The 144,179-nt window shown below is 37.0% G+C and overlaps 9 protein-coding genes across 13 annotated transcripts in view; 4 read left to right on the forward strand and 5 right to left on the reverse strand.

Annotated features, from left to right (window-relative positions):
- The first annotated feature begins 11,533 nt into the window (after nucleotides 1-11,533).
- mmadhca (metabolism of cobalamin associated Da) lies at nucleotides 11,534-18,093 on the forward strand. 2 transcript variants are annotated; one of them, XM_084416248.1, is made up of 8 exons: nucleotides 11,534-11,830; nucleotides 12,473-12,512; nucleotides 12,613-12,757; nucleotides 13,577-13,794; nucleotides 13,876-13,984; nucleotides 14,067-14,188; nucleotides 16,350-16,436; nucleotides 17,165-18,093. In XM_084416248.1, exons 2-8 carry the CDS (start codon nucleotides 12,504-12,506, stop codon nucleotides 17,381-17,383), a joined length of 909 nt encoding a protein of 302 aa, XP_084272374.1. In that variant the 5' UTR covers nucleotides 11,534-11,830; nucleotides 12,473-12,503; the 3' UTR covers nucleotides 17,384-18,093. The 2 variants fall into 2 exon arrangements, with proteins under 2 accessions (XP_084272374.1, XP_084272375.1); XM_084416249.1 differs by having other exon boundaries at nucleotides 11,824-12,100.
- On the reverse strand, nucleotides 17,494-31,629 carry cep70 (centrosomal protein 70; the record flags this gene model as incomplete). 4 transcript variants are annotated; one of them, XM_084416247.1, is made up of 18 exons in its annotated part: nucleotides 17,494-17,682; nucleotides 17,880-17,959; nucleotides 19,486-19,600; nucleotides 19,687-19,855; nucleotides 19,933-20,082; nucleotides 23,056-23,214; nucleotides 23,531-23,629; nucleotides 24,280-24,382; nucleotides 24,450-24,527; nucleotides 24,677-24,765; nucleotides 24,838-24,952; nucleotides 25,029-25,088; nucleotides 26,008-26,183; nucleotides 28,401-28,581; nucleotides 29,724-29,847; nucleotides 30,533-30,632; nucleotides 31,050-31,072; nucleotides 31,514-31,629. In XM_084416247.1, 17 exons carry the CDS (start codon nucleotides 31,056-31,058, stop codon nucleotides 17,624-17,626), a joined length of 1,866 nt encoding a protein of 621 aa, XP_084272373.1. The 4 variants fall into 4 exon arrangements, with proteins under 4 accessions (XP_084272373.1, XP_084272372.1, XP_084272371.1 ...); XM_084416246.1 differs by having other exon boundaries at nucleotides 31,542-31,622; XM_084416245.1 differs by lacking the exons at nucleotides 31,050-31,072; nucleotides 31,514-31,629 and having other exon boundaries at nucleotides 30,533-30,644.
- Nucleotides 31,630-35,521: 3,892 nt separating this feature from the next.
- Nucleotides 35,522-67,309, reverse strand: adarb1a (adenosine deaminase RNA specific B1a). Its single transcript, XM_084416993.1, has 12 exons — nucleotides 67,099-67,309; nucleotides 54,898-54,943; nucleotides 50,224-50,250; nucleotides 47,803-47,871; nucleotides 43,168-44,105; nucleotides 42,215-42,329; nucleotides 41,963-42,131; nucleotides 40,819-40,970; nucleotides 40,538-40,706; nucleotides 38,891-39,072; nucleotides 38,625-38,803; nucleotides 35,522-38,506 (listed from the first exon to the last, which is right to left on the reverse strand). Exons 3-12 carry the CDS (start codon nucleotides 50,231-50,233, stop codon nucleotides 38,330-38,332), a joined length of 2,160 nt encoding a protein of 719 aa, XP_084273119.1. The 5' UTR covers nucleotides 50,234-50,250; nucleotides 54,898-54,943; nucleotides 67,099-67,309; the 3' UTR covers nucleotides 35,522-38,329.
- Nucleotides 67,310-69,076: 1,767 nt separating this feature from the next.
- On the reverse strand, nucleotides 69,077-86,382 carry slx9 (SLX9 ribosome biogenesis factor). Its single transcript, XM_084415774.1, has 6 exons — nucleotides 86,016-86,382; nucleotides 85,728-85,851; nucleotides 75,748-75,816; nucleotides 73,957-74,122; nucleotides 72,043-72,111; nucleotides 69,077-69,669 (listed from the first exon to the last, which is right to left on the reverse strand). Exons 1-6 carry the CDS (start codon nucleotides 86,205-86,207, stop codon nucleotides 69,549-69,551), a joined length of 741 nt encoding a protein of 246 aa, XP_084271900.1. The 5' UTR covers nucleotides 86,208-86,382; the 3' UTR covers nucleotides 69,077-69,548.
- Nucleotides 86,383-88,192: 1,810 nt separating this feature from the next.
- plcd4a (phospholipase C, delta 4a) lies at nucleotides 88,193-100,721 on the reverse strand. The gene is made up of 16 exons (XM_084416734.1): nucleotides 100,713-100,721; nucleotides 99,244-99,297; nucleotides 98,372-98,530; nucleotides 95,909-96,137; nucleotides 95,514-95,643; nucleotides 95,124-95,355; nucleotides 94,702-94,903; nucleotides 94,396-94,540; nucleotides 93,523-93,675; nucleotides 92,587-92,754; nucleotides 90,102-90,258; nucleotides 89,904-90,020; nucleotides 89,103-89,281; nucleotides 88,889-89,021; nucleotides 88,423-88,572; nucleotides 88,193-88,332 (listed from the first exon to the last, which is right to left on the reverse strand). Exons 2-16 carry the CDS (start codon nucleotides 99,281-99,283, stop codon nucleotides 88,241-88,243), a joined length of 2,286 nt encoding a protein of 761 aa, XP_084272860.1. The 5' UTR covers nucleotides 99,284-99,297; nucleotides 100,713-100,721; the 3' UTR covers nucleotides 88,193-88,240.
- Nucleotides 100,722-104,860: 4,139 nt separating this feature from the next.
- On the reverse strand, nucleotides 104,861-110,869 carry cnot9 (CCR4-NOT transcription complex subunit 9). Its single transcript, XM_084415908.1, has 8 exons — nucleotides 110,624-110,869; nucleotides 109,874-110,056; nucleotides 107,388-107,503; nucleotides 107,192-107,301; nucleotides 106,989-107,098; nucleotides 106,742-106,840; nucleotides 106,439-106,530; nucleotides 104,861-105,563 (listed from the first exon to the last, which is right to left on the reverse strand). Exons 1-8 carry the CDS (start codon nucleotides 110,639-110,641, stop codon nucleotides 105,395-105,397), a joined length of 897 nt encoding a protein of 298 aa, XP_084272034.1. The 5' UTR covers nucleotides 110,642-110,869; the 3' UTR covers nucleotides 104,861-105,394.
- A 691-nt stretch (nucleotides 110,870-111,560) lies between these two features.
- On the forward strand, nucleotides 111,561-117,372 carry ftcd (formimidoyltransferase cyclodeaminase). Its single transcript, XM_084417927.1, has 14 exons — nucleotides 111,561-111,738; nucleotides 112,552-112,735; nucleotides 112,823-112,951; nucleotides 113,049-113,137; nucleotides 114,143-114,322; nucleotides 114,462-114,599; nucleotides 114,696-114,827; nucleotides 114,900-114,961; nucleotides 115,056-115,185; nucleotides 115,896-116,057; nucleotides 116,235-116,278; nucleotides 116,689-116,827; nucleotides 116,978-117,073; nucleotides 117,244-117,372. Exons 1-14 carry the CDS (start codon nucleotides 111,685-111,687, stop codon nucleotides 117,325-117,327), a joined length of 1,623 nt encoding a protein of 540 aa, XP_084274053.1. The 5' UTR covers nucleotides 111,561-111,684; the 3' UTR covers nucleotides 117,328-117,372.
- Nucleotides 117,373-117,518: 146 nt separating this feature from the next.
- Nucleotides 117,519-123,552, forward strand: mstna (myostatin a). Its single transcript, XM_084417928.1, has 3 exons — nucleotides 117,519-120,516; nucleotides 121,465-121,835; nucleotides 122,435-123,552. Exons 1-3 carry the CDS (start codon nucleotides 120,162-120,164, stop codon nucleotides 122,801-122,803), a joined length of 1,095 nt encoding a protein of 364 aa, XP_084274054.1. The 5' UTR covers nucleotides 117,519-120,161; the 3' UTR covers nucleotides 122,804-123,552.
- A 1,045-nt stretch (nucleotides 123,553-124,597) lies between these two features.
- Nucleotides 124,598-144,179, forward strand: part of stat1a (signal transducer and activator of transcription 1a) — a 23,244-nt gene continuing 3,662 nt past the window's right edge. The window contains exons 1-22 of the mRNA XM_084416769.1: nucleotides 124,598-124,840; nucleotides 126,041-126,178; nucleotides 127,670-127,820; nucleotides 127,901-127,996; nucleotides 128,214-128,303; nucleotides 128,721-128,799; nucleotides 129,032-129,123; nucleotides 129,208-129,359; nucleotides 131,069-131,227; nucleotides 131,333-131,425; nucleotides 131,535-131,594; nucleotides 131,707-131,730; nucleotides 132,349-132,436; nucleotides 132,522-132,563; nucleotides 133,233-133,316; nucleotides 133,406-133,504; nucleotides 135,256-135,391; nucleotides 135,484-135,539; nucleotides 135,669-135,760; nucleotides 139,301-139,440; nucleotides 139,625-139,813; nucleotides 139,914-139,989. Of these exons, the coding sequence (XP_084272895.1) occupies nucleotides 126,051-126,178; nucleotides 127,670-127,820; nucleotides 127,901-127,996; nucleotides 128,214-128,303; nucleotides 128,721-128,799; nucleotides 129,032-129,123; nucleotides 129,208-129,359; nucleotides 131,069-131,227; nucleotides 131,333-131,425; nucleotides 131,535-131,594; nucleotides 131,707-131,730; nucleotides 132,349-132,436; nucleotides 132,522-132,563; nucleotides 133,233-133,316; nucleotides 133,406-133,504; nucleotides 135,256-135,391; nucleotides 135,484-135,539; nucleotides 135,669-135,760; nucleotides 139,301-139,440; nucleotides 139,625-139,813; nucleotides 139,914-139,989 (2,126 nt within the window). The 5' untranslated portion in view covers nucleotides 124,598-124,840; nucleotides 126,041-126,050. The remainder of the gene's footprint in view (nucleotides 124,841-126,040; nucleotides 126,179-127,669; nucleotides 127,821-127,900; nucleotides 127,997-128,213; nucleotides 128,304-128,720; nucleotides 128,800-129,031; nucleotides 129,124-129,207; nucleotides 129,360-131,068; nucleotides 131,228-131,332; nucleotides 131,426-131,534; nucleotides 131,595-131,706; nucleotides 131,731-132,348; nucleotides 132,437-132,521; nucleotides 132,564-133,232; nucleotides 133,317-133,405; nucleotides 133,505-135,255; nucleotides 135,392-135,483; nucleotides 135,540-135,668; nucleotides 135,761-139,300; nucleotides 139,441-139,624; nucleotides 139,814-139,913; nucleotides 139,990-144,179) is intronic.

Here is a 144,179-nt window from a genome sequence, read left to right on the forward strand (position 1 = left end):
GAAACCCGGTAGTATTTTCGAATGACCGTGCTTCCCTCCCTCATGTCCCTCTGAGACGAGAGATTTCTGTATTGTGTGTCTGGAAAAAAAACTCAGATGACGCAAAAATCGTCATTTTGCGTCATCGGAGCCTTTTTTGTCCAGAGGCGAGAGACTACAGCCAGTAGTAGGAGCTCGTTACGCATGTTTTCAACCCGCCCATAGTGGGATCTCACGATAAAACGGCATCTTTTCAGTTTTGAGTCAACTAGTAGCCTAGTTGTATCATTTCTTCCGATACTGCCCTCTGTAATCGGTAGGCGTGGCTTGGGAGTGGCCTCGTAGGGCGGCGAAGCAAGTGCATTCTGGGAGTTGTTGTCTTTCATCCACATGAGCCAAAAATACATTTTCTGGCTTTTCTCAGTCTAGAAGGCACCAAGTTCTAAAATAATTTCACATTTCTACTACACAAATGACCCAATTTCAATACACATTCATCTTTCCAGCGGTGAAATATCCCTTTAAACTACTCCATAATTTACAATACAACAAAAAACTGCTTTAACATTGTAACAGTAATTTGCAAACAACATCCTAAATATAACGATACTATAACAATGTTTGTTTGTCACCAGTGGTTGCAAACAAAGCGCTAAATATCTGCTTTGACCATTTTTTGTACTTCATCTGAGTTGGTGTAACAAAGATTGTTTGTACTTTGTTCAGTTATCGCAATTTGCAAACAAAACCCTAAATATCCACGATAACAATGTTTGTTTGTGCTTTTTCTGACTTGGTCACCACAGGTCGCAAACAAAATGCTAAATATTTGCCTTGACCATTTTTTGTGCTTCGTCACGACTTGCTTTTTGTTTGTACGTTGTTCAGTTGCCGCGGTTTGCGAACAAACCCTAAATAACCACTAAAACAAAGTTTGTACTTCATCCGACTTCTCACCACAGGTAACAAACAAAACGCTAAATATCTGCTTTTCCAATGTTTGTTTTGACTTCCAACCACAAGTTGCAAACAAAATCCTTAATATGTACTATAACAATGTTTGTTTGTGCTTCATCCGAGTTGTTTTGTACTTCGTCTAACTTACTTTAGCAATGTTTATTTGCATTTTGTTCAGTTACCGCAATTTAACTTTTAACTTTGCTTTAACAGTGTTTGTTCGTTCTGTACTTTATTTGACTTCATTTGACTTCTCACAAAACCCTTAATATCCACAGTAATGATGTTTGTTTGTACTTAGTTTGACTTGTCCTCACAATTTGGAAACAGAACACCAAATATACAGTTAAACATTTTTTTGTTCTTTGTTCATTTTGTCACAACAATCTGCAAACATCTGCAAAAACAATCTGCCATTTTGTTTCACTTGTCAACCCAGTTCCCAAACAAAATGTTAAATACCCACTCAAACAACAACTTGTCCCCACAACTGCATGTTTAGCTGAAGAAAAATAATTATCTGTTGGCTTTTGCCACAATTTTGTTTCACAAAGGGATGCTTGAAGGTCCAAAATGTGTTATATTGTTTGTGAATGTATTTGGAGGAAAAGTCAATCCGATCTGCATTTGTTATTGTATATGTGTACAGAGGTGTCGTGTGGCGGCCCCGTTCCCCTTTATCTGTCAGGGTTCGAAACACACATGCCGTGCATAATGTGTGCTGATGGAGGCAGGTTAAGACCCCACAAACGTGTGTGTGCGCGTGATGCATGTTGAGAGGGGAGGTTAAAGGGCTTAGAGTCTGGGAGTGTGTGAGAGTGTTTTGACAGTAGCACTGCCATCGGCTGCACACTGTATAGTGTGTTTCATCGTATTTCCCTCAGGTAAACAAGGCATGCCTCCTCTACCAAACACAAAGACTACATTAGACCCCTCACACAAACACAGTATTATTTATCCATGATTTTCTGCTTTATGCTTTCGGTACTATTCAAATTATTCAGTAGTTCTTACTGTGTAAGATAATCTTACTGTGTGAACTGTGTAATTTATTTCAAAAACACAAATCTTTTCAAAGCGGATAGTGTTTTTTGCAAATTCTGTTGAGAATTCAAGCAAAGTACAAAGAAACGTTAAAGCAGACACTTAGCATTTATTTTGCAAATAGTGGTAAAAAGTCGCAAAAGTATAAACAATTGTTTTATAGCTGATATATAGCGTTTTGTTTGCAAATTGTATTGGCAAGTTAAATAAAGAGCAAACAAAACTTGTTTAACTAAAGGAAATTATACACTCACCTAAAGGATTATTAGGAACACCATACTAATACTGTGTTTGACCCCCTTTCGCCTTCAGAACTGCCTTAATTCTACGTGGCATTGATTCAACAAGGTGCTGAAAGCATTCTTTAGAAATGTTGGCCCATATTGATAGGATAGCATCTTGCAGTTGATGGAGATTTGTGGGATGCACATCCAGGGCACAAAGCTCCCGTTCCACCACATCCCAAAGATGCTCTATTGGTTTGAGATCTGGTGACTGTGGGGGCCATTTTAGTACAGTGAACTCATTGTCATGTTCAAGAAACCAATTTGAAATGATTCGAGCTTTGTGACATGGTGCATTATCCTGCTGGAAGTAGCCATCAGAGGATGAGTACATGGTGGTCATAAAGGGATGGACATGGTCAGAAACAATGCTCAGGTAGGCCGTGGCATTTAAACGATGCCCAATTGGCACTAAGGGGCCTAAAGTGTGCCAAGAAAACATCCCCCACACCATTACACCACCACCACCAGCCTGCACAGTGGTAACAAGGCATGATGGATCCATGTTCTCATTCTGTTTACGCCAAATTCTGACTCTACCATCTGAATGTCTCAACAGAAATCGAGACTCATCAGACCAGGCAACATTTTTCCAGTCTTCAACTGTCCAATTTTGGTGAGCTCGTGCAAATTGTAGCCTCTTTTTCCTATTTGTAGTGGAGATGAGTGGTACCCGGTGGGGTCTTCTGCTGTTGTAGCCCATCCGCCTCAAGGTTGTGCGTGTTGTGGCTTCACAAATGCTTTGCTGCATACCTCGGTTGTAACGAGTGGTTATTTCAGTCAAAGTTGCTCTTCTATCAACTTGAATCAGTCGGCTCATTCTCCTCTGACCTCTAGCATCAACAAGGCATTTTCGCCCACAGGACTGCCGCATACTGGATGTTTTTCCCTTTTCACACCATTCTTTGTAAACCCTAGAAATGGTTGTGCGTGAAAATCCCAGTAACTGAGCAGATTGTGAAATACTCAGACCGGCCCGTCTGGTACCAACAACCATGCCACGCTCAAAATTGCTTAAATCACCTTTCTTTCCCATTCTGACATTCAGTTTGAAGTTCAGGAGATTGTCTTGACCAGGACCACACCCCTAAATGCATTGAAGCAACTGCCATGTGATTGGTTGATTAGATAATTGCATTAATGAGAAATTGAACAGGTGTTCCTAATAATCCTTTAGGTGAGTGTATGTTAACAGTCTGTTAACTTATTACAAAAACACATATGTACCAATATTGCACAAATATTGTCAAAACAGATATTTAATGTTTTTTGCAAATATTGTTGAGAAGTCAAGAAGAAGTACAAACAAACATAAAAATAGTGGTAGGAATTTGCAAAATGATATAAGCAATGTTTTTAGTGGATATATGGCATTTTAATTGATTTCGAACGAAGAGCAAACAAAAATTGTTAAATCTGATTTAGTATTTTGTTTGGCAAAATCTGGGACGATTCGAACAAGGTACAAACAAATGTTCGATACGATATTTCGCTTTTTGTTAGTGAACTGAGCTGGCAAAATGAACCAATTAAATTGTGGTGAGATGCTGAACAAAGTACAACGATTGTTAAAACGGATTTTTTGAATTTTGTTTGTTCGACTTCTCACCACAATTTACAAAATACAAACAAACGTTCTGTTTTGTTTGCAAATCACATTGATTATTCAAACAAAGAGCAAACAAAAACTGTTAAAGTGAATATTTGACATTATGTTTGCGAATTTTAGTGGCACGTTGAACGAAGTACCATGACAGTTTATTTCTGATTCTCTTGTTCTGGCTAACCTTGTAAATGTCCACCTGTGGAAAAACAATTTATTCTCTGCAGTCTAGCTCTCTTTCTGTGTTGGTGTGACATAAAGTGACAGAATGCTTTAGTGTGACAATGATTTCAGCCTTACAAAATGTCACCGTTCTGCTCTCTTTCCTTTAACACATCTCTCTCTGTGTGTGTGTGGAAAGCGAGAGATAGAGCTGCAATCACACACACGCATATCATATGTACACACACAAACCTGCCAGCGCATAGGAAAAGTTGTGATCAGATCAGAAAGCAGATGACAGCGGAATTATGCAATTATGCAAAAAAAAAAGGGGTTCTATTACTTGAATTTCCTCTCTCCGAAGGAGTTTTGGCTGCGTTGGACAGGGTGTTAACAACAATATTTTAACACTAAGTAACCGCTTTCAGAATGAGGGTAGCATAATCATATGCAAAATATTTCCTTTCAAAGTTCTCTCTCTCCTCCCTACCTCCTCTCACACTGTACCGTATCTGTTCCTCACTGTTAAGAGTATTCAAATTAAATACCCGTTTCTTTTCTTTAGAATCAAAGCAGGGAAAGAACAAAACCCACCACACACAGATCAGAGCGCTGTGTTCCCCAGGACAGAGAGGGGTCTTCTGGGTACCGGCTGAACTGACAACCCCTGGAGCAGCTACATGGCTCTTTGCACAAATTGAACTGACAGCAGCTTTTTCCACAGAACGTATGAAGTCCTGACTAGCAAAGAACTGTGTTATGTCCAGGCTGTTTATACTGAGCAAACTCTCTCAATAATGGGGTTTACTCATACTAAAATACTCTGACAGAGTTTTCAGCACTACTATTCAGTGGTGACGCGACACTGCTTCTGAATCTACTGCGTGAAAAAGACAGCGTAACCGTGTCCTTCGTCTCCCAAACGAATCTGTCTTTTGAGCCGGTTTTGAGAATTGTGAAATCCTTTTAGTGAATCAAAATAAGCAGTTTTACAACTTGCTGTTATGTTGGATTTATGGCTTGTAAGACTTAGGCCCCGTCCACACTACTGCGTTTTCATTTAGAAACGGAGACCTTTTGCTACGTTTGCACCTCCCGTCCAGACTAAAACGGCAAAAACGAAGATCTAAAACGGAGAAGTTTAGAAACGCTGCCGACCCCGTTTTGCGTTTTGAATCTCCGTGGGGCGTTTTAGTGAAGACGGGTCAAATGGAGGACTTTAGAAACGATTACGCAGAGGCTCACGCTCGGCTCTATGATTGGGTATCATCAGTCATGGCGTATCCTTCCCTGATTCGTCAGCCACCCATCACATGACCCGTCCCCGGAAGAAAACATACAAAAACGGTCAGTCCATGAAAAGAAATCTCTGGTCTTTGACATTTCTAATCTTTGCAGAGGTAGCTACTTTCTTCTTAATCAAATCTGAGGAATAGTCAATCCGTTTCCTGTTTACACCGTTTCCTGTTTACACCGGCACGCGCATGCCCAGTGTTGGTGAATGGTCACGTGATCCGCGTTTTCAGTCGTTTTAATGTGGACGGAGATCAATTCTAATACGCAGCTAAGGCTACGTTTACACGGAAACGATCTGAAGACGCAAAAGTGATACATTTTTATTCTGCGTTTAGACGAGCGTTATGGGGGGGAAATCTGCGTGCATATGGTGACGCAAAAGTGTGTGAAATTCAATGTAGTATGCACTCCAGGCGGCTAGGTGGCAATGTGAAGCACTGATCGGTGCCTTCACTGTCTAGCAGACTTTTGCGTTTTTACCGTTTAGACGGGAACGGTGGAGCGTTTTTAAGATTTCCACTCTGGAGGGTGGTTTCACTTTTTTGCATTTTTAAGCCCCAAAAACGCCGTCGCCGTCTAAACGAAAGGCACATCTGATAAAATATTTTTACGTTTTCACCCGCGAGCGTTCTCGTGTAAACAGGGCCTAAAACGCTGGTGTGGACGGAGATCGTATTCGTTTTAATCCTCCGTTTCTAAACTAAAACGCAGTAGTGTGGATGGGGCCTTAGGGTTCATGTACATGACAACGATGTTCTAAAAGTGGTGTTTTAAAAAAAAAACTTGTCAAAACGATCATGTTCACACGGATCCACGAAAATGATCAGGCCAATTCATGCCAGGCCAGTAGTTGGCGACGTGATTTTGTAAAGAAACACTCCGAGTCCACGCCTATAGACTGAACACATAATACACATGCGCACGACGTCACTGACTGGTCTCACAAATTTTGTTTTTTTGTAGTTTGAGATGATAATGGTATCGTTTTCAAAAACTTGTTTTCAGGTCCCAAAAACGCCTTTGTCGTGTAAATGAACGGAAAAACGCCTTAAAAGTTTTCAGTATTTAGTTGAAAGCGGCGACGTGTAAACGGCCCCTCTAATTATTCTCTGGTTTTTCATGACATATGTCATTATGAGTTTTTGTCATATATATTTTTCATAAAAATAACATTTTATTTGATCCAAAAGACTGCAACAAGATATTAAAAGTCAGTGTGAACACTTTTTTGTAAGAATTGTTTAAAAAATATTTATTAAAGAAATGATCACTTGTATTTGTTAATGGAACTGGAATAGTTAAATTCCTTACAATGCCATTAAAACTTTTGGCAGAATAACAAAAAATGTCACAGTGCAACCAATGAGATCTGACTCTGAATGAATCACTTTCAGGAAACCAGTTTTTTTAGTCAAGCAAAAACTTACAACATGTTGTTACAATGTATTTACGCTCATAAGACTTAAAGGTAACACTTTATTTTACAGTGTCCGTGTTTACATGTTACATGTACTTACCATAGTAACATGCAGTTTATTATTACTCAGTACTTAAATATATAATTACACTGTAACAATTACACCTTAAAATAGTGTAACCGACTAAAATTACTCTTTTTTTTTTTTTTTTTTTTTTTTTATGCAGTGAGTATGAGTTCTGTTCTGTCATTATGAGTTTTGTCATATTTTTTGTTTTATAAAAAATGAATAAAATGTTACCAGATTTGTGTTTTAGTATTTCTATTTGATCTAAAACAAACTACAAAATTTATTGAAAAGTCTATGTAAACACACTTTTTGCAAGAATTGTGTGCAAAAATGTTTAGTTTTTTTTCTTCTTTTTTTTTCTTTTTTCTCGGAATTGTTGCAATTTCATGAAATGCTTTTGGCAGAATAACAAAAAATGTCTTTTAATCCAATGTGTTGTCAGACAATCCGATGATCTTTAAAAGAAGAATGTTTAAATTGAAATCTAAGGGGCGGTTTACACGACACAGTTTTCAAGTAAACACTTTTTATGCGTTCTGAATACACAAATCGCGTTTCAAAGTGCAAGTTTTTGATAACGATACTGTTATCATCTCCGTGTAAACAACAAAAACGCAAATTTGTGAAAACGGTGTCATGCGTGCACGTATTACATGTTCCGTCTATAAGCGCGTAGTGTTTTTTTACAAAATTACATCGCCATCTACTGGCCTGGCAGCAGAATACAGCGATTTTAGTCGTTTTCTTGGATCCATGTGAACAGGGATCATTTATCTAAGGAAAAACGCTTCCGTATTTAGTGCATCGCTGTTGTGTAAACATATCCTAAGAAGCATTCTAGTAGCCTAGCTGAGACAGACAGCTGCATATTTCGACCCAGAGGTGACCAGATGGTAGAACGTATACCCTCATCAGCTGTGAACCTTCAACCCTCTACACACGTCACACAAACACCTTCCAAATCTCCCCAAGAGCGCAAGAGTTTCTCGTCAAGGGTTAAACAAGTCAGGGTGCGGAAAGAGAATGAGGAATGTGGTTCTTTTTCTTTCATCGGTGAAGCACATGTTGCTGAGGGGAAAGATTATAGTAAAGACTCGTTTCCTGTCAGTCAGCTTTGGTTCAAAGACCCGCTGCGGTTAAACTTTTATTTGCATGGGGCGAATAGGAATTAAGATTGCGCCGTTTACCTGTAATGACATGGAAAGTTGATTTTCAGCTTTGTGAAACCAACATTAGTCTTATCCCGAAAGTTCTCAAGCAGCTCCGCGGTACTTGTGAGTTTTGCCGCGACACATGCAGTCGGTTCTCACAGCAAGCGACTATCGCGCCCCTCTGAGGGCTGCAAAGAAATCAAATCAGGCGAGTTAATGAGGCTCCAGCAGCCCCCTACCATCTCTCCTGAGAGAAAAAAAGAGGGAGGACGAGGCAGAGAAATGAAACGGCCCTGGAAAAGTGCTGATTCTTGGCACTGGGGCTCTCTGAGCTTGACAGCGCAGCAATAAAAAAAGCCCAGTTCTGACTTACTGCGTTTCTGCTACACTCCCCAGACCAGAAATACGAAGAGTTTGAAGTCAAAACTGTCAAGAGTGACCTAAATACACACTTTTGTCTGTGAGATCAGTCCATTTGGAAATGAACATACTACAGACATGGCACACCCATTTTACTTCTATAATGTGACACATTTTTGCATGAAACTGGATATTTATGGTGGAGAATGTAGGCATTTTAAAGCTATCCACAAGGATTGATTGGATTGTGATTATGTGGCCATTACAAACGAGAATGGACCAAAAACGACAAAGCTATCTGTTAGCGCCTAGGCTAATTTATTTATTTTTTGCACACAGAAGCAGCTAAATCCGTTATTCGTTTTATTTACAATGTCCTACAGCTTAAAAATGTCCTTCGGACTCCATAATGGAGTTTCTAGTGTGATGAGAAGGAAGATATAATCATATACAGTTTAATATCTGCTGCAGACAAATGCCAAGTAATTAAGATTCTGATCACGATTCAGATTTGAACTAGCGCTGCTCCCGAGTCGTGTGTTATGAGACTCGAGCACAGCAGGCGAAGGCTCTGAATGATATTATTTCAGTGATATTTTTGCTTTGGCCTTAATCTAGCCTTGGTATATCTTTTTTTAATAATTTCTAATTAACAAATTTCTTTTTGTCAAATTTTTTTTTTGCCCATGCTTGATAGAAGTTGGCATTTCTGATTCATTTTAATGAATCAGTTCATTTGTTTTAGTGAATGATTCACTGATCATTGGACTGCATTCCCAGAAGTCTGCATTGTATTTAAAAGTTTAGTTCACCCAAAAATGAAAATTCTGTCAGTAATTACTCACCCTCATGTTGTTCCAACCCCGCAAGACTTTCGTTCATCTTCGTAACACAAATTAAGATATTTTTGATTAAATCTGAGAGCTGTCTCACTCCTCCATAGGCTTCTCTGTAATTTAAACTTGCCGGCCCAGAAAGTTAGTAAAGACAATGTTTAAAATAGTCATTTTTATCAAGCGACGAGAATACTTTTTGTGCGCAAAAACCCCCAAATATAACGACTTTGTTCAACTATTCATTTTCTTCTGTGTGGGCCTCTGAGTGAGTTCATAGTGTAACAGCGCAGCGCTTCTAGGTTGTCAGAACGTAGGCTCACTATTGGCCGACGCTTGTCATGTGTGTGATGCGTGTGACGTGCAACCCAGAAGCGCTGTTACACTACGTGAATTCACTCAGAGGCCCACACAGAAGAAAATGAATAGTTGAACAAAGTCGTTATATTTGGGGGGTTTTGCCCACAAAAAGTTGCTTCCTTAAATTTTTAAGTACAATCAACTTATGTTTAAGTAATTTCAACTTAAATTACATTAAACTGACTTGAGTTGAAAATGAGTCGAATCTTGTATAAAATTTAATTCTTCAATTCAATTAAATTCGTATAAAATTCAATTCTTATGAAAAAATTGGCAAGTTAAAGCAATGTAATCAACCTATGGTGTCAACCTATCTCATTTTACACTGTATGTTGAAAGACACAGTACATTTAATGAATGTTAATATGTGAATAAAAGCCTAAATTCAATCTGTTCATCATATAAAGCGAGTCTCTTCAGAAAATGTGGACTAAACCGCTCGATTCATATGGATTAGGCTAGTTTTATGGTCTCTTTATTAACTTTTTGAAGTGTCAGATTTCATCAAAAATAACTTAATTTGTGTTCCGAAGATGAACGAACTGACATGAGGGGGAGTAACCCAATAGATGACAGAATTTTCCTTTTTGGGTGAACTATCCCTTTAAACGAATCGAACTATATGTTTTAAATCCATACAGTAGTTTCTAGCGAATATAAATTCACAATAAACGCAAAATGCTGTCGTGTGCTTTTGCATGTTGACCTTGCAGTGCAGCAGAGAGATGGTCTGGTCACCTAGACCTGCTGACCTCTCTCTTCGTCCCCGCGTCCAGATGCCAGATGGTGGCTGCTCGTGATGCAGATGCAAGTGTGTGTATGTGTGCAGACAGACACAGAGAGAGAGGCAGCAAAAGCCTCTGGCCCAAACCTCACTCCATTTCAACTCTGTTCTGAGGACACGTCAGTCTTCAGGGAGACACGCTGCCCCCTTCAAACAGGCTTTTCTGCCCAGCTGACATATTCGCCTTGTCTAACCTTCCAATGCAGCGACATTCACCTTATGTGACAGCCTTCCGTTCTTGACTTTCTTTCTTTTTTCCCTCTTTTGATACCTGATGATTTTTTTTATGCTGTTTTTGTCTGCAATTACTTGGTGCCATATTATAATTATATATTTGTTGCCACAGTTGCAGAATGACAAGCGTTTGCTTGTACTGACACCTAGAGGACATTATCGGTCAACGCATGCGTAATTTCCATCCAATTGGCCTTTTGTTTTTAAATTACAGAAAAGATATAAAAAAATGTACAAACATAAACAACTCACATGGAAACAAATATACATATATGAAGAGTGTATAAGAAAAAAAAAAAAAAAACTTTATGCCAGGGGCAACAAAATTGCAAGTTAAAAAGTGATGAAATGCTAAGTCATTTTTCTGTTTAATATTATCTAAAGTAGTGAAAAAAGTTCATTAATTTTCACAATTGCATTTTCTATAATATATATTATTATAATATATATTGTAATAACAATATCGTAATTTTGTTTTGTGGTACTGTTTATTTATTATACAACATATTATATTTATTAGTATTCTTCATATATGAAGAATACTAATAAATATAATATATAATATTCATATATTTGTATTAGTACGTTTATAATGAAATGTGCTTAACATTATAGTTTTACAATACATATATATATATATATGTGTGTGTGTGTGTGTGTGTGTGTGTATTTATATATATATATGTGTGTGTATATATAAATATCCTCCTTAGACCCAGAAAAAAAAAAGGTTTTTCAATTTCTTTTTTTTTTCTTCTTCATGTAATCACATTGTTTAGAGAGCATAAGAAACAAATGGTAAAAAACATTTTTGAAAAAATAATATTTTATTCATACGTAATGCTATGTCCTCTGTAGACACCAGGACTAAGTTGTTTAAAAAATAAAATGACATGAAATTATATGTATACGCAAAAACCAATGGGATTTTTTTTCAATCACCAATGAATTTTGGGGTTTCAGGATTTTTTTTTACCAAAATTTGTATAAAGATGATTCTCAACTATGTTATGAAAGATAAACAGAATGAATTGATACACCATTTTACTTGATGCAATATGTGGGTAAAATGGCCATAAATTAATATTCCCATTCAATGCAATGTATCTGTATTTCCACTACAGTAGACAAAAGTCTATTCCTGGGTCTCAGGAGGATATTTAAATATGATTTTATTTATTTTGTTATTTTGTGTTGTTGCTGCTTTTGTACTATGCGGCGCTCCGTCATGATGTCATGACGCTCATCGTGCGGACGTGATGATCAGCAGATCAGAACCTGGAAAAGACAAACAGGGTGAGTGAGTGGAACACGTTGTCCTTTACCTTGAAAACGCCTTAAAAATAACGACACATCACCATTAAACCTGTGTCATATAGATCTATAATAGCAGAACAGTATGTCGATCACAGTTTGACGCTAATGTCACGTGCTCGCTGTGCTTTAATCGTGTTTGAAGTGAAAGTGAGCGGGTCATAACAGTGTTGTTTTGATGTGTTTACAAGCTGATCTATGGGGAAAACAAAACACTTAACCTCTGCCATGACAGTCTGTACTCATATACATGTGTGTTTTACATTTAACCGCAATTTATGAAGAGTGTGTTATCATAAGCATGGAAAACAAGGACTTTTATGGTTTTTTTTATTGAGTAGAATCTTTAATACAATATGAAATAGAAACACTCAAGTCTAAAATATTATACATATAATACAAGTTATTTTATTATATTTATTTAACCTTTTTAAAACAGTTATGTAATTTATATATAATAATACTTGTCTATGAGGAGCCACACGTTTCTTTTTACGTGTATAGATTTATTTATTGTTGTATTTTACATTATATATTATTGTATTTTCTCATTATTACGTATTTTAATATGAAAAAAGTTCAGTGTTTAAAATGAACGTTTGCTATATTTGTTTGTGTTTGCAGGTTGAAGTGAAGTGGAGCTGTGCACAGCATTATGGCTAGTGTGAGTATCACTCATCATCATGTGATCATTCGATGAGTGGGTCTTGATGTGTGTGTAACGCTGTGTGTGTGTGTGTGTGTGTGTGTGTTGAATAATGCAGGTGCTGTGCAGGAGGGTTAGACAGGTCAGCCAGTCGTCTGTGGTTCACACACTGGTTCAGAGGATCGTGGCTGTCAGAGGGTTTTCAGCCGCTGGTTCGTCTGGATCAGATGAGCCCTATATAGCTGTACCATCTCAAAACTCAGGTCATTATGAAGGTTTCTGTTACATGAATGTGACTTATATTTATTTATATGTTTGTGGAGGGGCCATTATACAATATATATATATACATACGGTTTCATGTTTCTTGCTCTTGAAGAAAAAATATGGTAATTTTAAATAATTCTATATAAATAAAGGATATTTATTTATTGTTTATTTATATATTTATGGTGTATAACAATACAAATGTGATTTATTTTATTTATATGTCTATATCTATATTATTTATTTATATATATATATATATATATATAAATATAAATATTTTATTAATACTTTTAACATTAATTGTTTAGTATTATAGTGTATAACAATGTTAGATTGGATATGTTTATATATATATATATATATATATATTTTTTTTTTTCATAATAACATGTAATTCTAATAAATCTCTTTCTACATGTGTGTATATATATTAATGAAACTGTTGAAATTGTTTGTTTATATGTGGTACTTTATTTTTATATTTATTTTATATATATATATATATATAATATTTTTAACATTTAATTGTTCAATATTAATCTATAACAATGTAAATATGGATATATCTTTACGTTTATATTACTATATTTATGTATTTGAAATCTATTTTTTTTTTTTTTTTTTTATTAATATATATTTGTTTAACATAAAATGTTTAATATAGGGTACCAGTAGATAGTTGTATATCTTGTTATTATATCTATATGTATTTAATATTAGCATATGTATGTATGTGTGTAAATTGATACATTTTATTATATTAATATATTTGTATTCTTATATTAAATGTTTGTTAATGGTGTTTCTGACAGGTCCTACAACAGTATGGCCAGATGAGACGATGGGTCCGTTCGGGCCTCAAGATCAAAGGTTCCAGTTGCCAGGCAACGTGGGTTTCGACTGTCACCTCAAAGGTACCGAGTTACAGATGAAAGTCCCGGTCCACCGGACGGTCCCGGATGTTTTAACCACCCCGTCTAGCGCAGAGAGGCACGAGTTCATACTCGCACAGTTCGTCAATGAATATCAGGTAAAAATCAGTTTTATGGTCAAAATTCTTCAGTTTTTGTTCTTTATTCTTCCAATGACTGAGTTGATTTGTGATGTTTAGGGTAAAGAAGTTTCTCTCATGGCGCAGAGAGTCAGTAAAGCTGAACACTATTTCAGTCAGTCCAATGTGGAGTGTTCCATGCATTCCTGTCCAGAGCTGCTGAAGAAAGGTACGCACATATAAAATACCTGTAAAGCATCTTTAAAGTTACTAGAACAGTTTTTTTAATAACCAAATCCTTGTCTTGACAGAGTTAGAGCTGTTTTTCCCAGTGCTGCCAATGAGTCCCATCACTGTCGTCACGGTAACACAAAAGAACCAGAAGTTGGGAACAGAGGAACTGAACAGAGATCAGGAGGAACTACTGGATCATGTGAGTTTGACTGGAAAATTACATATTGACTTAAAAAAATTATATTAATTGCATTCTGATACATATTTTTTAATTTATATATTATTATATTATACTTATACATTTGACTGTTTATTAATATATTATTATTGTATTAATATATTTAACATTTTAATATTAGTGTATGCATAGGTCATTGACGAATAAGGTTAAAAGTGTAAAAAAAAATAGAATGGAGATATAACTATATTTGAAACAATTTTTTAGTTTACCTAGGTGTTAACAATAACGGGGGGTGGTGTGGCGCAATGGATAAGACACATGCCTTTGGTGTGAGAGACCCGGGTTCGAATCCACTGTGAGACACCAATGTGTCCCTGAGCAAGACACTTAACCCCTAGTTGCTCCAGAGGCGTGCGACCTCTGACATATATAGCAATTGTAAGTCGCTTTGGATAAAAGCGTCAGCTAAATGAATAAATGTAAATGTAAATGTAACAATAAGATTTTGTGGTTTGTACAATCAATTAACACTGTTTTTTGTAATTTTGAAACAATGTGTCACCAAAAAAGTCATTCGGTTTAACCACTGATTTGAAAGTTAAAAACTGATTTGACATTGATGTTGAGATAGTATATAGTGTGTACCACAGAAGAAATATTAAATAATATTATCACTGATCTCATAAATGTAATCATTTATTGGACTACTCTAAACACTCCAACATATTCAAGTAAAACATTGCACAGGGAAAGGAGAAAAGGGGAAATGTAAAAAAAAGAGCCTTATCTGCTTTATACTTGTATTATTGTAGTTCCTTTAGTTATTAAAAACAACATTATTCCATTTAAATATTTACTATATCGGTTTTACCGAATGACCCTTTGACACTTCAAAATCTTTAAAATACCTTTATATGTAGTAAAATATAATTAAAACCTTTTGGATTCAGTAAACGAGATCAAGTTGTACTACCTTACATACTTTGGATGTTATATATTTGTTTTTTTATTATTATTAAAGGTATAGCGGAGGATTTTCCCGAATTTTAGAAAAGAACCGCCCTCTCCACTTTTTGAAAAAAATGCACATGCTCCCGAGAGGGAACGCCTATTAAACGTGTGCACGAGAGAGCATGCACGAGCTAATCATAGCTTACATTAACTTTTACTAGCAGTGATTTTAAATGGATTTCTCCAAATAGCATGCCAAACTTTACCTGTCAAGTAGAAACTTCGCGACTGAGGCATCAGTGGGAAGCCCAACCTGTGTTTTGAGCGCACGCCATCGTGTGAATCGTGTGCACGAGCACGTACGACGGCCTTACGTAAACATATCACCAGAATGATTGACACTTAGGAGGACCAATAGTCTTGATGATCCACCTGGAAAAAGAAAATCCTCTGCTATACCTTTAAGGCCTTTGGACAAAAAAAATGACCCGTCACGTCATTGACCCGTATACATATAGCATATTTTGTATGCTGATGTTAATTGAAAATATTTTCTGTATTACAATGATAATCATCGATAAGAGTAAGAAATACAAAAAAATTACAAGAGTAAGATATTGAAGATTAAAAGTGCTTGATTGTCCTAAATATAATAGATATTTTAAATCCATTGATATAAATATATAATACAAGATTTTTTTTAAAGTCTCTTCTGCTCATCAAGGCTGAAATTATTGCATCAAAACTATAATATTGTGAGACATTTTTACAATTAATTTTTTTAAATTTCTTTTCTGTTTTAATTTTGTTAAAATATAATTTATTCCTGTGATGCAAATCTGCATTTTCAGCATCATTACTCCATTCAGTGTCACATGATCCTTCAGAAATCATTATAATATGCTGATTTGATGCTCAAGAAACATTATTATTATCAATGTTGAAACAATTGTGCTGCTTCATATGTTTGTGGAAATGGTGATACACTTTATCTGGCTTCTATGATGAATAGAAAGTTCAAAAGAACAGCATTAATTTGAAACAAATGTCTTTACTGTCACATTTGATTAATGCCCCCCAAATATATAGCATTTTGTTTTGGTGTAGAATATGACCTTGATGTGGTTATGAGAAATGTTCCTATTTCGTCAGAAAACTGTGAATCATTCCTTGTGGCGAGTCTAAAATGTATGTTAAGACGGCTGACACATGTGACGTCTTGTTGCAGTTTGTCAGCGGTGCTAAAGAAATCTGCTTCACGCTGTGGAGAGGAGGATACTGGGCCGATTTCATCAATCCATTGTCAGGGAAAGCTGTAAGTACCTTTATCTCTGTCGAAACAGATGCTTGGAACTCAGGGTACATTTACACCACAACGATGTACTAAAAAACAGAACGTTTTCCCTTTGCGTCTTTTGTGTACAGGCGACAACCGCGAAAATGACTAAAATTGCTGTACTACTCATGCCAGGCCAGTAGATGGCGATGTCACTTTGTAAAGAAACACTACGCACTTATAGACTGAACACGTAATGTGCATGACGTCACCGTTTTCATGAATTTGCGTTTTTGTAGTTTACATGGAGATAATGTTATCGTTTTCAAAAGCTTGCGTTTCCAGGCCGCCGTTGCCGTGTAAATTAGAGATGCGCGGATGGGCTATTATTTCATCCGCAACCGCATCACAAAAATCATCATCCGTCCGCCATCCAGCCGCACCAACGTTTTTGACCAATTTTCAAAACCGCACCCGCCCGCCATCCGTTGATTTGTGTATACATATATTTTTCATTTGATTGGTTCAACCGCCCGCCACCCGCCCGAATTTAATTAAAATATTATTTTTCGTCACGTCATCCGCCCAATCCGCGGTTTATCCGCGGAGTCCGCGGCTGTAACCGCCAACCGCGCATCTCTAGTGTAAATGAACGGCCAAAACGCATAAAGTTTTACAGTGTTGTGTAAACAGCACTTAAAAGGTTTGTGTACATTCATCTCTAAGTATTTACAAGTTCAGAAAAGCATGTGTTTTTCTTATTGCAGTTTTTTGGCGATCAGACGGCGGACTCCGTTCTCCAGCAGGATGTTCAGCGGCACGCTGGCTTTCACATCGAGGACCTGGCGTCTTGTACGGTCATACGTCACGTATCAAAGGAGACGCCCACTTTTGTGTTGACGCTAATCACTAACGCGCCTTCCAACAGTCTGATCATGGAGAAACTTCTTCAAGGACACTCCAGCTCTTCAGAGGAAGGGGACTGATGGACGTTTTATGCACAGTATTTCTACCAAAAAAAAAATATAGTAGTTTCTTAAAATTAAAGAGATTTTGAATACCAGATGTTACAAAAACGTGCTGTTGTGAGCCGATTCGGAAAACACAGCAAATATGCTAATTTATTTATAAAATATGAACAAAAGGTATTTTCTAATTAATACACAGCAAAACATTTAAATTCAGTTCTGAAACCACATGGTGCTTTACAACACATCAGCCTTTAGTCACGCCGCTGACTTGAGAGTGCGTACGGTCGGTAAAACATCATCTAGGGTCAAGACGTCTGAAAAAGAGAGGAAACTGGAACTCAACTAGTGCCACAACATAATGTTAATGTCTGTGTGATGATGTTTTTAGGAGAACTTGAGATCTGCGCTTTCATGGTTGAAGTTCAGATACACTAGAATACAGATGTACTGTATGTACTTTTCATTTGAGTTTCACTGACTCTTGTTGAACATGAATAAAGTTTGGTCTCACCCAGAGTTTGCAGAAGTTCCAGTATAAATGAGTGGAAAACCGGAAAGAATTCCTCATGTTCCTTCAGCTTGACAATGATACTGTAAAATACAAATGTCACTATGAAAACACTTGCTGTCTGTTATTCACTTGCAGTTTCCAAATGAAGAAATGAGCCTTCGTGTATTTTGTGTAAATTGTTCCTGAATTGATATTAAACTGACTTGATATTGCATTTTTAAGCAATCATGCTTTCTCAAATGAACTCAAATGCAAATTTAAGGCCATTTTCATATTTAATTTAATCATTTTTATAAACCATTTTTACATAAATGAAAGCAATAAATTGTCAATTTACATGAAAGGTTGGCAACACTATAAGGGTTCAATTCATTAATGTACTGGTTATCATACAATAATGAGCTCAACTTACTTCATATACTTATTTAACATTACAAGTTATAAATGATTGTGTTATGAAAACATGAAACAAGTATATGTATAAACAAATACTGTAAAAACATTTTCATTGTTAGTTCATAATACCTAATGCATAAACTAATGTAAACAAATAGAAATATTATTATTCTTTAGATGGTTGATGCATGAAATTAAATGAGAAAATTTATGCTTTAGTATTTTTTTTATAAACCATTCTAAAAATAAAATAGAAACATTGAATGTCAGTTTGTACAAGAAGTTGCATAATGGATAAAAGCCTCTGCTTAATGTAATGTAAGAAGTTTGTAACACTTAAAGTTCAATTCGCCAACATTAGTGAATGTATTATAAAATTTAATTACTTTTTATAAATTGCATTTTTAACACTAAAAAATGTTTGGTTCATTATTAGTTCATGATATCTAATGCATTAACTAATGTAAACAAATATAATATTTGTTGATGCATGGAATTAAATGCGAAAATTGATATTTAATCATTAAAAAAATATACAATTTATATATATATATATATATATATATATACACACACACACACACACACATATACACACACCATTCTTACATAAATTGAAACATTGCATTGAATCAATGTACATGAGCTAGAAATCATTAATTTAATGAATTAATTTAGTTAATTACTACAAAAATAAATGTTAATTACTTGATATAGATTTTTAACATTGCACATTTTATGAAGTAACGGTATTATAACTTACTGTATTATGAAAGAACATGATTTAACATTATAGACAACAGTATATTTATGCATTTACTAACTTAGATGAGAATAAATGCTGTTAAAAGGTCACAATACCTTATGCATTAACTAATATTAACAAAATAAACTTTTTATTCTTATGAATTTTCACATTTAATTCCATGCATAAACTATATTTATTTTTTTAATAAACAATTTTACATAAATTGAAGCATTGAATAGAATTTCAATTTAGTTAATACTTTAGGTTTGATGAACAACATTTATTAATCGGGTAAATGCTAATGTTTTGAACATTTCAAGTTGTATAAATTAAAAAGTAGAGTTGATAAATGATGGGAAAACACGGTTTAGTTAGTTCATGCATTAGCTAATGCTAACAATCATAAAGTGTTGCCTGCCTGCATTGAGCACAATCAAAAATTCAAACAAAACATGGACATACCTGTCAATGTCGCTGCTTTCCAGAAGGCTGTGGAGCTCCTGACTTGCTACGTTTCCTGACTGGGACACAATCGCGGCTACTTTGTTGACAACCTCGCTAGGGGGCGCTCTGTCATCTATCACAAGATATGACAACATTAATTCAGAGAGGATGAGGAAACTCACACTCAAGTCAAGTAGATATGCTCAGACATCTCAATACCCAATTCCAGAACATCTCTGAGGTTCCTCATGGCGTTGTTCATCTCGCCCAGCTTGGTGTAGACCTCATTCATGCGAGGATAGATTCCTGTCAGCGACGGGGCGTCAAAGAGTTTCTGGAAGTGGGCGACCATGGACTCCAGGGTGTGTCTGGTGGGACTCCGCAGGACCTGAGGAACGGCGAGAATATCATCAGCTGGTGGATTATTAAGAACGCTAAGGGGAGAGTTGAGTTGAGGAGAAGAACCTTGTCTTCTGATGCCGTCTCATCGAGAAGCGTGTCGACGATAAGCATCAAGTCTTCCACCCGGACAGAATCTGAAGGTGTGGTAATGCCGCTCTCGGGCTGCCATGGCAACAATCTCTTCTCCAGTCTGATGAGGGCACGATGAAGATCCTAGTAAACCAAAGCAATCACATTCAAACCCAATGATTTCCTTCTGCAGTTAAGGTGAGGTCACATTAGCAATATTTCAGTGTGAGCTGTGCTTCATACATCGCTACACTGTTGACAGTCAACAATGAACCTTTTTTTTAGGGATGCACCAATATGAAAATTTTGGCTGATACAGATGACCGATAATGGATGCTTCACACCCCTCCACCCGGATCCACCCATCTGTCTCTCCAGGGAGCTTCTATACCTCCCTCTAGCAGCCTCTCTCTGACAGTCAATCAGGTGAGGAAGGAGCTAAAAAAGATCAAGAAAGGCAAGAAAGCCACCGGGCCCGGATGGAATCTGCCCCAGAATGCTTAACGATTGTGCAGATCAGCTCAGCGAAGTCATCCTGCACATCTTCAACTTGAGCCTGAGTCTGGAGCGAGTTCCAGTCCTGTGGAAGACTTTGTGTGTTGTTCCAGTTCGAAAAACTGCACATCCCAGGGAGCCCAATCACTTCAGACCGGTTGCCTTAACTTCACACCTAATGAAGACCTTGGAGAGGATTGTACTACGACATCTGAGAACCGTGGTGAGTTCAGAACTGGATCCCCTACAGTTCGCTTACCAACCAGGCATAGGGGTGGAGGATGCCATCATCTATCTTTCACACAAAGCACTGTCACATCTGGAGAGCACTGGGAGCACTGTGAGGGACATGTTTTTTTATTTTTCCAGTGCTTTCAATACAATTCAACCATCACTACTCTGGGGGAAGCTATTGGGGGCTGGTGTTGACCAACACCTGTCTGCATGGACCATCAGTTACCTCACTGACAGACCACAGTATGTGAGGCTCCAGGACTGTGTGTCTGATGTGGTGATGAGCAGCACAGGAGCACCACAGGGGACAGTGCTCGCTCCTTTTCTCTACACCCTGTATACAGCGGACTTCAGGCATAACACAAGCAGCTGTCACATGCAGAAGTTCTCCGACGATACTGCCATTGTTGGGAGGGTTTCAGAGGAGAATGACCAGGAGTACCGGGAGGTCATCGGGGACTTTGTCAACTGGTGTGAGTCAAACCATCTTCACATCAACGCCAGCAAGACAAAGGAGATGGTAGTTGACTTTCGCCGGAGGCCACCTGGTGCTACACCGGTGAACATCCAGGGTGTTGACATTGAGATGGTGGAGACATACAAATACCTGGGTGTTCACCTTAACAAGAAACTAGACTGGTCCACAAACACAGATGTCCTGTACAAGAAGGGCCAAAGCCGTCTCCACCTGCTGAGGAGGCGGAGTTCCTTCGGTGTGTGCAGGTCTCTGTTAAAAACTTTTTATGACTCTGTGGTGGCATCTGCAATCTTTTATGCAGTAGCCTGCTGGGGAGCTGGGAGTACAGAAAGGGACAGGAAAAAGCTTAATAAACTGGTGAAGAAGGCTAGCTCTGTTCTGGTCTGCCCTCTGGACACCATAGAGGAGGTGGGGAGAGGAGGATGTTAGCCAGGCTGACATCTATTATGGGCAACACTTCTCACCCCCTGCATGAGACTGTGATCTCCTTGAGCAGCTCCTTTAGTAGCAGACTGCTGCACCCTCAGTGTAAGAAGGAGCGCTTCCGCAGGTCCTTCATTCCAGCAGCAGTCAGACTCTTTAATGCAACATCATAATGCAGCAGCATAATGCTGCTAGCTGCTTCTGAACTTTGAGTAGCACCGGACAATTATTCTGCATTATGTGTATTTCTTTATTTATTTATTACTTGTGTCACCTACAATTGTGCAATATGTTACCTCCGTTCATTTACATTATACTTATCTGTATACTTGTATATTTGTATTTATATACTGTCTGTTTACATAAGGTTGGTTATTGTGTGAATACAGTTGTTTTCTAATTATTATTATTATGTTATTGTAACTAATCATATTCTATTCTATTCTATTCTATTCTATTTTTCATTCCCTATATTTTTGTATTTCTTACTTTATTTTTTATTTTTGAGCTGCTGTAACACAGAAATTTCCCCAGTGTGGGATTAGTAACATTGCAAGATGGCTATGGATGAACACCAGTTGTTTGAAACGGCTTTGGCCGCTACAATAAAAGAGTTAGACTTGGCTTTTTATCTAAAAGAGGAACAGAAGACGGCGCTCGAATCCTTCTTTTGCAAGAAGGACGTTTTTGCTGTTTTGCCGACCGGATACGGTAGAGTATAATCTACCAGTTAGCTCCGCTGGTAGCTAAGCGTATGGGGCTTGTTGTGATTGGTCGTAGTGTTATCCAATTGCGCGCAGTGAGATTTTCTGCTTGGTGCCGCCCCTCCAGCTGGGCGATTTTCATTAGTCGATGCCAGGTCTGGATTTCCAGGCTAGTGAACAGGTGTCTTAGCTGAAGGAAATAATAATAAACTGAAATGACTGGATTTTGCATTTGAAGAGTCATCGAACGGTAAATTTGACCACACTTTTAGTTAAATAAAAATTTCGGCAAAGTTTTGTGGCCACAATATATACGGTCAATAGTGTAGCAATGTATGAAGTCACTTTCAAACCAAGTAGCTTTCTGCTGGTTAACAGGATGATTCCACGTAAATCGTTTACCCACAAGCGAAGTTCCCAATCGTATAGATTCCTTTTGAAATCAATGAATATTTGCCAGTGAAAATTTGTAGAACAACGGTAATTTCCACCACACCATTAATTATTATATTTCTGGATTTTTCTGGATTTCTGGACTGTCAACAGTATAACGATGTACGAAGTCACTGTCAAACCAAACAGGTTTCAGGGTAGTCAACACAGCAAATCCACATAACAAACTTGAGAAATCTGAGTGGGAAAATCTTTCACCCTCAAGCGAGGACTGCGTGGATTCCTATTGAAATGACTGAATTTCACCCACGAAAATTCGCTGAACAAAGCTAAATGTGACCACACCTTTAGCTAAATTCATTGCCCAAAAGTTAATCAGATTTTACTCACTGCTAGAGAGGTTAATTGTTGGCTCCAAACATCCAGGGTGGAAACAATCAGCTCAGACTCCGCCTCCCGGCCAATCTCTAGGTTAGATTGAACACGCTGCCTCAGCAAACCCAACGGAGCCCTTGGATTGGTCAGGACAGTGGTGATGTCATGTAGGATCTGCCAGGTAAAACAGATCATAATGTCAGAAAGGCATCAGGTACATTCTGAATGGAATAGTAGCGCACTGTATTCTGTTTTAAAATAGTATGTTAAATAGTATGTGCAAGCTGCATCATTTTTGCATACAAATATCTTATCTTTCGTCAGTCCGATTAAATAATGAGTCAAAAACGTATTTGTCGCATTGAAAACAGCAGAGTTTTATACATAAAACCATATTCTATGCATACAGCATTGAGTATACCAAAGAGTAGTATCACAGTATGCCATTTCGGCATAATAAATTCAGATACGAATCAGTTTTTAAGTTCACCTTCTCCAGTTTGGTGGCAGATTCAGCCTGTTTGCATCGAACTTTCACCGCAGAAATGAGATGATCGACGTTTTGCACACCGAGTTCCGTACAAACATCCTGAAAAACAACCAAAAACATATAAGCCTCTAAAATCTGATTCAAAGCAGTGTTATTGTAGCAGTATTATTAAGAAACTATTATACTTTTTATACATTAAAAAAAAAAAATCATATTTTCTGTTTTCATTTGAACTAAAAAGTTTGAGCAATTTTGTAGTGTTTTTGTAATTTAAATTTTTTAATGTCTATATAATTTTTTTCAGTTATAATTATTTTAGTACATCAAGTAAAACTAAATGAAAATGAGAAAAGCTTAAATAAAATGTTTATATTTTAATTCAGTTAACATTTATTTTATTTTAAGTAACACATTTTTGTACGGGTTTAGTTAACTATAAAACCCTGCTTTGCTGATTTAGTTGTGCATCTACTAATTTAAATAATAAAATGATTTTTTTTGGTTCATCGTTAATAATAATAATAATAATAAAAAAAATATATATATATAAATAATTTTTGAATTTAAAAAAAATATATAATCAATAAAAATAAGCCTCCCCGAAATAAATAAACAAAAATCATTAGAAGGGTTACTTGTGTCCAATGACTTTCAGTTGTTCGCAATTAATAAACAATTTCTGATTTAAATAATAAATATACGAATAAAACGCATAAATATTAGAACAGTAAATACAAATCTCCACACACCGTAAGGTGTCTCTTGCAGTTATATGCGTCCAGGTGCAGGATGCTGGTGTTATCCGTGTTAGGCGTCTCTGCCGAGTCCTGTGGTTTGAGTGCTTGAGATGACCTGTTCAACAAGTCGTTCGTGAGCTTGATTCATTAGAAGAACAGTGTTCGCTCACTGCAGATCTTACCTGATGTTGCTCTGCTGAATCATTCGGTCCAAGCGTCTCAACTGCTTTTTGCAGGTCTTGAGTTCTTTTATGGTGGGTCTAAAATTTGAAACATTAAAAATGTCACCAAATAAACCAACAGTCAGGTACTGAAAGTATAAACAAAATTTTCTCCATCGGGAAATTGATTGAAAAAGTAGGACACTAATGCTACTCTATAGGAACAGCTCCAAAAATGTGGTATCAACCTGGACTCCAGATCTTCTTTTAACCGCTGGATTTGGGTCCTGAGTTCTTCTCGCTGGGCTTTGGTCTCCTTCAGCTGCTCCTGGTATGACTGCAGTCGAACAGAACCATGTTCACATGTCAAGACGGCGAACAGAAATCAAATTTTTATCATTAATCATACCTTTAAAAGGGTTTTATAGTTGGAGGAATAGTCAATGGCATCTTTCTCCACTGTGGATCTGTTCTTCTGGGAGTTTGAGGAGTCCTTCTTCTCTCCTGAGCTGCTTTTATACAGTCTGCAGGAAAACGTGACACTGATGTTTTGAGGAGCTTTCATCAATAATTGAAATTTAAAATATTTCATATGCTTACATTAGTTCATTACGTAGCTGTTGTATTTGGGACTCGTACACGTCAATGACGTCCAAAATCCTTTAAAGAAACAAGAACAGTGTCAGCTTCTGCAAGCCCAGAAACAAATGATTTCTTCTCTTGCAATTACTGTGTTGATTTTTTTTAAATACTTAATAATACTTATATATATAACAATTTATAAATGATTTTGGAAAATGTAAAATTGTTTTGTAAAAATCAATAAAAATAAGGTCATCAAAAAATGTAAATAATAAAATTATAATTTAAATAATAAATATAAAAATAATTAATTTAAAAGTGAAATTTATAATTTAAAAAAATATTGACAACATTCTATAATCTATTTAAGCTAATGACTTCCTATTGTTTACAATTACTTGGTGAGTATTTTTAATAGTAATAATAAATAAAAGAAAATAGAGATTTAGAATTTTTTTTTTTTGAAAACATTTGAAACAAAATAAGCCTCCGCAAAATAAATAAGTAAAAATAATTTGCAGCGGTACTCGTGACCAATGAATTCCACAATTACTAAACAAATTCAAATTTAAATAATAAATACACAAATACAAATATATTAAAATAATAAATATAATAAATACAAAAAATAAGAATAATGAGAGATAACTGAGCGATTTATAAATTATAAATTAAAATGCAATGTAATTCAAATAAAATCTAATTAAAAAACAGATTACATTTTTTTTTAAATACAGGAAAAAAAACGTTTCCAGTTTTTCGCATTTTTGTAAAATTCTAATTACTCTTTGAATACTTTTGACCAATGACTGAGTTGTTCACAATTACTAAATCAATTCTAATTTAAATAATATATTTAATTTAAAAAAATCATATAATTTTTTAAAATAATTAAAATAATAATAGTCAAATAGAAATGTCTATAACATTTTTAAGATTGTATTAATTTCCATGACATAAACACACAGCCGATCCCATGATCCTCTTTGGCACTCACTGCTGGTCGGTGGTGGAGTTGTGTCGGGCTGATCTGCGGTGGATCTGTTGGAAAGCCTGGTTCTGGCGGGTCACGCGTCTCTCCTCGTCCCGCACAACATACTGGAGCTTCTTCTGCAGATGAGACACTTGCTCCTTCTCCTGAGAAAGCTTCTGCTCCAGAGACTGAAGGCGCTTCTGCACGGACACACAAAACAACAGCTTTTAATGGCCAATACTGATAACTAGAAAGCATTTCATTTAAAGGTGCAGTAAGCGATTTCTGAGAAACGCTGTTAAAAGTGGATCAGACTGAGCACCAAAACACACTTGTAGCCAATCAACAATAAGGGGGCGTGTCCACTCATGATGGGGGAGGAGAGAGTGAGAACGTGAGATTTGAAGAAAAACTGTATCCATGACATGGATTATTTTATTATTTTATAATGTTTCCTGGGGTGCCCTTATAATGTTACTATGTTTTTAAGATCAAAATTTTTAATAATTTAGAAATAAAAGGCATTTTTCCCATAGACAGTATATAAACTGGACACAGCGACCCCATTGGATTCAACGGAGGCAAGTGAAGTCAATTAGAAGCACAAACTTCCTGATGGTCGAGCGTACTGCGCAGACTCACACTGAGCTTGACGACGTAGATGTGACGTGAGCAACCCGTCTGTCTTCTAGTAGCTGTGCCAAGCGAAATCTGAATCATTCCCTTCCGAAACTTGCAGAGACGGAGAGTGTGAGTAGGAGGTGTCCATGAGCTGGAGCAGGAGAAACTTTTGCTAAGTATTCTGATTAATTACTTTGCCATTTTGCCTCCACGTCCCCCCGATTGCGAGCGAGCTTCTCCTCCTGTCCATACGGTAATCTCTCTACTGTGCGACAGAGAGTCGCGTTGGTATGACGCAATCGTTAGCCTATTTTTACAAAAACTGCTTCTACGGGGCCATAACGTAAGATACAAGGTAATGGAGCCTTTTATACATTGTCGTGTTTCTTTAGAAATAAATAATGGACAAATGGAGTCTTTAAACGCCTCAGATGTAAAGTTATTCGCTGTCAAAGTGACGCCAAAATGAATGGGAGTCAATGGGATGCTAACAGCAGGTGATGGTCTGATAGCCAATGGCGGCGCCCGGGGAAGCTTCAACATAATATGAAACGCTGCCCCCCTGATTTTTCCTAGCCTGATTTTAGCCCCTGATTTGAACACTCTGTTTGAAGGGGCGTGTCTGCTGTGAGACTTCAATGTAAACGCCCACTGCTGTGATTGGCTGACATGCTTGCATATGAAATAGCTATCATTACATGTGGAACTCTCTCGAATACTTTTACTATTACAGCTATTATACGTTTTTATTATTACAGCTATCGAGATTAACGAATCGTAAGAAGTTTTTTAAGTATTTAGATCTATTCCCATCACATAAAAGGTTGCAGTGATGAGCATTGAGCAGATGACAGCCTGTTGATCGTGTGAATGAAGATCTTATCATTGCAACGCAGTTTCTGCACTCTCACTAATGATTTCACCAATGCAAACATGAGGTAAGTACAGTAAGAGCTTCGTTGTGCAGCGTAACAGCGTCATTGATTTCATAACGAGTTTTGGCAAGTGTCCAGATAAACTCGCGCTGTGTGATTGACAGCTTGGGCGATTGGAAAGGGATTGTTCTTTGATCGCTTTCTGTATATATATTTTAATCACAGTTTAAATAAGATTATTTTCATCCTACCAAGAGAAACGATGTGAAGTTGATATTTTAGTCACTGGCTTAATTTACTGATGCATAAACAGTATTGAATGATTTTGAGAGAAAGATTATCTGTCTGAACTTGAACAATTACACATCAGAAATTCACATAACCCACTGGTTCTTCAGAGGCTCGGATGAAGGAACTAAAAAAATACTTTTGTGTTCATTTGTACATCCAAACACTGAGCAACTGCCATGCTTCGCTCGTTTGCAAGCCATGATGTCTCTCGAGGAAAAACCAATATCGCGCTCGCGCAGCTAATTTTCTCATGGGCGGGCCAAGGCAAAGAAGAGAAAGGGGAGGTAACCTTTCCCCTTATGACGACATAAGGGGAATATTCTAGATTCGCCCCTCTGAGCTTTCATTTTCTCAAAAATACCCAGGGTTTGGTTTACACCTATCAAAATGTCTAGCCACTGGGGGACCATAGGCAGGCTAGGGGAACTCATATTAATGTTAAAAAACCTCAAAAAGTGACATTTTCATGTCATGGGACCTTTAAAAAAAAAGCATTATTTTGCTTCACTTCAGCCTTGATAAAGGGACATCCACTCTTGCATTGTGTGTTTGTGCATTTTGGGGGAGGAGCAATGAAGGAAGGGGTGTGTTTCTTATAAATCGCTTACTGCACCTTTAATGCATGAATACCTCAGCATCTCTCTTTTCCTGTTGCAGCTGTTGGAACTGGCCGTGCTGTTGGGCCGCTTTACTGATGTATGAGTCCTCCAGGTCTTGAACTTTGACCTTCACCCCATCCAGGATGCCCTCCAGCTCGACAGCCCTCTGAGACTGCTGGGCGGCTCGCGTCTGATGCTGCTGCACTTCCTCTCTGAAAATGACAGAAGCATCTTAGCATCTGCTAGTTTTTGCACTTTCAGTTGGCATAGATCAGCTGTGTTGTGAACACGTCTGTCCTGTCAGCTGATCTCATATCCCTACACTCATCTCGGATTATATCACATTACAGCAGGTGGTCAGCACCACTATCGTTTACATTATTGAGCATGTGCTCGTCCAGGAGCCTCCCTGGAGAAACAACACGTGCTAAACAATTCAAATATTAAAGAGCCATTTGAATATCTATGATGAAATGCCAATCGAGAAAGGAGTGAAAAACATGTGTATGTAAAGTAATACTTAGTGTCGAGGTCACATTTCACCCCAAAATTATATTTTGCATAAAGTAAACAAAGTCTACTTTTAAGAGACCTAGGATTTTTTATTGTGACATTATTTTCATAAAACATAAGCACATCTTTCTTTAAGAAAATATCATCACCGCAATGAATAAAAAAAAAACTGTAATATAGTAATGAAATTCTTGTTGGTGTATATTTTTTTTATTAAAATCAACATAATTTAAAGTCAGTACAACATATTTAACCATGCATTACGGTAATGAGAACTGTCATTAAAATAACGTCGCAGTGCAAGCATTTGTAATGGCTCCAAAAATATGCTTGATTTTATAATATATAATTTATTATTTAATTCACTTGATTTAGAGGTGAAATGTGGTTAAATTTTTTTTATTATTATTAAAATACACAAATTTATTTAGTACATGTTTAATCATTACAAATAAATTATACTTTTTAGATTTTTTTTCCATGTAACTATTTTTAATTATTAATTATTTTTCGGTTATGATCAATAAACAAAATGACTGTCGATACTGTAAACTCTTTTGTCTGATATTAATAATGAAAATAATGTGAATTGGGTGGAAATGTGTTTACTTGTCATAGAAAAAAAAAATCGTTTAAACCAGCTTCACTTTCTTTATGCAAAATATAATTTTGTACTTTTTCACTTTAAGGTGAAAAATGTCTCCGATATGGTAACAGGTATTGTGAAATTCCCTGTACTAAACAACATATGTAATTTGTGTCATTACCTAATATCTAAACATAATAAAGACTCTACTATAATAGAGCATATTAATTATGCATCTGTGAATGCTGGACTCACTTTAATTGGCTGTTGGACTGAATGAGCTCTTGAATTAGACCTTGTCTCCTTTCAGAATCCGACAGCATAGTCTTCAACATCATGCGGAAGTTAGACGCAGACTTGCGCTCTAACAAAACCAAATCTAGACAACAAACAAACATCATCACAAAAATGCACTTACACAGAAATGTTGGTCAATACTGATAATTAATATTTATTTATTGGGTCAGTAGCCAGAAAGATAACTGATATAATAGGCTACATCTATACTGTTTTTGTTTTTTGTTGTTTTACAATTATTTAATACATTAAATTAAAACCCTATGTTTACTGCTAATAAAAAAAAAAAACACTATTATTAGCCTTTTATCAGCACAAAAATATCTAGAATTTTATCATTTTCTTATCTAAACATTATAATTTACATAGCCCTGATTTTATCTGTCCGAATTTGCTTTGTCATTTATAACAATTATATAAAACAATTATATGACAAATTGACCAATATATAGTAGGCTACATATAGTCAGCAATATATTAGATTAGATTAGATTAGATTAGATTCAACTTTATTGTCATTACACAAGTACAGGTACAAGGCAACGAAATGCAGTTTAGGTCTAACCAGAAGTGCAATAGCAGCAAGTGCAGGATATACAGTGGTTGTGCTTCTCTAAAAACAATGAACAACTGTAAAAACAGCTCTACACAATCACTAAAAATAGTAAAATGTCCATATTATTGAATTAATTACTTTATATATAATTTAAATACATAAATATTAACATATCACAAAAACACATCAGTGATATTTCTTTAAACATTACCTGCAAGGTTCTTGTTCTCTGTTGGATCTGCAAAGTTGACAGGTTTGAACCCATGATGCTGCAGCAGCCTGTTCACAGCGTCCCACTCTCTCTGCTCCTGCTGCAAGAGCATTGCAACATGTTATACTCACATGCATTATTACATGTGACCTCATGTCACAAACTAATGCATGCTGAAACATCCGAAATAACTGCAAACATATCCGAATAGTCTCAATTCTGCCACCTGAAACTGGCTGTAGGTCCACAAAAACACGTATGTTTTGTCCCTGGACTGCAATGCTGAAGTGAGAGCTTTTCTATCCATCTTTATCTATGCCAATCACACATGAACTATGAGCTACAACACTATTTTAAGCATCTTCTCGTGTCTTCCACCTTTCCTCAGACCTGATCAGCACTGCAAACCCCCTCTTATCCATCCACAGCAGGTGGAGGGAACCGACACAGATCGGATTACTATCCCTCCTATCAGAAAGAACAATAAGAAACACCCCGACATGATGGACCTGCTCACCTGCTCCATCCTGAACTGAAACCCTGCAAGAAAACAGATGCATGTTTAGTTTGTAATGCACCTTGATGAAACTGCATTTACACACATGCATTGATTAAAGTGTCATTTAGCTTGTCAATTTGTGTAAGATATGGTATTAAACGCTAATACTTTAGGGGATACAATGGTATTATCATGGTATTTGTGAACTAAAAGTAGTGTTCAAAGACATACTAACAAAAATAAACTGCAACCATACTACAGTATTCTTGGAAGTAAAGAAAGTTAATACTATTTAAAAAAAAAAAAGCATATTATTTCAATACCATGGCAAAATATGATACTGCAATGATCAAAAACATGGTATTACCATGGTAAACACAAAATAAGCAGTATAGAAACACTGCAGGAAAAACGGTGTCTACAAATGCGGCTTGAATTACATTTAAGTAAAATATTTCCAACAAAATTAATTTAAACCATACCTTAAAACACTGAAGATTAATTACTTACCTATAACGCCTTCAATTTATAATTTTATAAACGGACCAACTCTCTGTTTATTGTTTCAAACCGGTTTCAAATAACAGCGGAAACTGATGGACGAAACACATCCCGTATTTAGACCAATAGGAGGACAGAATGACTAAACCACGCCCATCACGTAGTTTGCGCCTAGTACTGACGTTTCCCTCTTAAAAACTGGCTTGAAACCACTCGTGTCCACTAGATGGCTGCAGAACCATTAAAAGCGATTTAAAATAAATAAGGTAGGTATTATTTTATATTATGAAAATACATCGTACAATATTTAATTATAGTAGGCTATTTATTTATATTTGTTAATAATGTAATAATATTTTTAAAAAGCAGTTGGAATTTATAGGGGGAAATGCCTTGTTTGATAATAGTAGCTATCAAAATTGACATAAAATGCAGACATGACCTGTTCCATAATCAATTTTAACAGACAGCATTTATTGAGCCTCTAATCTCATTGCACTTCCATATTGACGGATTCTGTGGCATTTCGTGTCGCTCTTCTTGTAGTGTGCAGCCATGGTTTGGAAAGGGCAAACTCACCTCCGGATGAAGGTCAGCATGCAAATCTCATCACTATCTGAAAAAGAAAGGGAAGAGAGAGAGAGAGAGAGAGAGAGAGAGAGAGAGAGAGAGGGGTGTGTGTGTGTGTGGGGGGGGGGGGGGGGGGGGGGTATGGGGCTTTCAAACAGCAGCATCATAATGTACAGAAATTACTACTAGACTAATATTTTCACATCTGTAAAGTAGCATATTGTAATAACATAATTTCGTATAATTATTTGTTGTACAAATTTAAATCAAATAAGAAATTCAGGTAAGATGGGTCACATCACATATGTGTTAAGGTTAAAATTAAAAGCCATTAGGTCAACATTACGTAACTTTTACAAACTGAAATGATGTTTCGAGACCATAGGTCGAGACGAACACGCGCAATGATATTCCCGCCTTGGAGGATGCGTCATTGATGAAGACGACAAATTAGAAATTACGTGAGTAAAATACCTGAGTAAAATAACTGTTCTGAATAATACGCGATATAAAAGATTGTCAAATTTGAAAATATGATTTTTGTCAACATGGAAAACGTACGTACCATATCACAATCCATGAGGCGAAAACTGCCTTTCCTGAGGCAAAATATGCCTTTACCCCTGAAAATGTGAAAATTACCATGGTAACTATTGTCATAAGTTCCAAAGTTATTTGTTACCAAAGTTATATATACAATTATTATCGCTAGTGTAAAATCATAATGAATTAATATCAGGTCTCCTTCAAACAGTGTATGGCAGAGATCCTATAGCCTATTGTATTATTAATTTACTAATTTATTCAGTCTTTTTATGTGCTATACAAAAATGAACCATGGTTTTATTGTAGCCTAGTAAGTAGTGAAAGCGTAGTAGGCTAACCATGTTTTTTTTGGCGGATTGATTATCATTTGTATGACCAGAGCTTTACAATACCATGGAACTATGGTTAGTGTAGCAAAACAATGGTTAATTTGTGGTTACCATTGTTTATCTAGGCTATATTAACCATGTTTTTTTTTGTAGTAAAACCATGTTGGATTCTACATTCTCAGACAGAAGCACATTTCTTCATCCTGACATGTTGAGCAGGTAGATCATGTTTTCAGCAGCAGGTGAAAGATTAATGATGCTCCATTAACTCAGGTAAGATGGTGTTTGTTGTTCTCCGGTCTGTTGACATTAAAAGGCCTGGAAGGTCCATTAAGTAGTTTAATGGCGGCAAATCGAAGGAATAAACGAGCTGTGACAAATGAATCGAGGTGCAGAGGTTTCTGGATTAAAGACACTGGCAAATCAGTGTTATCAAAACAGTGTAGGCCAACTCATTCACCATTGATTTACTCTAGAACTTGACTAAGGCCAGCTTAAACTTAATGATTGTTATCGACTTAACTAAAGTTGTTATAAATTGAACCGTTTATGGATTTTAACTATCAGTTTAGTTCTGCGAAATACAAATTGAACCAATATATTGAACTTTACGTGCTTTGTCTGAGATTTCGGTCATAAGTACTTGAGTCAGTTTTCTTTGAGGTAAAATGCTTTCATCAAAAAGCCCCTGACAATTTTTTTTTTTCACACTTCAAATCATCTTATCTCACTTTGGCAATTTGAAGCAACCAAAACAACCGACATGTTGTGCTCGCATACAATGCCTTGAAATTACGCTCAACAAAAACTGTTTAAGTGGAGTGAAACGCACCACTATGACTCCAACGACAAGGGCAGAAAGAGCACAGCTTTTCTCTTTTTACACACTTCACCTCCTGAAAGGCAATTTGGAGATAAAGGTTGAAGCTGGAAGCCATGAAAGGCGTCTAACGCTAATCCTGCCTCACCTCGAGTCTGATCGAACTCTGAAAATCATCCGCAGATCTCTTGTTTCTTCCCTAAACCGTAAATACATCCACACAGTTCGCACAAACGGAGGGCAGCTTTCTTCTTCTCGCACTGGAAGTTCTCTGAAGCTAAAGATGGTGCCGACAGATGGGGGAAGTTTTTAAAGTTTTGATGGCCGATAAGGTTACTTTATTTTGTTTGTTCAGGTTTCTGTGAAGCGCAGAGATGAGGCAAATCCGTGCCGGGATTATCTCCCACTTTCTCACCTTGCACAGGTGTGGAGAGCTGATATGGCCCAAACCCACATGCTCCCGATGCACCATGGGTAGAAGAGGGACAGCTGTGAGAGGGAAGCCACAGGTTTGTACGGATTATCCGAAACCATTCTCTACTTTAATATAAAGGGCAGAGGAAAAAATAATGGTTTGAGAATACCTCTCCTGTCTGAACTTTAGTTTGTTTTGGATGCACATAGTATTATGGGAAAATATTGTTCATACTTCCTTGTTAAGCAAATGCAAAACTATCTTTGCAGTGAAATTACTTGCGCACACTGTAAAAAAAGTATTTTCCGGATTTAGTCAAAATGAGATAATATGACAGAAGCCTACAAAATTCTGTCTGGATTAATCAGTGACACAATCAAATCAAAAAGACACCAATAAATATACCAATACTAATAATATTATACCAGACATGTAGAGGTCAGCAGAAACTGCAAAACATGTTTTGATAAACACATAAACTGGACACAGACAAAGCGTATTATTCAAAAATAAATATGCCCTTAAAATCAAACACTGAAATAAATGATTATATTAATATCAGTATTTCCTCTTCCCTTTTAATTTTATGATCCTAAGATTTTATGGTTATTTACGTTTTAGTATATTACTATTTCCATTTAATTCCTACCGCTGTAAATAGTTCATAAATTGCTGTTATTGCATCTCCATATATATATAAAAGTGTAAACAAAGTTTCGCAAACATTGTACAATATTGGAAAATCATTGGTTTAAATTTGTTGTAAGCCTGTAAAACACACTTGTAACAGGATACAAACATGCTTTTAGGACTCGCGGCTGATAAATGTTCATGTAAAAAGAGAGAAAACACTCCAGAATTTGAATTAAAGGAGTCACGGATAAAAGCACTTTAGACGAAAGTGCCATTGTTCAAAGCCCAATCCGGCACAACAAGCCTGCGAGCTCAGATAAACACAATTTCACTCTAGTCACTGCGATTACCACACCGCTAATCGCTTCATTTTGCCTGTCGCTATTGCGGGTACACAAAAGGTCATAATTTGGTGGAATTAGAATTCAAGAAACGAATCCACTTGAAACTCTTTTGTTCTTAGGAACGCAGAACACTGATAATGCTTTTTAATCCCTAATTAAATTGTTTGGGTATTTAAAAACTTTCAAGCTTTCAAAAGTCGGTACAATTGCGCACAATGCTATTTATTGGAAATTAAACACAACTTTCAGGATTAAGGAAAAACCTTTCTCGATGTCCATTACGTTTGGTGTTATTTGGGAAACATGAGACAAAAGATTGACGAACCAAAGTAAACCACAAAGATTGTGACGGTTTTATTTTCACACAGTACAGCCTGTCCTTTTATTCTTTTCTTCTCATGTGAAAACTCATGCAGCGTTTGAGTCTTTGCTTGGATGCAGAACTTAAAGCAACTTCTGATTCCGGCCCGGCAGAACCAGTTCAAACCGAATCCATGCGGGACTCTAGTTCAGCCAACATAGAGCAACCTCAATTGCAGAACACTGTGGCATCATGGGAATTTTCCAGGGCAAGTTCTTGTATCAACATAACTAAGTTAACTTCTAGAGTTTAGGATAATTCTAGATCTCCTGCTGAGCAGAGACTAACAAAATCCAACAAAACCAATAAAGGGCCGCTGCTAAATGTTGCTCTCAGTCTTCTGAGAAGTTCACACTTTGGTGATGCAATACTGTTGGGTAGAAACCCGCTGTGAAGTTCACACCAGCGCTTTGCAAAAGTGTGCACCGCGGCTTCAAAACACTTTCTGAATCATAAACGGTCTTGTGTACTTCATGAACACATGCAAACAAGAACACAAATTTTGGGGAATGGGCCATTTTGGGAAAGACCAAAGTAACCGATATGAAATCCAAAGCAGTTTTCTGGAATCTGTAACACTGTAATTTAGTATTTACATAATTACAATCATTGAAAAATTTCTGATAATCAAATCACTCTACCACTTTTTTTTTTCCAAATCAAATTTCTGATGATACAGTGATTGGTGTCATTTAGTCAATAAAATAGCTTTGCATTCTTACATGAAATGAGAAATTGGGTGACAAAATAATCCATTTAAACAGAAAACTAAATTGTTAAATTTACAGTTAAGTAGGAAACAAGACAAAAACATACACATAGAAAAATACATTTTCAAATACAATAAAATAAAAATGTTCAATATCTGTAAAAGACGCTGGGTTATTGGATTTGACCTAAATGCTGAGTTGAGCCTTGTGTTCGATTATTTTTTAGCTACGCATGGACTGGTTAATCAAACATTGGCCGATATATAATTATCTGAGTTATTAAACATCTCCTGATTATTTAAACAGCCAATTTATGTTCTATCAATCAAAAGGGATGCGGGTAGTTGCAAAACACAACTCTAGCTTGGTAATTAATAGCACTTTAATCGCAGTTTGACTTATTTGACTTAAAGCACCTTAAGTTAGCTAAATGTGGAAAAGATACTATAGAGAATAAAATTATTAATTTGTATTCTGAGTTATGTACTTAATATCAGGGTGTTTAAAAAGGTGGCAGTACCACCAAACTATAGATATCAGAAGATGTTGTTCTTATTTATCCGACATCGGTGAATACATATTGTATTGCGCAATGTTCACAATGTTGTGTATTTTTGTGCAACCAAGCTGCTGGGTTATGACAACCATAATATTTATTGGTTTGTGTGAGGAACATCCTTCAAGGTTTGTGAGACAGAAGGGGCTTTAGCACCGGGGGAACCTTTTTATAGTTCCTAGAACTATTGGCGGAAGTACCAGCTTTTTGGCGTGTTCGCACCACAGGAACTGGGAAGGATTTTAGTCCTAGGAACGTCTTTATGGGGAACTAAATTAGCTCCTACTTCAGAGTAGGGTCTAACCCAGCACAATAGGAACTACCAGTGACGCAAGTACACACTGATTGGCCGAACGCACGCGAAACACCAGCACCCGCCAGGGGAACATTTCGTTCATGGGGAACCACCCTCGTGGCTAGTTCCTAGAACTACCCGGTGTGAAAGCCCCTAGAAAAACTTCTGCAGTCTCACATTATACTCTGAAGCAGCCAACTTATTTCAAAGCAGCAGAGTAGGAAACCTAACACATATCATATAAATTCTAAGAGTTTAGCCTGTTAACTGTCACGGGATTGCACTTTTAACTTGGCATCACATATTTTAGAAATCGTCATAAATTGGGTATCATTCGAAAGCTTTAACATTCCAAATTCATCACGTGAAAATGTGTTAAAATGGAAACGGTTCTTGAAAACCTACATTTTTGTGGTATTAACTTCAAATTTGGAACACAACTTGGCTTTGATTTTCTAGCACCTGTAGAGTCTTTTTATAAAGAGGCCAAACTTAGGTCTGTATTCAAAAGCATTCATGAATTACAACCATTTATCTTTAGATCTATGCTCAAAAAGGCAGTTAACAATTTAAAATAATTACAGAGGTAAAATTAAGCGGTCTTGTCCACACTAATACATTTTTGTTTGATAATGCATCTTTTTCTCTCCGTTTTGGCCTTCCTTCCACATTGAGACAGCGTTTTTGTCAACAAAGACTGAGCTTTTTGAAAACGCACTCCCAAGTGGATAAATTTGAAAACGCTGTTTTCGCGTTGTAGACTGTAAAAACTGAGGTATTTGAAACCGATGATGCATTTTTAGTCATGTGATGCATATTGTACCCATAGATATCTATGGTTATACCGGCATTGTTGTGCCTGCAATATTCTTTCATACAGTAGTGTTGCTAAAGAGAAATGTTCCTCATTACATCCTCTTCAAAGGTATCCGGATTAATGTAGACGTAGCCATAGTTAATAGGGTTAATTGTGTGGGTTTGTTTAGCGCAACGTGTTGTCCACCTCTTACCCAGCGCCAAGTTTCCAGTTAGGTTCTTTTTAAGCCAGCCATTTTTTTGAGTGAACATAAACATGTTATTATAGATAAAAGAAAATGAGCGACTTGCAATAATAACAGAAGCAAAAGAGTGACAACTGTGGAGGTTAGATTAAAACCTTGCATTCCATGTAAATGTACAAAAGATATTTTGCAGACAATCCCTTTCTCTAGGTTTATCTTAAGGGGTGAGGGAAAACTGGTCTTGTTCGATGGGCTTTTCAACCCACGCTCCCAGTCCCGCTTTGTTGAAAGCTTTGAAGAGAGTTTGTTTAGCTGCGTGATACTCCACTGCCGCTTGTTTTGCCTCGTGGTAGGAGCCCGGACGAGATCCTCGGATCCGCAGAGTCTCACTGAGCTGAGAGAGGTAAATGGATATTGCCATTTTAATATACCAAGTTACCATATTATTTAAAAATCAATCCGTGGTTGTTTTGATTTATCCATTATCGTCCACCTTTAAAGAAATGCTTTACCTTGGCATGCAGACAGACCCAGCGACTGTAGAGGACATGTTTGCAGAGGTGAGACTGTCTTCCAAGGTCGTCTTTCCCCGTGGTAGCGTTAATGATCTCCAACCCCTGATCTCCGACCGTCCAGTTGACGCTGAAGTTGGGAGCTTTCCCAGGTTGCCTTGCTTCTGCGTTACTAATACCTGCAGATGAGAGAATACACAAATGTGGTTGGGCAAAGAGCTGAAAAACTGATCAAATCAACCATTTATTAATTTGAGATGATTTACCACTAAGAAGGGGTCTGTTAAGGGTGAACGGCTGGGGCAGATCTTCCATGTCTGCGATGCGCTGGTACATGGCTCTGGAAAGATGGTCGGCATGGTACAGACTTCCCAAAATTAAACTGGAAAAATAGATGGGTTCTGAAAAGTAACTCAGAAGAGATCCCTGCACTCCGAGCACGTTCCACCTACAAAGGCAGAAAGAAAACCCGGAAATGTTATTGAAAATACAGGTGTGCACCTGGTGAACCTTGTTCATTGATGATGGAAGGAAAGTTGAAGTCTTCGTATGTAAGCGGCTCAAAATGAGTCACCCCCTGTGGACATACAGCGTGATACTTATGTTGCAGAACAAGCCACAAAGGAAAGAAACAACATGCTGATTTCAAGAAAAAGCACTAGCACAGAGACGCATTAACGGCAACCATTGAAATGATCGGAAAAATAACACCTGGGGTCTATAATCTCAATCACTGTAATTTCTTCAAGGCCTTTAAAACAAGTTTTTTCCAAAGGTGACGCATGAGATCCGAGCTCTCGAAAAGCCTAAGCTCACAGCTGGATGATAATGACCGCGTTTAACTGGAGTAGGATTCTTGGCATCCAACATGAGGCATGCGGATGTGTTCGCGGCAGCAGGCTTCCCTCAGCAGGACGGCTGTTTTTTGGAGGCCATAATCAGAGTCCTAATCAGGGTCCAAATGCCCCTGCTCCAGGGAGCCCCCCGCTCTGGAGAGAGCTGAAGTGATTGGGGTTTCAGAGCCAAGAAGACAGCCAATCAGCTGCTTTCTGAGTGCCGCTGGATGCATGCGACAGAATGCTAACGAGATGGACGCAACAGGAAAAAAGTGAGACTGTCATAGGAAGAGTTCTACATTGAGTGGGGATCAAGGATAGGTGTCTGTCGACACAAAAGTGGGCCACCTGATGTCAGCAGCTTATTTTTCTCTCAATACGAATCATCAACTGAAGCTTCAGTCGTGTTTTACATAGAAAAAGATGTCTAAACTGTGCATACTTCAAAGAAATAAATAAAAAAGAAACGGTTTTAGCTTAAACCATGAAAAGGACCAATTCAAATACATTTGCAAAATAAAATAAACCCCCACTGAAGTTCATAACTATTGCAAAGACAAACTTTTAATTTGCATAATTATAATATTTGCAATATATATATAGATCTTTAAATAAATCAATGCACATTATTTCATATTTTTTTTTATATATATAAATATACATTTATTTTTCAATCCCACCCCTTCAAAAACACAATTCAATCATTTCCTGATGGATAAAAACAAATCCCACTCTATTTTTTTTCTTGAAATATGTCACCATATGGAATTCAAATAGGTTGCAAATGTTGGTCTTTTTTATGGAATATTGCAGTATTTATTATAAATTATTTATCTGCACATCTTCATCCACAACCATCCAGTCAATTCCCCATGGACAAAATCAAGCCCCGTCCTACATTTTTTTCTAGTTCGAGAAGCCGTTTCATTCGGATATAGGTCACAATAAGGAAGAAAAATCACCACTTCCGTTTGATGCTGACTAATTTGAGAGAGGCAATTGAGAACACATATTTTGTATGAAAACAATGTTAATGGTTCGCAGTTCTACTTAATTTCTCTATTGATGGCACCATACCTTGCAATCTTGTCGCTACAAGACATAGTTAGCAGTCGCTCTCCTTGCAAGACCCCATCCCAGGTCTGAATGGTGTTACTTGTACGAACGGGTATCGTACCTTCTCCAGACTCAATCTTGGTTCGCAGTTGGCCACGGGCCTTGCGGTTTGGATGCCGATCACCCTGGTCTACAAAGAAAGAGAATAGAGTTTAGTTTACTACTTTTTAAAAGCCCGTCCTTATTTTAATGCAACAACAAAATGTGCGAATCCATCCATCCGTCCATAAAAAATTGCATACCTTCGGCAGCAGCCTCATGAGGGGAGAAAATCCGGGCGTCTCCACAGGGCGACGTGCTGATATACAGATGGAACTGAATATCGTTTTTTAGCCGGTAGCCATGTTCACTGCACCATCTGAATATGGATTTCTCATGTTCTTCAGTGCTGTCGCTACAGAGAAAACACACACACACACACACACACTTGTGTGATCTATTATGCCAACAGAGGCCATTAAAAGGGCTTTGAAATGTCTATAATTGAAAATAGGTCCTTGGCCTGACACCCATCTCATCAAATCTGTCATTTATTATTTCACAGTGAATAAAAGGTCATGTCTAATTGATTAAACACACATAAAATAATTTTGCATATCCACAGGCTAGTGTGAATGATGTTAATTCTTAATGATTACAAAATAAATCATTATTAGACAGTTTTGCAAGCACCCATAAATTATATTATTTCATTTTTTTTATAAATATTTATAATTTAAATATTTATATATAATTTATGCATTTATTACATACTATAATTTTAACCACATTAAATTAACAATAAACTCAGAGCCGTTACATAACAGCATGCAAATTTATATATTTGCATGCTTTTTTTAATATATATATATTGCAAATTTATATATAATTCAATAAAAATACATTATTGTATTTTATAAGACGTAAGAGATGGATGTGTGCATAGATATCATATAAAGGCTAGATGTCTCGTCCGCGCTGCTGGCCAATGGAGCTCGACATCCGCACACGGCGGCCATCTTAAGACAGGGTGCTCGCTCACTCATAACATGGTGCATGTACTTTTAAATAACCATAACTTGCTCAATTTTCTACCGATTTTCAAACGGTTTGGTTTGTTATAAACGTCAGAGATGTAGCTATTATACTGCATACATATGAATAATTATGTTCAAAATGTTTAAGCATTCAGAATTATAGCCACGTTAATAACGTTTGTAAGAAACCAAACCGTTTGTAAATCCGTCCAGATTTCAGCGAGATAAGAGGATTTGTGTGCGTGCTGCTCACTCACCTTAATTCACAGAGCCCTGTCCTAAGATGGCCGCCGGTGATGCCGGAAGTGACTCCGCCTTAAGACATCTAGCCTTTATATGATATCTATGGATGTGTGTGTGTGCGCGTCACCTGAGGAAGTATTCCAGCTGACTGTACAGGTATCTGAGGAGGGAACGGCGTGCGATGATCTCAGCATGGCAGTCGTTAAGAGCTAGTCCTCGATCACTCATGTACTCTCCGTTTATACACTTGGTTCCCGTGGTGACACAAATCACCTGAGCATCCTTCACATCCGTACCTGATAAAATGGTCGACGGGAATTAGCCGAAGAGAACATCTTCCTAGATCAACGTTCCTATCAGAAGTGTGCATTGTGCTTACCGGTTGTCATGACAACACCTGAAAGGACTTTCCGCCGTGCATGTGGAGACGTGAAGTTGTCCGTCAGCTCGCTGAACTTGTCCACAACCAAACGAGAGACGGCGTCCGCGAGGACCTGTGGAACCCACAACCGTAACTGTACAAACATCTCTTTCAAAACGTACAACGTATTTGTGTAAATTCCAAATTCCAAACAATACATGAAGTTGTTACTTTTAAACGGAGCACGTTCCATTTGAAAATGGCTGACAAAACACGTCTTTAATGCTCGATCTCAAAAGAAATGAATTGCTTGACTGACAAGACTTTTACTGAAAGATCTCTTTGGACAGAAAGGTGAGAGTGATGCGTTTTCTTGTTTGAGAAGTGCTCCTGTATCTGATTTTAATTAAGATTCTGTTTATTCTCTTCGGTTGTTATCAAGGGGGAATGGGAGGGATTATGAACAGGATTAGCTAATGTGTAAATAATGCTGTGTACACTGGCGCACCGATTAAAGGTTTAATGCTTGACTTCATCTGAAATCCAGCTGAAACGTTCGTGTGTAGATTCTGATTTAATTAAAATTGTTAAATGAAGACTGGCAGAAGCTTTATAAAGGACAAATGATGGTTAAGCAAAGCTACCGAAGCATAGCATTTAATCGCATTAAAATTGCTTTTTCAATATCAAGCATGATAAAATGCAGAGGGGTCCAATGTATGTGGTCTTATAGAAATTAACTGAATTCATTTATGGCGTAGTCAGTTATGTGCATCGTAGTCTTAGCCCATATATGAGGTAGTTTTGACAGGTCATTTTGACATTGTAACCATTTAAAAAAAAATCATAGACATTAAATGAAAAAGTTATTTCAGAAGAGTGTATTTATCTTCTGTGTGTTGGTCATGTCAAAGGGGAAAGTACTGTAAGTGACAACCCCTAATAAAAAAAACGGGGTACACAGTTCTCACCTGAGGCAGGTGTAGCTGAAGTCCCTCTCTGGGGATTGGCTGTCGAGATGGCGTCTGGTCCAGTTGCATGTTAAAGAGACCTGACAATGCCGCTTGGGCTGCCCTCGATTTCGCCAGTTTTTTGTTCCGGCCGGAACCTTGGAACATCTGCGTATCCACAGTAACTGCCATTATGAAGTTCTTGGCATGGCTTTCACCGCTCTCAGCCACGAACTCGTACTTCAGTCCCGGCCGAAGCTCATTTAGGATCATCACAGCATTCTTGCCACTGCCTGTAGGGGGCGTTGTGAGTGCAGGGGGTAGTGGGAGAGGAGGATGTAACCTGTTGTTGTTTTTCAGAGTCACATAGAGAGGGTATTTGTTTAGAGAGCAGAGAGACCCATTGCTGCCGAGACTCAGGTAGAAGGGTTCATCAGGCTGTGCGGGCGTCTCAAAACCGTTAAAAAGCATGTCTGGGAAATCAGCTTGATCTGAGGTGAAGTCTGCGTTAACGGTCAACGTGCGACCCATCGCGAGATGAGCTTCGGATGCATTGGGGAACTGAACAAAAGAGCGCAGCGCTTTTTCGGCTGCATTCAGTTTGGCTTTCTTCTTTGTTGGGCCGGAGCCCTCAAACAATTGTCCGTTAACCTCGACGGTCATAACGAACACGGGTGCATGTACCGGCCCCGTCTGCGACAGAAGTTTATACTGCAGTCCCGGTTTGATTTCATTCAGTTGCATGAGAGCATTTTTCGGCAAGACCGGCCCTTGCGGTTTCCTGCGCTTCTTGGGGCGGAATTTGGAGTGTCCGTGGCCTTTATTGCCCTCCTCCAGTGGGCGTTTCCTGCTCAATCCCCGAGCGCTCCCATTGGCTATGTGAGGCCCCTCCCCCAGCGCTTCCTTGGAGGAGAGGTTGTCCAGGTTGCGGTTTTCTTTAACGTCCATGCTACACGAACCTGTGATGTCCAGAGAGAGTAACTTACAATGCCTTCGGTGCAGGACCTTGTAAATGTAAAATTTAGAGATTCTTTCATCTTTCTTTGTAACTGGATGGAAATGATACAATCGTAAAAGTCAATCTGTCAAAATTTGACAAAAAGTCAAAAATTTAACATCAAGACAATATTAATATGGTTTTAAAAATATTAATATTGCTTTTAGAAGCATTTTTAACTACAGACGGAGAGCTAATTACCTTGTTAATATGACAATAAATACATTTTTAGATCATACTTAAAGCACACACTCTAGATATTTACACAATTTCCAACAGAAAATGTGATAAATATCTATATAATATGTCACAGGAAAGAAGCAAAACTACCAAAACAGTAACATCAAACCAACCAGTTGCCAAAGCTGATGGAAATGAGGGTAAATTCTCATTTATAACATCCTGCAGTAAAAGCACAAGTTACTCCATTTGGTGCTTAGGAAAAACATTTTTATAGGAGAGAAAACAGAGACAAGAAACTGAAATACACAGTGCTAACAGAAGGTCAGTGTTAGATGTCAGTTTAATCCAAATTGAAGCTCATTTGGGACAATCGTGTCATTTTTGCTGCCGAAGTGTCATTAAGGTCTTCCCAAATTTCTGATTAGTGATGTGCATTCTGTGGTGATGCGAGCCTCAGATGCACTGGGAAACTGTAAAGAGTGCAAGCATTTTCCACTGCATTTATCTTGGCTTTCTTCTGCGTTGGGCCTGTACCTCATCAAGTTACAGAATGCTTAGGCCAGACCAAAACTTTCCAGGCTCTTGGAAAGTGGAGTGGACATGACTTTGGTTGTTCCTGGAATCTTTGGTGGAGGATGTACACAGGTAGCTACACAAACCTGTGATGTTCAAAAGATTTATTCATGTCCCTGTAACTCGATTTAAATGTTGTTATCTTCTAAAAATCAATGGCAAACAACACTAAAAATTATGCAGGTAAATGTTTTACATAATATTACACAATATTACATTAAACAGGTCATATCATGAAAAATCAAGTTCAATCTACTATTAAAGCATTTTTGCTCACTCTGCAACTATTAAATGCATGACCGCCCATGATTACATGTCAGTGTAAATTTGGTATTCAAAAACTTGACCTGTATGATGAGGAACCGCAAGCTACAAAATATATATATATATATATATATATAAATCGCAACCGGTTATCATGCGGACATGAGCATAAACTTAAAACATCCTGCAGTACAATACTACTCAGGTGCTTAGAACAAAAATAATGTGAATAAAAGACAAAAGAAAGAGAACCTTAAGCCTTAAGGTTTAGACTGTTGAGATCAATCTAAGGAGTATCCCTTTCTCGCTACTATAAAGACCCATTAGAGGACAAAAAGCTGTTTGCTGTGTCTCTGGCCACTCTCCACCAAACGTTTGCACTTTAGTTTGATTGTTTAGGATTGTCACATCATTTTTGGCACTGTCTGGAGGACATCAGGCAGCGCCAGTGTATTTAGCAGCAGGTCAGGGAAGTCTACATGGCTTGAAGTGGCGTGTGGCAATGCCATGGAGAAGTGAGCCTCGGTTTCACTGGGAATCTTTAAAGCATGCAAGGCATTTTTGGCTGCATTTCACTTGGGTTTTTTTCTTCATGCTGTCCCTTCCTACAAACAGCTGTCCTTTAACTTCTACAGTCATGAAAACAAGTCAATCCGCAGGCCCCATCTGAGACAACAGTTTGTATTTCAGTCCTCATCTCATCTCGTTCAGTTGCACAACGGCAAGACTGGCTCTTGTGTTTACCTGTGCTTCTTGAGCATCATTGTCGAACAATCGTGGCCGTGGTTGTTTCTAGTCTAATCCTCATGGATCCCCAATGGCTTCTTTCATAATCTGTCCAGGTTGTGGTTTTCATCCATGCTAAACAAACCTATGATGTCCAGAGAAAGTAACTTTGCCTTTTGATTCAGGAGCTTATAATGTTGGAAGGGTTGAAGGTTGAGACGTATAGGAATCAATGGTGAAATCTTAAGGTTCAATCCCATCTCCTTACCTTGAAGACCCTATTCATAAACCTTTAGTGCAATAAACAAGCTCAAAGCAAACAGCACATGGAGACCATGGATGAATCTTCAAACAAAACCGTTTAAACACAACCATTAACCCAAAATAATGCTTCAAAACTACACACAGGTATTCTGTTGGAGTGTGAGAGTTTATAATCCTCACCAGACTGAATCATCACACTCCAATTTCAGAGTTGTCAACAATCTTCACTTCACTTTTCCACTCCACTGCCTGTCTACAACTTGTCCTCCTGGGCATTCCTGACCATGCCCCCTTACAGACTGTGAACTAGTGCACAGTACCCTCAAAGACAACAATCAAGTGGAAAATACGTAACAGGATCTCACTGATAGAGCGGAACACCAGCAGAAGAGAGCAGAATTCAAGGGCTGTCACTATTCGTGTACATTCGCTATTCTGTACATCCGCTATTCTGTACACCGATTACATTACTTGGCCTCCGACACTGTTGTTTTGCTTTTTTATAAAAATAATAACCATTTAGTTCAGTTGGACAATGGGCGCTACAATTTACGGACACTTCAATGCTCCATTTAGCACAAGCTGCAGAGTCGCATCACAGTGCAGCAGGAGTCAGATTTCATTATCACGTGACAAGAGTAAGGAGAGATGACTGACAAGACGATGGCGGAGGATTTGGTACGCAACAGCAAAGACTTTGACAACAGATCCTGAGCGTCATTGGCTGTGCATAAACATGCGCATAAACTATGATGGAAACACATTTACCGAATAAATTCCTCGATGCGCATCAAAAAAGACGTGACTTTGCGATGGGACGGCATAAGCGGACCGTTCTCGTTGCACAGCATCTGAAATGCTGTTTTGGTTGTTCTGAAATGCCTGAGCAAAGTCTGTCGTCAAAGTGGTTCAGTATAATTACCTCCCAGAACTCTTACACGACTGCATTCCCAAACAGCAGGCATCCGCCTACGAAGGCAAGATAGCTTTATTGCGTTTCGTCTGTGCGCTCTGAGGCGGCAGTCATTTAGGGGAAATGCCAGGTTTACAGGAAATGGCGATTTTATTCTCTTCGGCTCACTGGATGCTTTATTCGCTAATGTATTATGCGATATTCCAATTTTGCGCACAAGTCAAATTCGTAACTTTGAATAGAAACATGGCTACTGACAATTACCTTATTTTGTAAAATGTGCAGTCAGCACCGACGTTCCTACACGCAGAGTATTTGTGATTATCGTAATACCGTGTTGTCCCAGTTTTTCCCCAAAATATAAATTATAGCAGTACTATATATGACTGTTCACTCATTTCCCACATAGGCACCAATCTCAATGCAAAAAATGGAAAATTTGTGGTAACTGCTAAGCCACAGCCATAACAAGAACTGATGAACGAAAAGATACCATGCTGAACGTAGAATTAGAGACAGGAATATCTAAATAGGTCTTGAGGATACTCCTTCCCATCTTCCACTTACAAACAAATGCAGTTTGTGCTAAAAATATTGGCGCCCTTTGCAACTCTTTTAATAACGCAAAATCTGAACATTGTTGAAACTGAAACATCTTTCCACATAAGAGAATTTATCCACATACGAATTTCCAGATAGAAGGAGGAAGATAAGGAAAAAATGACAAAACACTCACTTATGTGTTTCTCCTCATCCACATCCAGACTGCAGAACTTCTGCTGGCCCCTGGGCCGCCCACTGGCTCCTATTACAGAGAAGGACATTTAAAATTCATCTCTGATCATGATTTCTGCTTACTGAAGTCATCTGTTCCCACTTACACCCTCCGCCTGCTCCCTTAATGAGGCTAATTAACCAGCTTTAATGACGGGAGACAACTAATGTGCAGGTGCAATTATTGCCCAATTAAATGCTAACATTCCCCTAATGAATCAGGGAAAGAGACACTTTGAGAAAACAGTCACTTTTAGCACTCGAGCTGAGGCAAGAAACAAGTTCAGAATTAGACGTCTGTTGGGGGGGGGGCAGTTCTCCGTTTATTGGATCTAATACTTGAACATGCTTTAAAAACCGAGGTCATACCGGTTAGGAGCAACATCAATGAGGAAAAAAAAGATATTTTACAATCACTTTTCTCTCATTCTCAAGCTTCGCCACACCTCTGTAGCAACATTTATGAAATCTTTTGAAACAAATATTGGCAGAAACAAAATAACCGAATCCAAAGGCAGGGAGATATGAAAGTGTCTGTGTGGATTGGCTTGAATGAGGATACGCCATCAGTATGAGTCTTTGAAGGGGCTGAGTGAAGTGGATACAGTCGATAAGAGACTCTGTGATAAACAACCCTGAGAAGCTCGATAAATCATGAAAGCTATTAAAGCGAGTGACATGTGCAGGCACTTCAACAGAAGCTTTTTAAAGCCGATATACCGACACTCAAGACATAAACACCATTTTATTTCCTGTCATCTCAAGTTTTCAATCTTTCCGAAATGTCCCATATGATGCCGGACTGAGCTGAGAAAATGTTTCAGGTGAACAAACACGAAATCAAAAGAGCTTCCTCTTAGGAAACATTATGCATGCAAGAACTGGAAAATAAGGTGTTGGTAGTTGTATAAAATCATATATTCTGAATGCGAAATCGGTCCACATTGCACTCTGAGATAAGTGCACCTGCTCGTTGATGGCGATCACCGATTGATGTTGACGACGGTAAAATGCCATAAAAGAAGGGTTAGCTGTGGCAAACCTCGTGGAAATGAAAGCCCGCGGAATAATAGGAAGCATTTCTCACAGTGTGACGCCTGGCACATTAGTGGTGTCGCTGAATTAGCCGACATCACTCACCATTCAACATCTGTTTTTAATCTTATAATTATCGTCTCTTTTACCGCCATTTTTCTTCTCGCTTTCAGTCAAATTGGAGTCAAACTGTATGCAGTGATCTTTAAACTTGCTTGTGACTCTGAAACTGAACTTTCCACTTGAACTTGTAAACTTCATCACTCTTAAAGTTGAAAAAACAACACTTGGCTCTCTTAACGGAGCGTTTAAGATATCAGCTATTAGCGACAGGCATTACTGAGTTGAAATGGCATCGCAGACACTTTTAGCATGTTGGAAACTGCATTTGGTGCTTTAAAACAGCACGGGACGTTGCATTAAATGCCACTTGTTCAGCACCATGGAGAGCTGCGAGCTAAGAAAGATGAATTCAGTACCACGGAGAGCAGCCAGCTTTAAATGCACAGCGGGTCTTTCTGAGTGAAGGGTAGACGTACGATCATAAGACGCAGCCTGAACGCGAGCAATACCTCAGCTCTACGACCCTCCAGCTCATAAGGAAACACTATGGGAGTGAGAGAGACCAAAGGGAGAGCTGAAGAAATGCAGATAGGGATAGAAAGAGAGATCTGGACAGAGAAAGGTGTGCGTGTTGGGAGTGTGAACAGACTTTCACTCTGTTCCTGTGCAGATAGAGAAAGACACTTGGCCTGATTCTCTCCAAGTGTCAGCAAAAGTAAAGAAACAAACTTTCAGAGTCAGCCTATAAGGTATTACGGTCCACAACTAATATGATTAGTCTTGGATTAAAGGTAAAGCCAAGCATCACAAAACAGAAATGCTAACTCCTTCAAACCAGTTGTCCATTATTCTGCACCAAACATTGCTTTGTTTTGGCTCAACCAATGGTGTGAGTTTGGGGTGTGGCTATCTGTTTGGCTGACCAATGGCAGAGAGGTACAATGTTAAGTAAACCTGTTTGAAAAAATCATGGGTTTTCCGTTTGGTGACACTAGTGAGGCAGAAATTACATAGGGTGAAAAACGTTTCCTTGAGTGGAAACTTGAATTCAACCCTACAAGTTATTTTACGATTTCCTAGGTCACTGAAAAAAAACTGAACATATGCTTTGAAGTCTCAGAAAGCGGTCTTTAGAAATGTGTTGTGTTTAAAGTGCTGCTTTATGGCCTGAGCTTCTTTAAACAATAAAGTGCATCAAATTGAACATGCAATATTTGACAGATTAATTTAAAAATACAAGAAAATGTTACATATATTTTTAATAGACACTCTATATTTTCCCTACCATCATTCATTGTCTTGCTGATGATCCCTGTGGAAGCAAAAATAATTATATTAGTGACAGATCAACATTCAATTTAAATTTCATAATATGAGTTATTACTACATAATACATAATATATTCACAAATTAAAACATTTTTATATATATATATATATATATATAAAATTCAACAACATTACTGATAAAGCAGCAAAAAATGATGCATCCAATATAATGTCATTGCTCAGCTTTGCGAATGTGTCACAGCCTCTTTAAACTTGGAGTTTACAATGATAACTGCAAGTCATCAAATAAAGCTTGCCATCTTTTAGACAATTAGCATCTGCCAGTATTGCCATGTCTTCACCACATGACCTGTAAAATTTTTATGACAGCATTCGTTTAGTGCCGACTCCATAGGGACTCAGCGGGCAGCAGCAGGGCTGTGTGTCAATTCGTAAAGCTAATCAAGCGATTTCATCATTTAACGCACATGTACTGAGACATACACGCCAACAATGAGATAGAAAGAGAGCTAGGAAAATGGAGTCAGACATACTGAGACAATGGTGTGAGTTTGGGGTGGCAGTTGCATTTTTCTGAGTTTACAATGTATAATATCTAATAAAATTCACTGTTACATTCACCCAAAAAAGGGAAAAAAAAGGGAAAAAAATGATTTCAGTCACCCTCATGTCATTACTTTTTTATGTCGAACACAAAAGAAAACATTCAGATTTTTATTTATTTTTCTCCATACAAGTCAATGGGGTCCAATGTGATGTTGTTTTGGACCCCATTGACTTCCATTATATGGACAAAAACAGTTGAAGCATTGTTCAAAATATACAATATATATTTTGTATAGTTTGAAAATATACAAAAGTCATCCCGGTTTGGAATGCCATGTGGGCGATTATACAACATAACTTTTTTATGTTTGGGTAAACTAGGAGCAAACCTCTAAAAAATAAAAAAGTGAAAAGCTACCATTATCCTCAATGCATGAAGGAGTGTCTAAAGGAGCAAACACAGGTTGCCACTGATGTTACAGATGAGAACAGGTGGGATAGATAACACACTTTATCAGCAAAGCTCCAGAACAGACCACATGCCACGGAGACGGATTTATCGCAAAGTCCATCAGAAGAGAAAAGGGGGAGAGAGGGTGAAAGTGAGAGGAGGAGACAGGTGGACTGGACACGGTCTCGGTTTCGGCTGGTCAAACCTGAACCGCTTGAGCTAATGTTGAATTTATTCCCCCCTCCAGTAGATTAAACTCACAGTCCGTCCCCCAGGACTTCACTCCACTACACTTGGTCTAGAGAAAATGGGTTTTTTTATCTCCATGTTTGAGCATGAGAGACGATGGCACAGGGTGTAGAAACGCATAAGTAACCATGTTTATCTAATTTGCTGTGCCCCATTTCTGTTAAAAATTTAATATTTTCAACCAGGCATCCAAAAGCGAATAACTTCCCGTGTGTGTGTGTGTATTTTCACCCAGCCGATGGCAGAATGTCTGCAATCCTTGCTTTAGGATTAGGATAGAGAGCAGTCAACCGATTGTCAAAAAAAAGAAAGATTGTAAGCAGTATTTTCCAAAGAAATCAAGAACTACTTCTTCAAAACCATTTCAGTAAAAATTATAATTCGCCAAAATAAATAATAAAGTAATACAAATAAATAAGTAATTATATTAAATCTTATAAAAAAAATATATATATATATATATATATATATATATATATATATATATATATATATATATATGTATATCATTTTTTTGTTGCTGCTAACGTTTTTGAATTTCTTTATACAATAAATGTGAACGGGTCAATTCGTTTAGTAAAACTCATCATTACACTTTATCCATTCAATTTGCCTTTAGAACCGGAAGACTTCAAACCTGCAAAATTACTGCAAAATGTGACATTCCCATAATCTGAAAAAAGGGTTCTGAGGGTTATAAATGACCATTTCCACATTCTTTCTCCCTCAAAACGACTAAAAGAATCATCGTTAAGGTATCTAAATCGTTCAAACGAATCAAAACATGCCATTACTTGTGATTCCCATCCCTGCTTAATATCATTTCAGCTGCGAAATCAATTGCTTAACCACCAAAGAAGTCATTGCCGTTGTAAAGGGGAACAAAGGCAAGATCATATCAAAAGGCAAAGTTAGTTTTATACTTAAACATCTGCTTATTAATATCTCAGGAAGGACGTCGGTCCATCAAAGCATCACATATCTGCGGAAGTGAATTAAAAGGTTATCTTTTATCTTAATTCTAACTCAATTGCTCATCTTTGGACTCGCGGCTGCACTGGACTGGATTGGCGGCGTAACCATGGTGAGAGATTAGCAGCGTGAAGTGGCCGTTCTAATGAGACGGATTAAACTTCACACATGAGGAGATGTCTGAATTGAACCTGCTATCTTCCGCCTTCAGCACCGACACGACAGTCTCAAGAAGAGGGAGAGAGAGAGAGAGAGAGAGAGAAACAGTACATGAGCTTTTACCAACCTCGTCTAAGGGCAAGACGCAGGGGAAAAATACGGATGACGGCTAAAACACACCAGGTAGAAATCATGCAAGTACTAGTCTGAGACTTGATATTGTAACTAACAGCTATTTGAACTTCTTCAAGCACCTTTTGTCCAATGAATTTCCATGGCTTTCCCATTAGTACATTACTGAATTTTTAAAAAGTCATTTTACGCGCACCAAAATAAAAATAGCGGATTAAATGTTTAAATGTAAACATTTTATAAAATTTATAAAAATTATTTATTAAAAATGTACATTTCAGTGGCTTGAATATTAATCTAAATTTAATATAAAATTCATTGATTTAAAAAAAAAATGTCATGGCAGTTGGAATCACATTTAACTTTTATTTGCGTTATTGATGCGATAAAAATGTACTGAAAATAATAAACAACAATTTGTGGTACAAACAGAAATCAAGTATACTCAACTCAAAATAAATATGTTCGCTGCACAACAACTTTTTATTATCATTATTTACTATTTAGAATTATATTATTTTTCCAGCCTCGCAAATCACAATTTTAAACATTTAAAAAATGATTTAAAAACTTTCCTTGACCCTGAACCTTGTTCAACTACATATCGACATTGTTAACAAATCGCAAATAAAAGCGCCGCAAACAATACTAATGGACAGTTTCCGCAAACAAAAATCTACACATCACAACATAAATAGTAATTTAAAGGATTATTTATATGTAGTTGAAACAAATACATCTAACAAAACAAAATGTTTACAGTAAACATTTACGAATGTTTACATTTCAGAACTTAGATCCTGAGCGGCTCAAAGTGATTTAGCCTTTATGTGGAAAAACAAACAGTTTACCTTTGCGTTCGGATCGTTTTTTGCGTCTTCTCTTGAACCTCCTGCGAACGAGGCAGTAATACGCGCCCATGCTTTGAGAGCAGCTCTGACACTGAGCCATAGGGAATCACAGGATCTCTGTCTCTCTGGAGTGAGGGGTGAGACGGAGGGAACGAGAGGGAGGAGGAGAGCAGGAGTGATGCTCTGCGGAGAGGGAGGGCTGACGGGACTGTTATAGGGCTGATGGTGGGATGTACCTGCTGTGAACTCTACTAGTCACTCCCTCATGTCACTGTCAGTTCAGCATTCAGCTTTTTTCCTTATTCAGAAGCTTACAGAACACCATTTACCTTCAACAGAAGTACCTACGATTTTTATTATTAATAGTCATATTTTTCAATAAGGATTTTTTTTTTAAAGTATGATTCATTTTTAAAAGAAATATATTTAGATTACATTTTACTCAAATTTAAATAATTATAATAATTTATTTATTATTTACATTTAATGTTAATTAAGATGGTTTATTATAATAACATATAATAATATTTTATTAAATATTGTATTGATTAATTTTATTATACAATTAATGGAAAATAGTATTGAATTTATTTGTCATTAAATAAAATAAAACAATGTGTTCTTTTTTTAGACCATTATTTAATAAATCTTCACCAAGCTGGGGTGATTATAAAAAATAAATAATACAATTTAAAATGACATTTTTCATTAAAATTAAATAAATGTAAATTAAATATACTTTTTACATAAATAAATAATAATAATACATGTATTTATTTATTTATTAATTAATTAATTAATTTTAAATACATGGAAAAGTTATTGTATTTTATCAATTTCATTAAAATTAATGAAAAAATATAATTTTTCTTTGTAACCATGAATGGTCTTTTTAAAGTTTCTTTGATATTAATTTGGATTTGTGTGTAAAAAAAAATCCCTAAAGAACTCAGAAAAGCGGTCTTATACTAAATGCTGAAGGTTCTTGCAAATACAGTCAAATAATTCAGTCTCTGATGTGTATATGTACACAAAGAGCAGGAAAAACTCGATACACATTTTAAGGCAGAACGAGGTGATGGTAAAAGGTGATGTTGGAATACCTACAAACTCAGTGCGATTAGCAACCCTCTGCCTCCCTCTGGTGGACATTCACTAAAACGCGCCACAGTTGATAACTGACATGAATCCACAAACAGGATTACCTCCACTCAACTCACCAACAAATGCAAAGTATAGAAACCAGGTAATCAGAGCAGCAGATCACTGTATATTTTGCATATGAAGTTGTATAAACACATGAAACCCACCTGTACGTTTGCCCTCCTTTTCTGTACAAGCCTTACAGTGTTAAACCTGTAACAAAAGCACAAAGGTATCAGCATTTTGACGGTACAGCATTTTGATCATTACAGTTGATGGTAGCCATTGACTTCCATATTAGAAAAAAATAATACTATGGAAGTCAATGGCTACCGTCAACTGTCTGGTTACTGACATTCTTCAAAATATCTTCTTTTGTGTTCAACAGAAGAAAGAAACTCATACAGGTTTTGAACAACTTGTGATGACAGAACTTTCATTTTTGGACAAACTATCACTTTAAGACGTGGTTTGAACGTGTTGAAATCTTAAACGCAGTAGCTAAATGCTGCCAGAAGACGGCGCTGTAACCTCAGTGTAAACACGGTGAACTTCTTGTGTCCTCAAACTGATGTCTAATCAATTTGAACATTTAGAGAGCTGTGACGCACACTTTTTAAGGAAAAAGACACAAATAAACAGATACACCCAAAGAAAACAAAATATCATCACAAACATTGTGTCGCTCTTTGTATTCTGAAGGACAAAATCTAACAGATGTGTCAAATCCAAAAGTGTTGCCGAACTCTCTTTCCTTTTGTCGCGTTGGTCATGCTGTGAAGCTCCGCCCACCCAAATCTAATTGTGTCACCCAGCACTTTTGCTTTTAATGTGGACAAATATGTCACACTTAAAGGGATAGTTCACCCAAAAATGAAAATTCTGTCATTAATTCCTCACCCTCATGTTGTCCCAAACTTTCGTTAATCTTCGGAACACAAATGAAGATATTTTTGATGAAATTGCAGAGCTTTCTGCCCCTCCATTGACAGCTACGCAACTACCACTTTGATGCTTCAAAAAGTTCATAAGATTAGTGACGTGAAGTCCAAGTAGGCCTATGTTTTTTTGGGCGTCGGGCCGTCGGTGAAAGAGGGAACTCTGATTGGCTGTTCAGCTCAGTGCACGAGAATAATAGCAAAACAGCGAGCAAAGAAGTCAAAACGGTACAGATTGAAGGCTGTTCTAATGTTACGTCATCTTACCTGAGTGTTCCTTGGTGAATATTTCAATATTAACATGAGCGGAGTGGAATAAAGAGAGTGTTTAGCAGGATTGACATTCAAAACGTTAAGCACGCACTGCTTTGTTTACAGTTTGTGAATCAGCAACCTGTTTCCATTTTTGAATGACGAATATAGACGAATATATCTGCAGAAATGGACAGTTGTATCATTTACACTCTAGCTAGCTGACAGTCGGCTGTAGTTCTCTCGGTGTGTTCAAGTGCAGCTTTTTTCCCCTGACGCAAGCGACGTGAGGCGACAACACAGTCGGCTTTCATCAGCACTAGTTCTTTGGCGTTGGTTTGGTGTGTCCCTACCTTTAGGAGTAGCGAGTAATGAACACACACTGCAAACCATGTATAAGCATGGGGACTGATTAGGGTTTAGGGCCTTGCTCAAGTCATTTCCTGCCAGTATTGAGAATTGAACCCGCAACTCGCAACCCAGACTGGGTTACCATTCTGACTCTCTAACCATTAGGCCACAACTGCCCCACTATAGAGATAAAGAGATACTGCCCCACTAAAGAGATCGTAAAACTAATACACATGAATTGAGCGGTTTAGTCCAAATTTTCTGAAGTGACTCAGTCACTTAATATGATGAACTGATTGAATTTAGGCTTTTATTCACATTTAAACATTGATCAACGAACACAAACAGAAGCTCAACCGAAACTGCTGGTGAGTGTAATGGATGTAGGCCAGTAAGAGCTGAGCGTGTTAACCTCACTCCACTGGCTTCGAGGGGCGCTCTAGTGGTTGCAATCTTTAGCGTCCTTGGTTTGAATCCCAAGTAGGACCAGTTACATGGGAACAAACCAAACTGGTTCTTGCTGAAGCACAAACGTGCTGCGTAACACGAGAATGAACCAAACTGGTTCTTGCTGAAGCTCAAACATGCTGCGTAACACAAGAATGAATCTCAGTGGTTCTTGCTGAAGCTCAAATGTGGTGTGTAACTCGAGAATGAACCTCATTGGTTCTTGCTGAAGCTCAAACATGCTGCGTAACACAAGAATGAACCTCATTGGTTCTTGCTGAAGCTCAAACGTGCTGCGTAACACAAGAATGAACCTCATTGGTTCTTACAGAAGCACAAAAGTGCTGCGTAACTCGAGAATGAACCTCATTGGTTCTTGCTGAAGCTCAAACGTGCTGCGTAACACAAGAATGAACCTCACTGGTTCTTGCTGAAGCTCAAACATACTGAGTAACACGAGAATGAACCTCATTGGTTCTTGCTGAAGCTCAAACATACTGAGTAACACGAGAATGAACCTCATTGGTTCTTGCTGAAGCTCAAACATACTGAGTAACACGAGAATGAACCTCACTGGTTCTGAGTAATTAATGACAGAATTTTGAACCATCCCTTTAAGTTATTAAACTTAAATTTAACGCTAATTTACCTTCAAAAATGTATAGATTTAATTGTCAAGTTATTTTAAATGTATATCAGCATCAACTATATAGGTGAAAAAAAAAAGTTTGTAAAAGAAGAATTGTAGGCCTAATTTGAGAAATTTGGGTTTGGGTTCATCGTGACATGAGTTAGATCAGAGGAGAAGAAACCCTCAAAAGACTTTCAGTTATGATTGGCTGTCATGACCTTGCGTAAGCGTGTTAGGTCTAAAATAAGAGACATCCAGTTTCACATCATGTACTGGATGTTAGTATGTGCATTTTGTGTTGTGCTTCACTGTGCTGAAAGGGAACAGGAAGTCCTAGAACCGTCTCTTTCATTCAGACTAGAGGATCTGTATATGGACCAGACGTTAAACGATAGCTGAAGCAATACTGACGTAGAAAAAAAAAGACAAATGAGTTACTAAAACTAATAAGACAAAAGTTGTGATCGCTTACAGCTGAAAAAAATCTGATTGAACAACACAGGAAGTGCTACCAAACATATTTGATATATTCTTAAAGAAAGAGTTTCTCACTGACCTCTGAGACACGGTAAAAACTCACACACAATAAAACACCACCTACTGCGATAAGAGCCCACATATGTGCACCAAAAAAACAAAAAAAACATGAGCTAGAACAAGTACTGACAGGACATTTTCTTTACAAACTATGCAGGAAACAAATGTTTGCCTAATTGAATTATGTTGTTATTTTGAAACATAGCTCTCATGTGTGGTTACATACAAGGAAAAAAAACAATTATTTAATATTTAGAACCATTCATAAATAGATGCCGGTCTCTTACTTAACAATAATAAAATTAAATTTAGATTTAAAAAATAAATAAAACCATTTAAATAAAAATATTACAACAACAACAAATGAAAATAAAATAATTTGAATAAAAAATATTACAATAATAATAATAATACAAAAAAAATAAATAATACTAATTTAAATAAAGTATTAAAAATAAAATACAAGTAAAAAAAACAAACAATTAAAAAAAAAAAAGTCAATTAAATTAAGTAAAAATTAAATAAATAGCTGCAAGTTTCAATTGTAGGAAAATATATTAGCTCATATACGGTATACAAAATGATTTGACAAATCAAACTATTTTTGATTCTTAACATGTTTAACCCCCATTTCACCTACACAACGTAGGTCGGATATCTGTGAAATTCCTCGCAGACATTACCATTTAACTGGGGAAAATGGTGATTGAATGTTACATACATTAAATGAAACCACCATGACACCGAAACTCTCACACACACACACACACACACACACACACACACACACAAACTGCAGGGCCAGGCTGAAATATTAGAGGATCACATTAGACCCTTAGCATTTATTCCTAACATAACGGTCCCTTCGTTAACTCATTTAACATTTAAGACTAGACCTTCAGTCTGAATCATTTAGACTCAATTTGGATACATTTAGCATTTAAGTGCTTCTTAACCCCCGCAAATACCTAGAGAATTGGCTCCGTATAGGAAAATGTCAGTAACTCCCTATTCTTTGGAAATATACTGATTAGTTTACAACAAGAAAACAAAACACTAAAATGAGTTTTCTTTTGCAAGCCCTCGGGAGGAACCATTCCCAGCAAACACCATTTACGACACCGCACGACAAACATGCAAATAAAGTTTTTTTAAAGCGACTCCCCGTCTAATCTCCTCCGGTTGTGTACGGCCTCCTTTTGCTTAATATTCACAATTAAAGCTAAAAATAGATGCAGCGGTATCTGCAGTTCAACTGCGGCCGCAATTTCACTGCGCAAAACACACACAGTCCCATTTATGAGACAAATACAAGCTGCTAAAAACAAGCTGTTTTTGTATCCAAATAAAAATTTAACATCAGGAGGCACGTCAAATGAAACCACAGGGCAGACTGTGAAAACATATTATTGGAAAATTAAATATTAGCAGTTGAATGTGCAAATCAGTGTATCTGTTATAGTAGGATAATATGGATATAATTCATAAAGTAGCTTTCCTCCTGAAGAGAAAAATTACTTGCTTCAGTCTCCAAGGCCAAAATATCTAATGATGCTCCAAAGAACACTTAAATACATTAATATTGTGGAAATGAACATTTCAGTTTCTGCTGATAATGTGTCTCATGTAAACATCACTTAAATTCATCCAGTCAGGGTCAGGTAAACCCAATCCAGTCTTAATTAAACAGAGCTTCCTTAAGACTAATTATTCGAATAGTCGTGCAGGCAAAAAAAACAGGCAAAACTAGCTTGAAAATGACCGCAAAAAAATGGTTTGACCTGCTCTGAGGATATCAAATTAAAATGTTCCTGTTGAATACGTTCACAGAGTCCCAACGCCTCTAATTGGGCTCATATCTGCCAGGGTACGAACTAATATTTCGCTGTGTCAGCTGCAAACGAGTGTTATTCGTCAGAGGACAATTTGCAAAGAAATGCACAATATATTAATTCAAGGTGAAAATGATATTAAAGGTAGGGCAGGCAATGTTTTTCATAAACACTTTGTTATACTGGTTAAAACGGTTAAAACTCTCTTCAAATCCTGATACTAATCAATAATAGAAGTGGTCTATATGTAAAAAAAATTACATATATCTTCTATGGAAGTCTCGGGACCAAATAAATGTTTGTCCAATCATTGCATTCGGACCGAATGCAATGATAGGATTGTCTTACCTGCCTGTCAACATAATGTATTTCCATACCCACCCGCCGAAAACAAACTTCAGCCACTTTTTACGGTTCTTCCTGAACCAAAACAACGAGCTTATGCTGTGCTCACGTTCACGTTCAAGAAACTTTGCTGCCATACCATGAGTCCAGCAGGCGTAATGATATGACGCAGCGCCTGAAAATAGGTCTAATAGGTTAGACAAACTTAGTCCCGGTCACGTTGGAAGTTACCGAGCTGGGGACTATTTTCAGGCGCTGCGTCATATCATTACGCCTGCTGGACTCATGGTATGGCAGCAAAGTTTCTTGAGTATTACGCAGGAATGAGAGTATAGTTCTTAGCCATATCAGCCTAGAAAATCGCAACTTTACATTTTCCGTCGGTCTTAGTACACGATGTAACTACAGAAGAGTCAAGTTTTAAATAGGAAAAATATCGAAACTCTTTGGTCATTTTTTTGAGAGAGATGCTAATGGTCTTGTCCGATTCAATGATCTATGCTAAGCTATGCTAAAAGTGGTACCGCCAGACCCGGAGATCGGCTGAATGGATTCGAAAACGGTAAAACTCAACTGTTTAACTCTGGGGGAGTTGTAAAATGAGCCTATTTCCAAAAAAAAAGTGGAGTATCCCTTTAACTTCCACAGCAAAATTATCTATTCATCTTTATTCAAGTGTGCTATTAGTATACTTCTTTTAAACTAAAAAATAAGAAAGTATACTTTCAGTCTACTTTTTATGTACTTCTCAGAAATATACTTCAAATTCCACTTAAGTATACTTGACTTATACTGACAGAAAAATCTAAGTATATTTGGCCTACTTGTTGATCGGGATATACTTAAAAGTATAATTAAGTATTCTAAGTATTTTTGGCTAGTACTTGTGTTTACTATTTTGATTGAGTAGCTTATTAAATACTTTTTTAAAAACATAATATTACACACTGTCTTATAAACTAACATGTTCCAGTTTATATAGTAACAAGCTTTCTGGTGGAATAGAGTAAATAAAATAAGCATGGAACTGAACCTGATCTTGCACACAGCGATAATAATTCCCTTACGAAAAATAAGTTTATTCAAGTGTTCTATTACTATACTTCTTTTCAACTAAAAAGAAGAAAGCATACTTTCAGTCTACATTTTCTATACTTCTCAAAAAAATACTTTATGTACTTCTCAGAAATATACTTAATTACACTTAAGTGTACTTGACTTATACTGAGAGAAGAGTCCAAGTATATTTGGCCTGTAGTTGTACTCAATCTTTTGATCGAGATATACTTAAAAATATAATTAAGTATTCAAAGTATACTTGGCTTGTAGTTGTGTTAACTCTTTTGATCGAGTAGCCTATTAAATATACTTTTTTCATACAGTCTTATGAAACTTACATTGTTTGAAAATATTGATATAAAACAGATATGTTTCTAATTCTGTTGGACTCGACCTCCATCTGTGTTTTGATCACGTTTCTGAATCTGATCAAGGCGTAGTCTTTGACAAAATTTTTATTTTCTCAACTATTTTGTTTAAAATGTTGCCTTTCTTTATGAAACTTACCAACATTCAAGTGTTGATAAAAAAGGATGCATGAAGCTAATAATTTTGTTTAAAAATTAAAGTACAGTTAAAGCTATTTTTCAAGTATAAAAAATAACATTTGAACATAGTAGTTTAGGCCTACTGCAAGTGCAAAAATTATATATAAATAGTAAACTATAAGTATAATGTTAAGTTCACTTAAAGAAAACTTGTAGTATAAAACTACTAAACTAGTAGTTTACTGAGAGTACACTAAAAGATAGAGCTGGGCGATTTAAAACGTGAGATTGTCGGACGTATCGCCAGCGATTATTAATGCGATATGGCTCAGCTTGTCAGTTAATAACGGCTCTTCGTAGTAAATGCCGCTCCATCTGAAAGCAGGTGATGGCAATTTACTACTAATCAAGGAACCGGCTTTACTGACGAGATGCGCATAACAATCTCACGATTTAAATCGCCCAGCCCTACTAAAATGGCAAAAATAATACATAAATAGTAAACTATAAGTATGATGTTGTATAAACTAGTAGTTTACTGGGAGTATACTTCAAAGTTGCTACAAGTATTAAAATAGTAAACTACTAGTATACTCATAAGTTCACTTGCAGTACAAATGAGAAACGTAATTATGAACTAGTTGTGCACTTAAAGTTTACTACTGTTACACTTATAGTACACTTAAACATATACTTTTATATACTAAAAGTGGGCCAATTTAGTCCCAAGCGGTATTAAAATAGTACACTTACAAGTTTACTACTAGAACATATTGACATTAGTATACTTCATAATGTATACTTAAAAACATACTTGAACATTACTTAAGTATACTTCATAAAATGAACTTGATACTTCTTTTTCGTAAGCGTTACCCTTTCTGTTGTCCACTTTCTGGCGGTTTACACTAATGCATCCTTTGCAGCAACGCAGAATTCAGACACAATGAAGAGTTCATAGAACTAGACCTAGAAAGAAGCATTTCCAATTTTCTGTCCTACTTAAAGTCCCACATTGTAAATCAAACTAGACAGTCAAATCTTCAGTAATCCGTCTTTACTCAACCCTGCTCCAAAACCTCATTCAGTTGCAGGCAATAACACTGCACAGATGGGACCGCCTGACAGAAGATCATTAAAAGCGATGGATTAAATCTTTTTTCCTCTTGTAATGCACTCAATAAAGATCAATACTTAAATGGAAACAGTTTTATGCTTGAACAATGAAACCACAACTAATGTTTTTTATAATTCAACTCACAGACTAGAGAAAACGATTTAAAAAAAATATATTTGTACAACTTCTGGATTGCACTGCAGTAATAACCAAGGATAGCTATCCATTAGCGTTAGCATTAGCATTCTCAATGATTTTATGAAATGAAACCCTAATGAAAATGAACCATGGTTTAACTATGATTTAGCAATACAACCATAGTAACTAAAAATTAACCATGGTATTACTACAGTAGCCATGGATTAACTATGATTTTAGCAGTAAAACCATAATAAATACAAAATTAAATATGGTTTTACTATTGTGTGTTTACTACTGACTCATTTACACTGAGGGAGAAATAATTAAGCATGATTTTATAAAGAAAACATTTAGTTTTCAAAATTCCAAAACAACAAGGATTTACAGTCGCTCAAAACTTGAAATCTGCCATGTAAAGTTCGACCTATTTGGTCCAAGATACCTCGACTAACGTACGTTATTGGTGTACTTGAGGGAACAAAATACTGACCCTTTAAAGAAAAAGTGCACTGAGGCCTCTCATGCAACCCATGAGCCAAAACTGATGAATCATGCTTCGTGACCTGATGATTCAGCTAGAGACGCTTGATGTGTCTTTGCTAACAGCTGGCTCGTGACTGCACAAAAAGAGATAGGGTACAAATGCATCTCATCATGACGGGAAGAGCCACTTCACCACAAAGACTCCGCTAAACGCCCACCTGCTGCATATTTTGGCTTATTAATTAGCTTCAGTTTATTAACCAAAGGGTCACGGTTTGGCATGATAACATGGCCGATCGAATTAGCTGCTGGAACTACACCACGTTTCGCACCTTTTAAGGTGGAAAATATTAACTGGAGACCTGGAGGGCTTCTGGTTTTGACCTACGACTATATTCTCCACACACTGAATGGAAATGTATCCCACAATGCAATGTGCTTAATCATCTACACTGTAAAAAAATACGATCAATAAGTCATGGCAACATGTTTTTCAAAATAAAAATGGACAATTCCTTTTTTTATATGGAATATTGACGTATTTGTTATTATAAAAACGAGATCGCAGCAATACCAGACAACAATCCAATGGCCCAATCAATTCCCAACGGACAAAATCAAGTCCCGCCCTACATTTCACTTGGATATACGTCACAATAGGGAAGAAATTAGACTATCGCAACTTCTGTTTTATGCCGACTTTAACCTGGATGAAATGTCTATTCACTCTCGAGATAACCGGTTAGCACTTGTTGAACTAAATGTGCAACAAAGTAGGGTAGTATAGCACAGTTTGAAAAGTTTGTATATTGCATACTGTTTTTAAAATGGAAAAGAATGCAGTATAAACTATAGCTACTGCGTGCGCAATATGCAGTAATCCATTTCTGAAATCTGATTCACAGGGATTCATTCGTCACACTGGAAATAAGGTCAAGTCGGACACATTGCATTCTGGGTTATAGGCTAGTATCCAACGCAGCACACTCTGCTTGTCTGGTGCATTTGCCAAAACGCAGTATGCCAACTATGTATTCTAGACAACCGAAAAATGTTCATATTGTGCATACTATTTCACATAAGTAATAGTTCAAGGTCCTAAACTCTGCAAAACTCTTTAGCAACTTTACTTTCAGAAAGGAATATTTGTATGATTTAGTGGAACAAACCTTGTGGCAAACCAAAAAGCAGTGTTTATTAATTTTTTTTATCAAATTAATCAAAAAATGGAATCCCCCAAAAATAAAAATAAACGACTGGGCTATGTAAATATGAGGTCAGTGTTGCCAACTATTTTCAATGGAAATGATCTAAAGCCTGCTCAAAAAGTCCCTAAATGTAGCAGTTTACATCCGTTTTCTCTCCTAATCTGCACTCACGTACTGTAATTTTAATATATAGCCGAATGTCCAATAAAGCTCTTCTCGTCTACATATTTTCTGTCAGACAACGGAACAGGTATAGACTAGTGACTGACTACATGTTAACCAGCAATCCAAAAAGTCGCTAGATTTGTCGCTAGTCACTTTTCTGAAGAAAAAAAAGTCACTACAGGGTTTCTGAAAAAAGTCGCCAATCGAGTGACAAAATCGCTAAATTTAGCAACACTGTATGAGGTAAAAACATCCACAAAGGTTTCATCAATAAGCTCAGGGTTAAGATTTCAGCATAAAGCACCGGCAAAAACATCAAATGCTACGATAATTGACAAAAAGGTGGAATCAAACAGGAAAGGCAAACCAACAAAAGACCAAAAAGTTATTTTCACAAATAAAAACATGCATTAACTGGAATAATGTTAGAATTATTGCAGATGTTAGAATATATATATATATATATTTTTTTTTTTTGTATTTACTACTATATTTAAGTATAATCTTCATAACCAATTTTAATTTAAAAATATGAATTTAATTAATCTGCTTCCAGAGTTTTGTGATAGTTGTGTGTACGTCTCTCGATTTTCCTGGATCTCAACATCACTGAGCAACTGTGCAGAAAAGCGCAAATGTGCAGAGCATGCTGGGAAACAAAAGAGCAGTGGGAAGATTCACTTCAGGACAAAACAAATGCATCACTAAACTATCAAAGACTAGAAGTACAAAATGTAAACTATTGATAGATTGTTAAATATGTTCAAATTATATTTATCAAACGTTTTATCAGTTCCACGTCTTTGCACACCATATTTCTTTACTTGCAGAATTCATACTCGCCCGGGCAAGAGCTTTAGATTGTTTTTCTTAAGACAAACTATGATTGGAATCCAAACAAGAGGAGCAAAGCAGCTTTGAGCATCAGTATAGAACAGCCACAGAGACTCAGTTAGATTACTATTTGTATTAATTGTTCACAATTTGTGTCCTGTAGTTAATGAGAACATTTTTGAATGTTTTATGACAACATGCCAATATATACATATATAGGACCGAATTTTTTAATCATTTCACATTTAAGAAGTCTTTTCTCTACATTACAACATTGCATATCTAATCAGCTCCTGATGAACACATTAATTACATTTGAATTTTCATTCAATGAGTCATTTAACCTTGTATTACTTCGGAACACTGTTAACACTGCCTTAAGTTTTTTAAGTACAATCAACTTGTAAAGCAATGTAAAAACATATGTAATAATTTATTGATCATATCATTTTTACAGTGAAGACTTTTGTCTTTCAAACACATTAAAATGTACAAATTTACGTCGATTTCATATTTACATGCAATGCAGGGATTCCCCAACTTTTTTGGCTACTGAACCTCTTTGCCCTAATATATTTACTTAAAGAAAGCCATTAGATTTGAAGTAAATAAGTTAGGTAAATAATACAATTAAGTCCATAATAATAATCAATAATAATACAATTAAGTTCACTGTTCTCTGATATCAGTTAATGGTCACATGACATGCAGGTTAAAAAAAAAAAGTGTACGTTTTTATTTTATGTACATTTTAATTGTACATTTTTATGACTTAATAGGTTGTCATTAAACACACGAAACCCACTGCAGTTCCATCATGAACCCCAGTCTGGGAAACCCTGAGGTAATGTAATATTTATTACACTTCATGTGTTGTTGATAACAAAGAATGGAATATATTTTCCTTCTCTTTGTATTTTTAGATCAGTATGGTAAGATGATAAACGAGTTAGCTCAAAAGTAATCTAAAAGTAATCTAAAAGTAGTCAGAATACATTACCTAAAACGAGAAATCTAGATTACATTACTAACCCCAATTTTTTTCCATGTGATTTTGGAAACAGTAACAGACTACAATTTGTAAGTAATCTACCCCACTCTCACACACACACACACACACACATATATATATATATATATATATATATATATATATATATATATATATATAATATATATATATATATATATGAAGAGGATGTGCATGACAATATATCAATATTTCTTTTCGTGACAAAAGCAGTTGGGACAGATGCTCAGTTCACTTGAGTGTCTAAAAACTCATCAGTCAGTGCATCTGTTTAGTAGTAAAAAAAAAAAAAAAAAAACGAGATCAACCAAATTCTAAGTCAAATCTGAAGCTCATGGATGCTGAACTGTAGATCACGGACCATTCACTGCATTACTCTCTTTATATGATAAGACTACAGGGATCTTTGAGCATTGGTAAAAACACAAAATAATGTACATTAAATGCATGCTTCTATAGGCCTTTTTTTTGTGTGTGTGCATGAATAGCCTAAATGTGAATATTACTCACAGCACGATGTTTGGTTGATATCCTAGAGATGAATCCCGATGAACAAAAAGCTTCCAATGAACATCACGTAATAAAAGGAATAAATAAATGCCGAATGCAATATGTTACAAAGCATGCGTGTAGCTCTTGTCGACACCCGTTGAATTATCGCACGCGGAGCATCACTGCATTTCACAACGCGAGTCATTTAATTATGCCTGTTTGCATCTGTGATACGAATAGAGTGATGATACGGAGTACTAGCCGATGCTGAACCCTGATTGGCCAAAGAGTGGGCGGGCTCTTTACTCACTGCCGTTTGATTGGTGTATCAGAGCTTGACAGGTAAAATTCTCGCGCTGATTGGTCAGAGAGGCAGTCGTATTGTTTAATTTATACGGAGAAACTTAAGAGCTGTAGAACTCCTACTTAACAGAAAAAAACATTAATATTATATGAGATTATATATGTATTAGGTGTATTATTTTGGGCTTTTATATAGGCTACATTACTATACACCATGATGGATATGTCATATTTAAAGATAGATAGATTATTCGACATGCTCAAAAGAATATTTTATCTTGACAGCTGTCTCCTCCCACAATATGTATCCTAATCATATCTTGGATTCTTTCTTCAAATGCTGCTTGATTATTTATGGTTCTTCTGAGCCACAGAAACATCCTAAAACAGTCTGTTAAACTGCCAAAAGCCCACACAATGAACCCTCTCCGCTTTTAAATCTCTTCGTGGGTGTTTTCTTTTGCATTATTTATATATAAATAAAATAAAAAATTTTTAAACATTTATTTCAATATGAAATTTTTATGTATAGACCTACACAGTGTTTTAGTTATTTACTGTATTTATTTGGCTGTTTATGCATAGATGCACAATTACTTTAATGACTTCATGCATACTTCTCTGTCTCTGTCTTTCTCTCTATTATATATTATGTAAAAATGCATATAAGAAGCCTGTAGTCACATGAGTGGGGATTCTGGGGTGGCGTCGCTTGTGGTTAAGAGCCCGACCTACTGAAGGATGAAGAGGAGAAGAGGAGGAATCACAGCACGGGCACGCGGGCAGCCTCCATACACTGACGCATATTACTTTATATAACTGCCAATTCGTTATTTCAGAAACACTCAAATACTTTAAGGCCAAATATCTCACTCCACACACATGCCATTAGCCTAATGATTGTCTATGTGGTGTTGATTTCACACTAAAACCATAATGAAAATGAAGCTTATTTTATGGGCCATTAAGACCGAAATTCTCATTACTGTAATAAAGCATTTGCCCCTCTATAAAATGAAATAAATAAATACAAATGTAGGAACAAATATATATTCTGCAATACTGCAAAACACACACACACAAAAGATAAAAAAAACAACAAAAAAAACATATAAAACAAAAACTAAAATTAGGAAAATATATATAATACGCGTTTTGTCACATCACAAAACATAACCAGATTAGATTAGTAACCAGATAGATAGATAGATAGATTTTATAATAAAAATATAATTCATAACGGGAGGAAAAAATGTATAATACATGCTTATAATACACGTGAACTTACTTGACAAAAATAAAAGGATTTAGGACAAAACAAGAACACATTTGTGTGGGTGAACAACATCTAATATCTATACCCACATTCCCATCAGGTTTCTCAGATTCTCTCTGGATGGACTAACAATCACATTAGTCCATCGCAAACATGAACCATTACATTCGTGTTCACTTATGCTGATGTTATTCGATAATGTTGCCCCGTTTATGAGAAACCCAGCATTCGACAGGGTCGTGAAGTGGATCTAGACGAGATCCAAGAAAAGATCCTCCTCAATATCAGACATCCAAGAGCCATGAAGCGATGAAGAGAAGTCAGGGTTCGGGTTCCCATGTCTCCTTTATCTCTAAAAGAGCTGCCGCCCTTTCTGTCTTTTTGCAACGTGTTGTCATGGAAATGCAGAGGCATTTGATATATGAGATCTCACTTTAATTAGTCTGTGATATTCCAGCAAGTGAACAAATGCAGCAGGTAGAGTCATTTTTATTGCCTGTTTTATCGTTATAAGTCACGCTTGTCTTAGGATACACTCCTAATAAAGAAATATCGCCGTAATTATTTTCCATTGGATTTATTTTTATCTTGCCAAAAGCATGTGGAATAGACAGCATGAAAACACTCATAATATCTGATAACATGATCACTAACACAATTCATTTTACACTTGAAATTACACAGAGGAACTGCGATACACTGTTTCCTCCATAGTGTTTTTACAGTGCCAGATAATGCAAATTATGCTAATCTTGGCATTCCTCTTCGTTTCATAATATGTTATGAAGTACAAAACCGATTTGAATGTATCAGTTTGTTTCGATGTACCAGCGTATAATAAGATACAGTTTTTGTAGTCTAACAACAGGGCGGCGCTCCAGAGTTGCGATTAACTCTGTTCGTCTTCCTGTTTGAGTCGCTTTCGCAGATGATCACCGATTGCAGCCAATGGGTTGGCCTTGAAGGTGGGATTTTTCATGGCTTCGTTGAAGTAAGATGCTTCGGTCTCGCTGGAATTAAAAAAAATAAACAATTTGTTTAAAACTTGACTTTGTTAAAATCTGTGCACAATAAAAAATTATGTGAAAAAAACAAGAACACATACACACACACACATATATATATAGTATAAAAAATTAGGCAGATTTGTATAACCCGAGACATTTCAGTAACATTATTTACATGGCAATTACATGTTCTGTTATTGTATTTAAATACTTACATTTATTTATAAATAATATATTATAATAATACGATACACACACAATACTACAATTATTTATAATAATAAAAGTAAATATGTTTTTACAATAAAATAAAATAAAATATATTGCTTAAATAATATATAAATATTAATTGATATGCCATTTTTAATAATTTATTGTTTTCATTAAGGTAATCTGCTTAATTTTCATCACAATAAATGCAAAAAATAATGAATTAATTAAAAAAATAAAGTAATAACATCCCTAAAATAGACATTGGTTATTTTAAGCAAAATACCAAGGGGCAACATTCTGATCTGAAAAATGAAGCCTACCCGGAAGTGCGAAAAACTGCAATACATCGAAAATCCGCTAGGGGAAGGTCCCAAAAGGGAGCAAATGTCCATAGCCCCCATGTTAAAATGTCCGTTTTCACAGCATAAATTCATGTTTTTACAGGTTGGTCCCATGGACTTTTATTGTATTTTTCGATAGGTTCCGAGTGCCTAACAACCATGAGGGCTGTGAATTTTTTTCTAACTCGTTAGTTTAGATAGTATTTAGATATAAAATGTATGACAATAAGGGCGTGGTTAACTTTGATTGACAGCTTGATTGACAGCTGAAAGGCAGCGCCACGGAGAATGACAACATAAGAAGCGCCATTTTTTAATACAGTTGACATATAATACTACTGTTTCTGTATCATGAAATGTAGTTTTAAGAGTTTTTCAGGCGAGAATGTAGTTGTTTAAAGCTCAAATCTGTGGTTTGTTTATAAAGATTTATGAAAATTGTATCCAGTTGTGAGATCCAGCGATGACCGGGCGCTCGGCGCTCATGTACCCCGCCTGCAACAGCTTTTCATCGGCTAGACGTTCTGAGGTTTGCCGCTGACTCTGGCGTCTCTGTAGTGGTTAAACATGAGATGTAATTCGTCTTGTGTATATCTAACGGGTGATTTTTGGTCTCGTCACTCTCGTGAATCTATAATTTGTTCCCTGGGAAATCGTTTTGGCTGAGGGGAAGTTTCATAACTTTATAAGCTATATTTAACTTGTACCGTTGTATGGTAAGACTAGATCGCGCGCATGACTTTTTATGTTTGACTGAATTGTTTGCTTTATTTGTATAGCTTCTTGTAACTTTACCTTTTACTTATACTTTTATAATAGCTAATATTGATAAAACTGAAATTTAACAAAAAGAGACTGGGTTGAGTTTTGTCATTTTAAATTTTAATACAACGAATATGATCTGTAATGTTGATTACTGCAACATCTGTTGTTTAGTACAAATGCACATATTGCCTGGACCATATTAAAATGTTTAATTTTTTTATATTATATTTTAAACGAAAAGAGGCAGGTTTGTGTTTTATATTTCGTTTTGTTATAAATAGGCAAACGTTATGTGCAGTGAATATAATCAATACGCGTTGCCTGAACCACATTTGTGTGGCTATAATGTTTAAGATTTCTTTAAATGAAAACAAAAAGAGTTAGTATGGTGTTTTATAACATATTTCGTTGCCTAAAATATACACAGAGATAACCGGAGTAGCACAGCGAGCTGAGCGCGCTGCGTCAGAAGGTGGGCGGGGTTAGGGTTTCCCAAGATTTTCCAAGATGGCGCCGCCCATACCCCCCATAAACGGCTTCAAACCCGTTCTTCAGAAAGTCTATGGGTGACGTCACAGACGCTTTGTCCATATTTTTTACAGTCTATGCAAAATACGTAATTATTTTTATTACTATTGACTTATTTATTCTTTTTTTTTTTTTTTAAAGGTAAAATGTGACCTGGACATGTTCTTGGTTTTGTGAGATTTTCCCATTAACCCCTTGGTTTTTGTTAATTTAATTTATAAATAAATAAATAAACAAATAATTTATAATATTAAAATGTATGATACATTCACAATTAAAACAATTAAATTATTTAAAATAATAATAGTTTAAATATATATTTTGCATTTAAACAATTTTTTCATAATTTAAATAATATATAATATATAAATAATGTTTGTAATAATGTATTGTTTTTTCATTAAGGTAATGTGCTTAATTGCCATGACAATAATGCAATGCAATGCAAAAAAAGGGGGGGTAAATGTTTTTTTTTATGATTCTATATGATTGATATGATTGATCAAATAAAACACTGAGATTATCTTACAGTAGTTTTCGTTTCTGGGCTGGTTTCATCTGGCTGAAGTCTGTGGGTTCTGGTTTCTTCTTAACCGAACTGAGACGAGAAAACAAGAACAAACATTTGTGTTACATGCAGAACCATTTATACTCATTAACTTACTAACAAAAAATAAGTCGGAAAAAAAAACCCTGTCTGCTAAAATGTTTTATATAGAGAGGCTTAAAGGCATGTTTGAAGATGCGCTTTGAAGTTGTCCAGAGCACAGGCTTTCCTCACACAAGTGTTATTTTTTTTTAGTTACTCATGCAAGACAAAGCAAGACTTCACAACATACATCAAATGACTAACAGATAAAAACGTACCAACGCAAACAGAGAAAAACAGACAAATGTGTTTTGGATCAAAACAATTACACAGTTGTGAAAAAAGCTTCGGCCCTTCGCACGCTCAGATTAATCTAAATAAACAGCAAGACTGCTGCCGACCCGTGGCATGCTTCACTTCTTAAATAACACATTTAGTGTGTTTTTTTTTTTTTTTACTACAATCTGCTTAATAGGAGATTGCCAAAAAATATCAATGCCTAAAACATTGAGCACTGTTCAAGGTTTAAATTTCAACACTAACCATAACGCAAACCTGTTTATAAATACTAGCCATCACAAAAGACGTTTAGTTACATGTTGTTGTTTCACAAGCCACATAAAACTTTAATCACCTTCTTTTATTTGTTTATTTACATGTTTCCCACTCCCGAACAATGTATTTTCATGACTTTTCCAGTTGTTTGTGATTACTGGAAACAGGTTTAGTTTTAATCTTACATTTTATTTAAAACAAACATTTCTAGCCGATTAAATATTTTTTTCAAAATGTATTTAATATACATCTGTATGTAAAAATAACCATTTAAAATATTGATAGCGGGTATTTATCTTGAGTTGATACAGAATTAATTTGTAAAACAAAATGCAATTTTATGGTTTGGCTTTAGCATTTTATTACAGGTCTTTCTGGGGAAAGGGATCTAAAAAATTAAAGTGCCCCTAATATGCTTTTTTTGATATGGTAATGGGCGTTTGGTTTCCAACATACACAGCAAACGGTAGATCAATAACAGACTGGGTCATCTGACCAATCAGAGCAGAGTAGACCAATCACAGCAGACTGAGTCATCTGACCAATCAGAGCAGAGTAGACCAATCACAACAGACTGGGTCATCTGACCAATCAGAGCAGAGTAGACCAATCACAACAGACTGGGCCATCTGACCAATCAGAGCAGAGTAGACCAATCACAACAGACTGGGCCATCTGACCAATCAGAGCAGAGTAGACCAATCACAACAGACTGGGTCATCTGACCAATCAGAGCAGAGTAGACCAATCACAACAGACTGGGCCATCTGACCAATCAGAGCAGACCAATCACAACAGACTGAGTCATCTGACCAATCAGAGCAGAGTAGCTTTTAGAAAGGAGGGGTTTAGAGAGACTGAATCTTCGAATGATCCGTTTCAGACCCTGTGAGAAAAGAGGTGATGCTGTAATGTATATTGTGAGAAATTCAAGTGGTTTTGAGCTTGAATTCATGTAAACCTGTTGTAGGTGACCTCCAAAACAAAATTAGGAACCTTTAAAATAGCATAATAGGGGCACTTCAATAATACTATAAATATTGAGTAAATCAAGCGGCAGAAAGAGAGAGAAAAATGTGCACTGGGTTCCAGAAAATGAATACAAATTCGGGTTGAATCCCATTGCAAGAGAAACAGGTGTTCCATGAAATCTGTTTGTACAATGTGTTGTTTAGAGACCATTAACGAGCGCTTACTCATGCCAACAAATACATGCATATGCACAAATGATCACAGAGGATATGCTGCCAGCATTCACAATCATGTTTCTGTGTAGAAATGAGGAAAGTGAGCACTTACGCTTTATTTTTCCGCTGTGCCCTGGCGGTGGTTCTGAAAGAAGGGAGGAGCTGGGAGAGTTCAGGAAGAGCGTCGGCTAGCGGCCTCATGTCGCCCACAACGGGTGTGGCCTTCCTCCGCGCTTGAGCCACCTGCTGTTCACGGGCCAGCTTGATGCCACTGATCTCTACAGATGGGAAAGAGACAAACAAACTTCAGACCAAGACGCATACGCCGGGGGAAAAGGCTGGAGATGCTAATTCTTGTGCGCTCATTCATTCAAATTCAGACACGCGCTTTGAGCTGTTGATGTGGGTAACACGAGTTTGATCCGCCTCTTCTTGCCGTATCTTGTTCTCTGGCAAACAGCATAAAAAAAGGAATAAAATAAAATAAATAAATAAAGGGCATAAAATAAAAAGCATAAACAATTCATATTAAATTTATATAAAAAGAAATAAAGAAAAAGAAATTAAAAACATACAAATAAAAAAGGCATATTAAAAAGGTATAAAATAAAAACCAACAAAATAAAATATAAATTCATAAAATAAAACAGCATAAAAAGGAATTTTAAAAATATAAAAGCCTAAAATAAACAAATAAACAACAAAAAGTGTAAAATAAAAAGGATATATATTATAAAAGAGATGAAATAGAAACAACAAAAATAAAATACAAATAAAAAAATAAGCAGAAAATACATTTATACAAATTTAAAAAAGCATACATTACAAAATATAAAATAAAAAGCATAATAATAAATATATAATTTATAAAAATATAAATTCATAAAAAATATAAAAAAGCAGAAAATAAACAAATAAAAAAGTGTGTAAAACAAGTTATAAAATAAAAAGCATAGAAAATATAAATTCTTAAAATAATCAAAATAAAAAAGGGGAAAAATTAAAAGACTGGATTAAAGTCTTTAAAAAATTAAAATAAAAAAGGCGTATTAAAAAAAAAGAAAAAAAAAGAATACATAACTGCATTACGGTAAAGAATCGGATAACTGCATTGTTTTTAAACGATGGTTTGAAATCCCAGACATCACAGTAATGTTACAGTAGGTCACATCACATCATTTCTGATAAAAAAAAGTTGCTTTAAACTTAAAGGGTCAATTCATGCCTATATCCAGAACGACTGCCAGTCCAGGTCATAGACAGAAAATAACTATTATCACCCGACCATCTGAAGACAGAAAGCAGGACACACCAGGTGCTTCAGTCCAAAAACAACACAGTACATGTAGGGAAGAAATAACAGATCTTTGACAGAAGCACTTAGTTACATGTTCGTCGTTTTGCAAACACAAATGAAATGCCATTCTTCACCATTTCGGGCGTTTTCTGCTGCCGTTAAGATCTCTGTATACAAGTGTTACTGTACACCATTTGTTAAAACCTTGAAGGTCTTTGAGCTTTACGAATCCATCAACATCTTAATCCTCCCCCCCTTTTTAATTTCCTGAAAATCTGACATGCAGTCTGAGGCTTGGGTTTCGGCTGGAGCCGTGAGCCCCATTAGATCCTAATTATAATCACCTCGGACGGAGCTTGTGTTACCCGACGCATTGATCGGCCGGAACGATTACAGGCGTCAGAAACGGGGTGTGGCGTTAATGATCCTGCCATATCCATCTCTGAGGTTCCCGTCGGCCCACGAGAGAATCGCAGATCAGTACACGATGAAAGAAATATCCTCATACGAGCGTTTTCGGGATTGTGTTCTCTGGACTTTTGATGATATTTGCGGGAAAGGAGAAGATCCTAAGAAGAGAAGGTGAAAATAAAAAAATGTACTCACTGCTGAGCCATCTTTCCCTCCGTTCCTTCATTTTTTCTTTCTTCGACTGATGTTTCTTTTCCTCCGTGCCTGAAAAAAAAAAAAAAATTCCATATGGATCATTCATTATTGATCAGTTCAACAACATGCATGACTGACCTGTGAAGATCCTATGCATTTAAGCATTTAAACAAAACTAAAAAACAACTTTATTTGCAAAAAGGGGACGAAGAAAAAGCAAAATAAAAAGCGCTTTATATTTACTTTAGAATGTAATGCGGTCGGTCAATAATTAATTTTTTTTTATAATTTAGCAAGAGAAAGAAATAATACATAAATATAAAACTAAATAAAAAGTTATTAAATAAATGAAAAGACAAAACAGGAATAAAATGAAAAAAGGCACAATATAAAGCCATTAAAAGTTGTAAAACGATAAATGATTAAATTGGTATAAAATTATAAAAAATACATAAAATGAAAAATAAAAATTTAAGAAGAAATCTAAATAAAACGGCATAATATAAAGCCATAAAAAGTTGTAACATGATAAATGATTAAAATGGTATAAAATTATACAAAAATAAAATGAGGGGAAAAAAAATTACAAGAAAGGGAAAAAATTCAATAAAACATAATCGAAAGGCATAAAAAGGGGTAAAAAAATAAAACTCATTACTTTTAAGAGGACAAATTTAAACCAGTGTTATTTTACTATTTATTAAAATTTCTAATTACCTTTTTTATATTTTCAGTTCTTATTTTAATTCTAGGTTAAGTTTTTGTAATTTTGTTATATGCTTTTGTCATTTTTATATTTTTTATATTTCTATTTAGCTTAAATTTATTTTTATTTCAATGTAACAAACATTTTACTCCAGTTAAAGTTGCAAGGCAATATTTCTAATTTGAAACAAATTTAAATAGTTTCAGTTAATCACAACACTGGTTCAAACAGAAGAAGAAGAAACACCCAAAAGCACTGGACTTTGAGGTTCCTCTTTGAAGAGGGCTTTATATTTGGTGTGAATGCAGGTGTTTTGGTTCATTCGGGTTTTGTTTAGTCTGCCGAGACTTAACTCTGTGCACCAGTCAAAATAACGTAGTGGGAGCCAATCAGTTAAGGAGACGGACGGCCGCTAACACAAGGGTAGCAGGTTCAGTTCCCACCAGGAATGATGCAGGAACTTAAGATCTCAAACGCACATAAACACTGTAAATCGCCATTAGCAATATGTTTCTTCATATAAAATAAAATTACACACTATTATTCACTACAAGTCACTATTTTTAATCAAATGTCCACATGTGAATATTATGACACGTGCCGTGGCTGTGGGATTGTATATATCGAATGGAAAATAACGTGTGTAGATTACCAGAGGATGTCTGTTGTTTTAACTGCATGTAACTTCCTGTTCCCAGATAGTGAAGTCTTATCAGGAGGAGCATATTGTGTGTTTTTAACAATTGTATTGAGTGTGACGTGAAATCTATATCGGTTTGTGTATGTTTCAGCTTAATTCCCATTTGACAGAGGTCATTCACTGTCCAGAGGTCAAACCACAAATAAAGCTTTTTTATATGTGTGAGTGTGACACACAAGACTTACATGCTTCAATCACAGAAAATGCACTTCATAAACATGATTGTTACTAATCATTTAATATACTGAGATTGTTGGTATAACTACTATTATCACTGTGCATTGGAAACATCTAAATGTCACAAGATTTATGTTCTTCAGTTTCAGAAAATGCACTTTTTGTGTGCTTAATAATAATAATATTACAATTGTTATTAACACTCTGATGAACGGTGACTGTTACAGACGCGTAACTCTCTCAGAATTAATAATTCCATATTAGATATGTAATCATAAAAACACCCAAAAAACATTAAGATCAGTGTTGTTACTGTTAACTAAAACTATTCAAATAAATAAAGCTGAAATCAATCAAAATAAAGCCTAAATATTAGATGAAAAACGTAATTAAACGTAATAATTAAATAGAAATAAAATTGAGTACTAAAGTGTACTAAAATTACTACAAATAAAATAAAGCTAAATAGAGATATTAAAAAACTAATAGAAATTACAAAAGAACAAAATGACTAAAACTTAAATGAAATATATCAATTATATTAAAATAAAATAAAAACTAATTTGTGATTTAAAAATTCATGCATCACAGTGTTATTAATTTAGTATTATTATAACTCATTGTTAACATAATTAATTATTATCATAATTATTATTATAAATTACCACCATTTTTTTTCTTTCACTCGGCGCTCTGAAATGATCTGTGTTAAGCAACACACGTAAAAAAAAAAAAAAAACAGTTAAGCTACAGTTTGGTCCAAAAATAACACAAATGCATTAAACCCAGAGAGAAACGCATGAAAATGAGTTGACCTCTGCGATTTGGATCACCAGGGGAGAAGCTCAGCTCAACAAGCTTTTGGTTGCTACGAGCAACATTCAGAGGAAAAGAGCGTTTATGTGAGTTATCTGGACATCGAAAACGCCTTCACATCACTGTACAGGTCCATCACTGAGAGATCGGAGAGTGTGACCGCCTGAATGACCTGCGCTGACCTCTCGAGCCCTGCTGTGGACATTTATCAGGGCTGTGAACAACAAGAGTCTTCAAGCACTTAGCTTAAACATTTTCAGTTGGTTGCCAAGGCAAAAATAAGAGCCTTGGCAACCAACTGAAAACATGAAGACTTTTGTTGTTCACAGCCCTGATAAATGTCAGAAATAGTAGAAAAAGCAATAACAGCTATCAAAATCTCCAAACCGAATGATTTAATTCAGTTTGTTGAATCTTTCCGCATTACTACGCCAACTAGTGTCTTCACTGATTTCCCAGCCATGCAAAGCAAATTAACTTCTGTAATCCAATTGGAAGAAAGTAGCCACATCCGTAGCGTTTCTGTGAATGTATGTCCGCTATTTTGTACGTGTCAATCACTCGGAGGCGACTGGCCTGTTGTGTGTGTTTGCCGGAGAAACAGCATCTCAAATGTCCGTCATCTTCCTGTGAAGGAAAGCTGAAACTTTACAGATTGGACGCTGGCCGTCTGCAGGAGACCCAAGAGAATAACACGAGAGTTACTTATTAGTCATGAACGATTACGTGTCATGTACACTTCAAAACAATTTTTCACTCTGTTTTTTAACAGCCCCTCAAAGCTTTATATACACACACGGACGCCTATGCGCTTTTGTCTGTATATGGGCACGACACGGCTGTGGAAAACTGGAAAACTGGTCTGGAGAGGCGACTCGATAAGAGAGATAAACGTCATGTCCTACGACCCACGTTTCCCCACTGGCCCTCATGATCTAGACTGATGATCTCTGACAGAACGGCCTACATGTAGTCCAGACACAAACGCCATGGGCCTGTTTCCTTCAGTGATATGATAAACAGAACAGGGACATTTGCTTTTACGCTGACGACACCGGAGAAAAAGACAATGAGGCAACAAGGTAGAGCCTGCATATACAGTGCTATGCATAAGTTTAGGTGTCCTTAAAGGTTGGATTTTTCCTAATTTTTTAAATTAAGGCATTAAGTTCAATTTCCAAAAGATGATTTTTTATTCCTCCTTTTAGTCAACTTTAGTATGGGTGTCTAAACTTATGCATAGCACTGTATATATATATATAAGTGCTGTCAAATCAATTAATCGCATTGGGTTTATATATGTGTGAGTATATATAATTATATTTATATATATTATCTATGTGTGTGTGTGTGTGTGTGTATACACACAAACACACATATATTTTTATATATATGCATACACACACACACATATATGCACACACACGTATATTATATAAACACAAGCTTTTATGTTAGATGCGATTAATCAATTTGACAGCACTAATATATTATATATATATATATATATATATATATATATATAAAGTACTCGTTTGATATATATAGATATATATAAAAAATACAAATATATAAAATATACAATAATAATATCAAATGAATACTTTCATATTACATATTATCTTAGTATAATGTCATATATTTATTTGTATATATATATATATATATATATATATATATATATATATAGTAATATAATCTAATATGCTATATATAAGTAATATAATATATAAAATAAACAAATGTAATTTACAAAAATATTATCATATTATACATACACTGTTACAGGATAATTAAATACAATCAAAAACACTTGTGTAATTTTGTTCAATTTTTGTTAAATATATATATGTATTCTAAACTGTTACAAAAATTTTGACCATGTAAATATCATCAAAAACCCTGATTTGTGTAATTTCATTATTTTCTACCAAAATGAAAACGTACACTAATTTGTTTTTATTAAAAAAAAAAAAAATTGGTTGGTTTTGGTTTTTAGTTGCTGATAAACTTATATTATCCATAAATAAAAGAAAATATTTTTTATCATAATTTTTTTCTTACAATAACTTAACAGGGCTGAAGAGACTGCTATGCCGTGGAAACGCTCCAGATGATATCACGTCAATTTCACGGCATATACGATGGTTTTGCCATTGATTAACAGCAAAACTTCATATTCTTTCCATTCAACATTTGTTTGCCAATTTCCAGGGTCTATCTGATCCACAACCAGTTTTCCACACTCAAATCCTAGTCTAAACCATTCAGACGCGTCACTAAACTGCTCTCAGATCAGAAAAACCCTCAGCGAGTCGATCCAACCATCAGCCACCACAGAAATAACAACAGTCGTGTTTTTCTGCTGTATCTGCCCGATAGGGATCTCCGTCCTGCCGATATCTCCCTCCACCACTCCTGACGCAGGAAACACTATCTCGCCTTTGCATCCGTCTGTTTGCCGCAAACGAGGGATAGGGGGAAAAAATCCATCATTCCCACCACATCCATCCCAGAGAGAGCATCATGTTCAGAGAGCTGGCTGAAACGGACACCGCCAATTAGGAGCGGACAGAACAAGCGGCTGCCCTTTCCTGGCCCTCTGCACTTGCCCTTCTCCCCTCCCCGTCCCGTCCCGCGGCGAGGTGAGGTGGCAGGGCGTCAGGGGAGCTGAGCTGGAGGTGAAGGAGGTGAATTTCCGAGGTCAAGCCGAGACACTGATACCCCAATTAAAGAGACGAAAGATCTGGTTCTGTCAAAGCAGGGCCACAGGCACATCGATCCTCTCTGTCAAACTCTCTCTAGTGCAGCCGCGACTCTCAGAGAGAAATACAGCCTTCATCTACATATGAAGCATACTTAGAAAATGATATCTAAATATCATTAAATAAACATATTAAAATAAAATATCAATATTTTTAATTTTAATTTTATGCACTATATATATACAGTGCCCTCCACAATTAATGGCACCCCTGGTAAATATGATCAAAACTGGCTGTAAAAAATAAATCTGCATTGTTTATCCTTTTGATCTTTCATTCAAAAAATTTGCAAAATTCTAACCTTTCATTGAAGTAAAATAATTGAATGTGGGGGGGAAATCACATTATGAAATAAATGTTTTTCTCCAAAACACGTTGGCCACAATTATTGGCACCCTTTTATTAAATACTTTTTGCAATCTCCTTTTGCCAAGATACCAGCTCTGAGTCTTCTTCTATAATGCCTGATGAGTTTGGAGAACTCCTGACAAGAGATCAGAGACCATTCCTCCATACAGAATATCTCCAGATCCTTCAGATTCCCAGCTCCATGTTTGTGCTTCTTCTCTTCAGTTCAGCCCACTCATCAGGTCAGGGGACTGGGACGGTCATGGCAGAAGCTTCATTTTGTGCTCCGCAACAAATTTTTGTGTTGATTTTGATGTTTGTTTTGGATCGTTGTCCTGATGGAAGATCCAACCACGGCCCATTATAAGACTTCTAGCAGAAGCCGTCAGGTTTAGATTTTTTATCTGTTGATATTTGATAGAATCCACGATGCCATGTATCTGAACAAGAAGTCCAGGACCTCCAGCAGAAAAATATGCCCACAACATTAAAGATCCAACAGTATATTAAATTGTACACATGGGGTACTTTTTATCCTTGTGTTCACCAAACCCATCTAGTGTGTTTGCTGCCAAAAAGCTATTTTTTTAGTCTCATCTGACCACAGAACCCTGTGCCGTTTGAAGTTCCAGTCGTGTCTGACAATTAAATTTGCTGGAGTTTGTTTTTGGATGAGCGAGGAGGATTTTTCTTGAAACCCTCCCAAACAACATGTGGGGATGTAGGTTTTTTTTTTTGTTTTTTTGTTTTTTGCTTTCTGATCCCAAGACTTAACTAATCTCTGCAATTCTCCATCTGTGATCCTTGAAGAGTCTTTGGCCACTCAAACTTTCATCCTCGCCGTGCATTAAGACAATATAGACACACGTCCTCTTCCTGGCAGATTCGTAACATCTTTAGTTGATTGGAACTTCTTAATTATTGCCCTGATGGTCAAAATGGGGATTTTCAATTCTTTAGCTATTGTTTTACAGCCACTTCTATTTTGTGATGCTCAACAATCTTTTGATGCACATCAGAGCTATATTCTTTGGTTTTACTCATTGTGATGGATGAGCAAGGGAATTTGGCCTTTGTGTTTTCCTCATATTTAAACTCCTGTGAAACAAGAAGTCATAGCTGGACAAGTTCATGTTCCTAGTCACCCTGGTGTGCTAAATTAAGGTAAATATTAATGGGAATATACTTATATATTTTACTCGTAAAAAATTCTAGGGGTGCCAATAATTGTGGCCAACGTGTTTTGGAGAAAAACATTTATTTCATAATGTGATTTCCTCCCCACTTTCAATTCTTTTACTTCAATGAAAGGTTAGAATTTTGCACATTTTTTGAATGAAAGATCAAAAGGATAAACGATGCAGATTTATTTTTTACAGCCAGTTTGGTCATATTTACCAGGGGTGCCATTAATTGTGGAGGGCACTGTATTTACACACACACACACATACTGTGTATAATGTACAAAAATATCTAATATTGAATATCTAGTTTGATTATATATGGAGCAAGTTATATATATAGTATATTTAAATTATATATATTCTATATATATATACAATAAATAAATACACATATACATACATATATATATATATATATAAACAAACAGTAGTCATCATTTGAAGTGGATCAAAACCTTTCATCAAAGTTATACATGAATTTTAAACAATACCAGTGAAGAATTAAGTGTGAAACCATCAGGAACCCTTTAATCTCCAGCGCCACCATTTTCCAGAACTGTAGCCTACCTGGAGTCTCCAGAAGAGCAAGCTGTCAGGGTCTCAGAGACTTGGGTTAGGTAAAGAATCCTAAAAATGTACCCACTTAATAAGAATTTAGGGTTCCTGATGGTCTCACACTTAATTCTTCACCTTAATTCCTAATTCTTTTGCAGTTAACATGTGTCTTTTCTTCTCCACTTGTTTTTGTCTGACCCTGCAGACCCAATGAGTATTTCACTGTCCAATGGTCATGCCCTAACTGCCATTTATAGTATTGCATTAGTATTGTATTCTTCTCATGGGCATTTCATAATTTTTGACTTTTCAGTCTGAGTTAAATCTCTTTTTTGGCTTATTTTATCTGTAAAAGAAAACGTGCCTAATAATTCTGCACACCTGAATATAAGGCGTTTTTCATTTCCAGCCTTCATGAACAATTACAAAGATTAATATGGTTTGGAATTAACGGGGGGTGGTGTGGCGCAATGGATAAGACACATGCCTTTGGTGTGAGAGACCCGGGTTCGAATCCACTGTGAGACACCAATGTGTCCCTGAGCAAGACACTTAACCCCTAGTTGCTCCAGAGGCATGCGACCTCTGACATATATAGCAATTGTAAGTGGCTTTGGATAAAAGCGTCAGCTAAATGAATAAATGTAAATGTAAATGAATTGGCTAAATGTGCCTGGGAATAAAATATGATCAGAAAATCAACGTGCCTAATAATTCTGCACGCGCTGTATATTATTGAAACATGATTTCATTTGTATTTAGGATACACAGAAATGCTAGCTATGAAATTAGCCTGAGCAAGACAGCAAATGTTTAAAGCGTCATTTCTGCCACAGAATGATACTGACTATCTTCTGAGATGTGTTGCTTTTCCCAAGTGCTGAACAAATCAAATTGTATTAAGGGTGTGAAAAGTATCTGCAAGTCTGCAGTGCCAAAACTGCCTGTAGTTAAAGAAACGCCCACATACTGAAGATAAACAGTAAACATACTGTAATCTACAGAAATATCAAGACTAGAACAGCAGCCAAGACCACAGTGAGGCATAAATCATTTGCTGCGCCTGAAATCGAATCCTTCCCTATTATAGCATGCGAAAAACATCACGCCAACAGAGTAGTGTGTCCGAATACATAGTATCGGAAAAACAGTACACGGATGACCTACTACTTCCTCTGAGATTCTGAAGTGCACATTCGATGGACACTTTACTATGAAGGGCAGTGAACTGAACGCAACTGATGCTGGAAGGTCACATGACAGTAACAACATGACGGATGTAGTACATCTGAATTTCATTCATACTCCTGCTATATAGAGCATACTTTTTTTTTAATGGTCGCAAATTCAATTCAAATGAAGTACCTACTCGGACAGTACGCGATTTCAAACGGCTCCTCAGTTTTCAGCCTTACTAGAGAGAAACACAGTGATTCGCTCTCGTCACATCAGTGCATTGATGCACTGTGATGTTCATGCATGAGTTATTTATACTGCAGACAGCCAGGAATAGAACAGAACCTCAATACTCACACACAGCTGACATTTATAGAGAGGGAATCAAAGCTAGAGGGCGTGCGAGTTGAAAAACACTCTCGCTTTCATCTAATGACAATACGCATTTATTAAACTGCGCCTTACTTTACTGCTTGGATCTTAGTTCTAACAACTTTTCAATGAACAGCCTGGATCTTTCACCACCCTCTGCTTTCAGTTCTAGCGTGAAGCAAATCTCTGTTTTCGTTGATTTCAAACATCCAATCTTCAATATATATTACAGATTTTCCAAAATAGACATTACAAGATATACAATTTACAAGAATCCAAAAATGTGCCACTGTCTGCCATCTTGTGGCCACAAGCATTTTGGCAAAAAAGATTATGCATTTAAATATTAAAATATAATTACATTCTTTTTTTAAGATATTATTGTAATTGTATTTTGAAATATATAAAATTATAATATTATACTACTAAAAGTTAAATTAATAGTATGTATTAGCAATTAATACTTATATATATAAAAAAAAAAATCTTTGCAAAAATTCCGTTAAAATATTACAATAGAATAGAAAAGGTTAAATTAATATTAAATGAGTATGACCTATAATAAAAAGAAATACAAATGTCTTCATTTAGCGTGTCAAAATCATTAAATAGAATTATTTAAATGTAAAAAATATGAATATATTAATAATTATAACACCATAAATTACAATATAATAATTTATATATTTTTTAACATATATTAACATTATTATATACTAAATACTTGCACAACTAAAGCAAATCTGTGGAAAAATAATAATAAAGTAAAATAACTATTCTTTGATGATCTATAACTAAAATAAACATTCTTCGTTTAAAATGTTCTTTGTTTAACATTTATCAAATTCATTAAACTTTGCCTATTTTTTATTTTAAAATGTAAAAATATTATTATGCATTATAATACAGGACATTACAATATATTCATTTTTACTTTTTTGAATATGTATTATTAAAAAGTTGATTCAGTTGAAATACATATTTAAAAGCAAATTTGTGCAAAAACAATATGATAGTATAAGTAAAATTATTATTAAAATATTTATATTTTCAAAATCATAAAACTTTGCCTACTCAGATTTATATGTGAAATGTTATTTATATATATATATATATATATAATACTTTAAATATTCAGTTTAAATAGAAACAGAACATTTGTGACAAAAAAAAACACTCACCTTTCTGTTCTGCAGACTGTTTGCTTTCGATCACATTTGATGGTTCATCAACCTTCAGTGTTTGAACTAAAGAGTCGGAGGAGATTTTAGTTCCAGCAAAAACTCCAGTGGGAAAATTGAAAGCCTACATGGAAAACACATGAAGCTGAATAACGATCTCATTTAGAAGTTAGAACAGCTCGTCTGAGGAGAAATTACACTGGGAATACAGTATATGGCACTGACACGATGTGAAATTATTTAATAGCTTTTGAAAATGGAATAAAAGAAAAAAACAAATAGCCATACCTTTGAACTATTGCTAATACTACTGTCAGATGTGTTGGTTTTGGGTTGTCGTGAATCTGTTTTTGTGAGTTGAATGGATTGGATCGCTATCTTCTCCAGATTCCCCAGCATTGGTCTGTTTTCATGCTCATTTTCCAGCTTTACAGCGCCGTGATGGAGCTTCTGTCGGATCCGTTTAATTTTCCCCACCATTCTGATTCACTATATGTGATTTAGATATTATTATTTTTTATGCGTATTCAAAGCTCAAACATACAGAAAAGGACCCGCACGTGTTAAAAGTGACAACTTGTTTGGCGTTACAGCTAATTTTGTCCGGGTAAAAATGAAACGGAAGACAAGTTCCGTCAAAAGTCCTCTTCAGGTCGTTGAGGATCGTCTACTCTACTCTACACTTGAAAATGTTCAGGTATAGTTTACCAACAAACAAAACTTAATTAAAGAACACGAACTGTAGCATAAGGCACATAATGTCAAAATAAGAAGAAATGTAACTTTAACCGAACGTGATGAAGGAACTTTACTGTTTCATAATTTTAACATTGACCCGCTATTGAAGTACTTTTTAAATATACATGTATACGTTGGTTAACAACATTGGGGTCTATCAACCTGACCAGCACAAGTTCCCAAAACCCCTCCTAGACCAGTCTGACATGCTAAGAAACCATCTTAGACTTGTTTGTTTGATGATGTAATTCATATTTTTTTGTCTTTTCATTCTTACCTCGTTGTTTTATCATTTAAAAATTGGTATAAACTGGAGCTTGTTTTAGCAACAGAAACATGAAGTCCTTTAAAATATCTTTATTTTTTGAAGAATATGGCAAATACCTAAATACATACATACATATATACAAGCAAAACAGAGCAAGTTACTGAGCAATGCTACAAAAACAGTATATAGATCCGGCTCATACGAAGCTTAGAATTACAAAAATTAACACTATTAGTCCAGCAGCATACATTTGATTTAACAAATGACTTGACATGATTCAGAATAATTCTCTATTATGAGAATAGGTGAAAGCTAGGTGAAAGGTGATGCATTTAAGAGTATATGTATTTTGATATTTTGAAATGTATACAGTGGTGTATACTGTATCCAGGTAGGTGGAGGTGGGAACAGACGGGGTCATTTTCACTGCCTTCTGTATCTCTGTGTAACTGAGTCTGGCCCCTGAGGTACTTTGGGGCCTAAGGAAGATTGTAATTGAGCCCTTGTGCCCATTATCTCTATACTTTATTCCAAAGGAGCAGTTAACACACACACCACTGTAAGTACTACTGAAATAGAGTCGTACGAATAAAGAACCAAGCCTTTTCTATTAAAATGTTTCTAAAATACAAAAAGCAAGATATAAAGACTTGCCATGCATGGTAACAATAACAGAGGGGGAATCTCATATGAAATATATGGGGCTTTGGGGCTGTTTACACGACACAATTTTCATCTAAAAACGGAAAACTTTTATGCATTTTTGGCTGTTAATTTATCGACAACAGCGTTTTGTGAGCCTGAAAACTCAAACTTTTGAAACCGAGTTTCAAAGTGCAAGTTTTTGAAACCGATACCGTTATCATCTCCATGTAAACTACAAAAACGTGAATTAGTGAAAACGGTGACGTCATGCGCATGCGTATTATGTGTTCAGTCTATAGGCGTGTAGTGTTTCTTCGAGTAAAGTCGCCAACTACTGGCCTGGGATGGTAATACACTGATTTTAGTCGTTTTCACAGATCCGTGTGAACGAGGATCGTTTTGACAACACTGTCGTCTGTACGCGAAAAAAGTGAAGGAAAAACCTTTCCGTTTTTAGTACATCGTTGTCGTGTAGCGTATCCTAAATTTTAGTCCTTGAAACAAACCAAAATAAGCTTCATTATCTTGTTGTTTTTCTTTTGATTTCGAGGTTAAAATACAACCTGGACATGTATCTCATTGAAGTTGAACTTAGACATAGAAAATCACTCAAATCTTAATAACAAATCTTTAAAGTAAATAAAATAACTATAAAATTATTTGGCGTATAAATGAACTAAATCTATAGCAACACAACTTTTCCTTAAAAGTGTGAATTTTAATACATTTTTTTAAATTGTATTCATTATGATGTCAGCATTCTGCAAACAAGTGTTGACTGGGAAGACTTGAAATTGTTGCATTTTTCTCTTCTTTTGTGCACGTGTCAATGTAAGACAGCATTAAATTCAGTCTCTTTGCTTTACGTTAGTTTAGTTATCCGCGTGTGAACAAAAAGCGAGGAAGGAGGTATGCTGGTGCCGTCCTTAGACAGGAGATGGATGTGACGATATCCTACAAGGGAGAACAAAACGTGCTTATTTAGGATTAACAGCAGCTCCACGGAGGATATTTTTTGATGCATTTGGTGGAATGGGGATGTACCTGGTTGAATACAGGTGAAAGGGAGAGTGAACTGTCCCACAAAGTCGTTCTTTGATGTTTTATCATAGTCCTCCACGACAAACCGAACCAGCGCCAACTCAGGGGCGTGAACGGTGAACTGAAGCATGTCGTACCATACCGGGTTGAAACCTGCAGAGACAAATAGGTTGTTGACATGAAAATTTCAAGCATTAACAGTGCACAACATGCTGTTCTACTGTTCACCTACACTTTTTCAAAATTTTCTATAATTATTATATAAATAATAACTTATATTTAAATAAGCTAAAATAATATATACCATAGTGACCATAGTTTTACACAGTAGATCTTAGTGCATATCCATTGAACCATTAGCTCAAAAACAAGATTTGTTTAGTCTTTTGAACGCAACAAGATCTCTGTTTTAACTGCGTCTAGACTTTCTCTGTCTAGACTTAACTCCGTCCTATACATTTTAACTGACCGTTGTTGTCAATGTATCTGGTTTCCTGCTTAGCTTGGTCCAGCTGTATGCCATGAATTTCCACCCGAACGAGGGGATCAACAATTGAGCCCTCCTTGATGTTTACCTTGGGAAGCTGTTGGCCACTGATGACCTGGAATGAACAGACAATGCAAGTTTAACATATACACACGTTATCTAAGACCAGCACATGCACAGAAATGTAGGTTTCTACCTGTATAGACAGGCTAAGCGGATTATAACCATCTCGGTTTTGGGGGGTTTCTGGGTCAAACCTCTCGTCAATGTTGCGCATGAACGCTGGTTTCAGTACGTAGCCACAATGCCCGTTCTGACTGAATAAGCCATCGTTTAGATCCATCTCAACCCCTGCGGTCTGAAAGTTCAGAGCAACTGAGAAGAGAAGAGAAGAGAAGAGAAGAGAAGAGAAGAGAAGAGAAGAGAAGAGAAGAGAAGAGAAGAGAAGGCTACACTTAGCAATAAAATATTTATTATTCCGTAGTAAAAGATCCTGCATAAAACATTTCCTAGTAGAACATTTTCCATTTTCATGGATAAAGCATGACAATTTAAGCTGTTATACTAGTGATGACTTGGCTAGTTACTCTAACTAGCAATACGCATCAACTGAATATTCTATATTAAACCATCCTATGATTGTCTTGATTGGTCTCCCAGCCTGGTCAGGTTGGTGGTGTTCAGCTGGTCTCCTAGTTGACCAGCTGATAAGTGCCTAAAATTTCTATAAAACCATCAAACTATGCTAACCTAACCAGCTTGATTGCTAGCTAAAATCAGCACACCACTTGGTTAAAGCTAAGCTGGTTAAATCTGTATTTTCAAAAGACTTGTAAGACTAATTCCTAGTACATAACAAGTTTGACCCAACAACTAGATATTAATCACATCTGCATTGTGCTAATAGACAGTTGAGCAATGTTCATCAATAGAGAATATTCAAAAAATATTCGATGAAAGCTCTCAAGAAACATATATTAGTCTCAGGTAGGCTTACCAATTTGGCACCCTGCGTTCCACATGTCCTGTGGGTTGAAGTTGGATGAGTCAGTTCTCAAGCCACTGGGGTAAACCCGGCTCAACTGATGAGCGTTATGGAGAACAAACTCCGCTCCTGTAGCACAGAGACAAAGTAAGACAATACAATTCTAAAAAAATAAAATAATTAATGAGCTGTTATATATGTTTCTTTTACCTGCCTCCCTTATGTGTTTCCGGGCCTTAGACTCCGTGAAGGAGGAGATCTCGTAAAACTTGGAGTGTATTCGTGAATGTTTAAAGCTGCTAAAGTGGACACTCTTGCAGTAAACCACACAGTCGGACAGCTCTTTAGACAGACGCTGCTTGGATTTCTAGACGGTACAAAAACAGTCCTTCAGTTCAGTTTGACAGTTCCACATTCATTTCATTTTCTTAGCTTTAGGTGGTTTTCTGGTTTTCCACGGATCAGGCTTATCTTTTTTGATATTTTAAAGGGGTTGCAGGCACTTGTCAGCTGTTCAGGCCTTTGAGGCAAGCTTGCCAGCTAACCCAGCTGAACACCAGCTTAAGCCATTTAAAGGGTTAGTTCACCCTAAAATGACAATTCTGTCATTAATTACTCATCAATTACTCATGTCGCTCCAAACCCGTAAGACCTTCATTCATCTTCGGAACACAAATTAAGATATTTTTGACAAAATCCAAGAGCTTTCTGACTGCAACGTTATTACCACTATCAAGGCCCAGAAAGGTAGTCAAGACTTTGTTAAAATAGTCCATGTGACTACAGTGGTTCAACCTTAATGTTATGAAGTGACCAGAATACTTTTTGTGTGCAAAAAGATTAAAATAACTACTTCATTCAACAATTTCTTCCGTTCCGTGTCAGTTTCCAACGCTACGTTCTGACGTAGAACCCGGAAGCACTGCACTGTGTTTACAACGTAAACAGCATAGGAGACTGACGCAGATGAGAAGAAATTGAGGGGGCCAGAAAGCTCTCGGACAACCGTCAAATCAAAAACCAATAGGAGTGCCGAACTTGATGCAATTAGTCAACAACAAACCACTACCTTGCTCTACATCGTCTTCGTTTTTTTCCAGTTTTCTTTTCAAGAGAAGCCATGATCAAAATTAATGCTGCAGATTGTTTTTGTTTGCTAGCCACCATTTCAATCCCTCATGTAATGCAGCTCACGTCACTGAACGTCATGGATTGGTGATGTAAAACCCCGGATGAGTATTCTTGCGTGCGTCCATTTTTAATGCATCTTGATTGCCGTACATTCTGACTTTAATGACAACTGAGATCCCACAGTGTGACATCGCTTACAGCGGGGATCATGTTCGTTCAGTCTGACAAGCAACAGCGTAAAGGTTATAAAGGCTATTATAAATCCTACAATATGCACCTGTCTTTACTAAGAACTCAAAATAACTAATTTTGTCAGTCATAACTGCTTTTAACTAGCCCAACAGCATCTAAAACCTTTCGACATGGCTGTGGTGTTTTGAGAAGTCAACTAGCTAAAATGCTAACGGCATGCATTCAATTCTGCTAATTCAACACAGGACTACTTAGACAATGTCATGACAGACGGCCCATGTGTAATAAGGGCCGGTATCCACCTGGCTTCATCTTACACTACCATTTGTTGGGTTTGTCTTTGCTAACCTGCTGTGCCATCTTAACATGATATTCAACTTGCCTAGGGTGGCGTAGCCTTGATCTGGGCTGGTAACCAAAAGTTGTAGGTTCAAAGCCAGCAAGGGTTAATTCTTTGAAATTGTACCCTTGAGCAAGATACTTCCAGAGGGACTATCCCTATAGGAAGGGTTCTGTAAGTCACTTGGGATAAATGTGCCATTTAAATAATTATTAGTAATTAGCCTAAATCAGTTATCCGACAAGACTCAGTCTGTATGTTAAACATAACATGACAAAATGTTCCAGTTGACAAGTCAACAAGTTGACTATCTCTGGAGAAACCAAGATGGGTGATCCCTGACTGCAGCTATAACCAGAGTTCAAAGAATCAAGTGTCGCATGGTAACATCAGTGCCAGCAAGTGCACATGGCCACCTATCAGATGGCATAAGACCACAGAAGATACGCCGTTTCTGTCTTATCTATCTGCGACTTTCTCTCTTGCATTTTCTTGTTTGTTTGTGTACTTCCTTCCCAAGATTGCATCATTCTAAACCCATTCAACTTTTATTAGTCCTTTATGTAATCAGCTCGTTTTCAGGGCCACTGTGCAACTCTTGTCAGTCAGAATATTTTGCTACCTTCAACATTAGACAAGCTGGTCTACATTAGGTAAACTGCTTACAGCCCAGAACAGAAAAGTGGAATTTCCATGGATGATCCAAACGAAGGAGTGTGTTCAACAGGTGTTACATAAGTAGATTCGAATCTTGTGGTTAAAATCTAGGCAGACTGAAACTCTTGCTTGAGGACTCTGATGAAGACCTGATAAACTACCAGTGAGACAAGTTCGACGGTCAATATTTTACAATCCATTGGCACATGAAGTAGCCAAAGAAATTGTACTCTAGATATGGCCCATTATTTTTAACATTATTTCTTTTTGATAGTTCATGTATCTACTTTTGATTGGGTTCAAACTTACGACTTTTCTGTTACCAGCTCGGATCTTTGCCCACTTGGCTAATATGATTTGAAAGTATCACTGTACCTTGCCTCTGTGTCGTATGCTGTCAGTGCGATGATGGTCATCATCAATTTCAGCGGTCTCCTCTTCGTCGCTCACCTCTCCTGTCAAAGGGTCATCCACCACCCCATTCATGCAATCCTCTAATCCACCTATCTTCTTTCCTTTCAACAGAATCTTCCCTTTCAGATCCTATACACACACAAATATGGAGAGGGTACACTTTCATCAGCAACAATCTGAAAACTCTTTAACAGTGAACAAATTGACACACAAACTAGAAATTAGTACTAGAAGCTAGGCTAGGCCTTAGGCTGACTAGTGGTTGGTCAAATAGCAATGTATCTCTTTTAAAGGAATCAATTAATTTGGACCTAAACTAGTAAGAGCTTAGTCAAGCTTCACCAGGAAGACCATGATGTTCAGTTAAGTGCTGCTAGTGGCTAACAGCTAGATAGTCTTGATATGCTTCTGGTTATACCCTGCTAAAAATGACGATGGTGGTGTGCAGGTATCCCCACCAGGCTTCTTAACTAGAAAGAATCAATCAGTCAAATAGTTTTACCAGAGAAACTTGACAAGCAAGGTAATTCATGTTAGTCTGAGCTTTTTTTCAGCATGGTCGTATGCGTTTGTGGGGGGTGGGGGGTGGTGGGGGGGGGGGGGGGTATTGTTGTTTGCTTTAATAATTAAGTGTGGCTGGGTTGCATGGACATAGATCATTTGGCTGCCACCCCAGGTAAACAGCCGGAGAAAGTGAATGTATCATGGAGAGGTCACTCCACTCTGAACTCTGATACACACGTCTGCTTGTGGGGTGGAAACTTCAAGATCTTTGCCGAGGACACTTCAAAATGAATGACTAGTGCTAGAAATTTACTGCCACTTAAGCAGTCCAATTAAGTGGACTTGTTAAGTACTTGTTTAACTGACCACATGCATCCATGCTCTCCGGCTCACCTCGGGGGATGGGAGGCTGATAGGAATCTTTCCATCTAAAGTGCTTTTCAGCAGCTTGTCTCCCAGGATCTGGGTGAGGTGTTGGGCCATGACTTTCTGCTGCTCTACACTGCAGTGGTTCTCAATGGACAGGATGACAGGGTACTGCGATGCCTGAGGAGGGGAGAGTGTGTGAATAAGTGATGGAGTGTAATGGAACACTCGACAGAAAACAACGGCTAACGTACTGCCAGGCAGGGGTCGACTGCCCTAGATCACATTACACACAAACAGAAGGGCATGGTGCCCTGGCCCCAGTCTGTCACACACACAAAAATGCAAGCAAGTACAGTACTCTAACCTGGTTTAAAAAGATTAAAGATGAAGAGATAAAGAAAGAAGCCAAGAGGTTTATAAAAAGTATTAAGATAATACCACATTTATATTTGGTATTTCTATCAATACCATCCCCTTACCAAAAAAAGTACTGTGGCACCATATTTTAATGATAGAATCAGATGGTTAAACTATGGTATTTAAAAATATACCATAGTACTAATGCTAATACCTTGGTTTTATTTGAAGAACCTTCAATCTCCCTGGTATATAAATCAAATTACCATGGCATTACCATCACTATACCATGATACAGTGGGTTTTTTTTTTTTTGTTAAAAAGTACCATGTTAATGACATGCTGTTTGCATTATTATACCAAGGTATTCCTTGATGTACATTAGAAAATCATGTAAATACCATAATATTTGAATATCATATTTGAAAGTACTGTGGTATTACCATCTGATAGCATCACTATACCATGGTACCACCACAGTTCTTTTTTGTTAGGAACTCGCAGCTGTGAAAGAGTGAATGAACATAGTTTGTGACATACTTTGAAGGCATAGTTGCTCAGCACAGTGACAACATCCTTGAAGAAGATCTTGGAGGTCAACGTGTGTCCATGGTAGACGATTGGTTCTCCATTTGGTCCGTCCCAGCAGTCCACTTCTACACATCGACAGCCACGTTTCAGTGCTCTGAAACAGTCATACAAGTTCATATTTATGAATATAAGAAGAATTGCTCAATCTGTATATGTTATACCAGATAAATGTTCATACTAACATGGAAAAGCCTGCGGATGGTGCGTTTTATGGGTTAGGAAATGTCTACTTGATAGGTTTTTGAAAACGTGTACCGTATATAGCCTTCCACGCTGCTATGTCCTCTGATTTGGTCCTCCAGAAGGTATGTGTTATGAGAAGATGAAATGAAGTAATGGCAGAGAGGCTGAGTCATGTCCTGGGACAGTTCTACCATGGTAGGGTTGAAGATGGAGCCCTCTAATGAGCTCAGGTACATCAGGAAACCATCAAATGTCATTGCTTGCAACATTTTTGCTGGAGTTAAGAAGAACACAAAATGCAGCATTACGATACCTGGAACTAAAAGTTTGAGTTTGAAAGTTAAAGATTTTGGGACAAGAGGCCAAACCACCAAAGATGACCTGAACAGATCAATGGCAAGTGGAAAGTAAAATACAAACAACATAAGCTTTGAAGAAACTTCAGCAAGAAAAGTACAACTCCATTAGCTATGCTTCATCACAAAATTAATTACCTGTGTCTGAAGGTTCATAGCGTTCAATGAGATTGAGTGCATACTGCTGAACTCCATCCTCGTGAAGCTGCTCCTCCCGCAGGAAATCTTTCAGATCTTGGAGCGTTAGCTTCTGCCCATCACTTGAATATTCCTGAAACACTCGCAGGACGTCTTCACGCTGAGTCAGCATCTTATAGAACAGCACAAACTCATCGTCTTCAAGAGTACCTGACTGAGACTTGTCCGCCATCTGTAGAACAAGAGAAGCTCTAAAATGTACAAATACAAACAACTGGCTGGAAATTGATCACTAAATAATGATGCAAGTGTGTCAAGTGTCAAAACCATCATTGAACTGAAGCTACATCAAGCAGTGTAACCATAGGCTGGCCATGAAAGTGCAGTTACCGTAAAGAGACGGAGAGCATGATGCTCATTCATGTCCACGTTCATCATCTTCAGCAGATCTCTGATCTCCTTAAAGTTCATCTGCCCATCTCTGTTTTTGTCTGCTTTTTTGAACCAATCACATATCCATCTGGAAACAGCATCAAGGGAAAACCAAAGTGCTGACACATGATTTACCAAAGTAGGACATGTTCCTATCAACTAATCTGATTTCAGGGACTTGGACTTCAATCCAGGTAAATTAAGAATCTTGAGGACATCAGAAGTGCTGCTGTCCCAGTGTATTTAAGTGTCTTTTTAATGCCATTTAGCCTGTGTGAAACCTTTGTGTGTGTGTGTAAGATGGACAGAGAGCGGAATGATAGACAGATAGATAAAGTCACAGTAAAGGATACTGGTCTAGTTTCTCTCTCTGCCCCATGTTCTCCAGGTTATCGATGAGTTTGCGTATCCCATTTATCCATGATCGTGCCTCCTCTGCTGATTCGGCCACTAGGTCCAAATTGCCCCGTCGTCCACGAAACACAAGGGTGAAGCAGCGGTCAGGTGGGAACTCGTCAGCAATGCTAAGCAGAACCTCAGATTGATGCCCTTCCCGCACGGCCTCCACATCACCCACAGAAACTATATACACACATAAACAATAGCTATCTAAATATAGGGACAAATCCTTAGAGTTAGAGTCAAGACCAGACCATTCTTCTGACCCATCAAGGCCCAGACCCAGACCAATGCCACATTAACGTGGTCTCGAGAGATGTCAGTACCAAAAAAAACAAGATCAAAACTTTGACTCTCAGCCAAACCCTACACCTTGTCTAGACTCTAGACTGAGCAAGAGGTACCCAATCCTGCTCCTGGAGGGCCAATATCCTACAGAGTTTAGTTCAAACCTTAATTAATCACACCTGAACCAGGTATTTCCAGGTATCACCAGGTTAATCAAGGTATTTGCAATAACTAGAAACAACAGGTGTTTTGGAGCAATTCACAGTTAAACCCTAAGGCTGAATCCGAAATCGCGGCCTATACCCTCAAAAACGGCATTATTTTGTATTATTTTATTCATTTGTAGTGCTGTCAGAAACCATAGTAGAGATTATGGAGTGCATTTATTCTATCCCACATTGCACCGCAATAACAAGTATACAGCCGATGTCTGAATTCGCTCACTTGTTTTCATTCACTCCTTCAAGTGAACTGTATTAGTGGACTAACATAGGGAATAGTTATTGAGGGTTTAGGGGGCGATTTCGGATTTGGCCTAACATTGACCCTCCAGGGACAAAAGTGAACAACCCTGGTCTAGAGGTTCTGAAATCACTGTGTACTGTATGAAGCTGTTTATATTTCTGTCTAGGGTGATGGTATACTTGTTCTAGGCTTGCTATAGAAACACAGGAAGAATCAATCCATGTACTCTTGGTGCGTTCAAGTCATCTCGTATAGATCGTATTTACGAGTTGAATGCACATGAACGCCACCACAATGTCGTAAATACCAGTGGGGAGCTCGGGATTTTCTTTAAGCCCCGATCTGTACGAGTTGGGGGCGTGTCAGTGAGAAACATGGCGGAATCAATGAATGCAACGTCTGTAGTTGAGCAAAGTGATAGTACAATATAGGCCTATCACAATACTTACAGGTATTGCAGTGACATTGTAAGGCTTTTTCATTTATAACAAAGTAAGCTCTCTGCACAAAATATGATATAGCCTACTTGTAATATAACAATTATATGTATATACTAATTATATAATGATACAGTTAATTTACATTGGCCTCATAAGTTAATTAAAAACATAAAAAGAAAAACACACCCGATGCGCATTCTTTGTTCTTCATTTTCTATAAGCAGAGTTAACAAAACTTGCTATATTTTCGTGTTATTCATTAAAAGAAGGTACACCACCATCTTGCTCCGACGAAACTGACTTGAACGCACCTCACGTCGTCAACACGACTTCCCACCTCGTACGTACGAAATTCCCAGGAGGACTTGAACGCACCATCTCACCATTGTGACCTTAATTAGACACTTAACTTTAGGTTTCTCCTATTGCAGGGGTGTCCAATCCTGCTCCTGGAGGGCCACCTTTCAGCAGAGTTCTACTCCAGCCCCAATTAAACACACCTAAACCAGTGTAAGGAATTATAGTCTGCTCCGATCCAACTTCCACTCCAATATATACATTTAAATATGCTCCCTCCCTAAAAAGAGCTTATTTATCATCGAGACAATTTCTTCCGATCTCAGTAATATGTAAATAGTATCACCGGAGTGATATATTATCACTTATAGTGTGGGAGCGGCAGCGGTAAAAAAAAGAGAACCATCCTGAACACAGGGATTTCAAACAATCTTATCACCTTAACATTTGGCTGTTCTTATTTGAAATAATATCGAAGATGTGGGAACAGAAGGCTATCACTTTCATTGTTATCCTCAATTTACATTTAAGGCAGAACTTCATTTACATTACGAGTGGTAAACTGTATCAGGATAAAAGATTTGGATGTTCTGGGTTCCTTCTGACGCCGGTGAACCCAAGGTGCTTCGTGTACCTTGCCACTGCTATGCTGTAATAAACTTTTTAAACATTAAATAAACGTTTTAACATTCAATAAAAAAATGTGAGATCTTTGACGTCCACATAATTTTTTCTTACACCAGCTAATCAAGGTCTTCAGAGTCACTACTTCCAGCCAGATGTGTTGGAGCTACCCCCTGCAAAAAGGTGGCCTTCAAGGAGGAGGATTGGACCCCTGCCTATGAGATTTTAATTGTAATACATCTATTGCTTTGGATAAATGACTAATAATTACAGATTGTGGATTTCAGCCTTGTTAGCACTTACAGGTGGAGTGGGCATTTCCAGCTTTCTTGCTCTTGTACCAGATAGTCATGCAGTCTTCTTGTAGCCGGAAATAACGCTGCTTTTTCCATGTGCGAGACTTAATTTTTCTCATCACTGTGCCGACGATCATGGACTTCAGGTTGTCATCAGCCTGGATACCTGAGGAGCAAGACCGTACGGGAGACAAAGAGGGCGAGGAGGGGTCAGACGACAGGTAATGCACCTGACCCAGATTCACAGTACATCATGAAAACAAAATACACTAAAACACCCGTCTCTCATGACCAGATAATGAATCCTCGTTTTGTACATTTGATGGGTTTTGGCATACATCTTAGCAGTCCTTGTAACTTGGTGTCGCTAGCACCACTTTATTTCCACTTTGCAACAACATGTCAACTACCAGTCATTAGAGTATTAGTAGACTGTCTACTTAAAATCACTTTATTTTGATGCTACCCCAACAAGCATTCTACTGACTATAAGTACATTTGAAAGTATGTCAACTTATTCTACTAAACTTAACCTAACAGTCTACCAATACTCTAATGAGAGTTAGTTGACATGTAGTTACAAATGAATGAGAGTTATTTGACATGTAGTTGCAAAGCTACTTATAGTTATTAGAATGTCTGAAGAGGACTATCGAAAACCCTATAATCTACAAGTTGAGCTACTGGAACTATTTAGACTTGTCTTTAATACTTTGCATTTTATATGCAAAACGAGAAACAATCAAGCCCTTTTATCAAGCTTTCCTAACCCAACGTTTGTGGAGGCATCTGAAGACAAGATCTACCAAAACTCAATATATCACCTCATATCACCTCAATAGCCCCCCCACCCCCCCACATTTTTTGATGTAAACTTACGTAGGCTCCTTTCAGTAGAAGCCATCTGTCGTTGTGTCATTTTGTAGACGTCTCCTGTTTTTGAATAGAGAGAGAGAAGACATTAATTGTCTCACTGACATAAGCAGAGAAAATAATATTAAAATGAATCACACAGTTCATTAAAAATAACATTTAAGCCTTTAAATATAATGCATTAGAGGCTGGCACATTAAAGAAAATCTTGATTTTATCAGTAACATTGCAATTAAAAAAAATAAAAGTAACAAACCATTGACCATAATTTTATGAACATAAATGTGAAATATTTAGAATACAATTTTTAAATAAACTGAACCGCATCAGTCATGCCCAGTAATAACCCTTAATATTAACTCTAAGGACTCTAAGGTTTGGTCTGTTCCTACATTTGACAACCTTTTCACTGCTTTTGTTTTAAACAAACACACATGCACACCCTCAAACAAGTGTAAATGGCTGTTGTTAGTGAAAATCCCATGGACGTCTGGCTTTAATACAGGGATCAGCGCTAGAGCTGTTGCCTCAGATGCTTCAGTGTTTGCACGGATCTGTTCTTTGTGAAAGCATCTCACACTTGCCCTTAAATACTGCACAGTCATGCAAAATCAAACAAAAACACACAAAGAGAGGATGACGATTGAGGAAACTGAGGTCACTATTAATGAAATGTAATTAATTTGTATTAACAAAATTCTGTTTATGTTAGTGCTGTCAAATCGATTAATCACGATTAATCACATCTAACATGTTTTTTATACACGCACACATATACATGTATTTACAAACGTATATGTTAGATGCGATTAATCGCGATTAATCGATTTGACAGCACTAGTTTATGTTAATCTTAAAACAAAAACAAAAAGACCACAAGCTTGCCACGTGAGCATTTAAAGACGTTGTTGCCATGAAGATTCAGGTTTCACACGAAGCAACGGTCAGTCGCCTTAAACATGGCAGACAAACATTGCTGTTAAGATGTTAACAAAAACATGCTCAACTCATGCATATTTCTCCATTCTCCAGATTCTTTCAAATAATTTGTTGTTAATTGCTCTTACAATTAACAACTAAGACTTTTTATAACACCAAAATTATATATTGAGATTGCATGACAACAACAACAGTGTCAATAGTATGTTCACTATATTGTGCAAAAATGAGTGAAAACATATTGATAACTGCAAAGTAATACTTTTAAATGCATTTTATTTTGATTTAAATTCTTTGTTTTTATTAAAAATAAAACAATTTAAATATAAATAAAACCACTCTATAAAAGTTTTAAATAGCCTAATTTATCATTTGTATAAATATAAAAAAATAAAAATGAAGCGATTTAACTAACAGCAGGACAAAACAAGCAACAGGTATGAAGAGTATCTGTACAGGTATCCTGACATGAACTTTCATAATAAACTATTTATGTATTACAGTTTTTAATATCGCAGGCTTGAAGGTCCACTTACCCTCTGTGGGCTCATAGTCGGATCTGTATTTGAGCTTTGAAGAGGAGCCGGACTCAGGAGAAGCCGGTGTAATGTGGCCCCCGTTGCAACAGAGCCGGACTGACTGTCCACATCTCACCACAGCTGATCGTACCACAACACGCCTCCCTCTGACGCACAACCACACACCCACAGATCCACACAAGCACACGGGCCGTTATCCACAAAATACACTTTCTTTCTCCTTTGGGAGTCAAAATATCTCTTGTCCTCCTCCCTCCTCTCCGGCTGCTTTGTCTTGTGTCTCTCTGTCCCTCTGTTCAGATAAAACGTGGGTATGTCAGTTTTGTGGACGAAACACAATACTGCGTATTGCGTAATTGGAGTGTTGCGTTCCTGCGGTGTGACAACCTAAAGGTTTTATCGCCACAGAATATGTGTGATGTGACAATAGCTGTGAAATTGAGCACTTTTCTAACTAATCCTGAGTGAATTCAAATAAATAACACCCCAAATTACCGATTGGCTCTTATTGAAACTGTTTGTACATCATGTAGAACAGAGGTTTTTTGCATTTTATAAAGTTGCTATGTGGTTGCTATGAGGTCCGAGTCAAAATTGCTATGCTGTTGCCATTCTGGGTGGTTTTTAATCACAATGTTTGGGAGTTGCTGCACAATTTTAATTTGAATGGTATTGTAGCATTTGCTAAGTGTTTTGTAGTTCGTTGCCATGAGGTTTTTAGGTGTTTGCTTACTGGAACAAGTCAAAAGAGCCACAAGGCTGCTATGTTGTTGCTGTTCGGAGTGGTTTTTGGTATGTTGCTAACATAGGTAGACACGTCGGCAGGCCCACCATCTTGAAATGGACAGTGTGTCATCACTCACAGTAAGAATCAATAATGCCACAATATTGTGCAGCTTCTGGTTGTGAGACTGCTGAAATTTAAATTCCCAAAGAAATAGGATAACCTTTCATAGGTGAGAATGTGCTGGTTTGTGTTTTTTTATGTAGGTAATAACTCAGTATTAGAGGTTTTTAAACTACGGTAACTTTTTAATGTTGTATTGTGTTAGTTTAGCAAAATCGTCTGCTGAAGACTATATCATATATAGATAATCATACATGCATCTGACTATGGTTGCAGACTCTGTCAACTTACTTCTGAATGTTCACAGACCAGCTTTGACCGTTCCAATATGGTGGATGGCTTACATAAAGTGACCCGTAGAAACAGCCACTAACGAGGCATCTATGTATATATATACATATCTATGGTTGCTAACATGTTCTGAATGCTTTGTAGCATGTTGGTATATAGCCACTAGGGTGTTCTGGATGGATACTATCACGTTACTATGTGGCTGCTATGTGGTCCTTCTCGCCCCTCTCTGAGCGGGAGTGGAACCAGTATCTCCGGCATGGGAGCCGCAGACTCTAGTGTCAGTCGCTATTGCGCCTCTTTAAGATCGGGGGAGTGAGGTTTACCTGCACAGCTCTCACTAGCTGGCCTTCGTTAAACTCACCCCCCTTAACTTTATTCCTATCTGGGTCACGGCACCAATGTAACCCCTCCGGTCCTACTAGCCCCACTTTAAGTGGTACTCGAACCGGTGTCTCAGGCATGAGAGACAGGTGCGCTAATAAGGACGCCCAAGTTAAAAGTACAAATCCTGATGTATAAGGTGTTATGGCTGGATACTAGTACCCTGGAAATCCTGAGTTCTGGCGAGAGCACAAGTTGAATTTGCTCAGCGAGTTACTCTGGTGTCGAGTAATGATGCTCATTAAATATGCCCCTCGATCTGAGCTGCACCAATCACATCGGGTTATCTGATATAGGCGGGCCAGAGGCGAGCTAAACAGATGACGACAGCGCTGTGACGTCAAAGTCATTAGTAAACATTGCAAGATGGCTATGGATGAACACCAGTTGTTTGAAACGGCTTTGGCCGCTATAATGACGTTTTTGCTGTTTTGCCGACCGGATACCATAAGAGTATAATCTACCAGTTAGCTCCGCTGGTAGCTAAGCGTATGGGGTTTATTGTTGTGATTGGTCGTAGTGTTATCCAATTGTGTGCAGTGAGATTTTCAAATGCACGCTTGGTGCCGCCCCTCGAGCTGGGCGATTTTCATTAGTCGACGCCAGACCATTAATCTTTTAGATTTAGGTCTGGATTTCCAGGCTAGGATACTAGCACATTACTCTGTGGTTACTTGGCGTTGCTGCAAAGTGACTTTTTTAAATGCGTTTTAATATGTTGCTAAGTGTTGCTATAAGGTTTCTAGCCATTTGCTTCCTGGACCAAGTCATAAGAGCCACAATGCGAGGGTGTTGTAGCTATGTTGTTGATAAGATGTTCTAAGTTGTTTTAACAAGTTGCTATGTGGTTTCTAGGGTGCTATTCTTCTGTTTGCTTACTAAGCCGAATCGAAACAGCCACAATGCTACGTTGTTTCTGTTCAGCTAGGAAGGTATTTTGAATGGTTTTTAGCATGTTGCTATTTAGTTGCAACTAAATAATGTCCTGGGGTCTATACCATGAAGCCGGTTTTGGTGGCTAGCCAGGTATGTTTCAGTTTAGTTTGCGCCAACCCTGGGTTTTAGGCACCATGAAAGTGGTTTGGCTTTTAGCAGTGTTCAGTGGCTTTTACCTGCGCTAGTTAAAAGTACAAAACAGTATGAGAAATAGTAATAGTGACACTAGCCTAAGTAAACAGCACCAAAATTTCACCCAAATGACTGATTTGGGTTTGGACAGATTGGTCAGTAGGAACTATTACCATATTACATTGTGCAGTAACTGTATAAAAAGCGTTCCCTCTAAGAGTTATGAAGGAGCATTACTTCAGTATACACAAATGATCAAAAAAGCAACCAAATGTTCATAAAATATTCAAATGCCTTCACGGCATGTTGACAGCCGTATATCGGACCGCGCCGTCCAGAAATATGCGTATCAGGGAGTTTAACGCGTGTTTGTAGAGCACAGCTCAAGAGTCTATTGTCTACGCTTGACTTCCCTCACTGGGGCCCTTTTAACGGAGCCCCCAGATCATCGGATCAAGTTACTTAAGTAGGCATTCAACATTTAACAACTCCGTTAAACTGTGTTTAGACAGAAAGAGGATCGAGAGCGAAAAAAAAAAAAACGTTTTAGGCCATTTTAGACCAAACATCTCGAATTCGAAATAAACACATTTGGAATACTTTATTCCTATCAAGGGGTCTCGCCGGTCGATTTCGGTTGTACTTGGCTTCATCCCCTATTCGGAATACTACTTCTCTGTCCCTTCCTCGTGTGTCTGTTCATGAATAAAACAACTGAGCTCAATGTCTGAGCTCAGCTTACACACACACAGCGCTGGCATCTTTAAAAGGGGGTCCCTGCCTACTGGCTATTTCATCGAGCCAAAGGCTGGAGGCTCTTCCAGACTCCTATACTAACACACACACACACACACGGTCGAACACTTTCCATCACAGACATCCCCTCCATGAAACTCTCACCTTGGGTTTAACGGCGTATCAGTTCGTTCATTACACAAAGGTGATTAGCAACTAAACTCAACTGACTGTTCGGTTGATATGACGCTTGTAACTGCATGGGATTTTATTTCACTGTTTATGGAAAATGGCTCATATGCATTTCTGCATGGTGAAAAATGGAATAAAACTGACCTGGTAACAGTACTTTTATAATTAAAATTGTTAACCGCCAGTTTTACTGCAAAAAAAAAAAAAAAACTTTATTTGAAAACAAATGGCCATTATTTTATTACTGCTCCAGAGCAGGTGTTTGCAATGCCACTAATGGCCAGCAGGTGGCAGCCAGTGATGCAAGTACTTTTTTTTTTTGATGCAAGTAATCAAGATGCGACACAAACACTTTACTGCATGCTATTTGAAAAAAACAGTATGAAACAGTAATACATTTTTTAAACTCTAGGGACAATTTTTGTCCCATTACGTCATTAATTCAGCAAGTGCCATCCAGTGATCTCAGGGGGAAACATTTTTAAAATAATAATATTATATTACTGATAATAGTATATTACTGTGTATATATCAAATGATGAGTGTAAAATGCAATATCCGCTCAACTTGTTGCTCCAAAAGTCAGGTCTAATTTAACCCTAAATTAACCTGTTTTATGACGCGTTCGGCTAAACGACTTTTCCAAAAGTACAACTTATTGAACAAAATATATTTCTATACGCTCATCCTCAGTTTCATTCACGTAATTTCAAAAAGTTCTTTAATGAAGATTTACTATTAGCCAAAATATCCTAATTCATCCTCAAGACAGGAAAAGCAGCACAGCGTTTGGCAGTTTCACTTGACATTTACGATGACATGAGACTGTTTATTTAACAGCATTCAAAATTACAAACACGTTTTCTTTTTTTGTGATGACAAATACAGACAATACAGTTTTCCAATTCCTCTCGATTCTGTCAAAAAGGCATAGAGGAAAAAGAAAAGAAAAAAAACCAACCTAATAATGTATGAGACTGACTCTTCCTCAGTCCAGCAGAGTCCAAAGTCAATTTGAATATCTCGAAAAACAAACCGTAAATGCTGAGCACCGTTTCTGATCATCTTGGCATAAAAAATATTAAGTGCCCTTGTATGCAAGAACAGTCTGATGTGTGTAAGGTGAGGTGCTGGCTGTCCTGGAGGGTTTTGGATGAGTGTGTTACTGAGGCGGTAAAGGGATGCCGCGGGGGTCCGTGACCTGCCCTTCCTGTAGGTTTTTGACGAGCTGTGAGAGCCAGCGTTTGGTGGTGGAGTCGTCCTTTAGCACTTGAGCAAACGTGGTGTCCTTCAGCTGGTCCGGCAGACACTGACGCAGAGCTTCTCTCGCCCTGAGAAAGAGGGAATACAGCGTTTTAGAAAGTCAAGTACACTAAAAAATTATACGATCAATAAGTTATGACAACATATGTGTTTACATTGCGCAGTCTTCAACTTTTTTTATAAGTTATACAAGATTTAACTCGTTTTTTAAGTTAGTTTAATGTAATTTAAGTTGAAATTACTTAAACATCCAAGTTGATTTAATTTAATTTAGCACAGATACTTTTTTTTACAGTGTAATATATATATATATATATATATATATATATATATATATATATATATACACACACACACACACTTTAATAAAAATAATTGAAATATATTTAAATATAAATATAAATAAAATAAAAAATATGTATATGAATATAAAACATTTTCTAAATGTACATTATAAACTTGATTGTATTTTATCTGTTGTATCCAAATTATATATATATTTTGGTTCAAAATGTATTTGGTTTAAATTTGTATTTGGTAAAAAAAATGTATCTACACTATCGTTCAAAAGTTTAGGGGTTGGTAAGATTTTTTTAATATTTTTGAAAGTCTCTTCTGCTCACCAAGGCTGCATTTATTTGATAACAAATACAGTAAAAACAGTAATACTGTGAAATAATACAAAGATTTTTTTTAATGTAATTTATTCCTGTGATGCATGCAAAGCTGAATTTTCAGCATCATTACTCCAGTCTTCAGTGTCACATGATCCTTCTAATATTAGTGTATTTAACCAGGTTTTTATATTTCACATTGTATTAATTGCAAACATCAAATGATTAAGCAGCACAAATGGGCTCCCAAATCTTTAACTTTTCCCAACTGCAACGTTTGTGCACCTCCGGGCTAAAAAATGAGCAAGGAACAAGTAAAAAAAAAATACCTGGAGTTGTCAGAGAGTCGTAAATAACATCGCACAACATGTTTCAGTAGTCGAGCCGAAGGCTCCTTAGACAACTGAAGAACCATCTTCCCCTGCAAGACAAAAAGCACAAAAAACCCACACATAATCTTTAAGCTTAAACAGCATTTAAATGAGCCAATCACAATCCAGAACTGCAAATAGCCAGCGAATCAGACACATTCTGCCCACAGTGTCCAACATGTATAACTTTCAGTCTGATTGACATAAGACATGCCAATCAAGCATAATAATACTTCTGAACAATACAAATAAGTTACTCACCAGAATCATGGCAACATGCGAAAAGCGTTCGTAGGTCTGGCAGATATACGCAAGACCCGTGTCATCCAAGAGGATCTTCTGCAGTATAAACGTGGCCACCTGAGAGAGAGAAACAAACGCTTATGTGGTTTAAACACCTGCAAAACACATTAGGATTTACCCTAATATAAGTTCAAAATTGGCCAAATTAATATATATATATATATATATGTGAGAAGAAATTTTGGTGATGTATTTGTAACCGAACCGTTTTCGAAAGCTCGCTGCCGGACTCCATGATGCGCAGACAGAGAGGAATGATTTCTGTGGTCAACAGGAAGTTGATCACCTCCTGCTCGTCTGTTTTCACCAGCGCTCCTATAAAACAACCACATGTCATTGCACTCTTATTTACTAAATCAGTTGTTGGATTTTTCCTGCAACAGTTCCTGCATTAGCCGGTTTCCTTACCGATAACACCCAGACTTGTGAGTCGCAGGTATTCGAAGGGTCGAGTTTTACTGACCGTGTGCAGGAAGGGATACAGAAACAGAGGTATGTGAGCTGCCAGGAAAGCAGAGCTGAGGATGAGAAAAAGAAAAAAAGAGTCAGTGTGGCAAAGGATTAAAGACAGTGTCATATCTGGTGTAGACAGGAAGTGAGTTACCGTGTCTCTACGTGAGAGGCCACACACTGCAGCAGTGCTAAAGCGTTACACACTCGGTTAGACTGATGTGCTGTCAGTGTAGGGGGATTTATGGATGGGTAGATGTTCACAATTTCCTGTAAAAAAAAAAGAAAAGAAAAAAAATGACACCATAACCTGGTAATATCTCTTTAAAAACAAATTTAAACTGTTTGAACCTTTATTATGAAATCTAACCTTTACTGTTATTATTATTCATTTTATCCGTATATCATTTTCTAATGTTTGGATTAGTATTTGAATTCCTGAAAGATTACTTTCAAATTATTTTACTGTCAAATATCAGAATTTCGATTCAAACCATTATATTTATAAACCAAATTTAAAATTTCATTTTAAAATAATAAAAAAAAATTTGTATTTCTTTAATAACTAAATTTATCAATTGCAAAAATGTCCATTACTTCATTCATTCATCAACCCCCCCCCCCCCCCCCCCCCCCCCGCAAAATGACAAATTACTTATAGATAAATATTATTAAATGTTCATATTATTGCTTTTGTCCCCTTTAATATTTCAATTAATATCTGAATATTTTAAAGATTTTACTGAAATGTCATTGATACATTTATAAATATTTTGGATGAAAATCAATAAAAATAAACATCAATAAAAATGCTGTTACAAATCACCTTATATAATAATCTTTTTTCTTTTTGTATTTTTTTCTTTTTGTATCATCATTTGCAAAATTTTATACTATATTTTAATTAAGATTTTTTTCTGCAAATTTATACATTTATTTGTTATATATAAATATTATTATTTTAACTTTTTCCCTTTTTATTTTTTTAACTTAATATCTAAATATTTGAAAAAGTATTACTATCAAATGTAATTCATTTTCAACACAAAAAAATATATAAATTACTGTTTTTGTTTAGGCCTACACAGTTGTAATTTTATTTTAAAAATATTAGTTAGTCATTCTTAATATTTTATAATTAATAGCTAATCGTATTATTATTATTATTATTATTAATCATACATTCATATCTAATCTAATGTCGACACATTTATACATCAACAAAGTTCACTCATGAAACTCTGCCGAGCAGCTGATTGGTTCTCTTAAAGCTGACCGCTTTGGCCAATCGGTCTGTTTGTTGCATCTACGTGACCTACTGATTTCCGTCCCAAACCGGCTCAACTCAGGGTGCTTCTCAATACTCAAATTGATGCTTCCTCGCTCCTACGTCCTCCAGCCTGTGACCCGGAAACCGATCATACTCAGGCATCTTGAAGGGCATCTCAATTCTCTAATTGCACATCAAGGAGACAAAGGAATGAGGAGTGAGGAAGCTCCCCGAGGAGTCATAAGCGAGGATACACAGACCTGTATCCTTCCCTCACGTCCTAAGTGAGTTGGAGCCAAGACGTGAGGAAAGGAAGCGAGGGAAGGAAGCGAGGATGCACAAATAAAGAAAGAGAAGCACCCTCAGTGCAGCACGCTATGGGGATTTCCCCTCCCCTTCCCCAGCACCATCTGCCTAGATCTGATAGGTTTCTCACATGCTTGCCACTGTCGCCTCTGGCTTGCTTAGTTGGGGACACTTAATATTCAACAATATAATTGATCTGACTGTACTGACACTGCTGTATGAGAACTCAGCTAATCTGGACGATTACATCATTTTATGCAGAACTGATTTATAGATGAAATGAACTACTTTAATAATTGACGATCTTTACAACGAAACTGAGCACCACCAAAATGCATAATTTTCCTGTTATCACTTACCCTGGAAATCCAGAGTTCTGGCGAGAGCACAAGTTGAATTTGCTCAGCGAGTTACTCTGGTGTCGAGTAATGATGCTCATTAAATATGCCCCTCGATCTGAGCTGCACCAATCACATCAGGTTATCTGATATAGGCGGGCCAGAGGCGAGCTAAACAGATGATGACAGCGCTGTGACGTCGAAGTCATTAGTAAACATTGCAAGATGGCTATGGATGAACACCAGTTGTTTGAAACGGCTTTGGCCGCTACAATGAACGAGTTATACTTGGCTTTTTATCTAAAACAGGAACAGAAGACGCCGCTCGAATCGTTCCTTTGCAAGAAGGACGTTTTTGCTGTTTTGCCGACCGGATACAGCAAGAGTATAATCTACCAGTTAGCTCTGCTAGTAGCTAAGCGTATGGGGTTTATTGTTGTGATTGGTCGTAGCTCGAGCTGGGCGATATTCATTAGTCGACGCCAGACCATTAATCTTCTAGATTTAGGTCTGGATTTCCAGGCTAGTTATCACTGTAAAGATGCTTTGAAACAATCTGAGCTGCGTTTCCCAAAAGCATTGTGAGCCTTGATTGTGAAATCCACTGCCACCAATGTTCTCAATGGTCAATTTACCTCATGATGCTTTTGGGGAAACGCAGCCCAGTATTGTATAAAGCGCTACAACTTGACTTGTTGAACTCAGCATTAAGTGATTGACAGGCACCTGTAGGAGAGCCGCTATAGTCCCGCAGGAGTGCCAGAGCATCGGGGCCAGGTCCGTCACGGACTCCCTCTTCTTGCTGAGCTCCAGCAGGGCGTTCTCGCGCGTCTCAGGACTGGAGAGCTCATTGATCCACTGATAGATCTTCTCACGGTCCACCTGCGCCAGACCCGCCGTGGTTACAGTCTACAGGACAGACACAAATCACACAGCTTACTTCAAACTAAAACAAGACAAATCCAAGCAACTGATGTATATTAGCAATTCAGAACCAACTTTTATTAGGCAGTCAAGGCTGATTCCCATTCCCATTTTTATTATTGGAAATGTATTTATACTCTTTTCTGCTCAATTTCTATTTCTTATTATTGCTTGTTTATGCTCTTACGTTCCTTATAATTACAATGCAATAAACTTATAGGCCTATTAAATTATATGAATTACAGATTTGATATCTTTAAATGTTTAATATTCCTTATCTAATCCTTAATCCCACATTCATAACTAACTAATGCCAACACATGTTTACAAACAGCACAGGACACATAGGAGAAACTCGACAGACTCAATTCCTTACGCTATACGCACGCGAATAACTCACACTGCGCAGGATATATACGCATATTCTAATATAAAGCAACATATATGCTTTAATATATCACCATAGTAACCGACTGCATTAGCTTTAGCCGTTAGCTCTCTCAGGCCCCGGCATAAACAAGCGTAAACCGCCCAAAACCGTTAAAAACTCACCGCTCCTGTAGCCAACATCCTCCCTACCACTTTATTGTGATCTCCAGAGTAAAATTGAGCGGTAGTTTTTAAAACAACGAGAAATAGACCGGGTTTACATTAGCAAATGAGCTAATAAAAAAAACAACCGCCTTCCGCTGGTGTTTCTTCTTGCACGGTTCTCTTCCGGTTGGCGTTTCTTCTTCTGCGCGAGGAGTTGGCGGGTAATGACGAATCCAGTGTTCATTGCTGCCCCCATGCTGACTCTGTTAATAAAATGTATTGTTATTTTTATATAGAATTAATAATAATATGATATATTATAATCATTATAACTTATTATTACAATATATTATTATAAGTATTAAAATAATAATATATAATAAGCATAAGGACAATAATAATAATAATTTGAATCTGCCTTGAAAAGCATCCTGAAAATTAATATTGCTGAATTTCACTCATTCTGTTTGCATTCCATAAGCAACTGTTTTCATTTTTTTTGTGAACTTTACACTTCTCATTCTTGCATAATGTCAGTGTTGCTTTGAGGGTATTTTTGTGCCATCCAAAAACACGGGGAGGGGTAGAGTTGTCCTCGTCCAACTCTTTGACCCCTTTCTGGATCATTCATTAACTAGACATCACAGCCTGTTTTTTGTTTAGTTTTTTTGGATGTGATGCAACTGTTTTGGAGCTTTTCAAAAGTAATTTATTAAACTGTCTGCCTTATCAAGTCTTAGGCTATGTTTTTTTGCTATTGCTACACTGAAAGACCAAATGTCATTAAACAACCATGAACCCAGCCGTAGCCAGAACCTGTTTTAAAAATGACAATGTATAATGACCTTTTGGGAGGTTTTCCCAAAGTCTGAACAATGTTTGATGGGAAACCCTCCCCAAAACTGCTTATCTGTGAAGATAGAAGAATCATTGCCAAATGACCTAAATCCAGTCCACAGGACAGGTTAATTATTCAAAAGATATGTTTGCAGACGCTTTATATGTTCCACTTTGGGGAACCAGGGTAGGCTAGTCAGTAGACAAGTGGGTGAGAGGAAAGTTAGTGTTTTCTTGCAGTCATGGCTAAATTGGTGGAATGTGTACCCAATTTCTCAGAGGGGCGGAACAAGGAGGTAAGACATGACTGACTGGATTAATTAAAAAGGTCATTTGGTACTGATAACCAAATTATCAGGTTCTTCCGTCGATGTTGACTGAACACTGTACTAAAATACTCTGACAGAGATTATTCAACGAAGCCGCAATCAAAAACATGCAGTCGGTCTGACTGTCGTCCGATTCCCGAACGAAATGATTCACATGAGCCGGTTCTAGTCCGACTCTCGAACGAACGACTCTAATTTGGTGCATTAAAAACATACACCGAGTCAAATCAGTGAGTCGTTTCTTTTGATAATTTACAGCACGACCAGTGTAGTCCGATTCCTGAATGAATGACTCGTCTGCGCTGGTTCTTTTACTGAATCAAACCGTGCAACCGCTGTCAGATTTTCAAACAAATCACTCTAACGAATCGGTTATTCTTAGTTTGCAGCATGGTCAATCGATTATTGAAAGAATTATAACTAAGTAATTATTTTTAGTGAATCAAAAACAAATATCGCGACCTTTGTAACCCTATTATAGTACTAATGACTCCAGTGAGTTGGTTCTTTGTAGTGAATCATTCACTTATAGTTTAATGCAACTCTAAGAGTAGAGTCATTATCTGGTTGTTTATATGACAAATACACATTAAGTGTTTTTGTTTAGTTTCTTTGTTTAGTAGCCTACACAAAATGAATAATGTTTAAATGTTGTTGTTGTTTTTTTTTACATTTTCCAAATCAGTTTTTTTTTTTTTTAGACCATACATACAGGCAGTAATACATTAATGTACATTAACATTACATGACAATATTTTGGCCAATATATATAATATCCAGGTCATTGATGCCATAGCCGATGCCATCTCTGCCACGGAGGGCTGCAGCTTGCTGGACGTTGATCCAGGGGCTTCGACGAACAGGACGGTGTACACTTTTGTGGGCCCACCCGAGGCTGCAATCGAGGGGGCGCTGAACGCTGCCCGTGTTGCGTTTAAACTCATAGACATGACCAAACACTCAGGTACAGCTGTGGAGCCAGTTGCTGATATACTGTAAAGTCATCATACATCACATTAATTTATTTTGTGAAAATGATGTTTTTGAACAGGTGAACACCCTCGGATGGGTGCGATGGACGTGTGTCCCTTCATACCAGTGCAGAACGTCACCATGGAGGAGTGCGTACAGTGTGCCAATAAATTCGGCCAGAGATTGTCAGACATGCTGCATGTGCCAGGTGGGTTCGTATTGGCCAAGGTCATGGTGTCTATTGCCTGAACTATTTGAGAATCACTTCAGTCCCGTCCTCCATTCTTCTTGTCTTTGTCTTGTAGTCTATCTCTACGGAGAGGCGGCTAGAAAAGAAAGCAGAAGGTCACTTCCCTCCGTTCGTGCAGGAGAATACGAGGCATTACCGGAGAAGGTAAGTACTCGTCTAGACCTCAATTCTCTGACCTCTCATTTCTGAGATCTCATATGATGTCATATCTGTGACCTCACTTCTTTGAGATTGATGAAACGGGAGCTGCGATAGTCTTTTCTTCCCTGTTGTAACATATGTCCGTGTGAAACAGCATCTCGAACAAGAAAAAATGTAGAGCGGGACTTGATTTTGTCCAACGGAAATTCATTGGATCATTGGATTGTTGTGGTTTGCTATTGGTCGATCTCATGTGAGTGACAGGTTGCCCCGCCCTCGTGCCAGTAAACATGTCACTAGAGAAGATGCTGCAAGAGGGAGAAGTTATTTTGATTAAAGATTACGGGGCCACATGAATTTAAAAATAATTTGCACAGATAAATACATTTAGAATAAATATACCCTGATAACGAAGTGGTGTAATTTTGAACAACATCAGGCTAAAACGAAGCTCATTTGGAGTTTGTTTTGGGAGTTTTTGAAACAGCTTGCCAAAGCAAACTTTTCGGAAATGTTTGCTCCGTTTGGTAAACATTTTCAAGCTACCATTGGTCCGTGGCGATGACATAATAGGTAGGTGTGGCTCTGGGGCTCTTCTTTTTACCTCTGAATGCCCCGATATACTCATGGCGAAGTTCTTTTTCGTTCTTCTCTTAGGGGTAAAACAAAATAGCAAATGTAAATGTAGACAATGTACACTCCAAATAGGTGGAGCCACAGAGCCACACCCACCTATTACGTAACCGCCACTGACCAATGGTAGTTCGAAGGTGTTAACCAGCAGGAGAAAACTCCCAAAACGAACTTCGATTGGGCTTATTTTGTTCAAGACGACTTCACACCAGTTCGTGACTGAAAACTGAAGTATACTTAGACCTCAATTATGTGACCTCATACCTGTGGCCTAATTTCTGAGAAACAGCACTGTTTTACATGCCAAGTATACACCTTAAGATAAAATAAATTAACCTTATTTTCTTGCCCTTTTGTGCTTTGTCCCCCATGCAGTTGAAAAAGAGCGAATGGACCCCTGAATATGGCCCTGCCACCTTCGTCCCCTCTTGGGGCGCCACGGTCACCGGCGCCCGAAAGTTTCTCGTCGCCTACAACGTGAACCTTCTGAGCACAAAGGAACAGGCTCACAGAATCGCACTGGATATTAGAGAACAGGGCCGGGGAAAAGATCAAGTATGTCTTTGTCTGACGTCACTGTTTTGGTCTTGGTTTTCAGAGTGCGTCAAATCTAGAACTTAATTATATCTATCACTTCCTTGAGGTTTTTATTATGTTCTTCTTCCTTCTTGTTTGTGAATGCTTCTGCTTGCAGCCCGGGCTTCTCAAAAAGGTTCAGGGAATGGGATGGTACCTGGAAGAGGCCAACCTGGCTCAGGTGTCCACTAACATCCTGGACTTTGAGTTGACGCCCATGCACGTGGTGTATGAGGAGATCTGTAGAGATGCCAAGGTGAATCGCTTTCAGTCATTCAAATCTCAAATGGGAACAGAATCAGAATAATTTGCATGCATCAGAATTGGATTTATATTCATTTTACCTGTATAGGATTTGAACCTGCCAGTGGTGGGGTCTCAGATAGTGGGTCTGATTCCTCTGAAGGCCATGCTGGACTGTGCAGACTTCTACATCCAGAGAGAAAAGCTGTTCGTTGTGGAAGAGGAGCACAAAATCCGACTGGTGGGTTAAAATCAACACGGTCAAACGTTCAACACGGTAGCAAAGCAATGTCTCATTATTTTCCTCCCTCAGGTTATCAGCAAACTAGGACTCGACTCTTTGGGGTCATTTGTTCCAAAGGAGAGAATCATTGAGTAAGTCGCAAAAGTATTTTAGTGGAATAACAATGATTTGCCATGCCGATGACTAACAGAAGCACTGTCTCTAATTGGTTCACGCTGAGTTTAGGTATATGGTACAGGACAATCAGGGCGATGGGCGGCTTGCGTCTCTGTCTCTGCAGAAGTTTGTCCACAGCGTTGGGGCCAGAACAGCGGCTCCTGGTGGAGGGTCAGTTTCTGCTGCAATCGCTGCTATGGTAATCATCATTTTATATATATATAACATTTTTTATTTAAATGTAATAATAACTGTTATTTATTATTTAAATATAATATTTTTAGAATATCAAATATTTATTAGATACATATATACATTCTAAAATACATATTTTATAATATATATATAAAGTATGTAAAATAATTCTAATAATTATTTATAAGCAATTTTATAAATGTATTAAATATCAAATGTGACTGTAATGACTAAATATGTATTATCTTAAACATTTTACATATATAACATTTTATATTTAATATATGTATTCAGTTAATTTTATTACAATTCTTATAATTTGCATATACATTTGACATAAATTTTACATTTATATTTATAATTTACATATAAATATACATATATTTATTTTATTATAATTTTTGTTTTGCAAATACATTTAAATGATTCAATAAATACTATTGCTGTCAAATCGATTAATCGTGATTAATCGCATCTAACATAAAAGTTTGTTTAAATAATATATGTGTGTACATACATTATTATATTTATATATATTATATATATGTCTGTGTATGTGTATATACTGTATACACACAGTCACACACAGTCACACACACACACACTTAAGATATATTCACACAAATAAGAAATAAATAAACTTTTATGCTAGGTGTGATTAACCGTGATTAATCGATTTGACAGCCCTAATAAATGCATGTATCTCATTGTAAGGGTGCAGCTCTGGGCTGCATGGTCGGTCAGATGACATACGGTAAGAGGCAGTTTGAGTCTTTGGATGCGGAGATGAGGAAACTTATCCCTCCATTTCATGAAGCCATGAACGACTTATTGTTAAAAGTGGACGCTGATTCAACGGCCTTCAACAGCTACATGGTACATAACCAAACACAGACAACATTCAATGACTTTAAAAAGAATATTAAATGTATGAATGAATTTGCCATTTTAAATACACCACTTTTGTAACATCAGACCATCGAAACTGCTGTAAAATATATACAGTAGAATCTAGATGACAATAACAGGGTATAATTATTTATTTTGTTACAGGCTGCCCTGAAATTACCCAAAGGCACAGCCGATGAGATCAGACGGTGCGGTTTATCGCCTTTGTGACGTTAAATCAAGCAAAACAGAGCTTCTCATCCATCAAACTAGAGACCAAACATGTCATTGGACAATTACGGAACATTCTGTATCCTGATAAACCAGTTTAATTGTTTGGTTGATGTAAAAACATGTCACGAATCACAAAAAGAAACAAGAAAGCCTAGCTGATGTTACACAACCATTCAACCTGTGTTTATCTACCAAAGTAAACTGAATGTAGAATGTAGTAGCGGAAATGTAGTTACAGAATGCAAATTACAACAGCATTGGCAAAAAACACATATAAACATGGCACAGTAGCTACAACAACCTTTCAAATGGATCAGACCCCTAATGTGGCTACAATTATTTTAAATGAGCAATGAATACTGAATCTTGTTCACGGATTGTACAGGAGGGAGGAAGCCATGCAGGAGGGTCTGAAGGCGGCGGTGGTCGTCCCTCTGTCCCTGGCTGAAAGAATAAACACACTGTGGCCCGTTCTCAAAGAGATGGTGAAATACGGAAACGTGGCATGTAAATCAGACATTCAGGTGAATTACTAAGTAAAAGACACAAAATAAAAAAATCCTTCCAAACAAAGCACTTTTCACTAACAGTAAAAATCTTGACTTAACAAAAATGGCATGACTTTCAAGGTTAAAAAAGCTGACATCAGTATGCGTGATTCCTGTCATGTGCAGGTAGCGGCTAAAGCTTTGGAAACGGCAGTGTATGGAGCATATTACAACGTCATTATAAACCTGAAGGACATCACGGATGCTTCATTCAGGGCTGCTGTGAGTATCCGGAAACATTCAAAAAGTATTTAGGTCAAGGTTTTCCCCGCATTTAATAACCCGCACGCTATGTGATACGAAACTTGTTTTGAGGAACCCATAAATGTCAAAAAGCCAATTGTTACTGTTCCTGGTGATCATGAACATTTTTGTGGTTTGTTGATTTTTAGACTGAAGCGAAAGTGTCTGTGCTGTTAAAGAACGCCAGAGAAAACGCCAATGTTGCACTGCAGATGGCTGACCAGAGGAAATGATGGCACAGACAGCAAATACAGATCAAATAAAGACTCTAAACTAGACACACTTACATGCAATTTGTGTTTTTGTAAGTGTAACATGTAAGTGCGTTACTCTAAATGCATTTCCCATTTCTTTATACCCACTATACAAACATGAATGATAACTAAAAATCGTGCAGCTTGTTAAGGATATATTTGTTATTACTTTCTTAAGGAACTGGATTTACAATTTTACCATGCTGGACCATAAAGGTGAACGTGATTTCACTAAGTGATCAACATCTTTGTTGATCCTGGAACAACATTCCAATCAACCAATCAGATTTGAGGGACAAGTTTACAGTTTATATCATGTTTAGGCTTATAATCAGGGTTTGGTGCTTCTACATAAGTGTTATTCATCTATCATTTCCCTCTGATTTTAAAGATAAGTAGGGTTTAGGGTTAGGTTTTAGTGTAGGGATATGGTTAATAGGACTACATTTTCAGGCAGAAATGTAGTTCTGGGATTAACAAAATATGCTGATCCAGGAAAATCATGGTTACCAGACCATAAAATGGGCCAGAGTAACAGAGATTGAGGTTGGGTTGACTCAAGCAAACAGCCAGAACATAGCAACCACCTCTCAACACCCTTGCAACCACCCAAAATAACTTGGCATAATTGCAGCGAGTTTTGCACTGACAAGCATCACTCATATTTTCATTAGACAACATAAAACCTTCTTGCCACTTCCAAGTAATTAATTTAAAGCTTGTAACAATGTAAGCAATGTGATAATTGCAATTAAAAAAGTTCAAAAACTTTTTAGATATATGCAAAAGAGCCTGTTTAAATGACATTTTTCATAAATGAGAGTTTGTGCAGTGCAGAGTTTGTGAGTTTGGTTTGTGCAGTCGTATTTTGAATTAGCAGACCCACCCGGCATCTGCATCATTCTTGAAAGAACTTGATAATCCACCAGCGGGTGGTGCTGTGACTGACCCACCAAAGGCCACCCTCAGTATCCCACTCCCTCTGCTATCAGCTGTTGTTATTTATGCATCTAATAAAGCTGCACTGCTGGACAAAGAGAGACAGGGAGAGCAAAGACATCTGTATCGGCAAATGTTACAGAACAGCTGTAGCAATAATTTCCTCAGTCCACTTCCCTGCATATTCAAGATGCACCACATCACCAAAACACAACATTAAAAGTTACAGCTGTGGTCTAAGAATGAAAAGAGCCCATTCGCCAATATAAACTGGTGAATGCACCTATTTTCAAGTGTTTAGACAGAAGATATTTTGTACAATACTTATCAGAACAATAGCATCCCCCTAGCAACTACCCATATCATGACATGTAAAAAAAAAAATCAGAACACCATCTTATTTGTATAGCAACAAGACAAAAATCACTCAGAAACCCCTAGCAGCCACCTAGAAACATTGTGTCAACCATATAACAACACTTTAAAAACATGTCAGAACAACCTAGCAACCCCTAGTAACAATCCATAACACCAAAGCCACAACACAACAACGTTTTAAGAAGAAAACTCTCCATTGTATAGCAACAAGATAAAAATCACTCTAGCAACCACCTACAAATACAATCAAACCACATCTAACACAGTAAAAACCTCTCAGAACAACCTAGCAAACCCCTAGTAACAATCCATAACGGCAAAGAAACGACATGATGACGTCTTAAAACGAACACTCTCAATTACACATTTAGAAACCCCTAGCAGCCACCTAGAAACATTGTCAACCATATAGCAACACTTTAAGATCCTGTCAGAACAACCTAGCAACCCCCTAGTAACGATCCATAACGGCAAAGCAACAACATGACAGCGTTTTTTAAAAGAACACTCTCAATTGTATAGCAACAGGACAAAAATCACCCACAGACCTCTAGTAGCCACCTAGAAACATTGTCAACCATTTAGCAACACTTTAAAAACCTGTCAGAACAACCTAGCAACCCCCTAGTAACGATCCACAACAGAAAAGCAACAAAATGACGATGCCTTAAAAGGTACTAAAAGTGATAAAAATCACTCTAGCAACATCATAGCAACCACCTACAAATACAATCAAACCACATCTAACACTATATAAACCTTTTAGAACAACCTAGCAACCCCCTAGTAACGATCCATAATGGCAAAGTAACAACATGATGACGTCTTAAAAAGAACACTCTCAGTTGTATGGCAAAAAGCTAAAAATCACTCAGAACCCCCTTGCAGCCACCTAGAAACATTGTGTCAATATAACAACACTTTAAAAACCTGTCAGAACAACCTAGCAATGCCCTAGCAACTACCCATAACATGCTAAAACCACTCAGAACACCCTCACAAATGTATAGCAATATGCAAAAACCTCCAGGCAACCATCCTGTCAACCACATAGAAACGTCCTAGCAATCCATATAGAATCCTCAGCAGCATGATAAACATACATTTCCAGTGGTCCAAGAAGTATTTTAAAACATCTGAATGGCTACACACACGGGCTCATCAGATTTCAATTGATCATTATAATGAAATTCATGTGATATTTATGGTATTTGCATAATAAATTCATGGTATGTACAACAAAATAGACAGCTCCTGAAAATCCTCAAATCAAAACTTGCTTTCAGAATTTACCCACAGTGCAGAACATCTCTGTGCTGTCTCATCTAGACTTGCTCTTATCAATCCAGCCAATCACAGGATATCTAACAGCGGGGAATCTTAAGTATAAAACTGCCTTGGAGGCTGTACATCTGTTCAGTGCTGCCTGGAGAGAGTGCGTAAAGGTGCTGTCCATTTCCAAATGTGTAAACGTCTACAAAGATACATCAGAAGATATGTTTCTCCTTCTTTATCTGAGCTTTTGGAGTGTGCTGAGCTCACACAGTCAGAGCCTGAGTGCAACAACAACATCGCAAGCATTTGTGACACCTGGAGACGACAGCGGCCAGTGCACGACCTGTCAGTTTAGACAGCAGAGTAAACTCATGCGCCTGCACTCCATCAAGTCTCAAATTTTGAGCATCCTGCGTCTAGAACAGGCTCCGAACATCAGTAGAGACACGGTCAAGCTACTCTTACCCAAAGCACCTCCACTGCAGGAGCTCCTCGACCAGTATGACCAAAATGGAGGCATTAGTGAGAATGAGGAACAAGGCAGCAGTGAGACCATTATTACCATGGCCACAGAATGTAAGTACCACAGTGTACTGCAATATATAGTGAACCCAAAGATATTCTGACAATGTTTGTCATTAAAATGCATGTTAAGTTAGTTCTGAGAAAGGGCTAGCATCATTTGCAGTTGCCACTTGGTTTGTTATTTTGTTGTAATGCAATGAAACTCATACTTTTTGAAGTGTGGCTTAAGTGTCCAAATACGCTTGGGGGCCATTGTACTATCTGAAAGAGTTGACTATGAACCGACTATGGTTCATTCATTCAGCTGTTGTTGGAAGATGGCCAAAGGCAACAGACCTTGCAGAGCTGTGCACAAAAAACAACATGCAAAGCACATTTGGCCTGTGAAAATAACTCTTACAAAGATGTACAATGGAAACCTTAGTTTCTGCCAAAATACAGTAGTTACTCAATTGATGTTACGTCAATAAAAACTGGAAACTGATATTTACCACCAGTGTCATCAGAAAAGTAAGATTAATAAAAGGTTTAACATTTTTTAGGGCAACTCTGCCCCTGGATTTTAGTTTGACCATAATCAAACACACTGGTAAGACTTCAATTTAATTGGACAAGTGAGTTTTCTTAGGGTTTTTTCTTAGGGTTGAATTTAAAATTCCTGGGAAAGTGGTGCCAGGAGCAGAGTTGCCCATCCCTGAACTATAGTTTACCATGGTAAATGTTTTTACACTGTCAGAAAAATGTGCAGAAATTGTTCCTTTAAAGAGACAATTTATCTACCCTTAAAAGAAGCGCCTTAGAACTTTAGAGTAGTAATGTGTATCCTTAAAAGTAGTACTACTATGAACATTTAGTAGTAAGTTTGTAAAAAGGTACAAAAGTTGTCCCTTTAAATGTATTACCTGAGTAACAAGCTGTTGTACCCCTAAAGTAATTTTTTTTCTGAGAGCGTAAGGTGAAAAAGGTGTACATGGTCTTAGTAAACTTAATACCTTGCAGCGCAAGCCATCGCCCATCTTGAGGGAATGCCGAAGTGTTGCATTTTCTCACTGAGCCCAAAGATTATGCCCGACAGCATCCTGAAGGCCTTGCTCTGGATCTATCTCCGACCAGCTGAGGAGCCAACCACAGTCTTCATGCAGATATCTCACCTGCGGTCATCTTCTGAAGGGAACAGCCACTCAAGAATACGTGCACAAAAAATTGATGTGAATGCCCAGACAAACTCCTGGCAGCACATTGACATGAAGCAGCTGTTGCAGTTGTGGCTCAAACAGCCCCAGAGTAACTTTGGGATAGAAATCAAGGCCTTTGACACGAATGGAAATGATATGGCTGTGACCTCTCCAGAATCTGGAGAGGAAGGACTGGTAAGTTGGTGCATGGATTGGTACTTAGGTACATGCTTCTTTAGAACAAATTACAATTGTCAAATGCTGGACAAATTTTGATTAACAAATCTGCAAAAGTTTTAAGGAATTGCACATAGTCTTACCTTACAGAGTTGTCTAGTGGATAAAGGGATACTTGACCGAAAATGATTGTCATCAAATTCTGGTCGTTATTCATCATCTTCCTCTCAAATGTGCACCTTGTGGAGTTTAAGCGTACCTTTAATAACCTTGCCCTCTACCATGGCTGTCAAATCTTATTCAAACTTGGCACATCCTGGCAAGTCTGAATGAGATTTGAAAGCAATGGTGGAGGGACACAGTATGTTTGAACTCCACAAGAGGCCGTACTTCTACTACTTCGCCTTTCACCCTTTTTGGGGTATAGGCCGTCAACCAGAGCTCGCCCGGTATCTCAAGGGCCATTATACCATTGAACAAAGGTTTAGTTGGATCAGCTTGGTCAAGGGACCTTCCTGTAACAAGTGCATTGCAATTCATGTCAAGTATGTGCTTAATTGCACCTTTGCATACCTAGTATGTATGACCATGACTTGTTCTTATGTCCGCCCTTCCAGCAACCCTTCTTGGAGGTGAAAATATCAGAGGCTGGCAAGCGGTCCAGAAGGGACACCGGCCTTGATTGCGATGAGCATTCCACCGAGTCTCGTTGCTGCCGGTATCCACTCACCGTCGACTTCGATGACTTCGGGTGGGACTGGATAATTGCGCCCAAGCGCTACAAGGCCAATTACTGCTCCGGTGAATGCGTGCAGAAGTACCCTCACAGTCACATCGTTAACAAGGCCAACCCTCGGGGCAGCGCAGGCCCCTGCTGCACACCAACCAAGATGTCACCCATAAACATGCTGTATTTCAATGACCGTGAGCAGATAATCTACGGAAAAATCCCTTCAATGGTCGTAGACCTTTGCGGCTGCTCTTGAGCCCAAGGGCTTTTCTAGTCACTATGACAGCAAGCCCTAACTGCTTTGGACCAGAGGGAAGTGAAAACAACCTTTACCTTGTCCCTTACGAAATAGTTCCTGCTAAAACAATTGACCACACCCGGGTCCCAACAAGCCAACTTAGCCAAATCTTTTAGTTTGTTGACATCAACTGTTGTACACAAGGACAGTGGTAAAAGGTGACAAGGATTTCTTTGTTTTTGAAGGTATAAGGCTTCCTTTGTGAAATCATTTGAGCATAGAGATGACCTGATGGGCTTTACCAGTGTGATTTCAGAATGTAAAAATTGCAAAAAGTACTTTTAAGTTTTAAATTAATGTCAAAGGGGGTTGTATAGTTGATTATTTATATAAAGCTGCTTATCCCCCAGTGACCCAAAAACAGGAACACTGACCCAGAAACTTACTCAACATGACATCCAAACAACATACTTTTGGAATTCTGCAGTTGGTTCATAGCATATGGGTAGTTGACAAATGACATGGATAGGAAACTTATTAGTGCTGTAACTGGCCACAATTTCAATGCTTTTTAAATAGTTTTAAACATTGCTGGAACATGTCAACCAACCAAAAGCACGCTTCTTATATTCTTGTCAAAAAAACTGCCAATTCAATAGTTATCCAACAGTGATCTTTTAAAACATGGAATTAATTGCATAGATTGTATGGTTCAAAATCATGTTGTAGTTTTGATCTGTTGTACCAAGTAAAATGCCTGTTACTGATGTTTCTGAGTAGTTGTTTTCACATGTCCTTAAGGGACCTCTTCAATGTTGTCCCTTCGTAACCCTTAACAGAGTGACACCATTGACACCAATCCAAGCATGTGGAGCACATTATGGCGCTCAAAAGCAACAACCCCATATTCCAAGGAAGCTAAAGCCTCTCCTGTGTTATTTTGTTATTTTGAGGGCTCCCCAGTGTGATGGAGGCCTTGTGAGGCAACAATAGTAGAAGTCTGTCCACAGGACAATGAGTGCACTTCGAAATGTCCTCATTTGCATTTAAAAAAAGATTTAGCACACTTTACTGCATGATTTAATAGTTGCACACTTTGAGTCGGCGATTAAGTATGCTGAAGTTATCTAGAATTAAATATATAATACAGAATGAAAATAAGATATCCCCTAAGTGGGTGTGCTTTTTTACCCCCTGAATGAAACATTCAGCTATCAGAAGTATCAAATATTAATAGAGATCTTTTATAGTTTGCACATATGTTGAAACTGATCTACAATGAGGTGACCTCATGCAAATGGAGAAAAAAAGATTCTCTTCTGTTGTAAATGAAGACACGAAAGATACATCCTGGTTTTGGAACAACCTAACAGGAGGATGAAAAGAGGGCAAATGACGCAACTAAAAAAACGCAACTAACCATAGGCCTATAATCGTGCATAGATATGATTGCAAAAAAAAAAAAAAAAAAAAAAAAAACCGGCTTATCAAGGAGGAGAAAACACACTGGTCTATTCTAAAGAACAAGATTGTACTGCAATGCAGCAAATCAGATGGAGCTTCACCTTTTTTGATCCCACAAGACACGACTATTATTATTTACCTCTTAAAACACATATGTTTCTTATAAAACACTATAAAGCAGATAATAACATGCAGTTCTACCACAGTTTTTACGTAGTGATGAAATAAGCATCTTTCTCTAGTATACTACGCAGTTTCAGTTTCTTATAAATCACGTGGGCTGCGCTACAACGTTGGTCCAAAATTCCAGTTGCGTCATAAAAGGACAGCAGGACGCGCTGATAGGCTAGTGCATACGTAACAAACAACACTTTGCTCTCTGATTGGTTGATCTAGCTTTCACTCAAACACACACACGCGTGTTACTCGCGCAGAAGAAGTCGGACATCTACTGGAAAGACTAAAATCAATAACAAATCGACAATAACAGGGAACTTGCCTGTTCTTCCGCATTATTCTGCTGCTATAGAAGACACATCAAACATCTATCTGCGGATTCTTACTTTAACCGTGTTTGGAGAACATTTGGGGGTGAGTAACAAAATAATAACTTTAATTTCCGCATTCATCATTTTCTGCTTGATATATTACAGGAAGTTTGATCTCACGTTTGATTACTTCGTGGTATTCCTGTATATGCGTGTAATCCTAAGATTTCACATGTTATTTGAGGATTTTAGCTCCTATTAAGAAAGCAATGGAATAACACATGAAAGATATTTATACACACAAGGCCACACAAGGAGCTATTTACATGTGGTCCGAATGCAGGCAAAACAATATCATGCTATTATATGTGTTCATGCGATTCTGTTGTGCTAAAATAATGATAATATCTTTCAACATAACTATATTATTATTATCATTATTTTAGCACAACAGAATCGTATGAACACATATAATAGCATGATATATATTATATTATATCATTCTGATAACTTTGGGAAACGTGGGTGGGTGCATGTAAGTTATGAGGGCTGTGTGTGTGTTTTACATTTTTTTTTTAATGCTCAGTAAATTTTATCCTTCGGTATAAATTGGAATCAAAATGAGGACATGCCATAGACGTCTATTGTATTTATATTAAGCCTCTAAAAATTATTTATACAAAAACAATACTGCCGTGACAACACACACGTGATCGAGCGCACATTTAAAAAAAAAAATAATAATAATAATTATATATATATATATATATATAATTAATAATTTAAATTCTACATAGTCTTTTTGACAACACTAATGTTCAGTAAAGACATAAATAAGCATGCATATTCAAACTAATGTTAGCCTATTCTTATTGTACTCTTTTTAAATTATACCTACTATAGACTAATAATATAAAATCTATTACATGTTTCTCTGTCTTCGAGCTCCACAAACACACACAATCCCTACAGACTAAACCTAATCTTTGGCCTACAAGAAAACATTTAGTATTTTTTAATAATAATAATATGAAATAGTATTTAAATTTTGACATATCTTTCTTGCAAAATGTTTTGGCAAATCTGTTAGTAGCTACTAGGTTAGAAACACACACATCACAAAAACCTCAAAATGTCCCGTGCCTAAATTGAAATCTCCTCATCTTGCTAAGAAATGCTTTGTCTTCCGCCTTCATTTTACTTTGATTTCTGCAAGAAAATCTTGATTAAGCAGTCAGCTATTCACTGTGGCCCATGCTTTACCAAACACTCGTCTTCATTTATTTTACCTCTCTGCCCACAGAGTCGCAGAAATGAGTCAGTGGTTGGAGCTTCAACAACTTGATTCAAAGTTTTTGGAACAGGTCGACCAACTGTACGATGACAACTTTCCAATGGCCATCCGGCAGTACCTCAGCAGCTGGATAGAAAGCCACGACTGGTGTGGATGAAAGATTTTACACCTTCTTTAGCTTTATAACCATATCAAACACATAACCACAATCTCCTGCAAGTATAATAATGCTAAACTAGAGTAGGCAACCTGTTGATTTTTTTAAATTTTATTGTTTTTATTGCAGGAATACATACAGAAATTTTTACAAAATAGACATATCGACCAAAAACAAAACACAGATAAACAACAATATAAGAATAGACAAAAAAAATAAAGAAAAGAAAGACCATATAATTTGAAATATATGTCCTTTGGGAGTGTTGAGTGTTTTGAGGTATTCAGTAATTTAACATCTTTTACCCTTTCTCTCGTCCCCCCATTCTCCTCTCCTCCCAATCATCCAAACAATAACAATGATAATAAAGTAATGATTTTATGATTAATATGGCTATCTGTGCACAACCCCGGGTGAAGGACACCCCGCCAAGAAGCTCTTTCAAGTCTTCATAATAATTATTTTTTTTTAGTGCAAGTTAATATTTATTAAAATATTAATATTAAAATATAACAATTATTTGAAGAAATATTTTTAAATGTGCATAGACATTTGTAAAGGTAATTACAATACTATTAATAAAATTAATTAAAAAAAATAATATTTAAACATGTTTTCATTAATTAATACTTTTAAAGGTGCATATATATATATTTTTAAAGGTCATTCATTTTATTATTAATTAAAATGTCAACATTATACACGCTCTGGATGTGCCCAGCACAGAAAACAGAGCGTGAATGCCAAATTGAGATCTCTTTCTCGTCTTATTGCACTTGGATGGTTTAAAACCACATTAAAAGGTGCACACAGGAATCGATAAGCGGAATCGAAATGTTAATTTTGACAAGTATCCGATTCCTGACCTTAAAGGTGCAGTGAGTGATTTGAAATCACCAAAACAAACACGCCCTTACCCAAAAGGATCACACCCCTATCTTGATAGCCCCGCCCCCAAATTCACGAAACAGGCACCTCCCCCTTATGAGTGTATACGCCCCCTACTGCTGATTGGCTAGAAGTGTGTTTTAGTACTCGGCCCGATCCACTTTCAGCAGTGTTTCTTAGAAATCGCTTGCTGCACCTTTAACTATCCGATTTCAGAAGTAGAATGCATTTTCGATTCCCAACCCTACCGATCAATCTGCGGTAACATCATATATAGGAATCATGGGTCCTCCAGAGCTGGTGGAGGCAACAGAGAGATAAATACTGCTGTATCAGCTGTTTAAGAAGACAAATAAGAGTCAGCACAACATATACAATTACTTACTGCAGTTATTATTGCTAAACAAAGTGTAGCAGTGATAACTACTGACTATTTTATATGTCCTTATCATCTTACTGTAAACATCTTAACTTTCTTATTATATTTGTCATCCCAATAAGAGGGATTACATAGGTACAAATTGTACTAAATCAGAATTCAAACCAGTCTCAACTTTAGTTGACGTAAATCCTCTGTTCTTCGTTCCCCAAAGGGAGCATGTTGCTAATGTGGAGAACGAGTCCCTGGCCACCGTGAGGTTTCATGATCTTTTGACCCAGTTAGATCACCAACACAGCCGCTTCGCGATGGAGAAAGACTTCCTGAACCAGCACAACATCCGCAAGATCAAGAGGAACTTGCAGGTGACTGACTGCAACTGGCTACATGACCGTTTCCTTTTAGTGTGGCGTCACTTTTAGTTAATTTGAACCTTGTTTTCCAGAACCTCTTCCAAGACGATCCGGTTTCCATGGCTATGATCATCAGTAGGAACCTTAGCGAAGAAAGGAAGATTCTGGCCGCTGCCCAAATGTCAGAGGTCAGTAAGTAATAAATGACAACCACTGATCTCCACCACCTAAACCTTAGATTTAAATATATTTTAAGTCAATATGACATTTAGGTCTCTTTTGTAGGTGTGACGTTCTATTATTAGAGGAATAGTTGAACCAAAAAAAATAATTAATTTACTCATCAAACCTGTTCGTCTGTAAAACACAAAAGGAATGAAGTTAGTAATTAGTATTTCGTTGCAGAATCGAACCGACAGCACCCAAAACGACATGATCGTGGAGAAACATCGAGAAATGGACGGAAGGGTGAAAGACATAAAGAATAAAGTACAGGTGATGTATACACACAAAAAACTTGTCGCAACTACAAGATATGTTGGATACACTTTATTTCGGTTGTCCACTTTAGACATTCTTCTAACTACAAGTAACCTGGCAACTACATGTCTACATTCCCTCAACTACATTCATTAGAGTGTTAGTATAGACTATTAGGGTTCGGGTTAGTGGAATAAGTTGACGTAGTTTCAAAGTTACTGATAGTCAGTAGAATGTCTTTTGGGGGAGCATCAAAATAAAGTGTTAGCAAATATTAAGCAGCCAGTCTTCTAATACTCTAATGAGAGTTAGTTGACATGTAGTTGCAAAGTTACTTATAGTTAGAAGAATGTCGGAAGTGGACCATCGAATAAAACATTCTCCTTGTCAAGTCGTGTGAGAAATCTTTTTTTTCTTCCTATTTCCGATTAGGACACCGAGCAGATCATCAAAAATCTGGAAGATCTGCAAGACGAATACGACTTCAAGAGCAAAACTCTTCAAAGCAGAGGTAACGGGATTGAAAACTGCTTTCTTTGTAGTCGAAAAGAGTTTGATTAAACGTGTGAGAGAACTAGCCAGAACTAGCTGTTTTGTTCACGATAAGTATAGAAACTCAATATTGCTCATTTTGATTGCAAAAATTCAACAAACAATAATAAAAGTGACCACAACTTAAGTCAGAACTAGCTGTTTTTCCACAAGTACAGAAACTCAGCATTGTTTGTACGTCTGTTTAACAGAGGAACTCAACGGGACCATTTCGGTGGAAGACCTGAATCGGGAGAGACTGACCATCCGCGCCATGTTTATGAAACTCCACACCACGAGAGAGGTGAGAACATTGGAGATCCATCGGCCTTTGGTTAGTGAAAAGAAGCCGTTGCGTTCAACTCTATGTGTGTTTGTGTTCATGTAGAATGTGATTAGTCAGATGTCAGAGGTGTCGAACCTTATGGATCCGGTGATCTTTGAGCTGATCTCAACAGAACTGGCCGAATGGAGGCGCCGACAACAGATGGCTTGCATCGGTGGGCTGAGCAATGTCTGCTTGGACCAGCTGCAAAACTGGTAACAAACCACAAATTAATTAATATTTTCTTTATAAACATATGGAGTAGCAATACTAGCAATATATGCAAGTTGTTTTGTTGTTCTAAACTGTAAAAACGGAGCTACACAGTGTGATGGAAATAGGTTGCGTTTAAGTGATCACAATGTCATAACGACCAACTTAGTTGGTTCTAGTTCTAGGGGCGTCAAATAATCCCAAGTATCGATCATAATTACGAATTTTTAATGTACAAAATGTATTTTTACACATTTTGTGTACTGTTGATTACGAATAGCAATAGTGGTGCGGTTACATTTACTGTGGAATGGCAAATTTTCGGAGACAAAATCCTTTAATTTCAATAGGAATTCCACAAATGGGAAATTTGTCTGAGGGCGAAAGATTTCCTGACAGATTTCACAACTTGACAATAGGGGTGTGCCGGTTTCAGAATTGGTGATGACGGTTATGACGTGAGTCAAATGTGACGGTTCGTAACATAACCGTCGTCGGGGGGGGTGACTTGATCACCTAAATAAAAATTTTAAAAAAAGAATATTTGTGTAGTGTTCAATGTTGTTATCTATAGAGATACGCGGATGGGGTATTATTTCATCCGCAACCGCATCACATAGGCTAACTCATCATCCGCACCAACGTTTTTTGACCAGATTTCAAAGCCGCACCCGCCCGCCATCCGCTGATTGTTTTGCGGTCTATGGACGATGCAATGCTCTGCTGATGCGAGCCGCAAAAAAGCCCTTGTCTGTTCTAGAAAGGATGCAGTAAAGATATTTAATGCTAATGAGTTTAATTCATTTACGATGAGATGCGCTCTAGTTCACAATGCAATGCAAGTGAACGCGGCGCGCGCCCGCGCCTCCATGTCACGGTTATTATTTGCTTTTTATTTATTAAATACATTCAATTGGTTGATGAAACATTTATTCAAATTAAGATACAATTTGTACAAAACGAAATTCGCTTTAAAGAAAGAAAAAAAACGTAAAAACTTAATGAAGTGGTAAAAATCATGTCTGACGATTTACAAAACAAAACTTCATTAAGTGGTAAAAAACCATGTCTCCCGATTGCAAATGTTTATTGCTAATGTTTATTATTGCAAATGTTTTTCATTTGTTTCATAAATCTCATAATGATGGCACATCACTATATCATAGCTGTTATTTTTATCTCAAATGATTGGCGGTCGGTCAGGGGGTACTTGGCAAAGAATCAAATACAGTTGGAAACGACGTAGACCATTAATAACACAGACTGTTAACAATTGTTTTTAATTAGTATTTAAACATTCTCTACGATACATTTTTTTTTAGTAAAAAATATTTTAATAACACGGTTTTGGCCGTGTTATAGAGTTCTAATGACGGTGTTCAACTATAACCGCCTGTCTCACGGCGTCACACCCCTACTTGACAAATTGGTCGTGCAAATTTTCTGCACTAACCAACAGAAAACTGCTCGTTTTGAAAGTGACTTCTGTGTCGCAGAACTACATCGTTACGCCGTTGACGATAGACAACCTTTTTTGCATGGCAAATTTTATGGACCTGTTCTGCGTTGAAATATTGACGGTATTAAAGATACTGAGAATTGATAATTTTGCAACTATTGTCAATGGACCTTTATGTGGCGGTGCCTTACAAAATCATGGCTTGCACTTTAAGTCATATGTTATTGAGTTCTGTCTGTTTTTCCCCCTCAGGTTTACCTCTATCGCAGAATCTCTGCTTCAGCTCAGGCAGCAGCTCAAGAAACTTCTGGAGCTGGAGCAGAAGTTCACATACGACACCGATCCCATCACCCTCAGCAAAAGCACCCAGGAGGACAGGATCATGTTAAACCTCAAAACTTTAATCACAAAGTAAGAGCACTTCTTTGCTTTTTTAGGCCGTAGGTTTTCTTGGATTTCGGGGGGCCTTTGAAATGTGTCGCTGAAAATGAATAATTTTGGATTGCATCTTTTCAGCTCCTTGGTAGTCGAGAGACAGCCATGCATGCCGACCCAACTACAAAGACCTTTGGTGCTGAAGACGGGTGTTCTGTTCACTCTCAAATTACGGTAACTTTAATCACATGGCAGATGATTCACACTTCTCTGGAAGCCTCTGGAAGTAGAAGCCTGTTAATGTTCAGATGATGAATGATGAATCTCATGTTTTGTGCTCCAGGCTGCTCATAAAACTTCAGGAATTCAACCACACTGTTCGAGTGAAAGTCCATTTTGATAAGTAAGTATTTTGCAAACGTTATCTCCACCTTAAGTCATAGATACTTACTTTTGCCTGTAGATAACTTACATGCATTTTTTTGTGTTAACACGTGTCTCTTTTTGCCTTCCAGGGATATCGTTGAGAAACGGAAAGGGTGCGTCTTACATAATTTCCTTTGCAAAATTCAAATCTGTCATTTACTCACCCTCATGTCTTTGCTGTGTGTTTTTCTTTTTGTGGAACACAAAATATGATGTTATTTTAAAATGTTTGTTACGCAGGTCTTGAAAAACAACAATAGTTGTAAAAAAAAAGTCCACTACAAAAAAGCGAGTGTGAGATAATAATGACAGAATCTATATTTTTTGCTGAGTTGTTCCTTAAATTCAGTTCTTTTTAAGTTTGTTGAATCCCACTTGAATTAAAGGGAGAGTTCACCCAAAATTCCTTCAACATTTACTTACCCTTATGTTGATACAAACTTGTATGAGTTTCTTACGTCCGCTGAACATAAAAGAAGAGATTTTAAAGCAAGTTGGTAATCAAACAGTTAACGGTACCCATTGACTTCCATAATAGGAAAAAATACTATGGAAGTCAATGGGTGCCGTCATCTGTTTGATTACCAACTTTCTTTTGTGTTTAGCAGAAGAAAGAAACTCGTACAGGTTTGGAACAACATACGGATGAGTAAATGATGACAAAATGTTCATTTTCGGGTGAACTATCCCTTTAATATTATTCTGCTTACTGAGCTATGTTCCTGTTTTAGGTTTCGGATGTTCAACATCTTGGGAACAGCCATGAAGGTGATGAACATGGAGGAATCCAATGGAATGGCTGCAGAATTCCGTCATCTGGTAAAGTGAAAAGAAAAACAAAAGAGCAAATTATAGTTTAAAAAGTATAATTCAGTCAAATAACAATATTCGTTTTACTTCACAGCAACTGAAAGAGAAGAAAGTTACCGGAAACAGAACTAGTGAGGTGAGGGTTCGGTCTTTACACTACCGATAAAAAGTCTAAGCTCGATAAGATTTTTAGTAATGCTTAAGTCTCTTATGCTCACAAAGGCTGCTTTTATTTGATCAAAAATTACAGAAATATTTTTGCAGTTTATATTAACTGTTTTCTATGAGAGTATATATTAAACTGTAATTTATTCTTGTGATCAAAGCTGAATTAAATAGAAATCTTTACGGTCACTTTTGATCATTTTAATGTGTCCTTGCTGAATAAAAGTAATTAATTTCTTATAAATTACTGAGCCCAAACATCGATTGTATGCTTCTTAAGATTGTCCAAAATACTTTTCTGTGGAACTTTTCTTCAGTGATGGTTTGTCTTAAAGAGAGGGTTCACATAAATCTGTCATCATTTACTCACCCTCATGTCTTTCCAAAGCTGTATGACTTTCTTCTGTGGAAAAGCTCCAAAAATCACATAAAAGTATCATGAAAGTAGTCCATAACTCTTGTGTTCTATTTTCCACGTCTTCCGAAGTCATACGATCGGTCCGTGTAAGAAAGAAGCAGAAATTCAAGCTTCCCCTCTGCTGTAGCTCTGAATCTCATTTGAGCTTCTGCGTGTTCAAACTTTAAAACCTGTTTGAATTTAAAATTTTTTGGGCTAAACCGTTTCTTAAATGTTCGGCAGGGCCCTCTGATCGTCACGGAAGAACTTCACTCCATCGCCTTTGAGGCTGAGCTTTGCTGGTCTGGACTGGTCATGAACTTTGAGGTCAGAAGATCCTTCAGTAGAACAGAGTTCGAAACATAAACCACCAAATCATGATCATCATCAACTTTCTTCTCTCTCTCCATCTTCAGGCTACATCTCTGCCCATAGTCGTGATCTCCAACGTCAGTCAGCTACCCAGTGGATGGGCCTCTATCATGTGGTACAACATGCTGACCTCTGAACCAAAGGTTAGTCCTCCTCAACACTAATGTTATGCACATAACAGATTTAGCACAAAATTAAATAAATTAAAATGTAAACTGAAAATATCAATATATGATAAAAAACTGAAACTAAACAAAATGTATCTAAATAACTAAAGCCCCGTTCACACTACAAGCGACTTTGTCGCTGCATGTCGCCAGTGGCTGGCGGTGAAGTCGTTAGTGGGCGTTCCCACTACTGGTTGCCTAGTAATGTTTGTGAGTGACATTCACGGATGTTACTCCATGTTGTAGACAACAAATCTGTTTTCTTGCCTCTACAAGCTAACATTTTGGAAGGAAAAGTCTAAATATAAATGGAATCAGTACATTAAATGCATAATATTAAAGATGAATGAGAAATAGCGAGTGCCCTGTGCTATCGCGGCTATTTAACTGCAGCAAATGGGCAAATACTGGTCTTTCTGAGTTCACGAAACCATTCAGGCTCGGAGTCAGCACGGCGAGTACCACTGTATGTACACGGAGACATATCATACATTATTGGACAGTTTCGGACTGCTAAAATAAACTTCTCATTCATCTTGCCTCGGTCTGACGCAGCACTGAAGAGTGACGGATCACGTGTGCTCCACTGACTTCACTCCTATTGGTTGTCGCTCCCGAAAGTCGCTCTTCATTTGCATAAAGTTAAACATTTCTCAACTTTGTCGCGTCGCCAGACACGCCCCATCCAGTCGCCAACGGTCGAGACTGCGCGTGTCACCGGAAGTCGCCCGCTCCCCATTGAAAATGAATGGTATCGCGTCGCTTGGTCGCGTGTAGTGTGAACGTAGCTTAAATCATGTTTAAGTTGAAGCACTAGAATTGAAAAAACTGAAATAAAATAAATTAAACCTAAATAGAAAAGAACAAAAACGACAAAAGCACATAACAAAAATACTAAAACTTAATTTTAAATGAAAACAAAAAATATAAATATTAGATGAAAAACTTGATGAAAAATTAGAAATGTTTGCCTTTAAAAACAACTGAAATACATTGAAGGACTGAAATTACTAACTGGAAATAAATACAAATGAAAACCGAATTAAATGTAAAACTGAAATAAAATAAATTAAACCTAAATAGAAATATTTTTAAACTTAAAAAATTAAACTAAAATTAAATCAAAAACAAAAACTGAAAATATAAATATTAGATGTAAAAGCTTTTAAACGAAAAAATTGGAAATGTTGCCTTGGCAAATAACTGAAATAAGTTGAAGCACTGAAATGACTAACTGGAAATAAATAAAAACTCAAATAAAATAAATTAAACCTAATTAGTAATTTTGTTATGTGTTTTTGCATTTTTAAAAAAAAAAATATTTCTAAAACTTGAACTAAAATGAAAATGAAAATTGAAAATATAAATATCAAATGAAAACCTTGAATGAAGAATGAGAAATGTTGCCTTGGCAAATAACTTAAATAAGTTTAAGCACTAAAATTACTAGTAACTGAAAATAAATCAACTAATACTGAAATAAATTTGAACCTAAATAGAAATATTTTTTTAAAAGAACAAAATCTACTAAAAATAACAAAAGCACAAAAAAACAACAACAAAAATGTAAAAAAGAAAATATAAAAAGAAAAGCAAATTCAAAGATAAGTCATCAACGCTCATGTTCTTGTAAAGTTTCGGCAGTAGAAATGAGCTTTACTTACTTCAACACAAAACAGATTGCAGGACGTGTTCGCACAGGTTCTGACTTGCCGTTTCTTCTCCAGAACCTTTCGTTCTTCGTCACTCCTCCTTCAGCCACTTGGGGTCATCTAGCGGAGGTGCTGAGCTGGCAGTTCTCCTCCATCACCAAAAGAGGTCTTAATCAAGAACAGTTGAGCATGCTGGGAACTAAACTGCTGGGTGAGTCTGATTGCTACTTGTCTGCCATTGAGTGGCTGATTCTGTCGGAACAGATGAACTAAATGCACAAGCTTGTGAACTTTGGCCCACAGGTCCTAAAGCGGCGATGGATCCTGAAGCTCAGATTCCTTGGAATAGATTTTGTAAGGTTGGTCTCTATACTATGTTTTTATTTATTCGTTTACGTTTAGCCATTAGGTCCCATCTTCTGAATTGAGCACCCTAGTTTTGTTACCCATGATTGTTAAAAGTGATTTGAGTCTTGTGTATGATGCAGTCTGGCAGTGAGAAGAACTTCACCTTCTGGTTGTGGATTGAAGCCATTTTGGATCTTATTAAGAGACACCTGCTGAGTCTGTGGGATGATGGGTAAGAATTCAGATGTTTGGATTATGAAAATTCTGCTAGAATCACATGATCACACCTTGATCTCATGCTGTTGGGGTTAAGATCAACCAGGTAGACCAGCTACCTGACCAGCAAACGTGACCATTTTGGATATCTACGGTACCATATTTCACATATCAGGGTTATTATCGTTAACTAGAACTATTAACTTTAAAAAAAATAAAGCTGAAATGAAATATAAATATTAGATAAAAAACTGAAAGTAAATGAAAATGAGAAATGTTGCTTTGGCAACTAACTGAAATAAGTTGAAGTTGAATCACTAAAATTACTACCTGGAAATGATTAAAAACTAAAACTGAAGTAAAACTAAAAACTAAAAATAAAATAAAATAACCTAAATAGTAATATTTGCACAAAATGACAAAAAAGAAGACAAAAGCACACAACAAAAATACTAGACTAAACTAAACTTAAATTAGAAATGTTACCTTGGCAAGTAACTTATAAAAGTTGAAGTTAAAGTACTAAAATTACTAACTTGAAATAAATAAACTATTTTTTTTTACTAAAATTAAAATGAAAACTGAAAATATAAATATTTGATGAAGAACTTTAACCGAAAATTAGAAATGTTGCTTTGGCAAAACATACTTACTGGAAATAAATAACTAAAACTAAAAATAATAGTAATATTTAATAAAAATTACAAAAGCACATTGAACAATATGACAAAAAATGTAAATCTAAATTTAGAAAATATAAAAGCAAATTCAAAATATTAATAAAACCTACTTTAAACAAGAAAAAGTTCCAGGTTAAATAAACAAATAAATACATAATTTAACCTGTAACAGGTTCAATAAGTAAAATAGTAAAAACATGCATTTATATTAACTCTTTCCCTGCCAGTGTTTTTGAAAAAGTTGCCAGCCAACCATGCAATATATCAAAAGACCCTCTGCTTTTATGCAAAAACCCATTTTATTCTAGCTTAATGCATTATTTTTTTATTAACACTTGAATGTGGTTAAGTTTCATAAAAACAAGAAAATCACGTTTTTGTCAAAGTCTACATCCAGATTGGATTCAGAAAAAAAACAAAAAACATATATGGAGTAGATCGAGTCCATCAACACCCTCAAAGCTGTACAGTCCTGTACCTCGTCCTGGTATGACATTTCATTCTGTAACATTAGGCAGTTTTGATTTATATGCTGTTTAATGTTGGTGATCGCATTATTTTACATATGCATATGCTTACACATTAGAGCCCGACCGATATATCGGCAGGCCGATATTATCGGCCGATATTAGGCATTTTCCAATCTATCGGTATCGGCATGTATAACGGCCGATTAAAAAAAAACAAAAAAAAAAAAACATCGAAACGGCCTTTAACCATGTCATGAGTGTTTGCGTTATATAATTTGTCGACCAGAGGGCGCTCTACAATGCCCTAGTTGATAACACTCGTGTATAACGTGCCACATATCCTGCAGCCTCCTGATCCAGCCAAAGTCAGGCAGAGAGAACAACGGTTAAGTGAGTTCATGGTAGGGTGACCAGAAGTCCCGAAAAATTCGGGACAGTCCCAAAATCTGAGCTGTTGTCCCGAATCCGGCCTTAATTGTCCTGAAAATTACACTTAAGCAAAATATTGAGTAGATATTGTCTGATAAAATATTAAAAACTGTCCGTGGAGATTGAGATTGAATCTTTTTTGTTTCTTTTTTCAAAGATACAGAAAGGCGCGAATTTAGATATGCATTGATAAGCTAATTTTAGAGAGCGCAAGTTGCAGCCGCCGCGAGGACAGTGAATGTGCAGGCAGTCATAAAGGAGTGAGGAAACAGAATTGGTCGCGGCACTGTGTGCAAAAAATACTTCGGCCTAATGTCTGATGTCGGGTTACACAAAGCAAATCATCTACACAATTACAGTGCTATGCATAAGTTTAGGCAACCATGCTAAAGTTGACTAAAAAGAGGAATAAAAAATCATATTTTGCAAATTTAACTTAATGCCTTATTTTAAAAAATTAGGAAAAATCCAACCTTTAAGGACACCAATTTTCTTTGTGAATGAATAATGTATCGTAAATAAATAAATGTTCTTCCTTAAAAAACAGGGTGCATAAGTTTGGGCACCACTATGTTAAATTCCCATAGAGGCAGGCAGATTTTTATTTTTAAGTATTTTTTTTTTTTTTTTTTTAGGATACTATGCATCCTGATAAAGTTCCCTTGGCCTTTGGAATTAAAATAGCCCCACATCATCACATAGCCTTCACCATACCTAGAGATTGGCATGGAGTACTTTCCATAAGATCATCTCTCAATGCAAATCAAACTAGCTATTAGGCTAACTGAAATAAAATCATGCCAATCTCTAGGTATAGTGAAGGCTATGTGATGATGTGGGGCTATTTTAATTCCAAAGGCCAAGGGAACTTTATCAGGATGCATAGTATCCTAAAAAAAAAAAAAAAAAATTCTTAAAAATAAAAATCTGCCTGCCTCTATGGGAATTTAACATAGTGGTGCCCAAACTTATGCACCCTGTTTTTTAAGGAAGAACATTTATTTATTTACGATACATTATTCATTCACAAAGAAAATTGGTGTCCTTAAAGGTTGGATTTTTCCAAATTTTTTAAAATAAGGCATTAAGTTAAATTTGCAAAATATGATTTTTTATTCCTCTTTTTAGTCAACTTTAGCATGGTTGCCTAAACTTATGCATAGCACTGTATTTAGTTTTCTTATTTAATGACGACAATTTAGTTGTAGGCTAATAATAATGTTGGCATAAGGCTTATTTGCGTTCGCTATAGCCTGAAAGGTCTGATTTACGCACTGTAACAACAGTGATTTTTTTTTTTAGATTTTTTTTACAATTTGAGACGCAGAGAGAGAGAGAGAGAGAGAGAGAGAGAGAGAGAGAGGTGCGAGAGAGAGAGAGAGAGAGAGAGAGAGAGTTGTTGTTATTTATCAGAACTTAACAGAATTTGTCTCCAGTCCTATTCAAAGTTATATTTATGAACCAAGTCTTTTAAAACTGGTAACTTTGATTTGGTTGTTGTTGTTTTTTTGTTCAAAAGACTTTACGTTTCATATCTTAAGTTTGTATTTATACAGCCCACATACATAGAACAGGCAGATATTTTGAATGTTGTGTAAGTGCAGTTTATAGGAAATGGGTCTAATATCCAGTTTATTTTCAAAATCTAAATATCGGCTTATAAATCGGCTCTTTTCGAGTTAATATCGGCATCGGCATCGGCCCCCAAAAATCCATATCGGTCGGGCTCTACTACACATGCTATCACTTGTTTCTGCTTCTTCTTCGCATGTGTCGCATTATGTACTCTTTCAGAATATGTCATAGCACCCCCTACCGTATAACAGTGAAAATACAATGGTGGGGAAGCGTTGTGTCATGAATGACGGGAATTTCGGTCAATGGCGGGGAACCAGTTAATAAACTTTGGGAGTCTGGCACATTGGGAGTCTATTGGTCAAGCGGGAACATTGCTTTAACACTGTCCATCTCTCACAGGTGTATAATGGGGTTTGTGACCAAGGACCGTACTAAATCTCTGCTGTATGACAAAGCTCCCGGGACGTTTCTGTTGCGCTTCAGTGAGAGCAACCGCGACGGAGCAATCACGTTCAGCTGGATCCAACATGACTTAAACGGTGAGACGCTCCTCCCTTCTGACATGCTGTGGAACAATAAACGATTAAATGAAAGCAAATTAAAAAAAAGGATTTTTGATATCAAAACGTCAACATTTAGATTTTGCTTAAACTTTGGCTTGAAATCAAATCCGTTTTAGTAAATGTATTGTTCATTACTGTGTCTGGCTTTGTGTTGGTTTAGAAGAGCCGCAGATTCGCTCTGTTGAGCCCTACACGAAGAAGGAACTCTCTGCCGTCTCACTTCCCGACATTATTCGAAACTATCGCGTGATGGCCGCCGACAACGTCCCAGAAAACCCTCTGCGCTTCCTCCATCCCAATTTACCCAAAGACGACGCCTTCAAAAAATACTATTCCAAACCTACCGAGAGTAAGAAACGCAGTTGTGACCTATCTAAAAAATATTAATAAATGTATTAAAAAACGTATAAATTAAATTCTTACTCTTTCTTCGTCTTTTGTTTCTCCAGAGCAAGAACCAATGGATGTCGACAAGAAGTCAGACGAGGGATACATCAGCACCACTCTCATCTCCATCTCTGAAATGTGAGTCAGTGTCAGGGTTCCCACACCTTGGTTGACTTCAAATTCAAGGACCTTTCAAGGACTTTCCAGGTCCAATACCCTCAAATTCAAGGACTTAATGTGGGGACACATTTGTTGTGTCCAACAACAAACGATGAGGTACCATCGTAGTTTCATGCGCACGTGAACTTCATGGCAACTTACAACACTAAGTACCTCATGCAGGAAACACTTAACATAACTCAGGGTTTAATGTATTTTAATAATAAGATAATAAAAATGGTATTTTTTGTAGATCATTATATAGCCTATTGTGTTTCCCACATTGTTTTGGTACCTCTAGGGGGGTACGGGGGCATGCCCCCCGTAAGAAAATTTTGTACATTTTAAAGATAAATTCATTAATCTGGTGCACTTTGAGTCACCCGAATCTGCTGTTAAAAATACAGTTTGATTTAGATATCTGCATCTGATCATCCCATTACAATTATTCAAATTGTATCAGTGTTAAGCATGATCAGGGTGGCCGCGGGTCCTTAAAAAGTCTTAAATAAAATTTTCCTAATAAAAGGCCTTAAAAAGTATTAAAATGTCTTAAATTCAGATTCGATAGGTCTTAAATATTTCTGGTCACGTTACTGCTAAAATGTCTCCAGTCTGACGGACCTAATGTCCGTCAAATAACCAGTGAAGCATCGAATCGCGAGAATGATTCAGATTTTATTACATAAACAGCTATTGATAATGATAATGTAGGCTTTTTCTGGTAACGCTGTTTCGTTATTTCAAATGTAGGCGCGTTGCGCGTGGCAAGCGCGCTCATAATGTAAAGGCCTCATTATACTTCTGCGTCGGACCTACGCCGGAGCCTATACGCCGTAGGCAACGTGTTGGTTTTAATTTATACTTCTGTGTCGTTGTCCGCGTTGACGCGTACCTAGGAAGCGTGTGAAACCCCGAGGGAGGGGTTCTGGCAGACCAATCACAGCGCTTGTGTCCGCGTAGAATTGACGCGTTGTTACATTTTTGGAGAGGTGCACGTCAGGGTACGCCGTAGGGTACGCGCTACACACAGCCTACGACGTAGCTACGGCGGCAGTTCGACGCAGAAGCATAAAACAGGCTTAAGACGCCGGCGCGACCACAACATTGCCCAACATCAAATGGCAAACGTAAAATGCAAGCGGAACGAAACTGCTCGTTATTGTGTGGTTGAAGGACCGTTTATCAGTTTGGACCAGTGCAGCGCGAGCCGATCGTGATCATGCGACACTGTTACTACACAGCGCTAATAAGAGATACAGTAAAGAAAGCATTTGAATTCGCCACAGAACTGACAGAAGTAATAACATCGCTGCGAGATCTAGTGAGAAGCATTCATATTTCTCCGTTATTAACGGATCAACAGCGCTGACATGGAAACCTGGAAGAAACATTGTGGCATGAATGAACTATCAGTGTCCACAGATCAGCAACATTCACCATGGATTTACTGTAGTAACACTAACTGCAACCATAGAAGTTTGGCAGGAATAGTAGGCTATAATGCCTTCAAGTAACATTACGTCGGTTTTATTTTGACATTATGAATACAATTGCTGCCCTCAAATGTTAATCTGAACTAAAATAATTCTTTGTTTATAACTACTACAATATTACATTTCATTTTTTCCAAGGAGCTGTTTTGTTTTATATGCTCCTAAGAAGAGTCAATTATAGCTCTAGAATTGCTCAAAGTAAAAAAAATATCATACTTTATGATGTTAGTTTTAATATAAAAAAGAATAAAAAATTTAAATCAAGGAAATTTCTCTGGCATTTATTTCTTTATGCTGTATCAAAAACGTACCGAACCGAACCATGACACAAGTGTATTGTATCGAACTGAACCGTGAATTTTGTGAACCGTTACACCCCTAATATATACGCATGTAATATAATGTGTATTTCCATCACAGGTTTGGTCTTAAATTTCATTCAAAGTGGCATTAAAAAGGTCTTAAAAAGTCTTAAATTTAACTTGTTCATATCTGTAGACATCCACATATCACACTGAAGTAGGCTGATTTAAAATGAACATTTATTTAAAATAAAAGTTCTTCTTTTGGCAAAATTACATAATTCCTTAATAGCCTAAACAGAGGCTTTACTCCCTTCAAACTTAAATTGTTTAATTTCATTGTTGTTTCAATCTTTCATTACATCACTGTTTGAATACACTAATTTTTTGTACCTTTTATAAAGGGCATTTTTTCCCCTAATTTTATTAAATGTATGCTCCATCTTTCATTTCAAATTCTTAAATTTGATCAATATATTCAATTAAAATAATAAGACACTAGGCTGTTACCAATCAAATTAAATTATTTACATTGAAAAATTATTACTGTATTAAATTAGATTATTTTAAATATTTTTGAATATACAAATAAGGAATGTTGAAAAGAATGATACTTTATGAAACTAAACCGCCAGTAGGAGGCGGCAGGCGACCGTCTTAATGAGCGAGTCATTGAGTCATTCATTCAAACGATTCGTTCAAATGGCTGATTTATTCAGAATGAGGCAGTTTAAGAATGGGTAATTGAATCTTTGACTCAACTGATTCTTTCAAAACGCTGAATCATTCAGTAATGCAACAAGTGTTGCATGCGCTATGGTTCTGCGGTGATCTTTGTTCGGAACTATTTTCGCTGCTGAAACAGAACAAAAACAGTCATTGCGTCTAAAATGTAAGTGACTTAATTTTAACTATTTGTTTATTGAACTGTTATGAAATCAGTCTCTGTTTCAATCTTGATGGCAGCTCTCTGGTCATGTGTAGCCTAGGCTATATATTGTTTCTTAACTATAATATGTTATAAATAACTGCGCAAGCCTCAACAGCGCAACATTGTTACCATCAGTAGTAGGCTACATTAGGTAGGCCTATATTATTATCAACTATAGGCTATCAATCACCACTTACTTTACATGAAATAAAACAGAATCATCCTCACGTTTTCGGTGATTCCCTAGTTATTTTTTATTGTCGAGAGACGGAGGCGGCACAAAATTTGACGGAGGCGGCCGCCTCATAATTCTCTATGCAGGAAAAACCCTGGTAACGTAACGCGTAAATGCGCTTAACTAGTGTAAATCAAGCAAGCTAGTATGCAAAGGCCATGAAGTGTTGGCGAAATAACACATTAGGGGACTGGAGTGAATATGGAATTATTTCCAGAAAACTTCTTGCACAAAATAAATTCAAGCACTTTCAAGCACCTGTCTCTATGTATGTTTATTTTCAAAAACTTTCCAGGGCCTTGAAAACATTTTTTCAGATTCACAAACTTTCAAGGATTTCAAGGAACCCGTGGGAACCCTGCAGTGTTAAAGGGATAGTTCACCCAAAAATGAAAATTAGCCCATGATTTACTCACCCTGAAGCAATCCTAGGTGTATATGACATTCTTCTTTCAGACCAATACAATCGGAGTTATATTGAAAAATATCCTGGCTCTTCCAAGCTTGATAATGGGAGTGAATGTCTGTTTGTCTTTGGAAGACCATCAGAGCGCATCTATTCATGATTAAAGTGCTCGACGCGGCTCTGCTGGGGTTAATAAAGGCCTCCTGAAGTGAAGCGATGCGTTTGTGTAAGAAAAATGTACACATCGATTTATGCCAAAAGAGTAACACTTGAACTTGATGCACAACGCAATTACGAATGAGTTATTTTAGTCGATAAAGTTTTAAATATGGATATTTTTCTTACACAAACGCATCGCTTCACTTCAGAAGGCCTTTATTAACCCCCGCAGAGCCGCGTCGAGCAGTTTAATCATGAATAGATGCGCTTTAATGGACTTCCAAAGACATACGGCCATTCACTGCCATTATCAAGCTGGGAAGAGCCAGGACATTTTTTAATAGGCTATAACTCTGATTGTATTCGTCTGAAATAAGAATGTCATATACACCTAGGATTTCTTCAGGGTGAATAAATCATTATTCTGATAATGATAATTCATTATTCAGCAATTCTGATATTTTACTTGCAATTGCAATTCACAAATCTGACTTTATAACTTGCAATTCTGACGTTTTTCTCAGAATTGTTTATATTTCACAATTCAGATTTTTTTCTTTTAAAATTTTTCAATTTCGAGTTTATATCTCGCAATTCAGACTTTTTAACTCGCAATTCTGACGTTTTTCTCAGAATTGTT

This window comes from Rutilus rutilus, assembly GCF_951802725.1.
Source record: "Rutilus rutilus genome assembly, chromosome: 8".
Taxonomy (NCBI): domain Eukaryota; kingdom Metazoa; phylum Chordata; class Actinopteri; order Cypriniformes; family Leuciscidae; genus Rutilus; species Rutilus rutilus.

Coding starts and splice junctions, on each gene's coding strand:
- slx9 (XM_084415774.1), bottom strand. CDS start 86,207: ATGGTGGGGAAAATTAAACGGATCCGACAGAAGCTCCATCACGGCGCT. Junction 85,852..86,015: donor GTATTAGCAATAGTTCAAAG/GTATGGCTATTT, acceptor TTTTCCATGTAG/GCTTTCAATTTTCCCACTGG. Junction 75,817..85,727: donor ACAGTCTGCAGAACAGAAAG/GTGAGTGTTTTT, acceptor TTTTTTTTTCAG/GCACGGAGGAAAAGAAACAT.
- adarb1a (XM_084416993.1), bottom strand. Junction 44,106..47,802: donor GGATGAGGAGAAACACATAA/GTGAGTGTTTTG, acceptor TGGACATCACAG/GTTCGTGTAGCATGGACGTT. Junction 42,132..42,214: donor AGGTGTTGTCATGACAACCG/GTAAGCACAATG, acceptor CCATTTTATCAG/GTACGGATGTGAAGGATGCT.
- plcd4a (XM_084416734.1), bottom strand. CDS start 99,283: ATGACACAACGACAGATGGCTTCTACTGAAAGGAGCCTAC. Junction 93,676..94,395: donor TGAGCAACTATGCCTTCAAA/GTATGTCACAAA, acceptor TCCCCTCCTCAG/GCATCGCAGTACCCTGTCAT. Junction 88,333..88,422: donor TTTCACCTGTATTCAACCAG/GTACATCCCCAT, acceptor TCTCCCTTGTAG/GATATCGTCACATCCATCTC.
- cnot9 (XM_084415908.1), bottom strand. Junction 107,504..109,873: donor CTATAGCGGCTCTCCTACAG/GTGCCTGTCAAT, acceptor TTTTTTTTACAG/GAAATTGTGAACATCTACCC. Junction 106,531..106,741: donor CGCATGTTGCCATGATTCTG/GTGAGTAACTTA, acceptor TTTGTCTTGCAG/GGGAAGATGGTTCTTCAGTT.
- mmadhca (XM_084416248.1), top strand. Junction 13,795..13,875: donor AGTTCGTCAATGAATATCAG/GTAAAAATCAGT, acceptor TGTGATGTTTAG/GGTAAAGAAGTTTCTCTCAT. Junction 14,189..16,349: donor AGGAGGAACTACTGGATCAT/GTGAGTTTGACT, acceptor GTCTTGTTGCAG/TTTGTCAGCGGTGCTAAAGA.
- ftcd (XM_084417927.1), top strand. CDS start 111,685: ATGGCTAAATTGGTGGAATGTGTACCCAATTTCTCAGAGGGGCGGAAC. Junction 112,736..112,822: donor AGACATGACCAAACACTCAG/GTACAGCTGTGG, acceptor GTTTTTGAACAG/GTGAACACCCTCGGATGGGT. Junction 114,962..115,055: donor CCAAAGGAGAGAATCATTGA/GTAAGTCGCAAA, acceptor CGCTGAGTTTAG/GTATATGGTACAGGACAATC.
- mstna (XM_084417928.1), top strand. CDS start 120,162: ATGTTTCTCCTTCTTTATCTGAGCTTTTGGAGTGTGCTGAGCTCACAC. Junction 120,517..121,464: donor TATTACCATGGCCACAGAAT/GTAAGTACCACA, acceptor AATACCTTGCAG/CGCAAGCCATCGCCCATCTT. Junction 121,836..122,434: donor AATCTGGAGAGGAAGGACTG/GTAAGTTGGTGC, acceptor CCGCCCTTCCAG/CAACCCTTCTTGGAGGTGAA.